This window comes from Palaemon carinicauda, chromosome 36 (assembly GCF_036898095.1).
Source record: "Palaemon carinicauda isolate YSFRI2023 chromosome 36, ASM3689809v2, whole genome shotgun sequence".
NCBI lineage: Eukaryota > Metazoa > Arthropoda > Malacostraca > Decapoda > Palaemonidae > Palaemon > Palaemon carinicauda.
The window spans coordinates 70,570,593-70,714,771 of record NC_090760.1 but is presented as its reverse complement, the minus strand read 5'-3'; the positions used below and the strand labels follow the sequence as shown (position 1 = coordinate 70,714,771).

Here is a 144,179-nt window from a genome sequence, read left to right as displayed (position 1 = left end):
TCACTAAGAACACCATCTCAGCATGGATTCGCAGGGTCATCCACCATTCCGTGAATCCAGACCCTCCTCCGTCACGTCGCCCTAGAGCACACGATGTCAGAGGCATCGCTACGTCCCTGGCATTCAAGAGAAACTACTCAGTGACGCAGGTTCTACAAGCTGGGGTCTGGAAGCGTCAAACGACCTTCACAGCCAACTACCTGCAGGACGTGACCCACCGGAGGCTCGATACGTTCTCTATCGGCCCTGTAGTGGCTGCACAACAGCTGGTCTAAACCTCAGGCTCCTTAAGGGACAAGTAGCAGAAGGATGAGGGCATTGTTACCCGGTTTTAGTCTGCGTGAATGAAAAAGTATGCCTGGCCCTTACTCTTTTCTTCATCCTCCCCTCTCTTGGGGAAAGCAGCATCCTGGGTTCTCTGCACAGCTGACCTCAAACCACTGCAGGTAAACCATGCTTCCTTGTGTTCCTAGTACTGTATTAAGATAATACTGTCGTGTCCCCCATACCCTGACGAGGTGGTATTGGGAACGTCCTATCCTAGAATTCCATCTAAAGGATTCCAGGTCAACTTCCTAGGACGAGTCACACTTCATTCCTTCACACACAAGCTTACGTAGGCCGCACGTTCCTTGCAGAGCAAGGGATTTGCTAGGTGCAGGGACTCCTTATCTCGAGTGCTATACACTCGGATTCTGAGTCCACAGGCAAAGCCAAAGCCAGTAAGGCTGGGACTTACCACCCTACTTAAGGGTTAAGTCACCCTATTTAAATACAGTAGCGTGGTTTGTATTTCGGTTACAGAACCAAGGACAAATTCGTAGATAATTTGTATTTTTCCTAACCATACAAACCTTAGCGATTTAATCATACTTGCCCGCCAGCCCTGTCCCCCGTGAAGTCCTACCTCTAAGCGAAGTGAATCAGTTCACCGGTGTGTGAGGGGAGAGGGGTAGCTAGCTACCCCTCTCCTACCCCCCGCTAACTAGCGAGGGGGTAGTTAACCCTCGTTAAAAATCTAATGTCTCGTCATTTCAGCTACGCCGAAAGTAATACCCTATTTAAATAGCTAAGGTTTGTATGGTTAGGAAAAATACAATTTTCAATATTTAACTTAGCCGGTGATTATATAAGCTGCAGCTCTGCTGCTCGACAGAAAACTTTACGTTAAAAATCCGCCAGCGATCGCTATGCAGGTAGGGGGTGTACTTCAACAGCGCCATCTGTCGTGCAGGTACTCAGTACTCAATGTAAACAAAGAACTCAATTTTCTCTCTGTCGTGCCACCGGCAAGACCTACTAATTCGCTGTTGCTAACTGGATTGGTTTTCACAACTTTTTGGTGAAGTACACGTTTCTAGTTTTGAGCTTTCGCTTTGCAGGCTTTATCTTCAATAAATCCTTGCATTCTTTTGTTGATATCGGATTATTTGTTGATGACTTTGGATAGTTTTTGAATTCCCCTTTGACCAATTCAAAATGGCTGACCTTTCTCAAGTCCCTAAATTCAGGAAGTGTAATGCTAGGGACTGTTCAAGGCGTCTTCCGAAGGCCTCTATCGATCCTCACACCGTTTGTTCCAATTGTCGGGATAAAACCTGTCAATTGGAAGATCGATGTGAGGAATGCGTTGGGCTTTCGGAATTCGATTTTATCGAATTCCAGAAATATACACGTAGGCTAGAGAGAGATAGAGTCAGGAGCAGTTCATCTCGCTCCGTTGAATTTTCCTCTCCTCATGCCCCACAACCTATTCCTTCCCCTGTAGTGGTTGCTCCTAATCCCCCTTCTGGCACTCAAGAACCTTCGATGGCAGATATGATGCGTGCCATCCAAGCTCTAGGTGAGAGAGTCGAGTCCTTGGCTAGTGACCGTAACCAGCTCATGGCGGACGTCAAGGAGCTGAAGTGTAAGAGTGCAGTGGGTGGTGATAAAGTGAGTGATAGTGTTGTGGATAGTGTTGCGCTTGAGGGTTCGTCTGTTCGTGCCTGTCGTCCTCCTAGTCCGGGACCTCTTGCAAGCTCCCAAGTCCAGGGGAGAAGCAATGTCGTACGACCAAAGGGTTTGAGAGGCTTTAATCAGCGAACAGACGTTCCCTCCGTGGTTTCGGGCGTATCTACCCAAGATCGCCCCACCCACACAGAGACGAGAGAGCCCATTTATTCCTCGTCTGTGGAAGAGGTTTCTCGTAAGAAACCATGGACCAAGGTCTCGCGGCCTCTTAAGCGCAAGTCGGTCCCTTCCGCGCAAGTCCAACGGCCCAGTTGTAGCCACTGGGTCAGTTCGGACTCGCTGCAGTCTTCCGACGACTGCTCACCTCCTAAGAGAGGCAAAGCAGTACCGCCTCAGGCAGTCACACCGTCTGTCGCCGCACCTGCTCCTGTAGACCCTAAGTGGTCTTTGCTGCAGACCATGCAGTATCAGTTAACGTCACTAATGCAGGACTTTCGTGCGGAGAAGGTTGATGCTGAACCAACCACGGTTGTGCGTCCTGTGGACGCTGAGGCGACCTTCTTCCGCACTCCAGCTGAGAGAGTCCCGCCACCCATGCGTTCCAGTGTACCCTGCCAGCCGCATGTTGACGTTCAGCGACGCACGGAACCTTCCGTTGACGTTCGCGAGGTACAACAACAGTCTAAGTTGTTTTGTTTTGACGCGGTGCGTCAACCTCCGCAACCCAGTGTGGTTGCCTCTGCTCGCCCACATCAGACTAGACAGTCTGGAGTAGACGCTATGCGTCCCCGCGCTGCTATGGTTGTTGCCAGTTCACAGACTGGGCAACAGTTCCATGACGTTGCGTCCGGTTCAGTCACGCGTGCACCCGTGCTACCGGACTCAGCTGCCCAGCCGATTCCTACTCCTTTGCCGCTTCCTCCTCAATTCTCGGATGATGGACTCTCTGATGATGACGATGCGGCACACGTTGATGAACCACATTCGGACCTTGACGAACCCAAGACCACGCAACCCTCTTTGGACTTTAGAAAAGTTCTTGCTCTGTTCAAAGAGATGTATCCGGACCAGTTTGTGTCTGTGGCTCCACGCTCTCCTCCGTCAGAGTTTGCTTTAGGTACGCAGTCATCCTCGCCTGCCTTTACGAAACTCGTCCTCGCCCGCTCGTCCAAGAGAGCTTTACGAGTTTTAGGAGATTGGATGCAGTCCAAAAAGAGCATAGGGAAGACAGCCTTTACGTTTACACCTGCGAAACTCTCTTCCAGATCGAGCGTCTGGTATGCCACGGGAGAAGTTCTCGGCTTGGGAGTTCCTGCCTCTGCCCAGGGCGACTTCTCAAGTCTGGTAGACTCTCCCCGTAGGCTAGCCATGAGACGCTCTAAGATATGCTGGTCGCCTTCGGACCTAGACCATCTGTTGAAAGGAGTGTTTAGAGCCTTCGAGGTCTTTAACTTTTTGGACTGGTGTCTGGGAGCTTTGAGCAGGAAGATCTCCCCTTCTGACAAGGAATCTTCCTTGCTCATAATGTCCTGCATGGACAAGGCCATACGTGACGGATCTAGTGAGCTTGCGGCTTCGTTCGTATCCGGGGTCCTCAAGAAACGTGAGAACCTTTGCTCTTTCCTGTCAGCTGGAGTGACACCGTGTCAAAGATCAGAACTTCTGTTTGCTCCTCTCTCAAAGTGCCTTTTTCCAGAGGACTTGATTAAGGAGATTGCTGCTTCTCTGATTCAGAAGGACACCCATGACCTGGTTGCGTCCTCTGCCCGCAAAGCCACCCCTTTGCCTACCTTGTCAAGACCCAGGATGGACACTCCAGCGTCCAGATTCATTCCGCCCTTTCGTGGCAGAGCCTCCAGCAGAGGAGGTGCTCGTGCCGAAGGGAGACGTGGGAAGAAGAAAGGTTCCAAGTCCTTTAAAGGCAGAGTCTGACTGCCACCTTCTTCAGACAGCAGTGGGAGCCAGACTCAAGAACTTCTGGCAGACCTGGGAGAAGAGAGGCGCAGATGCACAATCTGTGAAGTTGCTCAGAGAGGGGTACAAGATCCCGTTTGTACGAAAACCCCCTCTAGCAACGTCTCCCATCGATCTCTCTCCCAGGTACAGAGAGGAAGACAAGAGACGAGCATTGAAGCAGGAGGTGTCTCTCTTGCTAGAAAAGGGAGCGGTAGTCAAAGTCCTGGACCATCAATCCCCGGGCTTCTACAACCGTCTCTTCTTAGTGGTAAAGAAGACAGGAGGGTGGAGGCCGGTGCTAGACGTCAGTGCGCTGAATGTCTTTGTCACAAAGCAGATGTTCGCCATGGAGACCACAAAGTCCGTTCTAGCAGCGGTCAGAAAGGAAGACTGGATGGTCTCTTTAGACCTAAGGGACGCATACTTTCACGTCCCCATCCACCCAGACTCCCAACCTTTTCTGAGATTCGTTTACGAAAAGGTTGTCTACCAGTTTCAAGCCCTGTGCTTTGGCCTAAGCACAGCTCCTCTTGTATTTACGAGGCTGATGAGGAATATAGCCAAATTCCTTCATTTAGCGGACATCAGAGCCTCCCTCTATTTGGACGACTGGCTTCTAAGAGCTTCTTCCAGTCGTCGCTGTCTGAAGGATCTAAAGTGGACTCTAGATCTGACCAAGGAATTGGGTCTCCTGGTCAATATGGAAAAGTCTCAACTGGTCCCATCCCAAACTATTGTGTATTTAGGGATGGAGATTCACAGTCAAGCTTTTCGGGCTTTTCCGTCGGCCCCCAGAACAAGTCAAGCCCAGGTATGCATCCAGAACATGCTGAAGAAGGAACGATGTTCAGTCAGGCAGTGGATGAGTCTGATAGGGACACTATCATCCCTGGAACAGTTCGTATCGTTAGGAAGACTACACCTCCGTCCCCTTCAATATCACCTAGCTGTTTACTGGAAAAAGGACAAGACGCTAGAAGCGGTCTCGATCCCAATTTCCGAGAAGATGAAGTCTTCCCTGACTTGGTGGAAGGACAGTATCAGCCTCAGAGAGGGTCTGCCCCTGGCTGTTCAGACTCCCAACCACGTTCTCTTCTCGGACGCATCGGACACGGGCTGGGGCGCGACATTAGACGGTCGGGAATGCTCGGGAACTTGGAACTCGAGTCAAAGAACGTTGCATATCAACTGCAAGGAGCTACTGGCAGTTCATCTGGCCTTGAAAAGCTTCAAGTCCCTCCTTCAAGGCAAAGTGGTGGAGGTGAACTCGGACAACACCACGGCTTTGGCGTACATCTCCAAGCAAGGAGGGACCCACTCTATGACGTTGTACGAGATCGCAAGGGACCTCCTCACCTGGTCAAAAGATCTAAACCTTTCTCTAGTAACGAGGTTCATCCAAGGCAACTTGAATGTCATGGCAGATTGCCTCAGTCGGAAGGGACAAATCATTCCAACAGAATGGACCCTACACAAGGATGTGTGCAAGAGACTTTGGGCCACATGGGGCCAGCCTACCATAGATCTCTTCGCAACCTCGATGACCAAGAGGCTCCCAATATATTGCTCACCGATCCCGGACCCAGCAGCAGTTCATATAGATGCCTTTCTTCTGGATTGGTCACATCTAGACCTATATGCATTCCCCCCGTTCAAGATTGTCAACAAGGTACTGCAGAAGTTCGCCTCTCACGAAGGGACAAGGTTGACGTTAGTTGCTCCCCTCTGGTCCGCGAGAGAATGGTTCACCGAGGTACTTCAATGGCTAGTGGACGTTCCCAGAACTCTTCCTCTAAGGGTGGACCTTCTACGTCAGCCACACGTAAAGAAGGTACACCAAGGCCTCCACGCTCTTCGTCTGACTGCCTTCAGACTATCGAAAGACTCTCGAGAGCTAGAGGCTTTTCGAAGGAGGCAGCCAGGGCGATTGCTAGAGCAAGGAGGACTTCCACTCTTAGAGTCTACCAGTCGAAGTGGGAAGTCTTCCGAAACTGGTGCAAATCAGTATCAGTATCCTCGACCAGTACCTCTGTAACTCAAATAGCTGACTTCCTTTTATACCTGAGGAAAGAAAGATCTCTTTCAGCTCCCACTATCAAGGGTTACAGAAGCATGTTGGCATCAGTCTTCCGTCACAGAGGCTTAGATCTTTCCAACAACAAAGATCTACAGGACCTCCTTAAGTCTTTTGAGACCACGAAGGAGCGTCGTTTGGCTACACCTGGTTGGAATTTAGACGTGGTACTAAGATTCCTTATGTCAGAAAGGTTCGAGCCACTACAATCAGCCTCCTTTAAAGATCTCACTTTAAAGACTCTTTTCCTGGTTTGCTTAGCCACAGCTAAAAGAATCAGTGAGATTCACGCCTTCAGCAGGAACATCGGATTTTCATCTGAAACGGCTACATGTTCTTTACAGCTTGGTTTTCTAGCCAAAAACGAGCTACCTTCTCGTCCTTGGCCGAAATCGTTCGATATTCCAAGCCTATCAAATATGGTTGGAAATGAACTAGAAAGAGTCTTATGCCCTGTTAGAGCTCTTAAGTTCTATTTAAGACGAACTAAACCTTTACGAGGACAGTCAGAAGCTTTATGGTGTTCTGTTAAGAAACCATCTTTGCCTATGTCAAAGAATGCCTTATCCTATTTTATCAGACTGTTGATACGAGAAGCTCATTCCCATCTGAGTGAGGAAGACCAAGCTTTGCTGAAGGTAAGGACACATGAAGTTAGAGCTGTCGCAACTTCAGTGGCCTTTAAACAAAATAGATCTCTGCAAAGTATAATGGACGCAACCTATTGGAGAAGCAAGTCAGTGTTCGCGTCTTTTTATCTTAAAGATGTCCAGTCTCTTTACGAGAACTGCTACACCCTGGGACCATTCGTAGCAGCGAGTGCAGTAGTGGGTGAGGGCTCAACCACTACATTCCCCTAATTCCATAACCTTTTTAATCTTTCTCTTGAAATGTTTTTATTGTTGTTTTTGGGTTGTCCGGAAGGCTAAGAAGCCTTTCGCATCCTGGTTGATTTGACGGGTGGTCAAATTCTTTTCTTGAGAAGCGCCTAGATTAGAGGTTTTGATGAGGTCCTGTAGTATGGGTTGCAACCCTTGATACTTCAGCTCCTAGGGGTCGCTCAGCATCCTAAGAGGATCGCGAGGCTCCGTAAGGAAGACGTACTTAAAAAGGCAGAGTAATTGTTCAAGTCGACTTCCTTACCAGGTACTTATTTATTTTATGTTTGTTATTTTTGAATAACTGCTAAAATGAAATAAAAAATCCTTAGCTCATAATAATGTAAACATTTATTGCTGGTCTCTACCCACCCCCCTGGGTGTGAATCAGCTTATATAATCACCGGCTAAGTTAAATATTGAAAAATGTTATTTTTATAATAAAATAAATTTTTGAATATACTTACCCGGTGATTATATATTAAAGGACCCTCCCTTCCTCCCCAATAGAGACGCAGTGGACCGAGGAGAAAATTGAGTTCTTTGTTTACATTGAGTACTGAGTACCTGCACGACAGATGGCGCTGTTGAAGTACACCCCCTACCTGCATAGCGATCGCTGGCGGATTTTTAACGTAGAGTTTTCTGTCGAGCAGCAGAGCTGCAGCTTATATAATCACCGGGTAAGTATATTCAAAAATTTATTTTATTATAAAAATAACATATCTACGAATTTGTCATATTCTAGCACTTTTGAAATAAAGGATACTTTCAAAATAGGTTTAAATGAACTTAATTTCCAAAATTCAAGAGCACCTTTGAGAACCGGTGTAACTACTGTATGGCCTCTTTCTCAGATTTAGGAAACTTACACTCATCGATACTAGTATTTACTATACTTGTAATTATATCCGTAAGCCTAGAAAAGTTTTCTCTTCCAATTACTTCAGATATTGGCATTGGATCAATCGCACAGTTTGTTTACTTTGCCTTCTTAATAATCTTGGTGACTTCATCCAATGTTATATTATTAAATCTTGCAAGTGAATAGTTTTGAAGTTTAAAAGAAATCAATTGATTATTGAAATTCAACATTGTACAATATACAGTAACTTAACTCTTTTGTAAATTGAATAGTTTATTCATTCATGTTAGTTATTTTGAAGAAAAGAATAATAGAGGATAAAATAATTAACTAATTGATATTAATGAATTAATTTTCTTCCATATTGAGAAGTTTTGAGTTTTCTAATATCCTAAATGTTATTTCTTTAATTACTTGAAATACATACATACATATACCAAGGCACTTACCCCAATTTTGGGGGTTAGCCGACATCAAACAAATGAAACAAAAAAAGGGGACATCTCCTCTTTATGTTCCTCCCAGCCTTACAAGGGACTCAACCGAGTTCAGCTGGTACTGCTAGGGTGGCACAGCCCACCCTCCCACATTATCCACCACAGATGAAGCTTCATAATGCTGAATCCTCTACTGCTGCTACCTCCGCAGTCATCCAAGGCACCGGAGGAAGCAGCAGGGCCTACCGAAACTGCGTCACAATCGCTCGCCATTCATGCCTACGTCTAGCACGCTCTCTTCCCTCTCTCACATCTATCCTATCACCCAGAGCTTCCTTCACTCCATCCATCCACCCAAACCTTGGCCTTCCTCTTGTACTTCTCCCATCAACTCTTGCATTCATCACCTTCTTTAGCAGACAGCCATTTTCCATTCTCAACATGGCCAAACCACCTCAACACATTCATATCCACTCTAGCTTCTAACTCATTTCTTACACCCGTTCTCACCCTCACTACTTCGTTCCTAACCCTATCTACTCGAGATACACCAGCCATACTCCTTAGACACTTCATCTCAAACACATTCAATTTCTGTCTCTCCGTCACTTTCATTCCCCACAACTCCGATCCATACATCACAGTTGGTACAATCACTTTCTCATACAGAACTCTCTTTACATTCATGCCCAACCCTCTATTTTTTACTACTCCCTTAACCTTAACTGCCCCCAACACTTTGCATCCTTCATTCACTCCATGCTTCCACTCCACCATTTGCTGCAACAACAGACCCCAAATACTTAAACTGATCCACCTCCTCAAGTAACTCTCCATTCAACATGACATTCAACCTCGCACCACCTTCCCATCTCGTACATCTCGTAACCTTACTCTTACCCACATTAACTCTCAACTTCCTTCTCTCGCACACCCTTCCAAATTCTGTCACTAATTGGCCAAGCTTCTCTTCCGCGTCTGCAACCAGTACAGTATCATCCTCAAACAACAACTGATTTACCTCCCATTCATGGTCATTCTCGTCTACCAATTTCAATCCTCGTCCAAGCGCTCGAGCATTCACCTCTCTCACCACTCCATCAACATACAAGTTAAACAACCACGGTGACATCACACATCCCTGTCTCAGTCCCACTCTCACCGGAAACCAATCACTCGCTTCATTTCCTATCCTAACACATGCTTTACTACTTTTGTAGAAACTTTTCACTGCTTGCAACAACCTTCCACCAACTCCATATAATCTCATCACATTCCTCATTGCTTCCCTATCAACTCCATCATACGCTTTCTCCAGATCCATAAACGCAACTTCCACATCCTTACCTTTTGCTAAATATTTCTCGCATACCTGCCTAACTGTAAAAATCTGATTCATACAACCCCTACCTCTTCTAAAACCACCCTGTATTTCTAAGATTGCATTCTCTGTTTTATCCTAAGCCTATTAATCAGTACTCTACCATACACTTCCCTCTTAACGAGAGAATGCCTTGATGAAGTCATTGGGCTTCAGCACGGCATATCATTCCCGTGCTGAAGGCTTGTGACGGGCAAGAGGGCTCTCGAACTGGGGAATTTCTTTTCCTCAGTTTGACTCTAAATTTCTCTCATTCTTTTTCTATTACCTCTTATTGCTTATTCCTCCTTCATAATTATCAGCTGTCTCCAACCTTGCTGTCAAAACTCTTTTACCCATTTCACTGTCCAGGTTTTTTAGAGGGGACATTGTATCCATGATCGGTTTTTATTTCAAAATCAATTGTGGGAGCTGTGGTGGTCTTGCCAACTGCCCGAAAATGTTTGGACACCTAGGAGTGTCAGTATTCCCATACTGGCACGCGGAACTATCTCTTAGGAAATTTTGCCTTCGGATTCCAGGGGTTGGCTATTTTATAGAGATAGGACTCTCGGCATTCTGTCCGGTTTGCCTGCCACTATGATTAGAGTGGGGATGATTGTATTCTTGAAATGCTCTCAGTCCCATCAAGCGGGTTTGGCATACACTTGAGCCACTCTAATCATAGTGGTACCATCCCTTTGTGGTAGGGTAGGGAGTGGACATTTGGTAAGCAGCTTTCACAGGTGTCATTGGTGGAGAAATTAATTCCAGGAAAGGCTAACGGTGTCTTCTTTGGAATTTCAGACAGTCTTAATCTTTTCTCTCCCTTAAACTATATTTTTTTCCATTGTTTTTTTTTTTCATTGTTATTATGACCCCTTCCCTCCCCCTGAAAAAATAATTAATGAGTAAACTTAATATTCCCCGTACCCCTGGATCAAATGGCGAACCCCAGACACCGTTGACGACTTCTGCTTGTTTAAATAGGGAAAGCTCTGTTGACAACCTCGGCAATAAAAAGGATTCCTCCAACAATACTTCTTTGACCAGTGTTGTTAAAGACAATTTATCGGCACTGGTGGAAAATGATGCTTGTAATAACCGTAATACTTTACCCTCTGGTTCTGGCTCGTTACCAGATCCAACAAAAAATCTGAAAATTCTCCACTTAAAAAACATACCAATTGGTTGTAGCTATGACATAATTCATGAAGCCTTCTGTAGATTTGGAGCAATCAAAGAAATTTTAATGGAGCTTAATGGTAGTAAAGGCTTTTGGGAAGCTTGGGTATCATTTTCAAGTTTTGAGATTGCTTTAGAAGCAAATAAAAATTTAGAGAGCATAAAAATTGACAATTGTTTGATTTCTGGGGCTTTATGTGATAAAGCACCAAGACACCTAGAGATATATAAACCAGAAGAATGGATGGAAAAAGAAATAGAGCATAGACTTCCAGAAGTAAGAACCCCCAAGCCCCCAACATGGATAATTGCATCTGGAAAGATAGATAATTATAACTATTATAAGATTAGTAAATTTATACAAAAAAAAGTTGGTTTAATTAAAAGTAAGGATATTAGTAGATACGGTAAGCAATCTGTTTTGATTAATGCAAAATCAGATACTCAAGCTCACATGCTTTGTGGCATGAAGATTGCAGAAATTGATCCTATTAAGGATATTAAACCACATATGAGCTTCAGCTATGGTAAAGGAGTAGTTTTTGATAAAGATCTATATGAATTCTCAGAACCAGAAATTCTGGACATGTGCCCTGCTAATGTTTGGAAAGTAAGTAAGATCCCTCAAACAAGCATGGTAGTTTTAACATTTGAAACCCCTGTTATACCAGATCATATAATTATTGAGAATGAAAGAGTACGTGTTCGAGAATATAAACCTAGGCCTTTACAATGCTTTAATTGTTTCAAGTACGGTCACCCTTCCCGGTACTGCAATAATACGAAGATCTGTATTAACTGTTCTTTGTTAGAACATGGCCAATGCAACAGAGATACAACCTGTGCAAACTGTAAAGATAATCATAAACCAAATGATAAAAGATGTAGAGAATACAAGAATGAAGAAGCTGCAATCTTGAAAGCAAATGCTGAACATATAAGTGTAGGTTATGCAAAGCATTTACTCAATCGGCAACTTAATTTTGCTCGCGCGGTTAAGATGCCAACAAAAGATTATAATCCACTACCCCTTACTACCACAGGGGGACCAGTGGCAGCACCTGGCCCGTCAGGTGCATCTCCCTTAGTGGTAGTAGCCCAGCCATCTGGGTCAAGTGCTCAGGCTATAAAAGCCAGAGCACAAACCTCCAAAGAGGTCAATATGGTGTCCAACACACCAAAAGTATTGTCACCGATAGGAGCATCTCCCCTAGAGGTAGTAGCCCAGCCTTCTGGGTTAAGTGCTCGAACTGTTGAAGTTCTAGCACAATCCTCCAAGGAAGCCAATGTGGCTTCCACCACCTTAAATGTATTGTCTCAGGCAGAATCTCTACCTGATTTGATGGAGATTGGAAAACAAGATCTTCCAAAGAGGAAAAGGTCCCCATCATCCTCACCTTCATCTAAGTCAGGTAAGTGCCCTACTGCTCATGATACTAAGGTTGACTCTTATAAAGATCCTAGAAAGAAAGAAAAGAAGAGTGGTGGCCTAGTAAAGCCTTCTATCTCCAGGCCTTACATGGCTTCATCTGAAAAGTCCCAAAAGACAAATGAGACAAAGAAAAATAATAACAAAAGATAATGTCTATCATCCAGTGGAATTGCAGAGGTCTAAGTACTAGCATTGAGCAAATAAAAACTTTAACCAGGGACTCAGACACGAAGGTAATTTGCCTACAGGAAACCAAGATCAGTGACAAACCATTTAATCCCGGACTCAATTATCATTTTTGTAGATCCCCTCCTTTGCAAGCTGCAAGAGCTCAAGGTGGTACAGGTTTTATTATTCACAAATCTGTAAAATTTGAAACAATCCCACTCAATACACCACTACAGGCATGTGCAGTTAGAACTCATATCGGGAAAAAAATTACTTTATGCTCGCTATATATTGAACCATCCTTAGAACTTTTCCTCTTAGATCATGCTGGTAATCCAAGAAGGCTTAGACTTTCTGACCTCCAAGACTTGATCAATCAGCTTCCTGCCCCTTTTATTTTAATGGGTGATTTTAATGCAAAGCATACTTTATGGGGTGGAAATGTGTGCGATAGATGGGGTAATCTTGTTGAAGAATTAATCGACAACAATGATGTAATACTAATGAATGATGGTTCTCCAACTAGGTATGATGTAGTCCACAACTCTACATCAGCCATTGATTTGTCCATCTGTTCCTCATCCATTCGATTGGACTACCTTTGGTCAGTAAATGAACACCTACATGGCAGTGACCATTGGCCAATAATGTTAAATTATGTCCATAATCTTCCTTCTCAGTGTCCACCAAAATGGAAGATAGATGAGGCAGACTGGGCAGCTTATGAAAACTGTTCACACACTGATAAAGAATATGATGAATTTACATCTCCAGTGCATGCCTATCAACATCTTGAAAATATTATTGATGATAATGCTAGCAAGTTTATACCTAAAACATGCGGTTTACCTCATCGCTCTGTAGTTCCTTGGTGGAGTAACGAATGTGCCAACGCAAGAAAAGTGACCCGAACTTGCTTCAGAAGATACTTGAGGACAAACTATTTCGCAGATAGAATAGCATATCTCAGAGCCTGTGCCAAACAAAAAAGAATTTTTAAAAAAGCAAAGAGAGCATCTTGGAAGAAATATATATCTAATATTAATACCAAAACTCCTTCAAAGGAAATATGGGACAAGATTAGAAAACTTCAAGGTAAATTCGTCCCTAAGCTTCTACCAATATTAAGGGAAAATAATAGATATATATCTGACCCCAAAGATGTAGCAGAGGTTCTTGCTAAGCACTTTGCTTATGTATCAAGTGCTGACAACTATTCCCCAGCATTTCAACAAATTAGAGCATCAACATCTGTTGTTCCTCCTGCTTCTTCAAATACTGAAGCTTTTAACCTGCCTTTTAGTATGGAGGAGATGCAAAATGCTATCTCTAGCTCTTCTTTAACTGCCCCAGGTGAGGATGGCATCCGGTATGAAATGATATCACATCTTCCAGTGGATACCAAGGAATTTTTATTAGAAACCTTTAATGGTCTATGGGCTTCCCATACATCTCCTGATTCCTGGCATACTTCAATTGTAATTCCAGGCCACAAGTCTGGTAAAGACCCAGAACTGCCATCTAGTTATAGGCCCATATCCTTGACCAGTTGCATATGCAAACTATTTGAGAGAATGATCAACAACAGACTTGTGTGGTATCTAGAATCAAAAAATCTTTTATCTAACAGACAGTTTGGTTTTAGGAAGAACCGAAGTACTCTAGACCCTTTGCTGATGTTATCAAGGGAAATTTCAAATGCTTTTTCTAACCAAAACCAGGTGGTGGGTGTCTTTTTTGACCTCGAAAAGGCATATGACACCACATGGAGGGGTGGTATTTTAAAGCAATTGGCCTCGTGGGGTATAGGAGGACATATGTTCTCTTTTATTGAAGAATTTTTATCAAACCGCTCCATTAAAGTGAGAGTAGGGTCAGAACTATCTTCATCCTACATGCAAGAAGAAGGTGTCCCCCAAGGCAGCGTATTGAGTGTGACCTTGTTTGCTGTTGCAATTAATAGTCTCATTAGTCACATACCTCCTGGCATACAAGGATCACTATTTGTCGATGACTTTGCAATTTATTGTAGTGGATCATCTGCACTACAAGCATGCCAAAATCTTCAAATTGCAATAAATGCTGCTTCCGCATGGGCAAATTCTCGCGGATTCATGTTTTCTCCTCAGAAGACCAAAGCCATTCGCTTTACTCGTACTCGTAAAAGGGAAGAGATCCCCACCCTTTTCTTAAATGATTGTATTTTGCCATATGAGGATAGTGTCAAGTTTCTTGGAGTCATTTTCGACAAGAAAATGACATTTGGTCCCCATATAAATGACCTATCTATCAGGGTTAAGAAGTCACTGAACATTCTGAAAGTGATATCGCATTTTGATTGGGGTGCTGATAGAACAACTTTGCTTAGAATTTATACATCTTTGTGTCTGAGCAAGTTAGACTATGCATGCCAAATATATGGGTCAGCTACAAAGACTTTACTTGGAAAACTTGATATTGTTCACAATGCTGGGCTTCGCATCTGCACAGGTGCTTACAGAACATCTCCCATTGACAGTCTCTATGTTGATTCTGGCATACCTCCCCTTTCCATTCGCAGAGAGGAGTTGAGTTTGAGGTTTTTAGCTAGGTCCCTTGCTGTGAGAAACAATCCTAACTGTAAATATGTTAGGGCGCCTTTAGATCGGGCTCCTAACAGATCTAGAGTGCCTAAGCCTTTGGAAGTACAGCTGAAAAATGATGCTAGAGAAGTAGGCTTGTTAACAGCACAGATAGCAGAGGTAGGATATCCCAAGTCTCCTCCTTGGTGTAATCCACCTGTTAAAGTATGTTTTACGGCAGGAGGGAAAAATACCTTACCTAGTAGGGTTATGAAAAGTGAGTTTTTAAATCATGCTGCTCAACATCATGGGAAACATGTTTTTACAGATGGCTCCAAATCGGCTGCAGGAGTTGGAAGTGCAGCTGTGGTGGGGGATATTGTTATTAGAAGGAAACTCCCATACTCTTGTTCAATTTTTACTGCTGAGCTGTACGCAATAATTCTCGCAGTCCAACATATTTTTAAAAATGGCAACCAAAATAGTTTTTATACAATTTTTACGGATTCCAATAGTGTTTTACTCTCATTAAAACAAATTATGCCAGGCCATCATCTAGTACAAGAGGTGCAGGACTGGTTAGTACTTCTGCAATCTAGGAAGAGTATCAGTGTTCACTTCTGTTGGGTCCCTGCCCATGTTGGGGTGGATGGGAATGAACAAGTAGATAAGGCAGCAAAGGAAGCTTCAGGGCTAAGTAATCCATCCCCCTTGAGTATTCCTTACAAAGATCTTAAAAGTGAGATTCATCTTTACTGTAAAAATAAGTGGCAAGCTCGATGGTCTGAACTGACCACCAATACAAAATTGAAACAAATCCACCCATTGGTGGATAAATGGTCATCTTGTAATTCTACAAGTAGAAGGGATACCATTATTTTAACTAGGCTGCGTATTGGCCATACACATGCAACGCACAATTATTTAATGAAGAGTGGGGAAGGGAGACAGGCCCCTCTTTGTAATACCTGTCAAGTGACAATGGATGTTAAACATATTTTAGTCGATTGTCCTGTTTTTAATCTCCAGAGGAGGACACATTTACTCCAGGACAAACCGTTAAAAGATATACTGGGGGAAAACTGTAATACCCTGAACCTGAGAAAATTTATACAAAGTATTGGGTTATATTACGAGCTATAATTGATTTTATTAATTTATTTATTTATTTTACCCTTTTAATCCCTATTTATTTCACATCTAGATTTTATTGTATGAAAGTGTTACGTTTTGTATTAAAGGTTAAAATGATACTAAATGGTGTGAGTGTACAGATATGATTGAATGATTTTCGTTGTATAGCGCTGAATGGCCTTTGATGCCCCAGTGCTTGGCTTAATGCCTAAATCCCATATTCAATTCAATTCTACCATACACTTTTCCAACAACACTCAACAAACTAATACCCCTTGAATTACAACACTCATGCACATCTCACCAACCATTCAAGTACAATCACACCCCCTTCCTTCAACATCTCAGCTCTCACACCATCCATACCAGATGCTTTTCCTACTCTCGTTTCATCTAGTGCTCTCCTCACTTCTCTCTTGTAATCTCTCTCTCATTCTCATCTCCCATCACTAGCACCTCAACACCTGCAACAGCAATTATGTCTGCCTCCCTATTATCCTAAACATTCAGTAAACTTTGAAAATATTCCGCCCACCTTCTCCTTGTCTCCTCTCCTTTTAACAACCTTCCATTTCCATCTTTCACTGTCTCTTCAATTCTTGAACCAACCTTCCTTACTCTCTTCACTTCTTTCCAAAACTTCTTCCTATTCTCTTCATATGAATGACCCAGTCCCTGTTCCATTTAATTTCTAGACAGTTTTGTGCTTACCAATTGATACACCATTATTACCAATTGATACACCATTATTAGCTAACTCAGGAATCAAATCTGTTTTTGTTTATGTAAAATCTAGATAATTCATTTAGACCCCTTATTAAAATTTTTTGTAAACTGAATCTATTTAATGCATTTGTATTTGATTCCATTGCTTTTCATGAAAGAATAGCTATGGAAATCAAAACTGTTATTTTGCTATAATCTCATTTAATAGCATTATTTATGATATTTTCTTACATGTTAAAGTTCACCCACCAAAATGTCTTATTTGTTCTAATTTGTAAGAAGAGTACTTCATGAACTATTTTTTTTCAGGATACAGTTGGTCGCTTGCTTGAGATTAACAGATGACTGACAGTAGATTAAGGATGATGTCCATTAATCACAAGAAAACTTCTGTTCTACAGTGCAAGGGGAATTTAAGATCTGTGACTTCATGAAGAACATACTGTACATGTCATGGTTGTATGTGTGGGCATTATTGATCATTTTCAAAATTCTCATGTAGATCTGTTTACAGTGGGGCTCTCAAGTACTCTAATGTTGTCTAATTAATCTATTTAAGTTAGCTGTGAGAATTCAACTAATATTTTTCTATAAACTATAAAATCTGTTGCTGTCTGTGCAATAGATTTTCCTTTTACATTATACTGATTAGGTCTAAACTGTCGTAAACGCTACTATCTTCTTTCTTCTTTGTCTACATCTTTCCCCACTTCTATGTGGGGGTCGATGTTTTTGGTCAGCATTCTCCATCTACCTCTGTCCCACACCTCATCACCGGTTAATCCCTTTGATCGAAGGTCATCCTTGATACAGAACAATGACTTAAATCAACCTTGTGAGATAAAATACACTTAATTGTACAGATTATTCAAGAGAACAAATAGCTGGTTCTCAGGAACTCACAAGAAAAACCTAAAGCTACTACTGTACACTAAACCCTAAACAGGAGAAAATTCTAAGAGAGAAAACATTTAATAATAACCAAGTGGATCCAAATATGGCTAGCCAAAATAGTCAATAACCTAATAATAAAAAGGTAGAAGGAAGTAGGAGATGAAAACAATGAAAACCTTAATATTCCTACCTACAATACAAATCTAAACAATGTGGAACTCTGATTACAAAAATTAACACACAACATACATCAATGAAACTCTAATATATACAAACAATTATAAACAAACAAAATGGGTAAAATAAACAATTTCACCTCAAGTGAAGTACCAGAAGATAAGTTGAACTCAGAGCCGTGCTTAATCCATTAAACTGCTAACGGAAGGGTAAAGCTGCACGCCAGGCATTGAAGGGCAATCCACTTCCCTATACAAGAGGAATGATAATTTGTCTTACCTGGCGTCAGCCGCCCTACGTATCACCTCATGAGCCAGTTTGCTCTCATTCCCATATGTAACAGCTGGACTAGAAGGACACGGCAAGCAAATGCAAAACTCCAGTGTTGGGAAGCAGCGACGACACAACTCCTGTGCAAATCCTCCGACGGGAACAAGTAGCAGAAAACTACCGTCACAGATGACAGAGCACCTGCTAAACACTTCAACGGAAGTTCGAAGGTAATAGCCAAAGTCGTCCTCCAAGACGCAACAAATGCTGAGACGGGAAATAGTGTCGGTGAGAGCTTATCAAGGCCCGAACTGCCTTCACCGGTCGACCATGTCCACTCATCACCTTCCCAGCGTTCATCAACACACAGCAAAAAGAATAACAATCGTTAAAACGATAGTCCACTAATACACAAAGGAGGAGGAGGAGGCGCAAAAACACTATTAAACAATCGGAGAGCCACTTAACTTACATTAACACCATAGTAAACAAACAACAAAAATACTTTAACTTAAAAGAAAAACAAGGCTGATTTAAATAAAACAAAGAAATAATTTTACGTTAACCTAATAGGATAGAAAAGACTATCTATTGCAAACAGCTCTTCAAGGAGAAGGGCACTCCAAAATCAAAATGTTTTTTTCTAGTCTTGTGTAGTGCCATAGCCTCTGTACCAGTTACAGTTCTCTTGCTTGAGGTTACACTTTTCTTCTCTTTTCTTCTCTTTTCTTATTTCCTTTCTTTTCTTGGCTATTTTCTCTGTTCGAGCCCATGTCGTCTGGGTTCATTGGTATTTAATAATACCCTTTCAAGAGGTCCAGTGTGGAGGAAACCTTCACTTTTGGCCTGTAGGAGGTGTCTGCTGCAAGGTTGGTGAAGGGTTAGTGATCCGGTTCGGTCTGCATGTCCAGACGCCTGTAATCCCAACAAGGGCTCAGGGAACCATCCTTCAGGATGATGTGTAGGGTGACGACCATGGGGTTGAGGCCTTTTGAAAAAGACCCATAGCATCCAGTTCTTCTAACTAGGGTTGTAGCTTAGCTAGTAATAATGATAATAATAATAATGATGTGCACTTTGATGACAAAAAACCTGCGATGATTGTTATGCTCTTTTGAGTTCTCAATTTAGGTGCTCCTGTTTTTGTGAATAACTAAGTTTCAGCAGCAGTAATTTAGTTCCACTTTTTCTGTTCTGATTAATGTGACATATGCATGAGAGGCTGAATAGTCTGGGAAATTGCATATGATGTACATTATTTGGTTAGAGCATAATTCTTACCTTATGTTAATTGGTTGGTTTGCTAAGTTATCAAGTTTATGTTGTTAGTAACTGATTATATACGAAGGTTCTGTCCTTTAAGTTAATCTCTCGGAGAAATTTTTTCTGGATACTTTAACAAAAGTCTTATGAAGAGTCTTCATGGATCTTGCTGAAGGCTGATATTTTATCATTGGTTAATTGTTGATGGTTTGAAGAGTTGGAAATGCTAGCATTTTCAAGAATTTACAGTTTTCTATAAAATTCAAAGGACATCTAGGATTGAAAATGTATTCCTAATGAGGTTCTGAAACATGATAATTTAGACTTAAAATTTATTTCTCTTTTCATGGTAGATTTATTGTGTTTTTATATGAAAAATATGGATCTCTTTCGGAGATGTAATGATCATTTCACAACTTTTTCCTTAGACGTTAAGGTTTTTAAGGCCTCTTGTTTGTCTCCTTTCAAGGAATAGTTCAAATAATTTTGCTCCATTGGTTACTGGAGGAAAGTATTGAATTTGAATATTTCCAGATCATAGTCCTAAGGAAATATATGCTTGGTTTATTGTAAATGGCAATGGTCTTCTCACATAAATATTTTCCTTCATACTTAGGTTTACAAAGTTTTGCAAGGCTTTTCTAAGTTTCAGGATTGTGCCTGCCTTAAGGAAATTTTCAGCCCTATATAACTGACAATTTTCAACAGGCCAGTTTGGTTTCAAGAGATTTTAAGTATTTCCTTGACTTGTGTTTAGTGAGGAGGTGATAGGGCTTGGGTTTAAAGTATCTCCTAAGAGAAAATTCTTATATCCTGTGTGTTTGTTCTTAGGAATGTTGAGTTACAGTACTTTAGCAATTCCTTGCTCTATAGGCTTGTTTGTGAGCAATCCTTGTTTACAGATTTTTTTTTTCATATAATTCTGTTTTAAAGATATATTTTTTGGTCACTTGTAGTTAAAAAGAGCTTTTTGTAATTCAGGTGTTTTTGTCACTTTCTGTTTGAAAATTTTACTAATGTTCTGTGGGTAAAGCTTGACTATTGGGGATGCCTTGATTTACCAAGCTTTGGGGATTATATTCCATGGTTCTGATTTGCATAATACTTCTTTGGTAGCACCCCTTGGTCTGTGGAGTTATTTTATGAACTCCTTAGTCATGGATTGTGTAGAAATTCAGGCTCTACATATTATTTTTAGTTTGAGGTAGTAATTATTCAATACAGTAATTCTGAAATCTTTTATCTATGGATTTATTTTAGAAGTTTCTTGATTCAATAATCTATCTGGGTCACCTATTTGATTTACCAGTTTTGACTATTCCCTGTTTTGCAGAACTTTTTGTAGCACATTGGTTTATTAAGGAGACCATTTTGTCTATGGAGATATTTGAGCATAATCTATTTTGTGTATTCAGTTATTCTTACTTACTTTGATGGCTGCTTTTCTGGTCCCATACAGCAGGGGAACCCCACTCTCTGCAGGACCTCCACTGTCGTTTTACTTTATTCGTTCAGAGTACTTAACGTTTCATATCTCTTATTCCTGACCCTTGTTGGTCTTGGGAGTTATTCTGGACTCTTTTGTCTTTAATGTTATGTTGAAGGCTCTCATTGAATAATGAAGTAAGCTATAAGTAATTTGGAGCATTTTATTGCCTATGGAATTACCTAGAGCAATCCTTTGTGTATGTAGTTGCCTGCTACACACCTTCGTTTAAGGAGCTAGTTTGTGCACTCATTGGATTGATTATTTCAAATCACTCTTTGTTTTCTGGTTTCAATTCAAGTAATTCCTCGTTTATTTTTTTTCAATTGGTCTTGTTTTCAAGATTTCTAGTTTTCTTGCCTATCTTTAGGCTCCAGGGTTAATTAAGATCTAATTGACAAAATCTTTGCAATTGGTAGATTTAAGATTTATACAAATTTTTATTAATTTAGCTTTTATTTTTTGGGATATGTTTAAAAGAGAACTTCTGTACCCAATGAATTCAAGGTATGTTGCTCACATATAGCACCTTAAGATTTTCTTCCTATGCTATCTGTCAAATGATCATAAGACTGGTGAGAGACTTTGCTTCATCCCTTTTTATTTCTTAAATAAGAAAATATTAAAATATTCAAAGGATGAAAACATAATAGAACATTTCTTTTGACATATATTAAAGATAAAGAATAGTATGGTATCTTGAATATTTTATTCTTTAACGTGTGAATAATTCTTAGATGTTTGTCAAATTTTGTCCCAATATCAATCCTCCCTTTAACCTTCAGTATTACTTTGCAAAAGTTAGTATCTCTCTCTCTCTCTCTCTCTCTCTCTCTCTCTCTCTCTCTCTCTCTCTCTCTCTCTCTCTCAGTTTTGTATCTGTGTGCCGGTGAGTGATTACACTTTTGCGACCCTATAAATATCCTGATTTAACGCGGTTAACAAAAGGCTATCGAGTGCAATATAGCTACAAGTTTTCGTGAATAGTCAGTGATTAGTTTGAGGTCAGAGAAGTGGGATAAAACGTCGGCATAGAATAGTTATCTTGTGAATTACTAAAAATCTAATCAAGATGGCTATGTACAACACAGGCAAGGCTTGGAGAGACATCGCTGGACTCAGCAAAAATAAATTCCATGAGTTGCCGAAACAGGAGCTCGACCGTCTGATAACAGAGGTCACTAGTAACGTCAACCAATGTGACGGAAAAATATTCGCAGACATATTGAAACAATATGATCCAATAAATTGGAGCAAACCTGCGGAAAACATCAGCAAAATAATAGAAGAAATTCCAAAGAGGATCCAAGTGATAAAGAGATTTATAAAGAAAGTCTACATCAATCAACACATTCCATCAAAGAACAATAAGAAGTCCAATATGGTGAATATGCTGATTGATGCAATGGGAAAAAGAATGCCAAAATGGTGTAATACATGTAAGATATGGTATTCCATTAATAATCCTCAACAATTGATTAGAAAATGTGATGCCTGTCATGTCCCAACACACCCCACATGTGCTGAAATACAGCAAAAAATAAAAAATAAAGACACAAAGGTATTCTGCTCAACATGCTTAGTCTGGATAGAAAATATAATTAAGTCGAGACTAAATCTGCAAATAGTTGAAGATAAAGAAGAGGAAGAAGAAGAAACAGAAGAAGAAGAAGAAGAAAAAGAAGAAGAAGAGAACAATGAACAGGATATGTGTAAGGATGCAGAAGAAATCATTGATATAACCTATGATGCCATCCAACAACATACTTATGAAGAAATAAATTACCAGATAGAAACAAATAATAGACCCAAGAGACTCTACCCGGACCTACATACTTTTAGGGAAGAGCAAGAACAAGAAAAAATAGAAAAGAAGGATATAGTCTGCAATATGCTGAAAAGAGGGAATTTCAGATTTGGCGAAAGATGCTACTACAAGCATCCAAAGATATGCCATAATTATGAAATATATGGTAAATGTGCGTATTTAGACGGATATGGAGACGAATGCAGAGATCTCCATCCAAAAATATGCAAAAACCTAAAAGAAGGAAAAGGATGCATTTACAACAAAAAATGTCGATATATGCATCCTGCAACCATGAATGAAAGTAAGAAAACTCAGCAAACTGAAAAGAAAAATGAAAGCAAAAAAGAAACAAAAAAAAGAAACAAAAAAGCAGGCCGTGTATATACCGCTCTTTGAACCAAGAGCCCCAAGATATGAGGCCTTACAACCCAAACCTGCACATTTAGAGCCCAACTACAAAGAATGCATCTATAATGCCAGGGGTTGGTGCAGATATGGGGATAATTGCAGGTTTACACACAAAAATAAGTATGAAGGCGAAAGAACAAATATTATGGAAAAGTTGGATTTTTTAATGGCAGAATTCCGAGAAATGAAGAAAAGAACATCATATCAGAACAGGAAGGAAGCATGGGAGAATCCATATTATTAACAATATTAAATAATGGGAATGAAACACAAACCATAATAGTGATGAATGCACAGGGTTTAGTCACGAGTAACTCTAAAAGGAAAATAGAGTTCCTAGAAGAACTAACCCAAATTGAAAAAATAGATATATTAAATATAAGTGAAACATGGTATTCCCAAGAGACTGGCAGTGATGACCAGATAAAGGGTTTCCAAACTTATAGATCAGACAGAAAAAATAGGAATCAAGGGGGAACCGCAATATATGGAAGAGACATAAATCAAGGAAAAGTCTGTGAAAAATACAGCAACACAGAATGTGAATTGATTGCGGTAGAATTTGAATTTGAAAAACTAGTGAATATTGTAGTTTACAGACCCCCAAATACTAAGGAGTTTGACATAATAATAGAAAAAATAGATGATATATGTAGAAACCATAAAAACTGGAATATACTCCTATCCGGAGATTTTAACTTTCCTTTCGTGGATTGGAAAGAACGGATAGAAGAAAGTGGTTGTATGTATACATATAAAAAAGAGAGTAATAGTAGCGCAGAAGATAAGAGGCAATTTGAAAAGCTTCAAGATATGCTATTAGAACATAATATGCAACAAATAAACCACATTCCAACAAGAAAGGAAAATGTCCTAGATCTAGTATTTGTGAATGAGGTGAATTATGTTAAAGAAATAATAGTGTATAACACGGGAATTTCAGACCACAATGTCATAGAATTGATAGTTCATTCCAAAGCAAGTGATCACAGAATTAATAAAAGCACAAAACTTTGGGAAGGATATGGAAAATATAACTTTTACAGTAAGAATATAAAATGGTCAGAAATAAATGAAGAACTGAATAAAGAATGGAATAATGTATTTATAAGTGATAATATACAGGTAAATACGGATATACTGTACAAAATACTGGAGAAAATTGTTGAAAAATATGTACCGAAAAAAAACAATAAACAAAAGACGTGCATACCAAGAGACAGAAGGATCTTATTTCAGAAAATTAAAAAGTGGAAGAAAAATCTTGCAAAAGAAAAAAATGTGTGGAAAATGAGGGAAATAAAATGTAAGATAGAAAATGCAGAACAAAAGATTATACAGTCGAAAGAAAATGAAAAAAGGGACTTAGAAGAAAGGACACTTCAAAATATAAAAAGAAACCCCAAAGTACTTTACTCCTATGCAAAAAAGATGAATAAAAGGAGAATAGAAATAGGCCCTCTAAGAATTGAAGGACGGCTAACGAATGAAAAAAAGGAAATATGCAACATATTAGCAGAAAAATATAAGAGTGAGTTCACGCCAAGAATTGCGAATGAGAATAATGAAACAGAAATGAGAGAAGAAAATGTCGAATATCTAACGGATATAGATATTAATGAAGCAGATATTGTCACGGCTATAAACGAAATTAAAAATGGATCGGCAGCCGGACCAGATGGAGTTCCAGCGATTTTGTTAAAAAAAAACTGCAAACACTATCGCGAAGCCGCTTGCAATACTGCTAAGACAGAGTGTAGATATGAGCGAGATATATGTTAAACATAAATTAGCTTATATAACCCCTATCTTCAAAAGTGGATCAAGACTAGAGGCAAGCAATTATAGACCTGTTAGTCTAACATCACATATTATGAAAGTGTATGAGAGGGTAATAAAAAAGAAAATAATGAACCATTTGGTCAAAAATAATTTGTTTAATATGGGTCAACACGGTTTCGTACCTGGAAAAAGTACACAGACCCAACTGATAGCACACTATGAAAACATATACAATAATATGATGAATGAAAAAGACACAGATGTGATCTATCTAGATTTTGCAAAAGCCTTTGACAAGGTAGACCATAACATATTGGAGAAAAAAATGAGAAAGCATAATATTGTGGGAAAGATAGGAAAATGGGTAAAAGAATTCCTGCAAAACAGAAAACAGATAGTGGTTGCAAATGACGAGAAATCAGATGAAGCCCAGGTAATATCTGGTGTGCCCCAAGGTACGGTAATAGCTGCACTGCTATTTGTTATTATGATCTCAGACATAGACTGTGATGTTGAAAACTCCGTAGTGAGAAGTTTCGCCGATGACACAAGAATAAGTAGAGAAATTACTTGTGATGAAGATAGGAACTCACTACAAAGAGATCTAAACAAAATATATGAATGGGCGGAGATAAATAGGATGGTATTTAACTCCGATAAATTCGAATCAATAAATTATGGAAACAGAGAAGAAATGGTGTATGCATACAAGGGACCTAATAATGAGACAATCACAAACAAGGAAGCAATTAAAGACCTTGGTGTAATTTTAAATAGGAATATGTTATGCAACGACCAAATAGCAACACTGTTGGCTAAATGTAAAGCAAAAATGGGAATGTTATTCAGACACTTTAAAACAAGAAAAGCTGAACACATGATTATGCTTTACAAAACTTATGTGCGTAGTACACTCGAGTACTGCAATGTGATATGGTACCCACACTACCAAAAGGATATTGCGCAAATAGAGAGTGTACAAAGGTCCTATACTGCTAGAATAGAAGAAGTTAAGGACCTTGACTACTGGGAAAGACTGCAATTTTTAAAACTATACAGTCTAGAAAGGAGAAGAGAACGCTACATGATAATACAAGCATGGAAGCAAATAGAAGGAATTGCTGAAAACATCATGGAGCTCAAAGTATCAGAAAGAGCAAGCCGAGGTAGATTAATAGTGCCAAAAAGCATTCCAGGTAAACTGAGAAAGGCGCACAGGACATTAATCCACTACGCACCAGCATCGATAATGCAGCGACTATTTAATGTGCTGCCAGCTCATCTAAGAAACATATCAGGAGTGAGCGTAGATGTGTTTAAAAATCAGCTCGATAAATACCTAAGATGCATCCCAGACCATCCAAGACTGGAAGATGCAAAATACACCGGAAGATGCATTAGCAACTCTCTGGTGGATATACGAGGTGCCTCACACTGAGGGACCTGGGGGAACCCAAACAAAAAAAAAAAACAAAAAAAACAAAAATAAGTAAGGCTCTCTCTCTCTCTCTCTGAGTTGTATTTGTGTTCCGGTGAAGTGAACACTTGTGCGTCCCTAAAAATATCCTGATTTAACGCGGATAACAAAAAGGCTATCGAGTGAAATATAGCTACAAGTTTTCGTGAATAGTTGGTGATTAGTTTGAGGGCAGAAAAGTGAGATAAATCGTCGGCATAGGATAGTTATCTTGTGAATTAATAAAAATCTGATCAAGATGGCATTGTATAACACAGGCAACTCGTGGAGAGATATCGCTGGAGTCAGCAAAGGCAAATTTCATGAGTTGGCGAAACAGGAGCTCGACCGATTGACGACAGATGTCACTAACAACTCCAACCAGTGTGACGGAAAAATATTCGCAGACATATTGAAACAATATGATCCAATAGACTGGAACAAATCTGCGGAAAACATCAGTAAAATAATTGAAGAAATTCCAAAGAAAATCCAAGTGTTAAAGAGACTTATAAAGAAAGTCTACATCAATCAACACATTCCATCAAAGAACAATAACAAGTCCAATATGGTGAATATGCTGATTGATGCATTGGGAAAAAGAATGCCAAAATGGTGTAATACATGTAAGATATGGTATTCCATTAATAATCCTCAACAACTGATTAGAAAATGTAATGCCTGTAATGTTCCAACACACCCCACATGTGCTGAAATACAGCAAAAAATAAAAAATAGAGACACAAAGGTATTCTGCTCAACATGCTTAGTCTGGATAGAAAATATAATTAAGTCGAGACTAAAGCTGCAATTAGTTGAAGAAGAAGAAGAAGAAGAAGAGAAAAATGAACAGGATATGTGTAAGGATGCAGAGGAAATCATTGATATAACTTATGATGCCATCCAACAACATACTTATGAAGAAATAAATTATCAGATGGAAACAAATAATAGACCCAAGAGACTCTACCTGGACCTACATACTTTTAGGGAAAAGCAAGAACAAGAAAAAAAAAGAAAAGAAAGATATAGTCTGTAATAGGCTGAAAAGAGGGAATTGCAAATTTGGCGAAAGATGCTACTACAAGCATCCAAAGATATGCCATAATTATGAAATATATGGTAAATGTGCGTATTTAGACGGATATGGAGACGAATGCAGAGATCTCCATCCAAAAATATGCAAAACCCTAAAAGAAGGAAAAGGATGCAGTTTCAACAAAAAAATGTCGATATATGCTTCCTGCAACTATGAATGAGAGTAAGAAAACTCAGCAAACTGAAAAGAAAAACAAAAATGAAACAAAAAAAGAAACAAAAAAGCAGACCGCGTATATACCGCATTATGCACCAAAAAAGGCCTTTCAACCTAAAGCTCCACAAATAGAGCCCAACTACAAAGAATGCATATATAATGCCAGGGGTTGGTGCAGATATGGGGATAATTGCAGGTTTACACACAAAAATAAGTATGAAAGCGAAAGAACAAATATTATGGAAAAGTTGGATTTTTTAATGGCAGAATTCTGAGAAATGAAGAAAAGAACATCATATCAGAACAGGAAGGAAGCATGGGAGAATCCATATTATTACCAATATTAAATAATGGAAATGAAACACAAACCATAATAGTGATGAATGCACAGGGTTTAGTCACGAGTAACTCTAAAAGGAAAATAGAGTTCCTAGAAGAACTAACCCAAATTGAAAAAATAGATATATTAAATATAAGTGAAACATGGTATTCCTAAGAGACTGGCAGTGATGACCAGATAAAGGGTTTCCAAACTTATAGATCAGACAGAAAAAATAGGAATCAAGGGGGAACCGCAATATATGGAAGAGACATAAATCAAGGAAAAGTCTGTGAAAAATACAGCAACACAGAATGTGAATTGATTGCGGTAGAATTTGAATTTGAAAAACTAGTGAATATTGTAGTTTACAGACCCCCAAATACTAAGGAGTTTGACATAATAATAGAAAAAATAGATGATATATGTAGAAACCATAAAGACTGGAATATACTCCTATCCGGAGATTTTAACTTTCCTTTCGTGGATTGGAAAGAACAGATAGAAGAAAGTGGTTGTATGTATACATATAAAAAAGAGAGTAATAGTAGCGCAGAAGATAAGAGGCAATTTGAAAAGCTTCAAGATATGCTATTAGAACATAATATGCAACAAATAAACCACATTCCAACAAGAAAGGAAAATGTCCTAGATCTAGTATTTGTGAATGAGGTGAATTATGTTAAAGAAATAATAGTGTATAACACGGGAATTTCAGACCACAATGTCATAGAATTGATAGTTCATTCCAAAGCAAGTGATCACAGAATTAATAAAAGCACAAAACTTTGGGAAGGATATGGAAAATATAACTTTTACAGTAAGAATATAAAATGGTCAGAAATAAATGAAGAACTGAATAAAGAATGGAAAAATGTATTTATAAGTGATAATATACAGGTAAATACGGACATACTGTACAAAATACTGGAGAAAATTGTTGAAAAATATGTACCGAAAAAAAACAATAAACAAAAGACGTGCATACCAAGAGACAGAAGGATCTTATTTCAGAAAATTAGAAAGTGGAAGAAAAATCTTGCAAAAGAAAAAAATGTGTGGAAAATGAGAGAAATAAAATGTAAGATAGAAAATGCAGAACAAAAGATTATACAGTGGAAAGAAAATGAAAAAAGGGACTTAGAAGAAAGGACACTTCAAAATATAAAAAGAAACCCCAAAGTACTTTACTCCTATGCAAAAAAGATGAATAAAAGGAGAATAGAAATAGGCCCTCTAAGAATTGAAGGATGGCTAACGAATGAAAAAAAGGAAATATGCAACATATTAGCAGAAAAATATAAGAGTGAGTTCACGCCAAGAATTGCGAATGAGAATAATGAAACAGAAATGAGAGAAGAAAATGTCGAATATCTAACGGATATAGATATTAATGAAGCAGATATTGTCACGGCTATAAACGAAATTAAAATGGATCGGCAGCCGGACCAGATGGAGTTCCAGCGATTTTGTTAAAAAAAACTGCAAACACTATCGCGAAGCCGCTTGCAATACTGCTAAGACAGAGTATAGATATGAGCGAGATATATGTTAAACATAAATTAGCTTATATAACCCCTATCTTCAAAAGTGGATCAAGACTAGAGGCAAGCAATTATAGACCTGTTAGTCTAACATCACATATTATGAAAGTGTATGAGAGGGTAATAAAAAAGAAAATAATGAACCATTTGGTCAAAAATAATTTGTTTAATATGGGTCAACACGGTTTCGTACCTGGAAAAAGTACACAGACCCAACTGATAGCACACTATGAAAACATATACAATAATATGATAAATGAAAAAGACACAGATGTGATCTATCTAGATTTTGCAAAAGCCTTTGACAAGGTAGACCATAACATATTGGAGAAAAAAATGAGAAAGCATAATATTGTGGGAAAGATAGGAAAATGGGTAAAAGAATTCCTGCAAAACAGAAAACAGATAGTGGTTGCAAATGACGAGAAATCAGATGAAGCCCAGGTAATATCTGGTGTGCCCCAAGGTACGGTATTAGCTGCACTGCTATTTGTTATTATGATCTCAGACATAGACTGTGATGTTGAAAACTCCGTAGTGAGAAGTTTCGCCGATGACACAAGAATAAGTAGAGAAATTACTTGTGATGAAGATAGGAACTCACTACAAAGAGATCTAAACAAAATATATGAATGGGCGGAGATAAATAGGATGGTATTTAACTCCGATAAATTCGAATCAATAAATTATGGAAACAGAGAAGGAATGGTGTATGCATACAAGGGACCTAATAATGAGACAATCACAAACAAGGAAGCAATTAAAGACCTTGGTGTAATTTTAAATAGGAATATGTTATGCAACGACCAAATAGCAACACTGTTGGCTAAATGTAAAGCAAAAATGGGAATGTTATTCAGACACTTTAAAACAAGAAAAGCTGAACACATGATAATGCTTTACAAAACTTATGTGCGTAGTACACTCGAGTACTGCAATGTGATATGGTACCCACACTACCAAAAGGATATTGCGCAAATAGAGAGTGTACAAAGGTCCTATACTGCTAGAATAGAAGAAGTTAAAGACCTTGACTACTGGGAAAGACTGCAATTTTTTAAACTATACAGTCTAGAAAGGAGAAGAGAACGCTACATGATAATACAAGCATGGAAGCAAATAGAAGGAATTGCTGAAAACATCATGGAGCTTAAAATATCAGAAAGAGCAAGCCGAGGTAGATTAATAGTGCCAAAAAGCATTCCAGGTAAACTGAGAAAGGCGCACAGGACATTAATCCACTACGCACCAGCATCGATAATGCAGCGACTATTTAATGTGCTGCCAGCTCATCTAAGAAACATATCAGGAGTGAGCGTAGATGTGTTTAAGAATCAGCTCGATAAATACCTAAGATGCATCCCAGACCATCCAAGACTGGAAGATGCAAAATACACCGGAAGATGCATTAGCAACTCTCTGGTGGATATACGAGGTGCCTCACACTGAGGGACCTGGGGGAACCCAAACAAAAAATAAGGCAATAAGGATAAGGTAAGGCTCTCTCTCTCTCTCTCTCTCTCTCTCTCTCTCTCTCTCTCTCTCTCTCTCTCTCTCTCTCTCTCTCTCAGTGCTACATGAATATACCTTGAAGAATAACATGCTAATTTTTAAAAGTAAAGGGTAATTTAGTACACATTTTCCAATAAGGTTTAATCATGAAGTTCTCTTTTATTTAAAACTGATGCTCACCTCTAATTCCAGATCTCCCACTCCCCATCCTTTATCCTTCCTTATCCCAAAATTTGGAAATGTTATCTAAAAAAAACCCAAAGAGACAAGCCTCATATGGCAGATGAGTCTCCCACTGCCCCCTCCTCTTTTAAGCATCAGCATTTGCCATTTTATTCCTCACCACAAAATGGGCTAAAGGGTCCATGGGATAGATCCTGATCTTAACTAGAGCAATCACTTGTTCTTTTATTTAGACTGTTATTTTATTCCCCATGTACAGAGCGTGTTCATTCTTTTACTGGTGTGTTGAGAGCTGTAGTTCAATGTGTTAGCTTGAATATATTGTACTTGTCAAGGATCAATAGTCTGTACTGGTAAACATGTTGGACTTTAGTCTGCATATTGATCCAGTTGTCCTGTCATTGTAGGTTTTATCCTGATATCTAAAGTCATGAGAGATTATGTTAGTGTTAAGCCATTATTAACTTTCTCAAAAGCCTTAAATTCTTTTTGTTTATGATTTATTAGATTTTAAAATTTGTATTATAAATGATCTTATTTAACTCAAAAATTTCAGAATGTTTAAGAAACTTACATTGTAGGAGGTTATAATGTCAAATGTACAGGTTTTGGTATTATTTTCATTTTTAGGAAAGTTGTATGCACTTGTGTCAATGATAAAAACATCATTTTTTTTTTATGAACTGTGTAATATAAGTAGTGGAAATTCTAATGTAAAAGGATTGTGATTCAATGTGCTCCAGATATGTTTATGCTCATTTTGAAAATATGCAATCAGTAGTAATTGATTTCCTAATTTTTCGTAAGAAATTTTTTAAGGATAAATAAATGTTAAAAATTAATTGTAAGCGTACTTAACGTAAGTGTCTCAAGGAATTTGGTAAGAAGGTCATTTTGAAGCCTTGCATTTCAGAGCTTTCTATTATGGCGAGATACTTTGGCTCTTTGAAAAGGTGCACAGCTCGGTTCATAAATTCCATTTTGTTTCTTGTCTTGTGTCGTTTGTGCCCTTGACATAAAGGAGGGATAAACCACACTTTAATCATTTTTAGATGAATTGTGTAATAAGTTCTTGAATAACTTGTCGATTTTGCAGAAGCTGTCCAGATGATTGTGTGTGTGTGTTTGTGCTGCTAAAGGGTGGGAAAACTGATTTTGTATGGAGAGTAGGTTTATAAAGTGTAGACAAAGAATCTCATCAGGTTTGTGCATTTTAAGTACAAAATTTCCTGAATTAATGGCATAGATTTCTTTATTTCCATATATTGGTCAAGGTACGAAAATTTCATTTCCATAAAATTGCTTTTATAATGTATCCTTGTAACTTGGGGTTTCAAAATGCATTGATTTCTGGGTAGCTTTTGATTTAATGCAATACTGATGTGCAGAAATATTCCTGTTTCTAAACAGCATCCTTTCATGAGGAAAATTCATAACATTGTAAGAGACATATTAGGTGTTTTACACTTGCAAAATTTACAATAACTGGAATATCGTACTCAAAAGTTCATTAACTCCCTAAATATGGATAATTCCTAAACCTCTTTACTCCTTATATTCATGGTTAGGTGATTGTAAAATTAATAGATTATACACTGGATCGTGGGCCGGTTCATACTTGACATTTTTTGAGTAGCCATGTTAGCGTTTGTTCGTTTGTTATATTGCCTGCCCTTCTAGGCAGTTTTGCTTTTAATTCATTCAATAACTGATGTCAATTTACCCTATTTGAAACTATCATGAGCTTTGATTAGATCTTTATTCATTGAAATACTTCACACTCATTATTTGTAATGTTACAAATTGTCATATTGTAAAAGGGTACAATTTAAATTGTTACAGTACAATTTTAAAGGTTTTGTCAATTGATGCATTTTAAGGTTTAACCTTACCACAAGGAAAGTACTCACTACTGACCTTGTATGTAACTATTCCTGTGCCCACACCCTTCGAGGATATCGTTGGTTCAAGTTGTTTGCCTTGAAGAGGTCATCAGAGCTCACTCTGGCTAGATTAAATTGAGTATTGAATTGAGAATTATAAGATTAGATTGAAAATGATTGATGAAGTTGCAGAAGTAATGAAAATATAATTTGGGAAATTGGATAGTGCATAACGTAGCTACCTTAGTGTTGCTTTAATTTTTGTTCCATGGCGCTGTGAAATAAGCTCTCTCTCTCTCTCTCTCTCTCTCTCTCTCTCTCTCTCTCTCTCTCTCTCTCTCTCTCTCTCTCTCTCTCTCTCTCTCACACCAGAACAGGGCAGTGCCATCAGGATTTTCTGTAGGTGTCACGCCTGAGGGTCTTGGAAGCATTCCTACAGGCCCTAGCTTCATAGTCTTCATCTTTACCTCCTCTTTTCTGGCCTTCATTCTTCCATCTTGCTGTCAAAGCTCTTAGGACTTCTACTTCAAAGTGTACCTTTATGGTTTTCCACCTTCTGCACTAGGGTGCTCTGAATGGCCTCACTGGACCAAGCACTGGACTATATTCCTAAATTCAACCCAATATCCCTCTTTAAAATCATTAATCACAGGATACCTCTTCGAATACATTTTTAAAATGTTTTCTTAGTAACTACTGTAGACCAATTGTTTTTTGAAGCCACTTGAACTTTCTAAGATGGTTATTCAACGCACATCTGCATGACAAAAGCCCAGTTAATTTTGATCCTTGATATCAGTGTCTGGTTTAGTTGTGATTAGAATTTGCAAATATTGAATGTTGGGTTTGGTGCTGCGAAAGTTTTGAAAATTACATTGCAAGGAAAGAGGGATTGTTATGATAGTATTGAGTGACTGGTGTGAGATTCTCATGGAGAAGTTAGGTCGTTCTTTTGCCTATTTCTATTTGACAGATCACGTCCCAAGGTGGACAAGGGTAGTCAGCTACTTTGTCAAAGTTTCCTTAAGGAATTCAGACTGAAAGGATTTTAAGCACAGCTTTTTAACGTAGATGAGTATGAATTAGGATAGCAGGTCTACCCTGTAGAATTAGGATGGGTTTTACATTGTAATTTAGGTAGCGTAGCTAATGAAGGAATTTTATTTGACTATATGAAAAGGTGAAAAATATCCTCTATCCATTTAGCAAGTACAGCTTCCAATCAGTCAGCCCAATGTCAAGCTTCAAACTCAATTTTCTTAAAAAAAGGTATTTTCCAAGAGTGTAAAATCCTCAGCTTTTAGTAAGCTGAGCATGATAAAATTTTGCTATCTTAACATTTTTAAATATCACTTTATTATCTTTTAAGTAAAATATGAAGTTTTATTTTTAAAGTAAAATATGAAGTGTTAGTATATGGCCAAATATTATAGATTTTCTGAGATAACTACATTTAACTTAGAAGTTTAGTTTTTATATAAAGAATTCTTTATTCAAAATCCTTTCTCGATTTTATGGTTTTGAGGTATTAATTATGTGATTTGCTAAACAATCTAAGAAGCAATGGTCAGCTTTCATAAAGTCACTGAAAAATAAATGATAGAAGATTATTTGTATTTATGTTCAGAGAGTTTTGAGTTTGATGCTTTGCTCTTTATATATTTTTCTAGCAATAATTAACTTGTATGGAAGTTATAATTTCTGGTCCTGTGTTTATTACAAAAATGAATATAGTTTTTTTTATTCCGAATTAAAACATGTAATGAAATCATATTTAGTAAATATCGCTATTTTGGTGAACTGCTGGGTATAATAGAGAATCAAGTATTTAATAATCTAAAGATATATTTGCTTTCCTTGATACTTTTTTTCAACTAACCGACATTGAAAGGTATTTAGGCGCTCAGAGACGTTCGTGTGCTTAACAGCACTAAAATTATATCTTTTATTTAATATCTATTCTTATTGTGGGAGTTTTCAATAGAGAGTATTGTACTACACTAATGTGGTCTCGGTCTGTCTTGTGTCCGAGCTCATTCAGACACACTTCAATTCAATTTTGAGTTGGGTTAATATAAAGTTGTTTATGGACAAAAATCCATAAAGTATCTAATTATTTTAATTACTAAATATAGCCTGATCATTACTATTTTAACCGTAACTTGTGATATGTTAAAATACACAGGACCTGCGTAAAATATAAAGAAACACCTATGATTATTGGCTGAAAATATCTTGGCCAATGAATATATGCTTATGATGGTATAGTAAGAGGTTGTAAGAAGATATTAGTATAGTAAGAGATTATAAGGGAAGGATTGAATGATGAATGATAATAAGATGATGATAGTATATTAAGGGATAATATCATGAGGATAGTATACTGCAGTAAGGAATTATAAGCTGAAGATAGTGTTTATTGGAGTTGATTTAATTTAATTGATAGACGTACGAGATACTCAAATTTCTAGGAGTAGGCCCACTGCATCTTTGGAGTATTGGTTATAGGCCTAAGTTTTTTATTACATGAAATTTTAATCGAAACTTAATCTACCTCAAACTGTAGGTAGCTATCCAATTAGAATCATGTTTTATACACTATCTATCTATCTGCATGTAACGAGAAAACCATTTTCGAAAGGTTATTAATTTTCCTTAAAATTATAGTTGTTAGCTTTAATAATTGTTTCGGGTTAAACTCACTTTCAAGCGTTACCTTTTCTAGGATTTGTATTCAAGAACTTTATTACACAGCTAAAGTGATTCAGGTGTCCACGTGTAAGATGAATGCGTACTTCGGTCCGATCTGACTGTCTGCTGGGAGGAGTAGCAAGGATGGTCAGGGCAGTAGTCTTGCACGGCTCTTCTTATTTACCTGACTCAATCATGTGCATTAAATGGGACGAGACAGGGAGGCAACTTGGCATTTGTGAATCTTGTCTGCTTTTGAATGAGCTTCAAGGTGTCTGTAGTAATGGATCGTTCTGAAATTGCGCCAAAGGCCTGAAAATTACTATTTCTTTTAAAATTTTAATTTATTTTCTATTCTAGAAATAATGATTTTTGTATAAGTGTAGCCTATGATTTCATGTTTCGTTAAAGAATTAACGTAACTATGATTGCTGGAATCGGTATTGAAGTAATGTAAATGACATGAATGATTTACCCTTCAACTTCAGGAGAGCTCTAAACTATTCTCAGTGTCTTTGAATTGCAATTCAGATACAGTATCATTGTTTGTAAAATTATTAATAAAAAAAAAAAGGAAAAGGAAAGCATTCAAGGGCCTAGTAACATTGCATCCTCAGAAGAAAAATTTGCCTCAAGTTTCGGGTTACTAGGTGGGACAGGGGATGGCCTTGGTGGGCTTTCCTTTTCCTCCTTTTTTTATTAATAATTTTATCTCTCTTTTAGAGAAAGCACTACTTATACAATCATGAATTATATTAGCTCAAATGCTGAACTTTAGTAGCCCCTTTAAGTTCAAAAATGAACACGGATAGACCGATATTTAAAGAAAATGGAACAATTTGTCATTTTGTGTATCATATTGGATGAAGAGGGACTCGCCTAAAAGCCCCTCTTTGTCGAATCGCGTTTAATTCATGACAAATGTTAGTTTTCTTTGAATGTAGGGCGTCTAAAGCTTTCAGAAAATGAGGTTTCATAAATTTGATGCATACGTCATTGACTAGTGTGTTTATATTTTCATTATCATATAACTAAACATTACACTAAAACCTGTCTCACATTTGGCATTCAATCTTCTGCAATAAAGTCTATAACAAATATCTCCAATTTTTCTTTATCCATATTATGTTAATTGGAAGCATTATGTACATATAAAGGTATACCTTTATACCTAGAACTTTAATTTAATACTTTTATTATTGAATAAGAGGCTTTTGAGAAATATCAACTAAGAAATAACAAGACCATCATTTCTCATGACTTTAGTCAGGAAGAATATCTACTTGACAGACAGCTGGATTAAGTGGACTTTGGTCCAAGTGAAATACCGAGATATAGTTGTCATCTTGACTTTGTACTTTATATTCGTAAAACACTAGTACTGCTCCTCTCATCACCCTAGTAGGGGATGAACAACTCTGTATGTGGGAAACAATAACAGGCTAAGTGGACAAGTGGCTAGTTAGGAGAGAGGACTATTCCATGAGCCTTTTATCCAATTTATTGGGAATAGGGCATTTACTGCTACTAGAAGGGGTAGGGGGCCACGTAAGGAGAACACTCTGCCATATGAGGTTTAATAAAGGGAGAATACTCAAGTATTATATTTTTTTCATTCTAATTGTTTTATATACCAGGGAAATAAATAATTTGATACTTTCCATATGCCTTTTATTTTGGAATTCCAAATATTTTACAATGTGTTTAGTAAAAAAAATAACAGTTTAGGGCAATTTAATCTTTACAAGGTATAGTAATTATTTGAGATGCTTGTTTAACTCATAACTGTACATTGGTTAGAATATTTCGTCGTAAATAATAGGCACTACCCAATGAGGTATACTGCATAAGAATAATTAGTTGAAATAGCTAATCTTGAATTCTAATTTATGACAAAAAGATCATATCCCACTGCTAATAGCATAACTACAAATACTGATTAAGTTCAGGTAGGTTAGAGGGCCCAACATTTTGACTTCAGTAATATGAGCATTACCAAATACTTAAGTCATACCCTAGGTTCACTCATGATAAGTAAAAGATATTTGAATAGATAATTAAAATCAACTTCATTCATAAAAGACATGAGACATCTTAGCAAGGGGGCTAATTCTTAATATCACCTATAATTGATAGTAAAACTATCTTTTGCTAGTTTTCTTAATTGAAATAGATAGAAGACCAGTCTTTTTTTGCTAGTTTTCTATATCGAAATACATAGGTAGGAAAAAAAAGGGAGACCCACTTGACTTGTACAGGCATGCAAAAGCTGTCCATCATTGTCATTAGCATCAATTATATTAATGTGAGTTTTTGCAAAACAAATTAGACATGTTTGAAAAATAGTTTATGGAACAGTTTGTTTAGAGTCAATCTCTTGTATAAGACTAGTCCTGCATTTCTATCTGGTTTTAGAAATTAACACAATCTTAGGTTTTTAACATTTCTTATGGGAGATAGTAATAATTAACCCCCTATTACTAAACCCCGGATTGCTAGCTTAAGAATTCTGTTATGAACAAAGAAGTTTATTCTTATTAGATATTCAAATATCTTTTACTCAATAATCATGAATACATACTTTCTGACTATAATGAACCTAGATTATGACTAAAGTAGTTAGACCGCCCATATTATTGACGTGTTGGGCTATCTACTTTTACTTACAAAATATATGTAGTTATACAATTAGCAGTGACATGTTACATCTTTGCCATAAATTATAACTCAAGACTCTAGCTCTTTTATACTCGAGTATTTTCGTCTACACTAATAATTCTTCTGCAATAGACCCCATCGGGTAGAGCCTATTATTTACAAAAGAACTATTCAAAAATAATCATTCTAACCAATGTACAGTTATGAGTTATGCAAGCATCTCAAATGTCAATCAAGTTTCAATGATTAGTATTTGTATAAGATAAAACTGTAAATAACAAAACCCAGTATTTTATTGCATACAAAATGGAACTGGTTTTAAGCATTTGATATCTCCTTATTTACCATTTTCAATTCACATCCTATTTAAGCGAAGTTATTTTTTTAGATTTGCTAGGCATTTCTACATATAAAAACCCCTTTTGATAACTTTAAAAGATACAATCAACATTTCTATTCCAATTGAAATTTTCAACCACAATGTTACCGTTGAAATATGTGAGTATTATTTTTTGGGCTCGAGCCATGTCGTCCTGATGAAAGTTCCTCAAAGGAGTGCTTTCTACTTGGGATATCTCTGCTGCTTATCCTAAAAAGAAAGCTGCCTTTGAGGACCTTCCATAAGGACGACATGGCTATCTCGCACAAAAATAGATAAAAAAAAAAAAAATGTTTGAGCTTCCCTAAAGGTACTTATTCCTCCCATTATTATTATCATCATCATTATAACTAGCTAACCTAGAACCCTAGTTGGAAAAGAATAATGCTATAAACCCAAGGGCTCCAATAGGGAAAAATAGTCCAATGAGGGAAGAAAATGAACTAAATACACTACTGTACAAGAGAAGTAATGAACAATATGAAATATGTTAATAACAGTAACATTAAAACAGAGCTTCTTATATAATCTATAAAAAGACACATCAGCCTGTTCAACATGAAAACATTCGCTGCAAGTTTGAACTTTTGAAATCCCTAAATTGTCTTAACATAATTAATCATGACCTGACTATTTGTCTGTCCTCCTAAGCAGTTCCTTGGATGCAATTCCTATATACCTTTAATTTTAGCTTATGTATCGAGCACCAGATGTCTCGGCTTTCTCTTTACAAAATATTAATATTGATCCTTTCATTACATAGAACTACTTTCAAGCTTTTCGGTTATAATCTTGACATTTGACATTAAAACCACTCTTAAAGCATCTACTTTAAGAAATATTCTGTAAAATGTTTATTTAAATCAACTTCAATGATGGTTTCTTTCTCTTAAGACTACCTTAATGCAAATTACATTACCATTCCTTTCACAAAATCATTACATCAATTAAATTTGTAAAATACTCAAAACTACAAGTTACTAACTATATGAGCTATATTCTAGACTTGAGCAAGAGGCTGTTAATAACCTCTTTTGTATAAAGAATATACATACATACATATACCAAGGCACTTCCCCCAATTTTGGGGGGTAGCCGACACCAACAATGAAACAAAACAAAAAGGGGACCTCTACTCTCTACGTTCCTTCAGCCTAACCAGGGACTCAACCGAGTTCAGCTGGTACTGCTAGGGTGGCACAGCCCACCCTCCCACATTATCCACCACAGATGAAGCTTCATAATGCTGAATCCCCTACTGCTGCTACCTCCGCGGTCATCTAAGGCACCGGAGGAAGCAGCAGGGCCTACTGGAACTGCGTCACAATCGCTCGCCATTCATTCCTATTTCTAGCACGCTCTCTTGCCTCTCTCACATCTATCCTCCTATCACCCAGAGCTTTCTTCACACCATCCATCCACCCAAACCTTGGCTTAAAACCAGTTGAGAAGAGATTTTAACCTTTTAATACCAATTTAGCCATGTAAGACTGAAGTAAAATAAACAATTATTCTACTGCAAACAAGTTTTTGGAAGTGTTACCTGTGACCACAATAATTAAAATATTGATACTGAGAAAATTATCAATATAAGAAAATTGCTAAAACATACAGTATTTAATATGAAAATTTAAGATTGATCTTGCAAACACCTTGAGGGAAGATGTCAAAATAATTTAAACTTATTTTAAAACAGGTAAAGTATATTTTTTTTATTGTGGATATAACCTTAACTCCAAGAAATGAAATAAATATATATATATGAGAGAGAGAGAGAGAGAGAGAGAGAGAGAGAGAGAGAGAGAGAGAGAGAGAGAGAGAGAGAGAGAGAGAGAGAGAGAGAGTGTGTGCGTATTAGTCTTCTAATGCTTATTAATATATTTTAATTATAAAATAAATTTTTGAATATACTTACCCGGTGAATATATAATAGCTGCAACTCTGCGGCTCGACAGACAACATATTCAAAAAACTCGCGAGCGATCGCTATGCAGGTTGCGGGTGTGCCCGCCAGCGCCAACTGTCGGCCAGATACCACTCTTGAATGTAAACAAAACCTTCAATTCTTCTCGTCCCGCTGCGTCTCTATTGGGGAGGAAGGGAGGGTCATTTAATTTATATATTCACCGGGTAAGTATATTCAAAAATTTATTTTATAATTAAAATATCATTTTTAAATATTAAACTTAGCCGGTGAATATATAATAGCTGATTCACACCCAAGGAGGTGGGTAGAGACCAGAGTTAATATGTTTACAGCGTATAAGCTAAGAGTTTTTTCATTTTGACAGTTATCAATATAACAAAACCAAAATAAATAGGTACCTGGTAAGGAAGTTGACTTAGACGATTACTCTGCCTTGTAAGTCTGTCTTCCTCACGGAGCCCAGCGATCCTCTTAGGATGCTGACAGACTCCCAGGAGCTGAAGTATCAAGGGCTGCAACCCATACAACAGGACCTCATCAAACCCCTAATCTGGGCGCTCTCAAGAAATGACTTTGACCACCCGCCAAATCAACCAGGATGCGAAAGGCTTCTTAGCCTTCCGTACAACCCAAAAACAATATTAAAAACATTTCAAGAGACAGATTAAAAGGATATGGAATTAGGGAAGTGTAGTGGTTGAGCCCTCACCCACTACTGCACTCGCTGCTACGAATGGACCCAGTGTGTAGCAGTCCTCGTAAAGAGTCTGGACATCTTTCAAGTAAAATGACGCGAACACTGACTTGCTTCTCCAAAAGGTCGCGTCCATGATACTTTGCAGAGATCTATTTTGCTTAAAGGCCACGGAAGTTGCTATAGCTCTAATCTCGTGCGTCTTAACCTTAAGCAAAGATCGGTCTTCCTCACTCAAGTGTGAATGAGCTTCTCGTATTAACAATCTGATAAAATATGACAAAGCATTCTTTGACATAGGTAAGGATGGTTTCTTAACCGAACACCATAACGCTTCAGATTTACCTCTTAAAGGCTTAGTACGAGCTAAATAGAACTTAAGAGCTCTAACGGGGCATAATACTCTCTCTAACTCGTTGCCTACGATCTTTGATAAGCTAGGAATATCAAAAGATTTAGGCCAAGGACGAGAAGGCAGTTCATTCTTGGCTAGGAAACCAAGTTGAAGAGAACAAGAGGCTTTTTCTGTCGAAAAACCGATGTTCTTGCTGAAGGCATGAAGCTCACTGACTCTTTTAGCTGAGGCCAAGCACACCAGGAAAAGTGTCTTAAGAGTGAGATCCTTCAGGGAGGCTGAATGTAAAGGCTCGAACCTGTCTGACATGAGGAATCTTAGGACCACGTCTAAATTCCATCCAGGTGTAGCCAAACGACGTTCCTTAGAGGTCTCAAAAGACTTAAGGAGATCTTGTAGATCTTTATTGTTGGAAAGATCTAAGCCTCTATGCCGGAAGACCGAAGCCAACATGCTCCTGTAGCCCTTGATCGTTGGAGCTGAAAGGGAGCGAACTCTTCTCAGGTATAAGAGAAAGTCCGCGATTTGGGCTACAGAGGTACTGGACGAGGATACAGATACTGACTTGCACCAGTCTCGGAAGATTTCCCACTTCGATTGGTAAACTCTAATGGTAGAAGCTCTCCTCGCTCTTGCAATCGCACTGGCTGCCTCCTTCGAAAAGCCTCTAGCTCTCGAGAGTCTTTCGATAGTCTGAAGGCAGTCAGACGAAGAGCGTGGAGGCTTTGGTGTACCTTCTTTACGTGTGGCTGACGTAATAGGTCTACTCTTAGAGGAAGACTTCTTGGAAAGTCTACCAGCCATCGAAGTACCTCGGTGAACCATTCTCTCGCGGGCCAGAGGGGAGCAACTAACGTCAACCTTGTCCCTTCGTGAGAGGCGAACTTCTGCAGTACCTTGTTGACAATCTTGAATGGTGGGAATGCGTATAGGTCTAGGTGAGACCAATCTAGGAGAAAGGCATCTATATGTATTGCTGCTGGGTCTGGGACTGGAGAACAATAGATTGGAAGCCTCTTGGTCATCGAGGTTGCAAAGAGGTCTATGGTGGGTTGACCCCAAGTCGCCCAAAGCCTCTTGCACACATCCTTGTGGAGGGTCCATTCGGTTGGAATTACCTGACCTTTCCGACTGAGACAATCTGCTAGAACGTTCAAGTCGCCCTGGATAAACCTCGTCACTAGGGAGATGCCTCGATCTCTTGACCAGATGAGCAGGTCCCTTGCGATCTCGTACAGTGTCAGGGAGTGGGTACCTCCTTGTTTGGAAATGTACGCCAAGGCTGTGGTGTTGTCCGAGTTGACCTCCACCACTTTGTCTAGAAGGAGACTCTCGAAGTTTATCAAGGCCAGGTGAACTGTCAAAAGCTCCTTGCCGTTGATATGCATGCTCCTCTGACTTGAGGTCCACAGACCTGAGCATTCCCGACCGTCCAGTGTCGCACCCCAACCCAAATCCGATGCGTCTGAGAAGAGAACGTGGTTTGGTTTCTGAACTGCTAGGGGAAGTCCCTCTCGTAGACTGATATTGTCTTTCCACCAATTCAGGCAAGTCTTTACTGTTTCGGAAATCGGGATCGAGACCGCCTCTAGCGTCTTGTCCTTTTTCCAGTGAAAAGCTAGATGGAATTGTAGAGGTCGGAGGTGTAGCCTTCCTAGCGAGACAAACTGCTCCAGGGATGATAGAGTTCCTATCAGACTCATCCAATTCCTGACTGAGCAACGTTCTCTCTTCAACATCTTTTGGATTACGAGCAGGGCTTGATCTATTCTGGGGGCCGACGGAAAAGCCCGAAAAACTGGACTGCGAATCTCCATCCCTAAATACAGAATAGTTTGGGATGGGATCAGCTGGGACTTTTCCAAGTTGACCAGAAGTCCCAATTCCTTGGTCAGATCTAAAGTCCAATTGAGATCCTTCAGACAGCGATGACTGGACGAGGCTCTGAGAAGCCAGTCGTCCAAATAAAGGGAGGCTCGGATACCCGATAAATGAAGGAATTTTGCCACATTCCTCATAAGCCTCGTAAACACGAGAGGAGCAGGACTTAGGCCAAAGCACAGGGCCCGAAACTGGTACACCACATTGTCGAACACAAATCTCAGAAAAGGTTGGGAATCTGAGTGAATGGGGATGTGGAAGTAAGCGTCTCTTAGGTCGAGAGAGACCATCCAGTCTCCCTTTCTGACCGCTGCTAAAACTGACTTCGTGGTCTCCATGGTGAACTTTGTCTTTGTGACAAAGACATTCAGAGCACTGACGTCTAGCACCGGTCTCCAACCTCCTGTCTTCTTCGGTACTAGGAAGAGACGGTTGTAAAACCCCGGTGATTGAAGGTCCGAGACTTTGACCACCGCTCCCTTCTCTAGCAAAAGAGACACTTCTAGTTTCAGGGCTTGTCTCTTTGCTTCCTCTCGGTACCTGGGAGAGATCGATGGGGGACGTCGCTAGAGGAGGTTTGCGTACAAATGGGATTTTGTACCCCTCTCTGAGCAACCTCACAGACTGTTGATCTGCGCCTCTCTTCTCCCAGGCTTGCCAGAAGTTCTTGAGTCTGGCACCTACTGCTGTCTGAAGCTGCGGGCAGTCAGACTCTGCCTCGCGAGGACTTGGCTCCTTTCCTCTTTCCTCTCTTCCCTTCGGCACGAGTACTTCCCCTGCTGGGGGCTCTGCCACGAAAGGGCGGAATAAACCTGGACGCTGGAGTGTCTATCCTAGGTCTAGCAGACAAGGCAGACGAAGGGGTCCCTTTGCGAGCCGAGGACGCAACCAAGTCATGGGTGTCCTTCTGCACAAGGGACAACGATATTTCCTTAACTAAAAGTTCAGGAAACAAGAACTTAGATAAAGGGGCAAAGAGTAGCTCAGATCGTTGACAGGGCGTCACTCCTGCTGACAGAAAAGAGCACAGAGACTCTCGTTTCTTTAGGACTCCTGACGTAAACGAGGCGGAGAGCTCGTTGGATCCAATGCGGATGGCCTTATCCATGCAGGACATAATGAGTAAGGAAACCTGGGTTGTGCAGTCAAAACAACTCTAGGTTGCGGAGGTTGACGCACCGCGTCAAAACAAGTCAACTCTGATGGTTGGCGAACGTCCTGAACGTCACCAGGCGCATCAGTGAGTTGCTTAACGACCACATGCGGTTGAAAGTCCACACGAGACCGCATCGGGTGTGGTACAACCCCAACTGGTTGACGTGAGCTGGCAACACCAACGTCAACAGGACGCACAACAGAACGCTTGGGTGGCTGACGGCCAGGATCTCCATGAGATAAACGGCTAGGTTCAACGGAAACCTTCTCTGCGTTGTAATCTTCCATAAGGGACGCAAGCTTAGACTTCATGTCCTGCAGTATAACCCATTTAGGGTCTACGGTAACGGGTGCGGTAACAGCCGGGGTTAGCGTCTGAGACGGCACAACTTTGCCTTGCTTAGGCGGCGAGCAGTCATCCGATGACAGCAACGGGTCCGAACTGTCCCAATGACTACATCCGGGACGTTGGACCTGTCCTGAAGGGACCGACTTGCGTTTCAAAGGCCTAGAAACCTTGCTCCATGGTTTCTTGCGTGAAACGCCTTCGGAAGACGAGGTAAAAATGGGCTCTCTGGTCTTATGGTAGGGGCGATCTTGACGAGATACGCCTGATACCATAGAGGGAACGTCTGTTCGCTGATCAAGGCCTCTCGAACCCATAAGTCGTACGACATTGCTTCTCCCCTGGGCTTGGGAGCTTGCAAGAGGTCCCGGACTAGGTGAACGACAGGCACGAACAGACGAACCCTCGGTCGCAACACTGTTCACAACACTTTGCGCACTAATCACTTTCCCACTTTCCGCCGTGGCACTGTGGCACTTAAGTTCCTTCACGTCAGCCATGAGTTGATTATGGTCACTTGCTAACGCTTCAACTCTCTCCCCCAAGGCATGAATAGCACGTAACATGTCTTGCATAGACGGTTCCTGAGTGCTAGAAGGGGGGTTAGGAACAACCACTACAGGGGAAGGATTAGGTTCAGGGGCATGTGGAGAGGAAAAATCTACGGACCTAGATGAACTTCTCCTTACCCTATCTCTCTCTAGTCTGCGTGTATACTTATCATATTCGATAAAATCGAATTCCGAAAGGCCCACGCATTCCTCACACCGATCTCCCAATTGACAGGTTTTACCCCGACAATTGGAACAAACAGTATGAGGGTCGAGAGAAGCCTTTGAAAGACGCCTATTACAGTCCCTAGCATTACACTTTCGAAATCTAGGAACTTGAGAAGGGTCAGCCATTTTGAATTAGTCAAAGAAAATTCCAAAAACAATCCAAGTCATCAACAAATAATCCGATTCAATAAAGAGTTCAAGAGTTTATGTTGAGGAAAAACACCTGTACTGCGAAAGCTCAAACCAAAATAAAGTACTTCACCAAATATGATGGGAAAACTCCAGGTTCTACAGCGAGTATAAGTACGTCTTGTCGTCAACGTCGACAGAGAAGAATTGAAGGTTTTGTTTACATTCAAGAGTGGTATCTGGCCGACAGTTGGCGCTGGTGGGCACACCCGCAACCTGCATAGCGATCGCTCGCGAGTTTTTTGAGTATGTTGTCTGTCGAGCCGCAGAGTTGCAGCTATTATATATTCACCGGCTAAGTTTAATATTTAAAAACTATTTAAGACCTTAAATACAGATTCCTTTCACAGCTATTCAAAATTATTCTATTCATGACTTTCCTCCTTGCCTCCAGTTATGTAATATAAATGGATTAGTTTCTCGCACATTATGAAAAAGTATCTTTACAAAGCATACTTGGTTCTCCCTTTAATTAAATATATGGAGAAAAAAAATTCTAGTACTGGGGCTTTTATATGAAATTTTACTTCGCTATTATATTTATAATACCAAGGTTTATACACGTTTTGATTGCTAGAATCTGATAAGCTATTATCCCCTTCACAAGGTAAAAAAATTTTGAACAAGATGTGGCTAACTAGAGAGCAAGATTTGGTTTATCCAATATCTACGATCTTAAGCAACCCAACTACATATGAAGCCCTTTCCAGTCCATTGCAAGACAAAGGCCTCAGAAATGTCTTTATTCATGTCGGGGTTTGGCCAGTTTTCATCGCCACTGAGGATTGGTGATAATGGGAGACTTAGTCTGATTGCTCACAGAAAACCAACCTAGTGTGGATGGCCCTGACTATTAGTACAGCTTGGCTGACAAAGGTGATACATAAACCTTTTAATCATGTTAAGGTATCCCCACTCAGAGAGCGACTATCTTAAGCACGTGTTTATACCTTTTAAGAGAGTACAGGCTTAATACTGATTAGACGTTATGTAAAAGAAAAGTCAATGACAGTTACTAATAATGGAAGACAGTCTTGAAAACAAAGACATGAAACAATATTCATAGTTAATATAATTAGTTGAAGGTTATACATCCAGATGCAATTAATGTACTGTACTTTAATGTACAGATTGCAGAATGAATTTTAATTAACTGACAAAAAGATGATAGACATACTTTCCTTTCAGCGACACATTTAGATAACTTGTTTACAGTATTTAAAAATTCTAAAAATTATACATCCAGAAGTAGGAAATTGACATTTGATTTCACGAAAATTAAAAACAAGAGCAGCAAATTTCTAAGGAAGGATTCCTTCTTCATCATTTATATTTCTTGGTCTTAATTGGTTTTTAATATTCAATCTTCTCCTTTTTCAAAAACATTTCCAATAATACAACATGAAACTATCCCATCTAAAATCAAACATAGTATAAAAATTCCAGCTAATTATTTAATTAGGTAATAGGAATAAATTAACATTCAGTATATTCATATTTTCAGGCAACTAAAAGAATGATTGTTTTTAATATCAATAATAATTACGAATTTGAAATATGAATGCTAAATAGAAAGTGAAAACTCATAAAGGTAGATTTGGACCTATTTTCAACTTAAATTTTGGGCATTTAGAATTAACGGGGGAAAAAAAATAGCAACGTGCATTTTTAATGAAAGATGCTTAGAATTGAAAGCAAATTAAAATTAGCTTTATATGCACTGACTTTGTACAGACAGAGCTAATAAAATACTTTCTACTATCCTGAGTAAATATAAATAGCTTTAATAACAACATTCACAGCTTTCGGTAATAAAGACTTTGATAAACTTGAAATAATCAGTTAATATTGTTGATGTAAAAATTTATTATTATTATTATTGCTACTATTATTATCAAAAGCTAAGCTACAACCCTAGTTGGAAAAGACGATGCTATAAGCCTAAGGGCTAACAGGGAAAAAAAGTCCAGTGAGGAAAGGAAATAAGTAAATTGCAAGAGAAGTATAACAATCAAAATAAAACATTTTAAGACAATTAACAACATTAAACTAGATCAATCATATATAAACTACAGAAACTTCATAAAACAAGAGGAAGAGAAACAAGATAGAAAAAGAGCGAGCCCGAGTGTACCCTAATATTACAAGATAGAAAGAGCGAGCCCGAGTGTACCCTTACATTACTTGTTAACTGTAACTTAACTTTTTTCCTTAGCTTGAGTGATTGCTATTGAGCCTACGCGATATAAAAGGAGTGACCATTGTAATATACAACCCCCTAAAATCTCAACAACTGGTCAATTGAGCATTTCAAGATATCAGTAGTACTATAATGATATTTCTCTTAAGGGTATTTCAATGCTCAAGAAACGTATGAGGACAGATTGGGCGCTTCAGTTGAAATTAGGAACAAATAACCTAAATAATCTTCCTCGGAAACTTTCCGGATTTTTTTTTTTTTTTTTTTTTCCTGTAGTCAATCCAAGATCGTTCGCTGCTGGTCTTCATTTTGATGTCGTTAGGAATGTCTCACTATGGGTGCATAATTATAATCTAATTTCCAGTTTTGAGCACGATACCTTGAATAATTTTCTTCTTCTTTTCATGATTCTAGTCTGAAAAATAGATAAAGGATATTAATGCTACAGATATAAGTCTTATGCATGTATTTTAATATGCGCTACAATATAGAGACTATATTTTAGTAAAATATTCTAGCTGAAACTATAATACAAATATTATAATGTAATAAATATAAATTAATGGAAATAATGAGAAACTAGACATGTACATAATATTTATAATATGTTATTTTCATTAGTAAAATAAATTTTTGAATATACTTACCCGATAATCATGTAGCTGTCAACTCTGTTGCCGACAGAAATCTACGGTCGGGATACGCCAGCGATCGCTATACAGGTGGGGGTGAACACCACAGCGCCATCTGTGGTCAGGTACTCCAGTACTTCTTGTCAACACCACCTCAATTTTTTCCTCGGTCCACTGGTTCTCTATGGGGAGGAAGGGTGGGTCAATTAAATCATGATTATCGGGTAAGTATATTCAAAAATTTATTTTACTAATGAAAATAACATTTTTCAATATTAATCTTACCCGATAATCATGTAGCTGATTCACACCCAGGGTGGTGGGTGGAGACCAGCATACATGTTAACAAAGAAGCTAAGTATCCCGTATTTTATTTTATTAGTTATTCAAAAATAACATAAAATAAATAAGTACCTGGTAAGGAAGACGACTTGAACCATTACTCTGCCTTTATTAAGTACGTCTTTCTTACTGAGCGTAGCGGTCCTCTTAGGATGCTGAACGACTCTTAGGTGCTGAAGTATAAAGGGCTGCAACCCATACTAAAGGACCTCCTCACAACCTTTAACCTCGGCGCTTCTCAAGAAAGAATTGACCACCCGCCAAATCAACAAGGATGTGGAAGGCTTCTTAGCCGACCGTACAACCCATAAAAAGTATTCAAGAGAAAGGTTAAAAAGGTTATGGGATTATGGGAATGTAGTGGCTGAGCCCCCGCCTACTACTGCATTCGTTGCTACGAATGGTCCCAGGGTGTAGCAGTTCTCGTAAAGAGACTGGACATCTTTGAGATAGAATGATGCGAACACTGACTTGCTTCTCCAATAGGTTGCATCCATAACACTCTGCAGAGAACGGTTCTGTTTGAGGGCCACTGAAGTAGCCACAGCTCTCACTTCATGTGTCCTTACCTTCAGCAAAGCAAGGTCTTCTTCCTTCAGATGAGAATGTGCTTCCCTAATCAGGAGCCTGAATAGGTAAGAAACTGAGTTCTTAGACCTTGGAAGAGAAGGCTTCTTGATAGCACACCATAAGGCTTCTGATTGTCCTCGTAAAGGTTATGACCTTTTTAGATAGTACCTAAGAGCTCTAACTGGGCAAAGTACTCTCTCCAGTTTGTCCCCCACCAAGTTGGACAGGCTTGGGATCTCGAACGACTTAGGCCAAGGACGTGAAGGAAGCTCGTTTTAGCAAAAAACCGAGCTGCAAGGAACATGTAGCCGTTTCAGATGTGAAAAACTATGTTCCTGCTGAAGGCGTGGATCTCACTTACTCTTTTAGCTGTTGTCAAGCACACGAGGAAAAGAGTTTTTAATGTGAGGTCCTTAAAAGAGGCTGATTGGAGAGGTTCAAATCTTGATGACATAAGGAACCTTAGGACCACGTCTAGATTCCAGCCTGGAGTGGACAACCGACGTTCCTTTGAGGTCTTAAAAGACCTAAGGAGGTCCTGTAGATCTTTGTTGGTGGAAAGATCCAAGCCTCTGTGGCGGAAAACCGCTGCCAACATACTTCTGTAACCCTTAATCGTAGGAGCTGAAAGGGATCTTACGTTCCTTAGATGTAACAGGAAGTCAGCAATCTGGGTTACAGTGGTACTGGATGAGGAAACTGCATTGGCCTTGTACCAGCTTCGGAAGACTTCCCCTTTAGACTGATAGACTCTGAGAGTGGATGTCCTCCTTGCTCTGGCAATCGCTCTGGCTGCCTCCTTCAAAAAGCCCCTAGCTCTTGAGAGTCTTTCGAAAGTCTGAAGGCAGTCAGACGAAGAGCGTGGAGGTTTGGATGTACCTTCTTTACGTGAGGTAGGCGTAGAAGGTCCACTCCTAGAGGAAGAGTCCTGGGAATGTCGACCAGCCATTGCAGTACCTCTATGAACCATTCTCTCGCGGGCCAGAGCGGAGCCAACCAACGTCAGCCGTGTCCCTTTGCGAGAGGCGAACTTCTGAAGTACCCTGTTGACAATCTTGAACGGCGGGAATGCATACAGGTCGAGATGGGACCAATCCAGCAGAAAAGCATCCACGTGAACTGCTGCTGGGTCTGGAATCGGAGAACAATACAACGGGAGCCTCTAGGTTATCGAGGTAGCGAACAGATCTATGGTTGGCTGACCCCACAGGGCCCAAAGTCTGCTGCAAACATTCTTGTGAAGGGTCCACTCTGTGGGGATGACCTGACCCTTCCGGCTAAGGCGATCTGCCATGACATTCATATCGCCCTGAATGAACCTCGTTACCAGCGTGAGCTTTCGATCTTTAACCAGATGAGGAGGTCCCTTGCGATCTAGAACAACTTCCACGAATGAGTCCCTCCCTGCTTGGAGATGTAAGCCAAGGCTGTGGTGTTGTCAGAGTCCACCTCCACCACCTTGTTAAGCTGGAGGGACTTGAAGTTTATCAAGGCCAGATGAACCGCCAACAGCTCCTTGCAATAGATGTGAAGTGTCCTTAGCTCCTGATTCCATGTTCCCGAGCATTCCTGTCCGTCCAAAGTCGCACCCCAGCCCGTGTCTGATGCGTCAGAGAAGAGACGGCGGTCGGGTTTCTGAACAGCCAAAGGTAGACTTCCTTGAGAAGAAAGCTGTTCTTTCACCACGTGAGAGTAGACCTCCTCTCTTCGGAAACAGGAACTGAGATCGTCTCTAGCGTCATGTCCTTTATCCAGTGAGCCGCTAGATGATACTGAAGGGGGGGAGGTGGGGTCTCCCTAACTCGATGAACAGGGCAGCGATGAAAGTGTCCCTGTTAGACTCATCCACTACCTGACTGAGCATCGGTTCCTTCTCAGCATGCTCTGGATGCAATCTAGGGCTTAGTATATCTTTGGGGCCGACGGAAAAGCCCGAAAAGCTCGACTCTGAAGATCCATACCCAGGTAGACAATGGTCTGGGATGGGACGAGCTGGGACTCCTCAAAATTGACCAGGAGGCCCAGTTCCTTGGTCAGATCCATAGTCCATCTGAGAATCTCCAGACAGTGACGACTTGTGGGAGCTCTTAAAAGCTAGTCGTCTGACGGAGCCGGACACAAGATCATGGTACTGCTGCACAGTCTGTGAACTGTCAACCAAGGGGAAGCGAGGAAATACAGTGACAACCCGAAGCTGTCTAGACTGTCTGGGTCGTACAGACAACTCCTTATCGGGTTGCTGAGGTTGCCGCACTGCGTCACAACAAGTCACTTCTGCTGGTTGTTCAACGTCTTCCCAGTGACACACTGACTCCGTAAACAAAAAATCCTCTAACAAGGACTAAGCTTGGACTGCATGTCTTGCAACACAGCTCAAGGTCTATGGGAGCAGGTGTGGTAACAGACGGGGTTAGCGACTGAAGTGGAACCATTACCCTCCCTGGAAGCATGCTATGCTTAAATAAAAGTCCATAGGAGGCTAAGCAGCTAAAGGCTCCTCTCCAAATGACAGAGTCCTCAAGGGAAAATCAGAAGGAGGGAGAATAGCACTTTCTCATCTACAGGAACCATATCCGAGAAAAGCTAAGTTCTCTCAGTGAGGGTTTCACTGGTGCAAAAGCAGCAGACTAGAAGGCAACGTTATGAAACTGCTTGACAATCTATTGAGTTGGCAACAACCAAAGATGTGTGACTGAGAAGCATGCGGTAAGGTATGCAGAGCATGCTGTATGCAGAGCATGCTGTATGTAGAGCATGCTGTAAGGTAAGCAGAGCATGTTGCATGGCGTGCGGCTTATGCTGCATGGGATGAGGCTCATGCTGCATGGGATGAGGCTCATGCTGCATGGTATGAGACTCATGCTGCATGGGATGAGGCTCAAGCTGCAAGGGATGAGGCTTATGCCGCATGCGTTGAGGAGGATGCCGCATAGTATGAGGCTCCTGCCTCATGGGTTGAGGCGGTTATTTATTCTTAAAAGGAAATCTGAACCTGACCCTAATCTAGCTGTCCGAGGATTTACCTGGTGAGACATCAGTCTCTTTACCAGCGAGTTTTACCAGATTTCCCCGGGCCACCACGTGACACAATTGGTAGTAATTCATTCAAATTACCCCTAATGAGTCAATATGGATAAATATCAACACAACATCGTGTTCAAATAGAAATAAATTTCTACCTCATACTTGGGATCGAACGCTAGCCCCTTCTAATGAAAGGCCAGGTCGAAACCAACCATGCCACGAGAGCCCATTGCCGCATAGCATGAGGCTCCTGCCTCATGGTTTGAGGAGGACGCTGCGCAGAGAGAGGCTCATGCTGTGAAGAATGCGGTTGCTGCATGCGTTGAGGCGGCTGCCTCATAGCATGAGGTTCCTCAAGAGTTGAGGCTCTTGCCTCAAGAGTTGAGGTTGCCTCAAGAGTGGAGGTGGCTGCCGCAAGAGTTGAGGTTGCTGCCTCAAGGATGGTGGAGGTTGCCGCAACGCAAGAGGTTGCTGCATAGCGCTGGTAACTGGCAACTCCCAATGCGGCAGCTCACGCGTGGAGGTAGGTTGAGGAACCTCAACATCATACGTCTGGCAGGGTGGACTGCGCAGAGGTGGAGTTGAGGTTGCTGCCTCGAGGATGGTGGAGGTTGTCGCACCGCAAGAGGTTGCTGCCTCGAGGATGGAGGAGGTAGTCGCAACGCATGAGGCTCCTACCTCAAGGGTAGAGGATTGATTGATTGATTCAAAGTTTTCAGGCATCCTGACATCTGAGGTCATTGACGCCGGTAACATTTAATTTATGTATACAAAAATAAAAGACAAAATAAAATAAAAAATAAAAGAGTATTCAATTAAAATCATAAAAGTTGAATGTAATAAAAGTTAAATATTTTTCAGAAGACCTGCTTCTGAAATAAATCTAAAAATGCCACTTGCATGGTAGGACACATCATTTCCAAGAATCTTGGCAAGGATGAACCTGCCACCCTCACCTCGAGCCTCAAACAAATATCTATTCCGCAAGTTGTTATAATTGGGGCATTCGGTCAACAAATGCCTTACTGTTAGAGGTACTACACAGTCGTCACAATATGGTTGGTGTTGGCCCTTCAGCAAAAACTCGTGTGTAAACCGAGTGTGACCAATACGGAGACGACAAAGAGACGTCTCCCATTTTCGGGGCATCATATTATACCTCCAAGGAGATATGTCATTTGTTATCTCTAGCATTTTATTGCCATCTTGACTATCCCATTGCTGTTGCCATTTATTGCAAACCAATTTCTTGATGTCAGGTAAGAAATCATCACAGGGAATGGGATACCTTCTTGGCAGCAACTCTGATGCAGCCTCCTTAGCCAGTGAATCTGCCTTCTCATTCCCAGACACACCTACATGTGCTGGAACCCAACAAAATTGAACTGTTATACCTCTCCGTCCAATTATGAAAAGCCATTCTAAAATCTTTAAAACTAAAGGGTTATTAGAATTAAAAACTTCCATAGCTTGAAGGACACTCCTTGCATCACTAAAAATTGTAAAATTACCCTCCTTCTCCAACGCTATTTTCTCAATAGCGGTTAATATGCCATACAGTTCGGCAGTAAATATGGAAGCGGTCAGAGGAAGTGCACCTCTACAATTAAAACCATTACTATGTACTCCAAATCCAACGCCAGCATCAGATTTGGAGCCATCAGTATAGATAAAAGTTGATCCTCTATGTTCTCTAACATGTTCATTAAAAAGAGACCTGGCTTCTAGGTCTGACATATTCTTCTTATCTCCAATAAAATATTTACAAAAAGATATCTCTGGTAACTTCCATGGAGGCGTTGGTGATACCTTGAATGGAAGTACCTTATTTCTAATTAAATCCAGACTATTTAATAATCGTTTCACCCGAAAGCCATAAGGTTGAGGAGATTTTGGGTGCAACTCAAAGTATGATGCGTGTCTTACAAGGCTTGCAGTCTGAAAGGCGAGAGAGTTAGGGAGTCTTTGCAATCTAAACCAATACCGAAGAATGGAAGACATTCGGTATAGGTCTAGAGGTAACTCTCCAGCATCAACAAGGAGACTTGGGATAGGCGAGGTTTTAAAAGCTCCAGTAGACAATCTAATACCTGCATGATGTATCGAGTCTAATATTTTTAACCGGCTTGGGGTGGCTGAAGAATATACCTCACAACCATAACTAATTTTGGAAAAAATCAAGGCCTTGTATAATTTTAAAATAGTATTGCGGTCTGCCCCCCACGATGTATGGGACAATACTTTTAAGATATTCAGAGCTTCAACACATTTAGCTTTTAATGCTTTTAAGTGAGAAACCCATGTCAGCCTACAATCAAATATCAAACCTAAAAATTTAGCTTCTCTTGCACATGGTATCCGTTGACCTTTAATGTATATATCCGGGTCTGGATGTACTCCCCGGATACGACAAAAATGGACAACGGTAGTTTTACCTGTCGAGAACTTAAATCCATTCATGTCAGCCCACTGGATAATTTTATCAATAGAGTGTTGGATTTTTCTCTCAACCATTGCCATTCTAGTGCCAGCAAATGATATTGAGAGATCATCCACAAATAATGTTGAGAGAACATCCTGGGGAATGGCTTTGGATATCCCATTAATTGCTAGTGCAAAAAGGGTTACACTCAGCACACTACCCTGAGGAACTCCTTCTTCCTGGCACTTACTCTCAGATAGTGTTTCCCCAACTCTCACTTGAAAAACTCTACGTGAAAGAAATGCCTGAATAAATAGTGGCAGCTCTCCTCTCAATCCCAATTCATGAATGGTTTTAAGTATACCATATCTCCATGTGGTATCATATGCCTTTTCAAGGTCAAAAAATACTGTAACATGGTGCTGTTTGGAAGCAAAGGCTTCACAAATAGAAGACTCTAGTCGTATCAACACATCAGTCGTTGAGTGCATTTTTCGGAATCCACATTGAATCGGTGATAAAATACCTTTCTTTTCAAGGTACCATATCAGCCTTGCATTGACCATCTTCTCCATGATTTTACATAAACAAGATGTCAATGCAATAGGACGATAGTTTGCTGCTAAAAACTTGTCTTTACCGGGTTTTAAAAAGGCTAAAATAATGGCTAGTTCCCAAACACTTGGGTAACTATGATCATGCCATATTCGATTAATAATACTTAAAATAAATAGCTTTGTATTAAAATGTACATGTTTAATCATTGCATATGGAATTCCATCGGGTCCAGGGGCTGTATCGTTGCAATGAGCAAGTGCGGAATCAAATTCTCTTTCAGTGAAAGGAGAATTATACGACTCTTCCCTTCTTGTTGCAAAATTTAAAATTTTCTTTTCTTCAGCGCTCCTATACTGGTGACCAGGGGCTCCTTCACACTTGCTGGATACATTTGAAAAATGATTAGCCAGGGCATTGCTAACTTCCTTTGCTTCAGTTACATACTGGCCATTCACCTTCAACACTGGTGGTGGGTTGGGGGTGAATTTGCCAGCTATCTTTTTTACTTTCCTCCACACAGAAGATGGTGGTGTTCTACTGTTAATGGAGGAAACAAAAGACATCCATGACTGGCGCCTTGCTTCTTTCATGGCACGACGGAACTGTGCTCTACATTTCTTGTACATAATTAAATTCTCATCAGTTCTGCGTCTACGCAATCGTGTTAAAGATCTTCTTGTGGCTCTGTGCAGGGCAGTTAGTTCTGAAGACCACCACGGGACTGGTCGTCGTTTGAATAACCCTGTTGTTTTTGGAATTGAATTGACTCCTGCTGTATGGAGAGTTCCATTCAGTAAGTCTATGGCATCATCGATATTTTCAACTTGTCCTGCATCCCCCTCAATTTCGCTTAGCTCACGAAATTTACCCCAGTCCGCCTTGTCAAGATTCCATCGTGGCGATCCCTGTAAAGGTGGACCATTGTTGGTGTTTATAATGATTGGTGCGTGATCACTAGTATGCCAATCATCTAATGTTCTCCAATCGAAGTCTATTAAGCAATTAGAGCTTACGATTGCTAGGTCAATACATGACAAGGTACCTGTCTGGACATGAAAGTGTGTGGGCTCTCCTGTATTAAGGAGTCCCACATCTTCATTTTCCACAATTGATGATATGATATTTCCCCTCGTGTTTGCTAAAACATCACCCCACAAAGGATGTCTACCATTCAAATCTCCAAGTAAAAGAAAAGGTTGAGGGAGTTGTTGAATCACCTCCACTAAGTTGTCATACAAAATGTTATCATTTGGAGGCAAGTACAGAGAACAAATTGTATATTTTCGCCCTATGTCGATCTGTACAACCACTGCCTGCAGAGGTGTACGAATAGACAGAGAAACTTGGGGAACATCTCGACGAACGTATATGAGACTTCCGCCATGGCTCCCCACTTGGTGATCATATGGTGTCCTATAACTAATGTATTCGCGAGGACATGGGGTATTATGATCAAGTTTGCTCTCCTGTAGACAAATAATTATGGGGGAATGCTCATGAATAAGGAGCTTAAGTTCTTCATATTTGGCCCTTAAACCCTGACAATTCCATTGCAAAATGGAGGAAAAAACTATGGTTTATAATTTGGTAGACCCCTTGGATGGAGTCTTCCCATTAGCAGTTTTTGATCTAACACTATTTTTAGGTGGTTTTATTAAAGAAGGTCTTGATAGATTGGGTTTAGAATTTATGATTTTCTTTTTGTCTTTTTGATCTGATTGTTGAGGAGGTTGGTGGACCTCCACTTGAATTTCCGATTTATTTAAATTGACTTCCAGATCAGAAATATCAACAGACAAATCATCATATTTATTTGACGTCGTAATTTTGATATTTCTTATGGAAGGGGGTGAGAGAGATGGAGGTCTCTCTCTTTTCCGATTAGTAGGTTTTGAGCTACCAGGTTTTTGCACCTTCCCCAATACAGGTGCACCTGGTAACTTAGTGTCAGGTGGCATCTCCATCAAATCAGGCAAGGACATGGCCTGGGAGAGGTTAGTACTAATGTTAGTAATGGGGGACGAAGGCTGTACAGAAATGGGCAATGACCCATTTTTAATACGCTGTGGCAAAGCCTCAGAAGGCAATACGATTACTTTGTCATGCAGTACTTTATCATCATCAGAGGTTGTATTTCTATTCTTAGAATTACTGGCAGTGCTAGGTGGGGTTGCTGTCTCCTGTGGTAAATTTACCTTTGATTTTAAGGCCTTTGCATAGCTGGTTGATTTATTCAACATTCTTTTTGCATGTCCCACACTTATGTGTTCTAAACTTGATTTGTTTAGGGCAGCTTCCTCCAACTTATACAGTTCGCATATCCTATCAGTTGATTTATGATTCAAATTGCAATTTGAACACCTGGCCTCAAGTGTACATTCTCCATGATAAGTTTTGGAGCAAATACCACACATTTTTCCATTTTTGCAAACTTTGGATGGGTGTCCAAATTTAAAACAATTAAAACATTGCAGGGGCTTTTGTTTGAAAGGTCGAACTTTAATCCTTTCATTTTCAATAAAAATATGGAAAGGTACATCAGCATCCTGGAAAGTAAGTATAATCATTTAAGTTCCAGGAACCTTATGCACTTTCCATACATTTAATGGACACATAGAAAGTATCTCCTCCTCTGTAAATTCGTATAGGTCCTTATTAAAGACCACTCCCCTTCCATAACTAAAATTTAGATGAGGTTTCATTTCCAATGTAATTTCATCACTGCCTGTCTGTAAGTTAGACAGTATTGCAGACTGAGTCGAAGATTTGGCATGGATGAGATAACTGTTCTTCCCAAAACGAGATATATCTCCAGGTGCTATGGTTCCTACTTTTTTTTGGATAAACTTACATATCTTAAAATAATTCCCTATTATCCCTTTAGGTTCAGCTAAGAGCCACATAGGTGGTTTGGGTTTTCTCTGTGAAGGCATGGGTACATTTCTATCTTTTTCAAACCAATCAGCAGGTTTGTACACATCCAATTCCTTTGGGACCTTATCACAAAGAGCTCCCATGATGTTCAATTCGTTAATTTTGATACTACTAATATTACTTATGGCATTAAACGCTTCATCATGACTTTCAAAAGATATCCAAGAGTCCCATTTTTCATCTCCAAGTCGCATCCGTATTTCCTTTATCAATCCATAGCACTCAAATGCTCTATATATATCATCATAATTTGTCTCTAATGGGATTTGGGAAACATGAAGGAATTGTAGTTTCCCTGTGTTACCCAAATTGCTAGATTTTTTAACATCAGTAGAGTGGTCCTTTTTAGTTCGAAGGTCGTCAACAGAGTTTTCCTTAATTTCAGTAGCAGAAGTCGTCAACAGTGCCGGGGGGGAGTCAGCAAATCCAGGGGATGGGGAGTCAGTATTTGAAGGGTCCATATTTAAGGGAGGGATTTTCAGGTTTTTTGTTGTTTTGTTGGGGTACCTGCTTGAGAATTATAAGAAAGTATCATACGTTGGAAAGGAAATTTGCATTCGCCACTATCGGCACAATGAGAGTATATTTCCCCGATGGTCCACTCCATACCCTACCCGAAGGATAGCATCAAAACAGATATAGAGGCACAGGTGTAAGCTAAACCCGCCTGTTAGGACTGAGACCAAAGTAATATGGAATCATCCTCCCCATATCTGTAATGATGGGCTTCCGGCCAAAAGCCAAGAGTCCCACCTCAAGGATTGGATCCCCCTGGATTCCGATGACCCAACCCTTGAGAGTAGTTCCGCCAAAAAGGTCCAAACCATCTTTGGGATGGCTGAGATCATCCAATACTCTCATATATAGCTTTGAATGCGAATACCTCCCAACCGTGATCCCTTCTCCCATTCATCTAAGCAGGCAGTAATAACGAATGTGGAAATATCCACGCCATTTAAATAAAATAGAAAAAAAAATAGATAAAAAAAATAAATGAACAAATAAAATAAATAAATATATATATATGCATACATCTTCATATATATATATAACTAAGAAAAATAATAATCATAGAGATAGGACAGCAAGATGAAAGAAAGGAAATTTGATAAAATTAGGAGAAGGTCGAAGTAATATTAAGCAGAAGAAAAAGATGAAAGAGAGAAATTTAGATTCGAACTGGGGGAGCAATTTCCCGAAGTTCGAGAGCCCTCTTGCCCGTCACCAAGATTCAGCACGGGAATGAAATGCCGTGCTGAAGCTCAATGACTTCATCAAGGCATTCTCTCATTAAGAGGGTCAAGGGTAGAGGAGGTTGCTGCAAAGCATAAGGCTCCTGCCTCAAGTGTTGAGGAGGTTGCCGCGTGGCAAGAGGCTCCTGCCTCAAGGAAAGTGGAGGTTGCTGCACAGAGCTGGTATCTGGCAACTCCCAATGCGGCAGCTCACGCATGGAGGTAGCTTGAGGAACCTCAACATCATACGTCTGGCAGGCTGGACTGCGTAGAGGTGGAGGAGCGCTCGCAGGAGGAGGTGTGTTAACCTTCTCTGCCTGAAACTCCTGCATCAACACCGCAAGCTGAGACTGCATTGTCAGCAGCATAGACCACTAGAGTTTAAGAAAGACAACAACAAACGGAGCTACTGTCCGTTGAAACTGAGGGTCTAAAACAGCTGGTGCGGCAACAGACGGAGTTACTGTCTGTTGCGATACCACCTTGCCTCTCTGGGAGGTGTGCAGTTGTCGTACTGCAGCAAGTCCGAACTGACCCAGTGCTAATGGCACCACCTAGGAGTTGGACTTGCGCGGAAGGGACCGACTTGCACTTAAAAGCTGCAAGATTTGGTCCATGGTTTCTGCGAGAAACCTCTTCCGCAGACGAGGAATAAATGGGCTCTCTCGTCTTTGTGTGGGTGGGGTGATCACGTCGGCTACGTGAGTTGGTTACACCCGAAACCACGGAGGGAAACGTCTGTTCGTCGATCAAGGCCTGCTGAACCCATAAGTCCTTCGACATTACTTCTCCCCTGGGCTTGGGAGCTTGTAAGAGGTCCCAGACTAGGCGAACAACTGGCACGAACAGACGAACCCTCGAACGCAACACTGTAACACTTTGCGCTTATCACTTTGATTTTCTGTTTGCACTTATTTCACTGAACTCGAAACTTTAAGTGGTTTGTACCTGAAACACGCAATTCTATCCTTCATTAAAAGTTAGTAATTGCGAAAACAGTATTACAATGTAACAGAAAAACATAATGAAAGATAAATAATTCAGTGGCTGGAAAAGAGACTAAACACTAGATCAAATAAACTACGTTTAAAATCTCTCACCGCATAAAGCCTGAGAACAAGAATAAAACTCTAGAAACGTTTACCTTCTTCCCCTAAAGAGACTAGGGAGAAGAGCAAAAACGATAACAACGTTACCCGCTTGAACGAAACGTTTATCCTCCTCTCTCTCCCTCCGTCTCTATCTCTCTCTCTCTCTCTCTTGACTTAGCACCTGAGAGAAGAGCCCAATTATATATATCGTTAAAACATATTGTTAAGGGAAAAAAACTGAAAGGTTTCCCAAATAAAAAGTTCCTTTATTAGAATTAAAACCATTTAAGCTAAGAAAGAATGAACAAAACGCTAGAATCGGTTTACTCTTACTGCAACGTGACACCGTGATAGACTCTCTCTCTATCGTAACGATAGAGCGCAAGTTGAACGTTCTGAACGTCAACAACTGCAGAGACAAAACAAAACGTTAGTTCAACTTTGAAAACAGTACAAGACTATCAAAGAAATTCTTTCAAAAACATTAAAATAGCATAATATGTTAACAGGTAAAAACGAAATGACGGGCTCAATGTTAATTAACTTCGGTTCAAGAAAAGACCGCCTACTATTAGGAAAGGTCGAATATAAACAAATATAAAAATTAATTTTAATAAGTTTATAATAAAAGGAAGTTAATCAAAGAGGCCTATAAAAGGCGGAGAGATATAAAATAAATCTATAACTTTGTTAAGCAAAATTAAGAGAGTCTATACTCTCTTCGACACCAACACTTCCGTCTAAGGGAAGGGTCGGCCATTTAAAAGTGAAAGAGAGTTCATACTCTCTTCGTACCAAAATTAAATCAAATTAATTCCAAAAACTTGCTAAGCTAATGATATAGCTTCCTGAATAGCGAAGGCTAAACTCTAGAGCAAATACATCACCAAATCGTGAGCAATAACTCCAGAATCAACAGCGTATCCATGTAGGTCTAGCCGGAGGCACGACAGAGGAAAAATTGAGGTGGTGTTGACAAGAAGTACTGGAGTACCTGACCACAGATGGCGCTGTGGTGTTCACCCCCACCTGTATAGCGATCGCTGGCGTATCCCGACCGTAGATTTCTGTCGGCAACAGAGTTGACAGCTACATGATTATCGGGTAAGATTAATATTGAAAAAGAAAATGTTACAAGCAAAAGTATATCTTGTAAGGTGGAAAAGTACTACCTCCTCAAATCCTAACAAGGAAATATACTTTACTACATAATTGAATGAATGGCCTCGGGTAATCCATTTACTAACAGGAGCTCCCCTAATTATTCAGCTTTCTTCAAGACATACTCAATAAACCTATATTACCTGAATAAAATATTCTACCTTACACCACAGAGGATACCTGGTCAATCGGTCACACACACTAAAGACTCGTAAAATAATAAAAGAAAAATGTATGTACAGTATATTCTGAGCAAATATGGGATTTACTGACTAGGTAATAATTTCAGGAGTGAATATTTCTTAGTATACAAGAGCACAGTGCTGTGCAAATGAATAATTGTGTTGTTTTCAGTCTACTAAAACTGAAAAAATTACAAGCAAGTTCCTAAATTTATCACGCAAATGTATCATTCTCATAATTAAAATGACATACTAAATTTCAATTATATACAGTATTGTATGGATCCCTATAACTCCAGCTATTGTATCATTAATTTATCTAAATGGATTTTCTGGTTAACCTTCAGTCATTGAACCAGCTGATTCTCAACCATCTTCACCATGTTACTTTTTTAAACTATGGAAAACCTCACCACATTCTCTGACTCACTAACCTAGTCTCGACTAGTTCATTCCCAAGCCTATTCAACGTTATTTTTTACTTACTGGGTATACTTCATCACTGGACTAACATACCCATCACTATCAAACTGACAACCAGGTTTTACCCGAGTCACATCTTTAACATTAATAAACACAGAACAACAATGTCTTTTGCTAATGTTTGAACAATGAAAAATCAATCCAACCATATCCATTAATTATATAATCTTGCCTTTATCCACCATTAGCTTCCCTCTCATACTTTAGTCCCTTGACCGATCTATCATTGTCTAACTGAGTTACTAATCGTATTTTACATAAAATAACAAATTACTTTTTTTTACTATTTTAGTGTTAATATCATCAGATCTTTAGCAAGAGTCAATATAACTCTCACAATTGCAAGCTTTGTATTATTCTACACTTCAGGTTATATATTGCATTTAATAATCTAATAACAAACAATGGTTTAGATTAAGCCATCTATCTTAGAAGCATAAGAATTACAGTAATAAAAATATCCTCATGGGAATGACTTAATCTTTTACCATATTCCTCTTGATGAATTGGAAGTATATAGGGAGTTCTTTTGGGAAGACTTTTGTTCTAGAGTCACCATTCTAGATCCTCTCTTCTTGGTCGACTGGAATTACCTGTTGAGAGGTGTTGGTGGCTGCCAACTAGTGTGCCTTTTTGCACCATTGGAGGAACTGCGGAGAGTCATGCATGAGTACTAGCTTCTCCAGGGACGAGTTGTCCGAGCAACTTCTGCCCCTCTTGCGTGTATAAGATGATTAACAAGGAAGTTGGAGCTACTTTTTTCAGTCGGCTGATGCAATCAACTGAGGGAAAAACTTCCGTTCTACTGTATCTATCATCAAACCCATATCTCTCCATTTTGTGCTTGGGCTCAAGACTGGACTCTTCCCAATTTATCGTGATCCCCAGATTGTGACAAAAGGAAAAAAGTCTCTCTCTCTCTCTCTCTGCTGGAGAAGCTGAACTCTGGAGGAGACAATTATCAACCAGCCATCAAGGTATCTCAGAAGACAAATGCTATTGGCATGTGCACAGCTGAAACTAGTGAAAAGACTCTAATGAATACCTGTGGGGTAGTCGACAATCCAAAATACATGACTTTGAACAGAGAAATTTCCCCCGAGAATGAAATGGAGGTACTTTTTGGTGGACCAGTATCTGAAAGTAAACATCAGATAAAGGGACAGCATGAAGTCATCCCTCCTTGGTATCGAAAGTTCAAGGGGGTGTCAGTGGTAACTGTGTCTAGTCCCCAGATGTCTTCTCAACTATGAATAGGTGACTGTAAAAGCTTAAGAGATCTGTTCCATGCAATCTATAGCATTCCTTCGTCCAATATTATCTTTACAATTACAGTAAATGGACGGTGAGGTTTTTAGTTGAATTTGGATAAGACATTGGCTTCAATATCCGAGGGAGGCGAGGAGGAAAGCCAATGAACGGGATAAGGTATCCGTCTTGCAATCCCCTTGTTGTCCACTTGTCAATACCATACTACTGCCACATTGGCCACTGGCTCACCAGGCATCAACCCACTCTTAGTAGTATGAGCAAGGAACTGCTGGCCCTAGCTCCTCTCCTACTCTTGTCTCTCTGGTTGGACCATACCAGCGTCAAAAGGTATGAAGGTTATGACCAGTGGCCGCACTCCTGTGGGAAGTCTGATTAGAAGCCAATCTAGACCGACCTTGGGAATCTTGACTTGACTAGTCTTCCTTCACCTTTCCACCGGGTCATCGACTCTTCTGGCCAGGAACTGGCCCTGAATCTGTTTTATTGCGGTGTTACGAAGCGTTTGTGCTTTTCTGTGCCTCAACCTCTTCCTGAGCTTATAAACCCCCAAATATCACAGATTATAAAAGTATTTTGTATTTTTCAAGTACACATACATGAGTCTTTAATAGGAGTAAGCTTTCAGCTTGGCTAGAAGTTTGGCTGTTAAAATCTATCAACGAGATGTCGGTAGCTACTGGCATGGACGCCCTCAAAGAACACAGAAGGCCAGAGTGTTCTTATGTCCATTTCCTTAGCATCGTTGGCAATTTATGTTTGAGGCTCGCTATCAGGCCGAGCGGGGATAACTGCCTCTTCTGGGTAACCAGCTATCATCGTCTTCTATAGCTTACCCTTGACGGAGGTCAAAATTGCCATCCTTCTTTTCACCACCCCAGAGAGGGGTGACAGAAGGGAAAAAAGAAAGAATGCCTGTGGATTCCTCGATTTCGAGGATGACCCAGAAGAACAGTTTTGTTTCGGCTTCTTTTTTTTCTTAATGCTGTACAACAACCATTGCACTGACTGCCAATTCTGACACTCATTGCAGGGGAAAGCATGTAAACCATCATGACCTATGCCAAAGGCACAAAAAGAATGGGGATCCATATGGCTCCTGCTCACGAAGGTTCCACACCTGTGACCAGCAACCCCAGGGAATGATCGCATATCACCATTACAAATATCACAAATTCAGAGGTAATTTGTATTTTTCCTAACGATACAAACCTTAGCTATTTATAGGGTTATTACTTCCGGTGAAGCTGGAAGGACAAGCCATTAGAATTTAGCGAGGGTTAACTAACCATCTCGCTAGTTAGTGGGAGGTAGGGAGGTAGCTTGCTACCCTTCCCACTCACACACCTGTGATTGAGATTGAATTGAATTGAATTGAATATGGGATTTAGGCATTAAGCCAAGCACTGGGGCATCAAAGGCCATTCAGCGCTATATAACGCAAATCATTCAATCATATCTGTACACACACACCATTTAGTATCATTTTAACCTTTAATACAAATCGTAACACTTTCATACAATAAAATCTAGATGTGAAATAAATAGAGATTAAAAGGGTAAAATAAATAAATAAATTAATAAAATCAATTATAGCTCGTAATATAACCCAATACTTTGTATAAATTTTCTCAAGTTCAGGGTATTACAGTTTTCCCCCAGTATATCTCTTAACGGTTTGTCCTGGAGTAAATGTGTCCTCCTCTGGAGATTAAAAACAGGACAATCGACTAAAATATGTTTAACATCCATTGTCACTTGACAGGTATTACAAAGAGGGGCCTGTCTCCCTTCCCCACTCTTCATTAAATAATTGTGCGTTGCATGTGTATGGCCAATACGCAGCCTAGTTAAAATAATGGTATCCCTTCTACTTGTAGAATTACAAGATGACCATTTATCCACCAATGGGTGGATTTGTTTCAATTTTGTATTGGTGGTCAGTTCAGACCATCGAGCTTGCCACTTATTTTTACAGTAAAGATGAATCTCACTTTTAAGATCTTTGTAAGGAATACTCAAGGGGGATGGATTACTTAGCCCTGAAGCTTCCTTTGCTGCCTTATCTACTTGTTCATTCCCATCCACCCCAACATGGGCAGGGACCCAACAGAAGTGAACACTGATACTCTTCCTAGATTGCAGAAGTACTAACCAGTCCTGCACCTCTTGTACTAGATGATGGCCTGGCATAATTTGTTTTAATGAGAGTAAAACACTATTGGAATCCGTAAAAATTGTATAAAAACTATTTTGGTTGCCATTTTTAAAAATATGTTGGACTGCGAGAATTATTGCGTACAGCTCAGCAGTAAAAATTGAACAAGAGGATGGGAGTTTCCTTCTAATAACAATATCCCCCACCACAGCTGCACTTCCAACTCCTGCAGCCGATTTGGAGCCATCTGTAAAAACATGTTTCCCATGATGTTGAGCAGCATGATTTAAAAACTCACTTTTCATTACCCTACTAGGTAAGGTATTTTTCCCTCCTGCCGTAAAACATACTTTAACAGGTGGATTACACCAAGGAGGAGACTTGGGATATCCTACCTCTGCTATCTGTGCTGTTAACAAGCCTACTTCTCTAGCATCATTTTTCAGCTGTACTTCCAAAGGTTTAGGCACTCTAGATCTGTTAGGAGCCCGATCTAAAGGCGCCCTAACATATTTACAGTTAGGATTGTTTCTCACAGCAAGGGACCTAGCTAAAAACCTCAAACTCAACTCCTCTCTGCGAATGGAAAGGGGAGGTATGCCAGAATCAACATAGAGACTGTCAATGGGAGATGTTCTGTAAGCACCTGTGCAGATGCGAAGCCCAGCATTGTGAACAATATCAAGTTTTCCAAGTAAAGTCTTTGTAGCTGACCCATATATTTGGCATGCATAGTCTAACTTGCTCAGACACAAAGATGTATAAATTCTAAGCAAAGTTGTTCTATCAGCACCCCAATCAAAATGCGATATCACTTTCAGAATGTTCAGTGACTTCTTAACCCTGATAGATAGGTCATTTATATGGGGACCAAATGTCATTTTCTTGTCGAAAATGACTCCAAGAAACTTGACACTATCCTCATATGGCAAAATACAATCATTTAAGAAAAGGGTGGGGATCTCTTCCCTTTTACGAGTACGAATAAAGCGAATGGCTTTGGTCTTCTGAGGAGAAAACATGAATCCGCGAGAATTTGCCCATGCGGAAGCAGCATTTATTGCAATTTGAAGATTTTGGCATGGTTGTAGTGCAGATGATCCACTACAATAAATTGCAAAGTCACCGACAAATAGTGATCCTTGTATGCCAGGAGGTATGTGACTAATGAGACTATTAATTGCAACAGCAAACAAGGTCACACTCAATACGCTGCCTTGGGGGACACCTTCTTCTTGCATGTAGGATGAAGATAGTTCTGACCCTACTCTCACTTTAATGGAGCGGTTTGATAAAAATTCTTCAATAAAAGAGAACATATGTCCTCCTATACCCCACGAGGCCAATTGCTTTAAAATACCACCCCTCCAGGTGGTGTCATATGCCTTTTCGAGGTAAAAAAAGACACCCACCACCTGGTTTTGGTTAGAAAAAGCATTTGAAATTTCCCTTGATAACATCAGCAAAGGGTCTAGAGTACTTCGGTTCTTCCTAAAACCAAACTGTCTGTTAGATAAAAGATTTTTTGATTCTAGATACCACACAAGTCTGTTGTTGATCATTCTCTCAAATAGTTTGCATATGCAACTGGTCAAGGATATGGGCCTATAACTAGATGGCAGTTCTGGGTCTTTACCAGACTTGTGGCCTGGAATTACAATTGAAGTATGCCAGGAATCAGGAGATGTATGGGAAGCCCATAGACCATTAAAGGTTTCTAATAAAAATTCCTTGGTATCCACTGGAAGATGTGATATCATTTCATACCGGATGCCATCCTCACCTGGGGCAGTTAAAGAAGAGCTGGAGATAGCATTTTGCATCTCCTCCATACTAAAAGGCAGGTTAAAAGCTTCAGTATTTGAAGAAGCAGGAGGAACAACAGATGTTGATGCTCTAATTTGTTGAAATGCTGGGGAATAGTTGTCAGCACTTGATACATGAGCAAAGTGCTTAGCAAGAACCTCTGCTACATCTTTGGGGTCAGATATATATCTATTATTTTCCCTTAATATTGGTAGAGGCTTAGGGACGAATTTACCTTGAAGTTTTCTAATCTTGTCCCATATTTCCTTTGAAGGAGTTTTGGTATTAATATTAGATATATATTTCTTCCAAGATGCTCTCTTTGCTTTTTTAAAAATTCTTTTTTGTTTGGCACAGGCTCTGAGATATGCTATTCTATCTGCTAAATAGTTTGTCCTCAAGTATCTTCTGAAGCAAGTTCGGGTCACTTTTCTTGCGTTGGCACATTCTTTACTCCACCAAGGAACTACAGAGCGATGAGGTAAACCGCATGTTTTAGGTATAAACTTGCTAGCATTATCATCAATAGTATTTTCAAGATGTTGATAGGCATGCACTGGAGATGTAAATTCATCATATTCTTTATCAGTGTGTGAACAGTTTTCATAAGCTGCCCAGTCTGCCTCATCTATCTTCCATTTTGGTGGACACTGAGAAGGAAGATTATGGACATAATTTAACATTATTGGCCAATGGTCACTGCCATGTAGGTGTTCATTTACTGACCAAAGGTAGTCCAATCGAATGGATGAGGAACAGATTGACAAATCAATGGCTGATGTAGAGTTGTGGAATACATCATACCTAGTTGGAGAACCATCATTCATTAGTATTACATCATTGTTGTCGATTAATTCTTCAACAAGATTACCCCATCTATCGCACACATTTCCACCCCATAAAGTATGCTTTGCATTAAAATCACCCATTAAAATAAAAGGGGCAGGAAGCTGATTGATCAAGTCTTGGAGGTCAGAAAGTCTAAGCCTTCTTGGATTACCAGCATGATCTAAGAGGAAAAGTTCTAAGGATGGTTCAATATATAGCGAGCATAAAGTAATTTTTTTCCCGATATGAGTTCTAACTGCACATGCCTGTAGTGGTGTGTTGAGTGGGATTGTTTCAAATTTTAGATTTGTGAATAATAAAACCTGTACCATCTTGAGCTCTTGCAGCTTGCAAAGGAGGGGATCTACAAAAATGATAATTGAGTCCAGGATTAAATGGTTTGTCACTGATCTTGGTTTCCTGTAGGCAAATTACCTTCGTGTCTGAGTCCCTGGTTAAAGTTTTTATTTGCTCAATGGTAGTACTTAGACATCTGCAATTCCACTGGATGATAGACATTATCTTTTGTTATTATTTTTCTTTGTCTCATTTGTCTTTTGGGACTTTTCAGATGAAGCCATGTAAGGCCTGGAGATGGAAGGCTTTACTAGGCCACCACTCTTCTTTTCTTTCTTTCTAGGATCTTTATAAGAATCAACCTTAGGATCATGAGCAGTAGGGCACTTACCTGACTTAGATGAAGGTGAGGATGATGGGGACCTTTTCCTCTTTGGAAGATCTTGTTTTCCAATCTCCATCAAATCAGGTAGAGATTCTGCCTGAGACAATACATTCAAGGTGGTGGAAGCCACATTGGCTTCCTTGGAGGATTGTGCTAGAACTTCAACAGTTCGAGCACTTAACCCAGAAGGCTGGGCTACTACCTCTAGGGGAGATGCTCCTATCGGTGACAATACTTTTGGTGTGTTGGACACCATATTGACCTCTTTGGAGGTTTGTGCTCTGGCTTTTATAGCCTGAGCACTTGACCCAGATGGCTGGGCTACCACCACTAAGGGAGATGCACCTGACGGGCCAGGTGCTGCCACTGGTCCCCCTGTGGTAGTAAGGGGTAGTGGATTATGATCTTTTGTTGGCATCTTAACCGCGCGAGCAAAATTAAGTTGCCGATTGAGTAAATGCTTTGCATAACCTACACTTATATGTTCAGCATTTGCTTTCAAGATTGCAGCTTCTTCATTCTTGTATTCTCTACATCTTTTATCATTTGGTTTATGATTATCTTTACAGTTTGCACAGGTTGTATCTCTGATGCATTGGCCATGTTCTAACAAAGAACAGTTAATACAGATTTTCGTATTATTGCAGTACCGGGAAGGGTGACCGTACTTGAAACAATTAAAGCATTGTAAAGGCCTAGGTTTGTATTCTCGAACACGTACTCTTTCATTCTCAATAATTATATGATCTGGTATAACAGGGGTTTCAAATGTTAAAACTACCATGCTTGTTTGAGGGATCTTACTTACTTTCCAAACATTAGCAGGGCACATGTCCAGAATTTCTGGTTCTGAGAATTCATATAGATCTTTATCAAAAACTACTCCTTTACCATAGCTGAAGCTCATATGTGGTTTAATATCCTCAATAGGATCAATTTCTGCAATCTTCATGCCACAAAGCATGTGAGCTTGAGTATCTGATTTTGCATTAATCAAAACAGATTGCTTACCGTATCTACTAATATCCTTACTTTTAATTAAACCAACTTTTTTTTGTATAAATTTACTAATCTTATAATAGTTATAATTATCTATCTTTCCAGATGCAATTATCCATGTTGGGAGCTTGGGGTTTCTTACTTCTGGAAGTCTATGCTCTATTTCTTTTTCCATCCATTCTTCTGGTTTATATACCTCTAGGTGTCTTGGTGCTTTATCACATAAAGCCCCAGAAATCAAACAATTGTCAATTTTTATGCTCTCTAAATTTTTATTTGCTTCTAAAGCAATCTCAAAACTTGAAAATGATACCCAAGCTTCCCAAAAGCCTTTACTACCATTAAGCTCCATTAAAATTTCTTTGATTGCTCCAAATCTACAGAAGGCTTCATGAATTATGTCATAGCTACAACCAATTGGTATGTTTTTTAAGTGGAGAATTTTCAGATTTTTTGTTGGATCTGGTAATGAGCCAGAACCAGAGAGTAAAGTATTACGGTTATTACAAGCATCATTTTCCACCAGTGCCGATAAATTGTCTTTAACAACACTGGTCAAAGAAGTATTGTTGGAGGAATCCTTTTTATTGCCGAGGTTGTCAACAGAGCTTTCCCTATTTAAACAAGCAGAAGTCGTCAACGGTGTCTGGGGTTCGCCATTTGATCCAGGGGTACGGGGAATATTAAGTTTACTCATTAATTACTTTTTCAGGGGGAGGGAAGGGGTCATAACAATGAAAAAAAAAACAATGGAAAAAAATGTTATTTTCATTAGTAAAATAAATTTTTGAATATACTTACCCGATAATCATGTAGCTGTCAACTCCGTTGCCCGACAGAATTCTACGGAAGGGATACGCCAGCGATCGCTATACAAGAGGGGGGTGTACTCACAAGCGCCACCTGTGGCCAGGTACTGCAGTACTTCTTGTTGACACCACCTCAATTTTTCCTCGGTCCACTGGTTCTATGGGGAGGAAGGGTGGGTCAATTAAATCATGATTATCGGGTAAGTATATTCAAAAATTTATTTTACTAATGAAAATAACATTTTTCAATATTAATCTTACCCGATAATCATGTAGCTGATTCACACCCAGGGAGGTGGGTGAAAACCAGTGTACATGTATATCAAGAAGCTAAGTATCCCGTATTTCATATTATCAGTTATTCAAAATAACAATGAAATTATAAGTACCTGGTAAGGAAGTCGACTTGAGCCATTACTCTGCCTTAAATAAGTTCGTCTTCCTTACTGAGCGCAGCGTTCCTCTTAGGAGGCTGAACAACTCTAAGGTGCTGAAGTATCAAGGGCTGCAACCCATACTAAAGGACCTCATCACAACCTTTAACCTCGGCGCTTCTCAAGAAAGAATTGACCACCCGCCAAATCAACAAGGATGTGGAAGGCTTCTTAGCCGACCGTACAACCCATAAAAAGTATTCAAGAGAAAGGTTAAAAGGTTATGGGATTATGGGAATGTAGTGGCTGAGCCCTCGCCTACTACTGCATTCGTTGCTACGAATGGTCCCAGGGTGTAGCAGTACTCGTAAAGAGACTGGACATCTTTGAGATAGAATGATGAGAACACTGACTTGCTTCTCCAATAGGTTGCATCCATAACACTCTGCAGAGAACGGTTCTGTTTGAAGGCCACTGAAGTAGCCACAGCTCCCACTTCATGTGTCCTTACCTTCAGCAAAACAAGGTCTTCTTCCTTCAGATGAGAATGTGCTTCCCTAATCAGAAGCCTGAATAGTAAGAAACTGAGTTCTTAGACCTTGGAAAAGAAGGTTTCTTGATAGCACACCATAAGGCTTCTGATTGTCCTCGTAAAGGTTAAGACCTTTTTAGATAGTACCTAAGAGCTCTAACTGGGCAAAGTACTCTCTCCAGTTCATTCCCCACCAAGTTGGACAGGCTTGGGATCTCGAACGACTTAGGCCAAGGACGTGAAGGAAGCTCGTTTAGCAAAAACCGAGCTGCAAGGAACATGTAGCCGTTTCAGATGTGAAAACAATGATCCTGCTGAAGGCGTGGATCTCACTTACTCTTTTAGCTGTTGTCAAGCACACGAGGAAAAGAGTTTTTAATGTGAGGTCCTAAAAAGAGGCTGATTGGAGAGGTTCAAATCTTGATGACATAAGGAACCTTAGGACCACGTCTAGATTCCAGCCTGGAGTGGACAACCGACGTTCCTTTGAGGTCTCAAAAGACCTAGGGAGGTCCTGTAGATCTTTGTTGGTGGAAAGATCCAAGCCTCTGTGGCGGAAAACCGCTGCCAACATACTTCTGTAACCCTTGAGAGTAGGAGCTGAAAGGGATCTTACTTTCCTTAGATGTAACAGGAAGTCAGCAATCTGGGTTACAGTGGTACTGGTTGAGGAAACTGCATTGGTCTTGTACCAGCTACGGAAGACTTCCCCTTGAGACTGATAGATTCTGAGAGTGGATGTTCTCCTTGCTCTGGCAATCGCTCTGGCTGCCTCCTTCGAAAAGCCCCTAGCTCTTGAGAGTCTTTCGAAAGTCTGAAGGCAGTCAGACGAAGAGCGTGGAGATTTGGGTGTACCTTCTTTACGTGAGGTTGACGTAGAAGGTTCACTCCTAGAGGAAGAGTCCTGGGAATGTCGACCAGCCATTGCAGTACCTCTATGAACCATTCTCTCGCGGGCCAGAGCGGAGCCAACCAACGTCAGCCGTGTCCTTTTGCGAGAGGAGAACTTCTGAAGTACCCTGTTGACAATCTTGAACGGCGGGAAAGCATACAGGTCGAGATGGGACCAATCCAGCAGAAAAGCATCCACGTGAACTGCTGCTGGGTCTGGAATCGGAGAACAATACAACAGGAGTCTCTAGGTTATCGAGGTAGCGAACAGATCTATGGTTGGCTGACCCCACAGGGCCCAAAGTCTGCTGCAAACATTCTTGTGAAGGGTCCACTCTGTGGGGATGACCTGACCCTTCCGGCTGAGGTGATCTGCCATGACATTCATACCGCCCTGAATGAACCTCGTTACCAGCGTGAGCTTTCGATCTTTTGACCAGATGAGGAGGTCCCTTGCGATCTAGAACAACTTCCACGAAAGAGTCCCTCCCTGCTTGAAGATGTAAGCCAGGGCTGTGGTGTTGTCAGAGTCCACCTCCACCACCTTGTTAAGCTGGAGGGACTTGAAGTTTATCAAGGCCAGAAGAACTGCCAACAACTCCTTGCAATTGATGTGAAGTGTCCTTTGCTCCTGATTCCATGTTCCCGAGCATTCCTGTCCGTCCAAAGTCGCACCCCAGCCCGTGTCTGATGCGTCCGAGAGGAGACGGCGGTCGGGTTTCTGAACGGCCAAAGGTAGACTTCCTTGAGAAGAAAGCTGTTCTTACACCACGCGAGAGAAGACCTCCTCTCTTCGGAAACAGGAACTGAGACCGTCTCTAGCGTCATGTCCTTTATCCAGTGAGCAGCTAGATGATACTGAAGGGGGGGGAGGTGGAGTCTCCCTAACACGATGAACAGGGCCAGCGATGAAAGTGTCCCTGTTAGACTCATCCACTACCTGACTGAGCATCGGTTCCTTCTCAGCATGCTCTGGATGCATTCTAGGGCTTGGAAGATCCTTGGGGCCGACGGAAAAGCCCGAAAAGCTCGACTCTGAAGATCCATACCCAGGGAGACAATGGTCTGGGATGGGACGAGCTGAGACTCCTCAAAATTGACCAGGAGGCCCAGTTCCTTGGTCAGATCCATAGTCCATCTGAGAATCTCCAGACAGCGACGACTTGTGGGAGCTCTTAAAAGCCAGTCGTCTGACGGAGCCGGACACAAGATCATGGTACTGCTGCACAGTCTGTGAACTGTCAACCATGGGGAAGCGAGGAAGTACAGTGACAACCCGAAGCTGTCTAGACTGTCTGGGTCGTACAGACAACTCCTTATCGGGTTGCTGAGGTTGCCGCACTGCGTCACAACAAGTCACTTCTGCTGGTTGTTGAACGTCTTCCCAGTGACACACTGACTCCGTAAACAAAAAATCCTCTAACAAGGACTAAGCTTGGACTGCATGTCTTGCAACACAGCTCAAGGTCTATGGGAGCAGGTGTGGTAACAGACGGGGTTAGCGACTAAAGAGGAACCATTACCTTCCCTGGAAGCATGTTATGCTTAAATAAAAGTCCATAGGAGGCTACGTAGCTAAAGGCTCCTCTCCAAATGACAGAGTCCTCAAGGGAATATCAGAAGGAGGGAGAAAAGCACTTTCTCATCTACAGGGACCATATCCGAGAAAAGCTAAGTTCTCTCAGTGAGGGTTTCACTGGTGCAAAAGCAGCAGACTAGAAGGCAACGTTATGAAACTGCTTGACAGTCTAGTGAGTTGGCAACAACCAAAGATGTGTGACTGAGAAGCATGCGGTAAGGTATGCAGAGCATGCTGTATGCAGAGCATGCTGTATGCAGAGCATGCTGTAAGGTAAGCAGAGCATGTTGCATGGCGTGTAACATTTCTCAGAAATTCCATGACCAGTGCTAGATTGAGTAATATCGCATTACTGTCCATTGAAAGTGCACGTGCCGAGGGAATTGATTTAGACTGTTTTGTTGATGAATTTGATAGCCGGCATGATAATCGTAGAATTAAGCTGCACTAAATATACGTACTATAATCTACTTCACCTCAGGAAAGGGAAACTCGCCCTGTTGGCAACACTGCATTACTTCATGCATGCTTGCATGGGGTTTTAATATCAACATAATATTAACATTACATTCATAACTCATGATTCATTTTTGTTTTGAAGATATTTTTGCCATATTTTGCGAATTTGTTAAAAATATATTGCAAGGAATACATATATATTTTTTAATTTAAGTAATACGAATAACTTCCATTATCATAATGTTTGTGTAGGCATACATGTATATGATTACAAATGCAAGTTATGAAAGTAATGAGGTGTTATTATTGTCATTTGTTATTTCAAAGTTGAATGGGAAGAGGCTCAAGTTGAGGAGAAAGTGGCAGATGCATGCGTTGAGGTGGCTGACTCATAGCATAAGATTCCTGCCTCAAGAGTTGCGCTTGCCTCAAGGGTTGAGGTGGCTGCGCAGAGAGAGGCTCTTGACTCACGAGTTGAGGTTCTTGAGGTGTGAGCTGCGAGAGTTGAGGTAGCGGCTGCGCAGAACGCAGTTCCTGTCTCACGAGTTGAGGTTCCTGAGGAGCTAGCCTCAAGAGTTGAGGCTCTCGCCTTGAGGAAAGTTGAGGTAGCAGCTGCGAGAGCTGCGGCTGCCTCAAGGATGGTAGAGGTTGTCGTACCTCAAGAGGTTGTTGCCTCGAAGATGGTCTAACTGCAAGAAAATCTTGCCTCAAGGCATAAGACTCCTGCTCCCATTGTTGAGGTTGCCTTAAGGAAGGTTGAGGTTGCTGCACAACGCTGGTAACTGGCAACTCCGAACGCGGTAAGGTAGCTTGAGGAACCTCAACTTCGTACGCCTGGCAGACTGGACTGCGGTGAGGCGGAGCGCTCGCAGGAGGAGGTGTAACCTTCTCAGCCTGAAACTCACGCATTAAGACCGCAAGCTGCGACTGCATGGACTGCAGCAAAGTCATCTTGGGATCAACAGACGATAAGGTCTGTTGAGGCAAAGCCTTAACAGAAGATGAGGTCTGTTGAGGCATCGCCTTACCTCTCTAAGGAGGTGCAGTCACCTGATGACTGCGGAGAGTCAGAGCTAACCCAATGACTGCATCTGGGTTGTTGAACTCTAGAGGTCTGGACTTTACGTTAAGAGGTCTTGAGACCTGAGTCCAGCGTTTTCTCCCCGAAATTTCTTCTGCAGACGAGCAAAATAAGGGCTCAATCGTCTGCGGGTGGGAGTGACGGTCTCTGTAAGACACGCCCGCAACCACCGAGGATACTTCTGTGCGCCGATCAAGGCCTGCCGAACCCTTTTGCCCTTCGACATTGCTTCTCCCCTGGGCTTGGGAGCTTGCAAGAGGTCCCGGACTGGGAGGACGACTGGCACGCACAGAAGTACCCTCACGCACAACACTGCACACTTTGCGCTAATCACTTATCACTTTTGATTTTCTGTTTGCACTTATTTCACTGAACTCGAAACTTTAAGTGGATTGTACCTGAAACACGCAATTCTATCCTTCCTTAAAAGTTAGTAATTGCGAAAACAGAATTACAATGTAACAGAAAAATCTAATGAAAGATAAATAATTCAGTGGCTGGAAAGAGACTAAACACTAGATCAAATAAACTACGTTTAAAATCTCTCACCGCATAAAGCTTGAGAACAAGAATAAAACTCTAGAAACGTTTACCTTCTTCCCCTAAAGAGACTAGGGAGAAGAGCAAAAACGATAACAACGTTACTCGCTTGAACGAAACGTTTATCCTCCTCTCTCTCCCTCCGTCTCTATCTCTCTCTCTCTCTCTCTCTTGACTTAGAACCTGAGAGAAGAGCCCAATCATATAGATCGTTAAAACATATTATTGTTAAAGGAAAAAAACTGAAAGATTTCCCAAATAAAAAGTTCCTTTATTAGAATTAAAACCATTAAGCTAAGAAAGAATGAACAAAACGCTAAAAACGGTTTACTCTTACTGCAACGTGACACCGTGAAAATTCTCTCTCTATCGTAACGATAGAGCGCAAGTTGAACGTTCTGAACGTCAACAACTGCAGAGACAAAACAAAACGTTAGTTCCACTTTGAAAAGTACGAGACTATCAAAGAAATTCTTTCAAAAACATTAAAATAGCATAATATGTTAACAGGTAAAACCGAAATGACGGGCTCAATGTTAATTAACTTCGGTACAAGAAAAGACCGCCTACTATTAGGAAAGGTCGAATATAAACAAATATAAAAATTAATAATAATAAGATTATAAAAAAGGAAGTTAATCGAAGAGGCCTATAAAAGGCGGAGAGATATAAAATAAATCTATAACTTTTGTTAAGCAAAATTAAGAAAGAGAGTCTATACTCTCTTAGACACCAACACTTCCGTCTAAGGGAAGGGTCGGCCATTTAAAGGTGAAAGAGAGTTCATACTCTCTTCGTCACCATAATTAATCAAATTAATTCCAAAAGCTAGCTAAGCTAATAATAAAACTTCCTGAATAGCGAAAGCTGAAATCTTAGAGCAATACTTCACCAAAAACCGTGAACAAGACTCCAAAATTATAAGCGTATCCATGAACGTCTTGCCGGAAGCACGACAGAGGAAAAATTGAGGTGGTGTCAACAAGAAGTACTGCAGTACCTGGCCACAGGTGGCGCTTGTGAGTACACCCCCCTCTTGTATAGCGATCGCTGGCGTATCCCTTCCGTAGAATTCTGTCGGGCAACGGAGTTGACAGCTACATGATTATCGGGTAAGATTAATATTGAAAAATATAGTTTAAGGGAGAGAAAAAATTAAGACTGTCTGAAATTCCAAAGAAGACACCGTTAGCCTTTCCTGGAATTAATTTCTCCACCAATGACACCTGTGAAAGCTGCTTACCAAATGTCCACTCCCTACCCTACCACAAAGGGATGGTACCACTATGATTAGAGTGGCTCAAGTGTATGCCAAACCCGCTTGATGGGACTGAGAGCATTTCAAGAATACAATCATCCCCACTCTAATCACAGTGGCAGGCAAACCGGACAGAATGCCGAGAGTCCTATCTCTATAAAATCGCCAACCCCTGGAATCCGAAGGCCAAATTTCCTAAGAGATAGTTCCGCGTGCCAGTATGGGAATACTGACACTCCTAGGTGTCCAAACATTTTCGGGCAGTTGGCAAGACCACCACAGCTCCCACAATTGATTTTGAAATAAAAACCGATCATGGATACAATGTCCCCTCTAAAAAACCTGGACAGTGAAATGGGTAAAAGTTTTGACAGCAAGGTTGGAGACAGCTGATAATTTTGAAGGAGGAATAAGCAATAAGAGGTAATAGAAAAAGAATGAGAGAAATTTAGAGTCAAACTGAGGAAAAGAAATTCCCCAGTTCGAGAGCCCTCTTGCCCGTCACAAGCCTTCAGCACGGGAATGATATGCCGTGCTGAAGCCCAATGACTTCATCAAGGCATTCTCTCGTTAAGAGGGGTGATTGAGATTGAGCTCACTTTGCTTGGAGATAGGACTTCAAGGGGGACAGGGTTGGTGGGCAAGTATGTATAAATAGCTAAGGTTTGTATCTTTATGAAAAATACAAATTACCTCCGAATTTGTCATTTGTTCCGTAACTGGAATACAAACCAACACTATTTATAGGGGTGACTTACCCATTAGGAGTGTGGACGTCCCTGCCAATCTGGCTTTTTAGCCTTACCCGGGGTACTCCCTATTGTGCAGAGTTTTGTGCTACAATAAGGAGACCTTAACATCTTGCTAAACTTGCTAAGCAAGGTAAATGGCCTACCCAAGTTGTGTGTGCTGACATACAAGCAACGTGACTGCTCAGGTAAACATTATTCAGAGTCTTGTAGGAAATAACTGAAAAGACCGAAACATTCCCAATACCACCTCGCCAGGGTATGGGGACGCAACAGTATTGGAACAACACTAGGTTACACTAGGGAGCGATGGTTTACCTGAAGAGGTTTGAGGCCAGCTTGTGCAGAGGTTCCAGGATGCCGAGTTCCCAAAGAGAGGGGAGGATGAAGAAAGGAAAAAAGCCAGACATTCCTTTTCATTCACTCAGACTAAAACTCAGGTAACCAATGCCCTCAACCTTCTGCTACCTGTCCAATAAGGAGCTTGAGGTAATAAAACAGCTGTTGTGCAGCTACCACAGGACCGATAGAAGACGTATCGAGGTTCTTCTGGGTCACGTCTTGCAATAAGAGAGCGGTAAACGTTGTTTGGCGTTTCAACACCCGCTTGCAATACTTACGTCATAGAGTAGTTCTTTTTGAAGGCCAGGGACGTAACAACGCCCAAAATTACAAGCTCTAGGATGATGTGTTGTAGGAGGGTTGGGATTCAGGGCAAAGTCAATGACTGCAAATACATGCAGATTGTGTTCTTTGTGACCCTCCTCTTGGTTCTGCCAATGCTTATGAAGTGAGGGCACTTTGGACCAAGCTGCTATTGTTCTCTTGAGGAAGCACCTTACTGGGCATAGTAACAGATGATCTGGATCATCAGTTACAGAGTGCACACTCATTATCCGGAAAGGTTCGAACCTAGGATCCGAAACCCTCCGAATCTGAGTCTTTGCAACATACTCAGGGACAAAGCTGAAGCTTACCTCTCCCCATCCCCTTGAATGGGCGACATCATAAGAGACCATGAAGTTTGCCGACTCGTTTGGCTGATGGCAAGGCAAGTAGGAACACCATCTTCCAAGTCAGGTGGCGATCTATTGCCTGGCGTAATGGTTTGTACGGAGGTCTCTTTAGAAATCGAAGAACTTGAACCACGTTCCATGGGGAGGTCTCACTTCCGACTGAGGACGGGTAAGTTCATAACTTCGTATGAGGGAAAGTTCCAGTGATGAGAAATGTCCATACCTTTCAGTTTAAAGATGAGACTCGAGGCTGAGCCAGGAGGTTTCTTTTGCTTCGAAGCAACCTTCGAAGGGGGAGAATCCTGCTTAGACTTCTTCTGTCTAGGACCATACCTTTCCCACTGGGAGGAAGGCCACTCCTGACACTCACTACACTTATTACCTATATCGCAGTGCTGTCCTCTGCAGATGGGGCAAAAGCTATGGGGATCCATTTCCACAGCAGACAAACTTCCCCCAGGTGCAGTCTTCAGTTCCCGCACAAGTCAGCATGGCCGTAGGAGAAACACAGCACATACACACATACAATGAAAGAAAAAGCAAAAAAAGTTAATGGCAGTCCAAAATTGGAGAAGATGAAGATCGGTGTCAACCCCACTTATTCCAAGCCAAAAGCAAAAGTGAGCTCAATCACAGATGTATGAATGGGAGGGGTAGCAAGCTACCCCCCTTAACCCCTGCTAACTAGTGGGATGGATAGTTAACCCTTGCTAAATTCTAATGGCTCCTCCTTTCAGCTTCACCAAATGTAATACCCCTATAAATAGTGTTGGTTTGTATTCCTGTAACGGAACAATTGTATTGTTTTTAACTATACAAAGTTTGAGCTCTTTACTATGGATATATTTCTTTGGTGAAGCTGAAACAAGCCATATAACTTTTAGCAAGCTATAATCACCCGTCGCTAATTAGCAGAAGGTTGATCAGTCACCCCTCTCACACACACACACACACACACTAGTTATATGATGTAACTTTTGATTGCAGGCAAGACTTCCAGGAGATAGATGCCGGGGGGGGGGGGGGGGGGGGGGTCAAGTATGAGTAAAGAGCTAAAGATGTGTATAGTTAGGAAAAATAAAGATTACTTTTAAATGTCAGTTGCAAATCCTTTTGTTCATTACTATGGAAACTCACCCATAGGTGGGTGGATGTCCTAACTAAACTGGTTGGTAATTTTGACCCGGGGTGTAACTCTGTGCTTTGCACATGTGTAATAGAGGCACCCTGACACCTCGCTAACTCTTGTGTATATGCGAGACCTGACAGCCTTGGCAATCAGTATGAGAGTAAGAACTATGCACTGTGACTTGATCAGGTAAGGATTCTTAATGTGGAACACCACGTTTACTTAACCTAGACATTGCCTGACTCCCCCTCTCTGAGAAAATCAGGAGGTAACAAATAGAGTAATCCCTCACCACTTCGCGGTGTTAGTGCATCGCGGATTTTCAAAAATATTCATCAAAAATTAGAAAAAATGGTGCGAAAGTTACGCAGGCACTAACAGAAGGTAGGGAGAGAACAGTAGAACATCAGGTATCAACACGGAGATGGCGCGCAACACAAAAGCCACCTCTCTGATTCGCTGGCCATCTCGGCTCCAGAATCTCGTGAGCTGATTGCCCGAGCCGCTGAGACGCTTTACCCAGCATCTCTCCCAGCCGTGCGCCCCGCGAAGGTAGACCGCATTCATTGTTCACTCTCGCTTCGCTTGTGTTGGTTAGTCTTGCCACATGGAACTTTTAGCTGTTTTCTTGTGATTTTTTAATTTAAAATAGTGCCTGTGACACCCTTGAAAATGGCTCCTAAACATCCTCTACCCTCTACATCCTCTAGTGAACCCAAGAAGAAGAGAAAAATGATGACGGTGAATGAGAAAGGGAAATTATTGGACATGCTTAAGGCAGGCAGTAGCTTCGAGACGATATCAGGAATACCAACCTGCCAGACCCTCGAGTGATATGATCACGTGGAAAGGTTAAAAACACTATAAAAAACATAACACATGGTAAATAAGAGAGGAAGGCATGCTGGATGATAATAACAAAAATAAAATTAGCTATAAATCAATCTTAAAACAAACGAGGGCGCGAACAAGAGACAGAAAGGAACAAGCCTGGCGGCGCTAGGAGTAGGCAGGGCTACCAACAGAACACAGGGTCAGTGAAGTGCTAACAAAATGAAAACTAAATTGTAATAACGGACTCCTGAAAGCCCCTCGAACTAATGCAATCATACGAATGACGTTAAAATAGTAAGCGAGTCCGTGGCGTGCGAACGTAAATAAGCTAAGATATGATATGAGGAAAAGAATGCCGATGGCGATCAGGCATGCCAACCTCCAATATACGCACATGAATATGAAATAACTTATCATAAAACAGGACAATATAAAATTGATACGGTGTGTGAACCGTGGAGATCCATAAAGTTCACAACGAGAAACAATCCGTATGGAGGACTAATTGAAAATCGTTAGAACGAACGAGAGAGAGAGAGAGAGGAAGGAGCCTGTACCGAGGGAGACCCAGCAAGGTCGTGAATAAAAACTGAATAATATAAACCAAAACGGACAAGGCTCCCTCCAAAATCTCAAAACTCATAGCTCTGGTACTTAACTTAGATGTAGTGACAGTGGAGTCGGACATCTTGAGGTAAATCCAGAGAAAAACAGCGAAATTTACACACAACACAAAGTATTGCTATCAAACTGCGTGCTAAAAAAGGAGTGACGTCACTGGCGTGGGTTGGTTAGTAGTAGTACGAGGTTGAACGGCGCCTCGCTGTTCGGGGATTTTGACAGGAGACATCTAAATGGTGCGAGGCCTCTGGTTGTGATTTATCGCGCCCCAGTATTATATCGACACCTTATACAGGTGAGCGAGCTGGGTTCAACCTGGCATTCCCATGCAATTTTTTCTCTGGTAATATATAGCAGTTATACACCTTAGAAATGGTGCTAAAGGAGCATTTCACTGGCCGACACGGGTCGAAGCCCAGAAAAACGTGGTTTTGTTACCAGCAAGGGCTGGTTCAAGAAATTCAAGAGGAGGTTTGACATTCGCAGCATTCCTTTGTATGGGGAGGCCACCTCGGCAGACCAAGAGGCAGCTCTTCGTTACTACGAGGATGAGTTCCCAAAATTAATTAAAGGTGGCGGCTATCTCCTGGAGCAGGTGTTCAATATGGATGAGACTGTCCTCTTCTAAAAGAGGATGCCGTCACGGATGTTCCTTTACAAGGACAAAGTACGGAAGACAGGGTTCAAGGCCCACAAAGATCGCATCACTCTCCTTATGTGAGGGAATGCCTAATTTACAAGTCATTGAATCCTCGGGCTTTGAAAAACAAAAACAAAGCCTTCCTGCCAGTCTATTGGATGAGTAATAAAAGGCATGGATAACCAAAGCCTTCACACTCTACTGGTTCGTGAACTGCTTTATCCCGCAAGTGAAGCTGTACCTCGCGGAGAATGGGCTGCCCTCTAAGGTCCTCCTCGTGATGGACTGTGCAGGAGGACATGCAACGGATCTCCATTATGACGGGGTCCTAGTGGAGTTCCTGCCCCCCCAACACGACTTCCCTCATACAACCAATGGATCAGGGGGTTATTCGAGCCTTCAAGGCCCTCTACACGAGGTCCACGATGGAGGGCCTCATCTTCTCCATCGACGAGGACTTCGGCCTCAAGAGATATTGGCGGGAATATAACATTGCAATATGCCTGGCCAATATCCAGAAAGCTCTAAATGTGATGAGAGAACAAACAGTGACTGCAAGTTGGAGAAAATTGTGGTCAGACGTTCATGACTATGAGGGATTTACGCCAGATGAAGTTCACCACTCCGCCATAGATAAGGCTGTGAGGCTGGCACGGTTAGTAGCCAACGAAGGTTTCTCTGACATGACGACAGAAGACGTCAACTCACTGATCGAGTACCACTCGGAGCCCGTAACCGACGAGGACCTTGTCGAAATGACAAGATCAGCGAGTGAGGAAGAAGAGGCAGCCGACGTCGGCGACAACAACGAAGCTGAAGAACATGGACTCAACTTGGACAACCTGCAAGAGCTCTGCAACATGGCACGGGCTCTGCAACAAAGGGCGCAGGAAATCGACGATAATATGGTCAGAGCCATCGAATTTAGTAACCATATTGACGGTGTAATGGCGTTGTACAAGAGCATCTTTGCTCAGATGAAAAAACATCAAGAACTTCCCATCACGATGTTCCTAGTGCGCCGAAAATCTTCTGCAGAAGCATCAGATACTCCTCCTGTTGCCTCTCCGGCTTCCTACCGAGCCACTACACCGCCGCCTGCAGTTTCTCCAGCTCTATCGGAAGCTGTCGTTGACGATCCACCGCCTCTATCAACTGACAATGAGGCGTCACCTGAGGAGCAGTAAAGCTTTCATTAACCTGTGCAGTAAATCATCATCATCATCTTAACCTCCATCATACTGGACAGGTGCTTCACCGTCATTTGTCATTTATCAGGATCATTGTCATTTATCAAGATCCTCGTCCTTGTTAGAGGTGAGTTACGTATCGTTATAAAAATAAAAGTTCTAAAAACATATCAACAGTATATGCATGTGCACTATTTATACCTACATATGTATGTACATGTACACTTACACTATTTATATTATTTATACAGTATTTATAAATGTAAATGTACATACAGTATACGTAATGTATTAAATACTGTATTTATATTACAGTATTGAATTAGTACAGTACTTTCTTTTATGCACAGTATACTATCTATATTATCAATATTTATTTAGATGATTCTTTAATGTTCTAATGATAACATATCCATTTATAGGGTTAATATACATGTACACAAAAAAATTTACATATTCCAAAAATAGGGAGGGAACCTACTTAGTGATTTTTCACCTATCGCGGTCAGTTCTGGTCCCCATTAACCGCGATATAAGAGGGATTACTGTATATTTTCTATTTCAGGCTACACAAGTTCCACAGGTGTTGTGCCCCAAAATAAGGGGAAGATGAAGGAAGAAGAGGGCAGTCACTCCACCATTCACCCCACACTAATCCTGGGTAACATCTGCTGTCTACCAACTGCTATTTGTCCTGCAAGGAAGCCGAGTTATCTCAAACCACATGTGCAGCCTCCACACAACCTATGGAGATAGCATTCAGGTTCCTGGGAGTTATGCCTTGCAGGTAGTGGGCTGTGAATGTCGGATGCTTGAAAACATCCACTTGAATTACCTGCTCCACAGAGTAGTTCTTTTTAAACACATATGCCTCTAACATCATGAGCGCTGGGTCTACTATCTTGTGGAGGAGAGTCCGGATTCAAGGCCCAATCAATGACCTATCGAATGCCAGAAGGGATCATATTCTTGGCGACCCTCCGCTTGACCCTGTCGATGTTAATGAAAAACTTGTTTACCTGTGGGCAAGCTGCTGCAGATTGTTTAAGATAACGCCTCAGCGCTCTTATAATACATAGTAATAACTGATCTGGGTCAAAAGATAAAATACACACACTCAATCTGGAAAGACCCGAACCTCGGGTCCGCTATATTTGGAGTCTGAGTCTTGGCAACAGACTTAGGGACGAAGTAAAGTATTAACAAACTGACCTACATCCTTGGCTGGGATATGTAATAGAAGAGACCATGGTCTTTGCTGGCTCCCATAGTGGAAGCCAAAGCAAGAAAAAAAAATTAGTCTTAGGAGTCAAGTAATGTTCTGAGGACTGTCTAGTGATATGCTCCAAGTTGGTGGTCTAACTTCAGACTGGAGACCAGTAAGATCTACACTATGACGAAAGAGCTCCGTCTAGGAAATGTTGACTGCATTCAAATGAAAGACGAGGCTCAAAGCCGAGTGGTATTCTATCACTGTTGAAACTGAACAAGTCTTTCCTCCCCAAGGTACTACAACAAGCTTAGCAGATAAACCACTTCGCCTGATAGGAGGCAAATGACGACCCACGAAGGCATCCAACCATCCTTTTTCATTACTGCTTGCAAAAAGCCTCTCTGAGATAGATGTTGAACACCATCCAAGTGAGAAGTCATAGGGATATGACCGACTCTGATGAATCTCTGAGTGATGCTGTATGAGTGGTTCCGGAAAGGGGAGAACAGTTCTCTTGATATCTCTGCAGGCAGGAATAGAGGGGCTGGGTGCTATTGTGCTTGCTGCCAATGCAGAGCTAGTGATGCTGTATGAGAGGTTCGGGAGAGGAGAGAACAGTTCTCTTGATATCTCTGCAGGCAGGAATAGAGGGGCTGGGAGCTATCAGGGTAATCAACCCACCTATTGATGCCCTGCTACAGAATGAGTCTGCACCAGACAGAAGGGAGAGGAATGCATAGGCATCCCCAGGATATCGGAAACCCTCTAATGGTGATGCTTCGCTACCGTGTTCCCACAAACAGTAATCCAGAAACTTCTAGGCTAGGCATGAGATGTCCTACACCGACATCTTGTACGCAATTCCTGCCAGGGTCAAGACTTATGACTAACCAAGGGAAAGAAAGGTCCCTAAAAGCCCACTATCTAAATCTTCCTGCTGCGATTGACTGCTAGGAAGTTGTCCTTGCCTGCACTGAATTGAGTTGCAGAGGGCAATAAAATTGTCTTGCATGCAACTCCATCTTCTAACGAGTGATAGAAATCAGTCTTGCAAAAACTATCTTTGTCTGGGTGTTCTATGCCATGCAAAGAATACTCATCTGGGTATTCTACTACTATCATGCTTTGATGTGACAAGAAGGAAGTTATTGCAAGCGATTAAGAGTCAGCAAAACTGCCCAAAACCAAGAAAAATGGAGTTTTTATGATAAAACAAAGTTTTATGAATACTTACCTGGCAGTTATATATACATAGCTAATAATCTCTACATTCGGCAGAATTTTTCAAAACGCGGCAACCGCCTTGTGGTGGTTGGGTGGTTACACCCGTTAAAGGGTGGTACGAGGAATCATTCCCGTTTTCTGTTCTTCAGTTCATCTATGCCCGACCTGTCTCCTGAGGGGAGGTGGGTGGGCCTTCGAATGTATATATAACTGCCAGGTAAGTATTCATAAAACTTTGTTTTATCATAAACTCCCTTTTTATGAATAGAACTTACCTGGCAGTTATATATACATAGCTGATTAACACACTTGGAGGAGGGTGATAGACAGTAAACATCGTTGGGGAAACAACCAAAAAAGTTGTAGGATAAAAAACACCTTGATTCCTCACCTGCTAAGGTAGCTGATTTCAAAGGTTCCTGCCTCTTGAGTCGCTTTCCCTTAGGAGTGTCAGCCAGGATGTGACCTGTAGTGCTGAAAACACTCAATCGAGTCTGTCAACGGGGTGAGACCAACAATCTGACTAGACTTCAGGACTACCTATTGCCCAATACTGTATAAAAAACTGCAACCTTACCAAAACCAACCACCTAACCTTTGCAAAGTAGATACAAATTATCTAATTAGACTGAGGTGACTGCACACAAGTCGACGTCCTCAGACAACCATTAAAAACACCAACCCACGCACAAGTATACAAGACTAAGGTTGAGGGGAGGTAGTAACTCCTTTGCCTAATACAGAAGCCGTAGCTACGTATGGGCCAAAGGTATAGCATTTCTCATAATCCACTCTCACCTCTCTGAGGTAATGAGAGGCGAACACAGAGTTGCTCCTCCAGAATGTCGCATCCATAATTTGTCTGACCGACATGTTCTTGCGGTAAGCAAGCGAGGTCGCAATGGCTCTCACTTCGTGAGCCTGCGCTTTTAAAAGTCCGAAGTGTTCCTCCTCACACAAGAGATGCGCTTCTCTTATAACTTCCCTCAGGAAAAAAGACAAAGCGTTCTTGGGAAGGGGCTTCTGAGGATCTTTCACAGAACACCACAAGGAGCTAGAAGAGCCTCTCACATTTTTTGTGCGAGACAAGTAGGCCTTGAGGGCTCGTACTGGACAGAGGAGCCTCTCTTGCTCTTGACCCACTAGGTTAGTCAAGTTAGGAACCTCAAAGGTCCTTGGCCAGGGCTTTGAAGGGTTCTCGTTCTTGGCGAGGAAGTCTATTCTTAAGGCACAAACTGCCCCATTCAGATTGAAGTCTACCTGCTTTTCAATTGCATGGACTTCACTGACTATTTTAGCTGTTGCTAAGGCCAAAAGGAAGAGGGTTTTCTTCGTAACCTCCCTAAGAGGAGCTTGTGAGATGGGCTCAAATCTCTTGGTGCACAGAAATTTAAGAACCACATCAAGGTTCCAAGAAGGGGGCTTTAACTGGACCTGTTTGGTTGTCTCAAAAGACTTCAAGAGGTCATGTAAGTCCTTATCGTGAGACAAGTCCAAGCCTCTATGCCGACAGACTGAAGCGAGCATACTTTTGTACCCCTTGATTGTGGATACAGCCAGCTTAGCGTCCTGCCTGAGGTACAACAAGAAATCAGCATCTGGCTCACAGAGGTAGAGGATGAGGAAATCTTGTGCTTCCTACACCAAGCCCTAAAAGTCTCCCACTTGGACTGGTGGACCCTCCTCGCTCTGGCGATAGCTTTTGCAGCTTGCGCTGAAAATTCTCTCGATCTGACGAGCTTCTCGATAGTCTGAAGGCAGTCAGATTGAGAGCGAGGGGGTTTTGATGATACCTCTCGAAGTGGGGTTGTCTGAGCAGCTTTGGACTTGCAGGAAGGCTTCTTGGAAAGTCCATCAACAAGTCCACCACCTCCGTGAACCATTCCCTCATCGGCCAGAAAGGAGCTAATAGGATCATTCGTCCCGAATCAAGGAGAGCGAATTTCCTGACTATCAGATTGATGATCTTGAACGGGGGAAAGGCATATGTGTCCATCCCCGTCCAATCCATCAAAAAGGCGTCCACCGCTATTGCCTCCTTGTCCGGAACCAGGGAGCAATAGTTGGGGATCCTCTTGGTTAAGTTGGAGGCGAAAAGATCGATGAGGGGTCTCCCCCACAGCCTCCAGAGACTCTGACAGACCTGTTGGTTGAGGGTCCATTCTGTGGGAAGGACCTGCCCTTTCCTGCTGAGCATGTCCGCCCTCACATTTCTCTGTCCCTGTACAAACCTCGTCAGCAGATCTATCTTGTTCTCCTTCGCCCAAAGAAGGAGCTCCCTTGCTGTTTCGAATAGACACAGGGAGTGAGTCCCCCCTGCTTTCTGATGTAAGCAAGAGCTGTGGTGTTGTCTGAGTTGACCTCCACAATCTTCCCAGACACCGAGTCTTTGAAGGCCTTTAGCCCCAGGAAAATGGCCATCAGCTCCTTGTTGTTGATGTGCCATTCTAGCTGAATTCCTTCCCAATAGCCTGAGACCTCCTTGCTTCCAAGTGTTGCCCCCCAACCTGACTCTGATGCATCTGAAAACAACACTAGGTCTGGGTTCTTCTTGTGTAAGGAGATCCCTTCCCCTAACAAGGCTGGATCCAGCCACCACTTCAGAAGATTCTTGACTTCTGCTGGAATGGGGAAGGAAAAGGAGTCTTCCTGCGTCTTTCTGTTCCACGTTTTCGAAAGAAAGTGCTGTAGAGGCCTTAGATGGAGTCTCCCCAGAGAGACAAACTGTTCGAGGGAGGATAGAGTTCCCAGCAAACTCATCCACTCCTTCGCTGAGCACCTCTTCTTGTCCAGGAAACTTCTGACTTTTTCGAGACACTTGGTCTGTCTTTCCTGTGAGGGAGAAACCCGAAAAAGAACTGAATTCAGAATTATCCCCAAATAGAGAATAGTCTGATTCGGCTTGATCTGAGACTTCTCCCTGTTGATGACCAGGCCTAGATCTTGAGCCATCATAAAAGTCTTTCGTAAATCCTCCAGACATTTCTCCCTCGATCGTGAACGAATCAGCCAATCGTCCAGATAGAAGGATATCCTTATTCCCTCTTGATGCAGCCAGCCTGACACATTCGCCATTATCCTGGTGAAGACTTGAGGAGCCGTGCTGAGACCGAAGCAAAGAGCTCTGAATTGGAAGCACTTACCCTGCATTACAAATCTCAGGTACTTCCTTGAAGTCGGATGGATGGGGAGATGGAAATACGCGTCCTGCAAGTCGAGGGACACCATCCAGTCCCCTGGACGTACTGATGCCAGCACAGACTGAGTCGTCTCCATGGAGAACTTTGTCTTCTCCACAAAGACGTTGAGAGAACCGACATCCAGGACGTGTCTCCATCCGCCCGAGTTCTTGGGGACTAGAAACAGGCGATTGTAAAAGCCTGGGGAGGATAGATCCCGAACCGGTTCTATCGCTCCCTTGTCTAGCATTTGGTCGACTAGGTCTATTAGGGCCTTCTGTTTCCCCGGATCTGTGTACCGGGCTACTAAGGCCAGCGGAGCATCTGCGAGAGGAGGTTTCTTCAGAAAGGGGATCTTGTATCCTTCCTTGATGACTGAGAGGGACCAGGTGTCCGCCCCTCTCCTCTTCCAAGACTGCCAAAAACCTGACAGTCTTGCGCCCACTGTCTGGAGGAGACGAACTTCATTTTCTGGAGCGAGGTCTGAATGAACCCCTGGTAGATCTTGGTCCTGACTCTTGCCTTCTTCCTCTAAAATCTGGTCTTGAAGTAGTCCTGCCCCGAAAGGGGTGCTGGAATTTCTTTTCCTCTCGTTTCGAAGAAGGAGTGGTTGCCAAGGGCTTACGAGCTGAACGAGATAATAGGTCTTGGGTGGCTTTTTGGGCCAGCGAAAGCGTAATGTCTCTAACCAGGGACTCGGGAAAAAGATGTTGAGACAGGGGGGTATAAAGAAGCTCAGACTTCTGCGCAATGGTAACAGACCTTGAAGTAAAAGAGCAAAGTAGGGCTCTCTTCTTTAGGATCCCAGCTGAGAACAGTGCAGCCAACTCATTCGCCCCATCTCTGAGGGCCTTGTCCGTACAGGACATAATACTGGTAAGGTCCCGAGTTCCTTCCATCTGGTCAGTTTTCCTTGCCAGAGTCCCTAGTGACCAGTCTAGAAAACTAAAAACCTCCAAAGGCTCTAAAAATACCTTTGACGAGATGATCCAGCTCCGACATTGACCACATGACCTTGACTGAGTTGAGAGCATGCCTTCTAGCCGAGTCCACTAAGCCAGAGAAGTTACCCTTGGAGGAGGAAGGCACTCCCAGACCCAAAGGTTCCCCAGTTTCATACCACATACCAGCTTTTGAAGCAAGACGAGCTGGTGGAAACGAGAAGGAAGTCTTAACTGCTTGTCTCCGCTCCTTCATCCAGTCATCAATCTTCGCAAGAGCCTTCTTTGCGGAAATCGACAGTTTCATCTTGATGAAGGCCGACTGTTTCTTGGCCTTCTTTCTGTTAAATTGGGATTGAGGAGATTGAGGGGCAGCAGGTTGGAATTCCTCTCCAAAAAGTTCAAGAAGGGAGCGAGAGAGAACTTCGTAATCTCCAGCAGCGTCGGCAGGTTTATCATCGTCATCAGAGACCTCCTCGAGGTCCTGATCCACATCTGCAACATCCTTCGAACGAGAAGGCGGCTCCTTAGAATCCGCCAATGGCAAATCAAAGGAATCGTCCTGCAAAAGATGGCTTGCATCCTGGCGCCCAGCGTTAGAAGAGTCCTTGGAATGAGAGGCAGTATCGTCCTGAAGAAGCAGGCTGGTATCGTCCTGGCGTCGTGAGCGAGAGGCGGTATCGTCCTGACGTCGTGAACAAGAGGTGGTATCGTCCCGGCGTCGTGAACGAGAGGCGGTATCGTCCAGGCGTCGTGAACGAGAGGCGGTATCGTCCCGGCGTCGTGAACGAGAGGCGGTATCATCCCGGCGTCGTGAACGAGAGGCGGTATCGTCCTGGTGTCGTGAACGGGAGGAGGTATCGTCCTGGCATCGAGAACGAGAGGCAGTATCGTCCTGGCATCGAGAACGAGAGGCAGTATCGTCCTGTCATCGAGAACGAGAGATAGTATCGTCCTGGTATCGAGAACGAGAGATAGTATCGTCCTGGCATCGAGAACGAGAGGCAGTATCATCCTGGCATCGAGAACGAGAGATAGTATCGTCCTGGTATCGAGAACGAGAAACCGTATCGTCCTGGTATCGAGAAGAAGTATCGCCTTGCGAAAGCGCACAGAACTCCGTTCTCTCTTAGAAGTAGACTTCTTAATAGGCAACAAGTCGTCTTTACATCTATCAGACTGGGCGTGAGGGCGGCTAAATGCTTGCACTAACGTAAAAAGTTGTTCCTGCATGACAGACATAAAGGATTTAGCAACATCAGCTGGGTCTTGCAGTCCCGAAGGGGAGGGTTGATGAATAACACTCGTAGAAGGGGGAGGATCTTCGGCTGTAAAATCCTGACTTGCAGGCTTAGGCTTCGTCCTTCTCACAGTCACGGAGTCGAAATCGTCCTCCGACGGACAAGGTTCATAGCTGCTAGAACCGAGAGAGAAAGAACGAGACAGTTCGTCGCGGTTCCATCTCCTCTTTGTAGGTCTTGACGCTTCAAACTTCCATTTACGTCTGGGAGAATTCAGAGAAGAAATTAACACATCCGACACGTCTTTTCCGTGACGGTCAAGAACAGCCTGGGAATCGGCAACAGGACTGTCTGAGGCGACAGCTGACCGAGGGTACGTACCTCTCACCCCCTTTCGGTTGTCGACGTACCTTCTCCCTTGGTCCTGGGAGCTTGGTAGAGGTAGAGGTCTAGGCCTAGGGTAATGACAGGTTCGGTCAGTCGCCACCACCACTGCACTAACACAAGCCCTTTCACTATTCTTACCTTTAAAGGCCTCAAGTTGTTCTTTAATGGCCTTCAACTCGGCAGCCAAACTAGCGTACCGAGGGTCATCCGCAGATACGGATCCTGTAGGAGGGGCAGGAGTTACTAACTCAAGGGAAGGATCAACTTCCAAAGAGGAATCAATTATAGGTTCAAAAGATAAATCTACACTAAGTTTGTCTTCCTTTCCACTAACAGACTTAGATTTAGACCTAGAAGCTCTCCTAACTCTATCGAGCTCTAGTTTACGCACATAGCGCTTCATAATCAACCAATCCTTCTCATCCAAAACTCTACATTCCCCGCATCTATTATTAAGGGCACATTCAAAACCCCTACAATTCAAACACACGGTGTGAGGGTCTACCGCCATTTTTGGTAGTCTCACCTTACATTCTTCATTAGCACAGACACGGAAATGACTTTTTTCACTCATAATGATAACAGCAAAAAAGCAAAGAAATAACAAAATCACGATTGCCAAAACCCCAAATCAGTGTACTTCACCAAATAGCAGACTGGAACAGCAAAAAACAGGGGAAGCGAAGAAAAACTCTTAATGACGGACCAACGTGTTAGCGATCTGCCCGGCAGAGATGAACTGAAGAACAGAAAACGGGAATGATTCCTCGTACCACCCTTTAACGGGTGTAACCACCCAACCACCACAAGGCGGTTGCCGCGTTTTGAAAAATTCTGCCGAAAATAGAGATTATTAGCTATGTATATAAAACTGCCAGGTAAGTTCTATTCATAAAAATGGTGAGGCACTGCAGATAGGTGTTGGAACATAGCTCAGAGGCCATGAGTCGTGACAGATGAGCCAACCCCCTTTCTTTCGATGCATCCCCAAAGAGCACTGAATGTGGCAAAGAACAGAGAAGGTTTATATTACTCCTCTGAGAGGGTTGGTAATCTCTACCTCCCAGCTCAGGACTCTCTTTTGCTCTGATCCTATCGGACCCCTAAGTCTAAAGAATCCCTGCTATTACCAAAAGGTTTTTAGCTGGCACTAGAGGAGACTAAAACTACGACTTACACCGGAGTCAAGAAAACCTCAGAAGTTTAGGTGTCCCAGCAAGTGCACCCGACTGTGCATCCATTATTACATATTGAGCCATGAATTTTACCCGATTAGTGCATTCAATGTGTGCTCTACCCCACCCTAAAATCCTGACTTCCTGACCAGGCCTTTCATGACCTGGGCATTGTGATGCAAACTTAAAGTATTATTGGGTGGTTTAAGCCTACTTAAAAGATGTCATGCCTATTCTGCTTTTATTTTTTGAGGAATTACCAGTAGAATAAACCAACCTGGGACAACAATTGGCACTAGAAGCTCTGGCGGGTCACCTTACTCAGTCTCTTCGGGAAGTTGATTGTAGTCAACTCCTGGGGAGGCAGGTATGCGTTCCGTGTCCTTCGCTGTAGAGCCTCCAAAAGCCGTTCCTTAGAGAGGGAACCAGAGATCCCCAAGGACGACAAGACTCCCCAATGGCCAAGGGCGGCATCGCTTTGCTATGGGTAGCAGTGGAGTCCTTTGAACCTAAGGGAAGTATGGGGGTTGAACAGCCACCACTCTTACTCAATTGTCCTCCCGAGGAGACCGATCGAACAGAATTAACAGGGAGGGAACAAGACGCCGGAATAAGAGGTCAGGACTTTTTCATCTTTGAAGAAGACCATGAAAGAGAAGAATCCCTTAGACATCTTTGGTCTCCTACCGAACCGCACCCACTGGGAGGACTGCCACTCACAACACTCGTCACAAGGGGATTCCTGCAAATATAAACGGCCTCTGCACGCCAGACATAGGCCGTGAGGATCCATCTCCTGGGCTGACATGAAGGTGCCGCAAGGGCGCCCTTCCATGGTGGGACAAATCCACATTGTAAGGAAACCTCACAATACACAAGCAAAACTGATAAGAGAAAGAAAATACAGAAGTACTGCAAGTTTATTCAAAACGAATGAGCCAAAATAAAAAGTGATGACATTTCACCAGTGTGTGTATGTGTGAATGGGGTGACTAGTCTAGCCCAACGATACCCCTTCTAACCAGTGGCAGTAAGTTATACTTCACTATAAAGTTTTATGGCTTGTCATCAGCTTTCATCAAAATATACATCCACAGTAAAAGCAAAAAGATTTGTATTAAGCCTTGGAACAAGGGATTTTAGCAAGTATAACCTCACTCACATTGCCTATACTGGTATTGTATGTCGTTCTCTTTACTTACCAATGTGTTTCCACTACCAGGAATAGACCTTACCCAAGTCCAGGAGCTTAAAGACTGAGGTCTTTCTGTAGCTATGTGGATTATTAATTGGAGCTTACTTTTTACTGTTAGGTGAAGTTATAATGTAGTTGCTTCCAGAATCAAGTTGTAAAACTGTTTGTGCCTCTTGAGCTGTGGAATGAATAAATTTGTTTAACTATAAGTCAAATATGAAAAAAAAAATTTGGTGTTAAGATTGACGTTAAAGCTACTTTTACCTGGTGTATGAACATAAATAGAGAATAGTACTGTAGTTAAAACGACTTATTCTACTCCTCAACAGAGAACATATCTCCATATCTGATCATAGCCTTTCGATACAGCTGTATCAGGATCTAGAGAGTTCCGAGTGATTAACAAAGGAGCATATACCCATCACTGGCAAAAACCTTTATCGGCGCTCCATTCTAAATTATCCACTCCAGCTTGATAAAACACTTTTTCTTGGACACAAGAGTATTAATATTCCTTAATTAATTCACTAGTGGAATCATTAAGAAGTTTTTGGTGTCCTGCTCTGTGCCATTATATATCTACACACCAGACAAAGGTCTTCCTCTGTTATTTTTATAATTCCAAAAATGACAAATTCGTAGATAATTTGTATTTTTCCCAACTATACAAACCTTAGCTATTCAATATGGGTTATTACTTCGGCGTAGCTGAAATGACAAGCCATTAGAGTTTTAACGAGGGTTTACTACTCCACCCCTAGTTAGCGGGGGGGTAGGGAGGGTGTAGCTTGCTTCCCCCCCCCCCCCCCCCCCCCCACACACACAGGTGAATACTTCACTTTGCTTAGAGGTAGGACTTCACGGGGGACAGGGCTGGCCGGCAAGTTTGATTAAATAGCTGAGGTTTGTATAGTTAGGAAAAATACAAATTATCTACGAATTTGTCATTTGTTTCATAACTGAAATACAAACCCTGCTATTTAATATGGGTGACTCACCCCTTAGGAAGGGTGGTAAGTCCCTGCCATACTGGCTTTGGCTTTGCCCGGGGACTCCATATTTGAGTGTGTAAGTACTCAGGCAATAAGAAGTCCCTGCACCTCGCTAGCATTGCTGTGCAACTGCTGCGGCCTACATAAGCTGTGTGTGAAGGTGACTCGTCCTAGGAAGTTAACCTGAAGTTCTTCAGATGGAATTCTAGGCTAGGACTCTCCCAATACCACCTCGTCAGGGTATGGGGACATGACAGTATTAACCTTAATACTAGGAACACAAGGAAGCATGGTTTACCTGCAGTGGTTTGAGGTCAGCTGTGCAGAGAACCCAGGATGCTGCTTTCTCCAAGGGAGGAGAGGATGAAGAAAAGAATAAGGGCCAGACAAACCTTTTCATTCATGCAGACTAAAACCGGGTAACAATGCCCTCAACCTTCTGCTACCTGTCCATTAAGGAGCCAGAGGTTAGACCAGCTGTTGTGCAGCCACCACAGGGCCGATAGAGAACGTATCGAGTCTCCTGTGCGTCACGTCTTGCAGGTAGTGGGCTGTGATGGTCGTCTGACGCTTCCACACCCCAGCTTGCAGGACCTGCGTCACTGAATAGTTCTTCTTGAAGGCCAGGGACGTAGCTATGCCCTTGACATCGTGTGCTCTAGGGCGACGTGACGGAGGAGGGTCTGGATTCAAGGCTAGGTGTATTACCTTGCGAATCCAGGCTGAGATGGTATTCCTGGTGACCCTCCTCTTCGTTTTCCCAGTGCTCACAAACAAGGCTTGCACTTGGGGACGAACTGCAGCTGTTCTTTTAAGATACAACCTCAGACTCCTTACTGGGCACAGTAGAAGATGGTCTGGGTCATCTGTTACAGAACGAAGACTCGAAACCTGGAAAGAGTCGAACCGAGGGTCCGGCACTCCAGGATTCTGAGTCTTGGCAACAAACCCAGGGACGAACCTGAACGTTACCTCCCCCCATCCCCTTGAATGGGCGATGTCGTATGAGAGACCATGAAGTTCGCTGACTCGTTTGGCCGAAGCCAAAGCTAGCAGGAACACCGTCTTCCAAGTAAGGTGGCGATCTGAAGCCTGGCGTAATGGTTCGTAGGGAGGTCTCTTCAGAGACCTGAGAACTCGAACCACGTTTCATGGAGGTGGTCTCACTTCCGACTGAGGGCAGGTAAGTTCATAACTCCGTATGAGTAGAGAAAGTTCCAGCGAGGAAGAAATGTCCACTCCTTTGAGCCTGAAGGCTAGACTTAAGGCTGAGCGATAGCCTTTCACAGCAGAGACTGAAAGGCGCATTTCTTCCCGCAAATACACGAAGAACTCCGCTATTGCTGGAATAGTGGCATCGAGTGGAGAGATACCCCTTCCACGACACCAACCACAGAAGACTTGCCACTTAGCCTGGTAGACCCCTGCGGATGACCTGCACAGGTGTCCAGACATCCTATTCGCAACTTGCTGCGAAAATCCTCTCTCAGCGAGGAGGTGCTGGATAGTCTCCAGGCGTCAAGTCGAAGTGAAGCTATGGCTTTGTGGAAGATGTTGGCGTGTGGTTGTTTGAGTAGCTCATGACGTGGAGGGAGTTCTCTCGGGGGCTCCGTAAGGAGTTGCAGAAGGTCCAGAAACCACTCTGCATGATGCCATAGCGGAGCTATCAGGGTCAATAGATTGACCGATATTCCGGTCTTGTTGAGCACCCTCCTCATCAGACAGAACGGGGGAAAGGCGTAAACGTCGATGTTGTCCCACTGTTGTTGGAAGGCATCTTGCTAGAGAGCCTTGGGGTTCGGGACTGGGGAGCAGTACAGCGGGAGCTTGAAGTTCAGCGCTGTAGCGAACAGATCCACAGTCCGGGAACCCCACAAAGTCAGGACTTTGTTGGCTACTTGAGGATCCAAAGACCATTCGGTACTCACTATCTGCGTCGCTCTGCTCAGACTGTCGGCGAGCACATTCCTCTTGCCTGGAATGAAGCGAGCCGAAAGTGTGACCGAGTGGACTTCGGACCATCTCAGTATCTCTACTGCAAGATTGGATAGCTGTTCTGAGAAGGTACCTCCCTGCTTGTTGATATAAGCCACTACTGTGGTGTTGTCGCTCATCACCACATAGAGGCCCGCCAGGACCTGATGGAACTTCTGAAGTGCCAGGAATACGGCCTTCATTTCTAGCAGGTTTATGTGGAGGTACCTTTCTGATTCTGACCACAGGCCTGAGGTCCTGTGGTTCAGAACGTGGGCCCCCCACCCTATCTTTGATGCGTCCAAAAACAACATCAAATCCGGGGGAAGGACGAGAAGATCTACTCCCTTTCGTAGATTCTCGTCTGCTAACCACCACTGAAGGTCCGTCTGTTCCGCGGGACCCATGGGGATCAGAGAGTCCGGGGAATCGTGTCCTTGATTCCACCGAGACTTGAGTCACCACTGGAGAGATCTCATTCTGAGGCGACCATTGGGAACCAGACGGGCCAAGGAAGAGAGGTGGCCGAGGAGACGTAACCACGTTTGGGCTGGAAGTTTTTCTCGTTTAAGGAAAGGCCTTGCGACCCTCCTCAGCCTTGCTATCCTGTCGTCTGATGGGAAGGCTTTGTGGAGATTGGTATCTATGACCATGCCTAGGTATACCAGTTTCTGAGAGGGCTGCAGAGAGGATTTCTCGAGATTTACCATGATCCCCAGATCTTGGCAAAGTTCGAGAAGCCTGTCTCGGTGGCGAAGAAGGGTTGCCTCCGAGTCTGCTAGGATCAGCCAGTCGTCCAGGTAACGGAGGAGACGGATACCGATCCTGTGAGCTCAAGATGATATCAGGGTGAACACTCTGGTGAACACTTGAGGAGCTGTGGAGAGACCGAAGCACAGCACCTTGAACTGGTAGATCTTGTTGTCTAGGCAAAATCTTAAGTACTTCCTGGAAGACGGATGGACTGGGATCTAGAAGTAAGCGTCCTTCAGGTCCAGTGTACACATGAAGTCTTGCGGTCTCCATGCTAAACGGAGTCTGTTTGACAAACCCGTTCAGGGTTGAGAGGTCGATGACTGGTCTCCAGCCTCCAGACGCCTTCTTTACAAGAGTCGACAGTAGAAGCCTGGGGACCCGTCTGCCACCTCTTGGAGAGCGTCCTTCTTCAACATGGTCTGGACTTCTGCCCGAAGGGCTTGCCCCCTTACCGATCCCATGGTAAGGGAGCTCAATGACATTGGCCTCGCTGTCAGGGGAGGTAGAGATGATGTGAACGGGACGCGATATCCCTGAGCGATCACGGAAATCGTCCAGGTATCTGCCCCGAGTTGCTGCCACCTTGTCGCGCAACTTTGTAGGCATCCCCCCACTGGTGGAAATGCAGGGGGATTGCCAATCCTAGTGTTTATGGCCTCGCCCACTCCCTCTAGGATTTTTACCTCCCCTGGAGGACTTCCTGCCCTTCCTGTCCTTGACGGGAAAGAGCTCAGACACCTTTGGCTTCGCTGCTGTCGTCTTCTTCGTATTCTTAGCTGGACGGGGCTATTGAGTTGCTGGAGGTTTGTAGGGCCTCGATGTCAGGGCCCTATTAAGGAGGGAGTCCTGGTTGGACTTCTTCCACCTCTCAGCAGCTAGTTCCACGTCCTTAGACTTAAACAAACTCTTACTGAGTACGGAAGTGTGTCTGAGCCTGCTAACGTCGGAACTGGGGACCTTCTGGTGAAATCTCTCGACAACTGCGTCTCAACGTTTCAGGATCGTATTGGCCCACAAGCTCGAGACTTGGTGGGCCAGAAACTCGATGGTCTGCGTGCCAGAGAGTAAGAATGTCTCCAGTGCCTTCCTGGTGCTTTCTTTGGACAGGTCCTCAGACCCCAGCCAGATGTCGAGCAACGAGGTTGCCTGCATGGCACACTTCGCCGCCACCTCCTGGCTTAGGATCTCAGTAGCAGAATACGAAACCTGCCGGTTGGAGTCTCTCTCTAGAGGGACTCCCCCAGTGAGTTCTTTCACAGAATGGTGAATGGGAAGACTCAAACAAGTCTCCTCTAAGATCTCGAAATACCTCCTCTGGTGGACTCAAGGAGGAGGGAGGAGCTTGTTACCGGCGCTGGATCTGTTGGAGGTGGCAAGCTCAGAGAGCTGGCCTTCGACCTTGTCTCTGGCACTCTTCATCCCTTGTGACCAGGGCAAGGCTGCACTAGCCCTAGAGGGCTTCTGGGTGCCATAGACTTGGTCCAAGACCGTGTCCTTACCCTCACGAGGAGGAATCTCAGGGTCTGGAAACCCGTTGAGATTTCACATGAGGGTCAGAACTTGCCAGAACACATGTTCTGACTCTTGATGCTCTCCTCCCGAAGGGCTAGCAGCAAAATCTCCCGTCCCCAGTGGCTCTTCCTGGGGGGACTCGTGGACATTCTCCGAAGGTCTAGCTGGTTCCTGTCTGATCCTTGCAGAAGACTTAGGCAAAGTCTTTGAGTCCTTCGGCTCCCTCCTGGGAGGGATACAGGACTCTAGCAACGATGGATGCAGGCTCTTCTCCAACCCCGTGCGAGGAGACTTCTCAAGGAGAGGCGGAGTTTCATCCATTGGTGCGATGGGGGAACGGACCGGCTCGTCCGACACCCTTGAGGATGGGAAATACTCATCCGCAGGGGAGGGAGAGAAAGTCTGGGGGGGAGAGGGAGCCTTGCGCAAAGATTTCTGAGGAGACAGCTTAGCCCTCGGAGAAGTCACCACGGAGGGGACTCCTCTCTTCCTCTTCAGGGGAGACGAGGTAGCCACTGCTTTGTGACCCAGTTCGGAGAACACAGGCTTAAAAGCCTGCATGAGAGCTCTGATTATGGTACCAAACCAGGGCTGTTGGCTGACAGTCGCGCTGTCAGACACTCCCTCTGTAGGGAAGGGGAGTCGACAAACGAGGGTTCGCCTGAAACGAGGGGGGGAACGAGACGATGATCTGTCCGCCTGAAGCCCCATGAAGTCATGTGCGGGATCGCGCTGGCGATCGCGGCGCAAATCCCGCTGGTGGTCGCGCGATGAGCCCTGCCCTGGATCGCGCGTGGAAGGATCGTGCGTGCGCGTATAGGTGATGGCGAGGGTGTGCGGCGCGCAGGAGCTGGAACGTGGGGCGGGGTTGAAGGCTGGATGGGAGCTGGAGCGTGAGCAACCCGTGCGGGCGAGACTATTGGGCGCGCGTGCGCAGGAGAAATGTTCCTAGCACGTGGGGGTGGAGCGCGTGTGTCAGGAGGCACGGGGCGAGGGCACGATTGCGCAACCTCATGAGAGCGCAAAGGTGAACTTGCGCGCTGGCGCGCAGGAGAACATTGCGCAGGTGGTGCACGAACTGCCCCGAGAAAAACGAGGGCGCGCATCAGGATGCGGGCATACAGGCGTGTGCTGCTGTGATGGGCGTGCAACAGGATTTGGGCGCACTGGTGTGCGCTGCTGCGATGGGAGTGCAGGGCGCACAGGTGTGCGCTGCTGAGTTGGGCGCGCAACAGGATTCGGGCGCACAGGGGTGTGCAGTTTGGAGGAAGAGGGGAGGGGTACCTGTGAGCGCCCGTGCGCTAACTTAGGTACCTCCTGTACTGCGCGCTGGAATGTAGGAGAGCACTGGCGCGCTGTGTCAGGAACTGCAGCTGCGCGCTTAATTCCAGAAGTATGCACTGGAGAGCGCTGACAAATAGGAGAGCGCTTGAGCGCTGTGGCAGGAACTGCAGGAGGGCGCTGGCACGCAGGTGAGCGCGTGCGCAGGAGAGCGCTGGCACGCTATAGCAGGAACTGCAGGAGGGCGCGCAGGAGATCGTGGGCGAGCAGGGGGACCCTGGCGCGTAAAAACAGGAGCAGGAGCGCGCACGCGCGCGAGAGTGCAGTGGCACTAAGTCAGGAACAGCAGCAAGACGGCGCGCAGGGGGTGCCTGGCGCTTAAGGGACTGAGGCACAGTTTTGCGCTCAAGTCCCTTGTGCCCCGAAGGGACCAGTGCATGTGCAATGACAGGATCACCAGCCTTGAAGGGTGATGACAGGACAGCAGGTCTGGAGGGTGACAGGTCAGGGAGTCCCGAAGGACGACCTTCCACCGAAGGAGATCGCGAACGATCTTCGGAGAGGTCTAAGGTGGTAGCTGGCAGGATCGGTGAACGATGAGCCTCCTCCGCAGAGGACTGCGGGGACGACGAGCGGAAAAGGTGCCTCCTAACTCCCTTGTGAGGAGAAAGAAGTCCTCTACGGCGAAGGGGAGGACGAGCCTTCCGCCTTATACGCCCTCTGGGGCCGTAGGATCAGCAAGCTTACCTTCATAAGGCCTCTGCAGAGGAGTCTCTGTAAGTGAACTCCCCCAGGGGGGAGAGTCACCAGCAGGAGAGACCGTGGGACTAAGTTCCACCCTCGAAAGATGTTCAGAGGGGGAATCAGAGCCTTCAGCTACCTCAGCAACAACAGGAGCAGTTTGATCCGACACACCGGAGGCGTCCGTTATAACAACGTCGACGATAGACAGAGGATCTACGTCTGCTATCGCCGGCGATTGTTTAACAGCTGCTCCCAGCTTGATCATATCAAACAGGGCTTCCTTGGAGGGAAAACCCTGAAGCCCCAAGGAAGACCAAAGCTGTGACAAATCACGATTATGCACAGTGAAATCAATATCCTCCGAGGGAGGAGGGGCAGCTGCCTAGCTATGGGAGGCAACTACCTCGCCCGCACCCTGGGATCGGTCAACAGAACAACGGTCTACGCTCCCCCTCGACGGCCTCTCGGGAGAGACCGATCGAGTGGGAGCTTCGGAGGAGGTTTGGGCTACGGAAGAAGAGGCTTTCGGATTTTCTCTCTTCAAAGAAGCCTTTGGAGGAGAAATATCCCTTTTGGACTTCTTCTTCCGGCGGCGGGCAAACCTCTCCCACTGGGAGGTAGACCACTCCCTACACTCACCGTATACATTACCACTATCACACCGTTGGCCTCTACAATGAGGACATAAGGTGTGAGGATCTGTGTCGACCGCCGACATAAAGGTCCCACAAGGGCGGTCAGGTAAACCAGAACACGTACGCACATTAATAGAAGCCAACTTCACACACACTGTAGAAAAGAAAAAGCAAAACAGATTAATGGCAGTCAAAGCGAGGGTGAGAGCAGACACGTCTGTTCATCACACGAGCCAAAAGCAAAGTGAAGTATTCACTGGTGTGTGTGTGTGGGGGGGGGGGGGGGGGTTTAGCAAGCTACCCCTCCCTACCGCCCGCTAACTAGCAGTGGGGTAGTAAACCCTCGTTAAAATTCTAATGGCTCGTCATTTCAGCTACACCGAAGTAATAACCCATATTAAATAGCGTGGTTTGTATTTCAGTTGAGGAACAACTTTGATTTATTTACTTGAATGCCAATGATGGGCCACAAAAGAGCTGCTTAGTCTTGGCAATAACGCCTGTAGCTTCAAAACAATGAGACCTACATTTAACCAATGCTTGTTTTATCTAGCCAAGATTATGAGTGATACAGTCATGCCTAAAGGCAAAGATTCAATAAGCAGTTTTTGCCTCACCTATATATGAACCCTTTCCACGAGTATTTTAATGGTTTAAAGGTGTCTGGTTTCAGTTCCAGTTTCATCAGAATAGGTGCTCACCAGAATGTCAGCCGGGCAAGCCCAACCCCAAACTGTGGTGCTCAAGCACAGCAGTGGCCTCCCCAGTAAACAGCTTAAACTCACGGTCTGGGGCTGGGATCTATCTGCTGCCATGGGAATGCTAGGCAACCACGTTATAACTGTATTATTAATATTATTTATTTCTTGCTAAGCTACAACTTTAGTTGAAAAAGCTGAATACTATAAGCCTGAGGGCTCCAATAGGGAAAATAACCCAATGAGGAAAGGAAATACGAAAACAAGAAAAGGAATTAACAATGTCAAACATTTTAAGAAGAGTAACAACATTAAAATAAATATTTCATATACAAACTATAGGAACTAAAAAAAAAACAAGATGAAGAGAAGCAAGATAAAATAGTGTGCCCGAGTGTACCCTCAAGCAAAACTCTATCCCAAGACAGTGAAAGACCATGGTACAGAGGCTATGGCACTATCCAATAGCAGGGAACAATGGCTTGATTTTGGCGAGTCCTCCTCCTAGAAGAGCTGCTTACCCCAGCTAAAGTCTCTCCTCCACCCCTACCAAGAGGAAAGTAGCCATTAGTTAACCCCTTGAGCAAAGAAGTCTGGCAATCTCAATGTTGTCGGGTGTATGGGGACAGGAGAATATGCAAAGAATAGGCCAGACTATTCGGTGTATGAGTAGGCAAACGGAAAATGAGCCGTAACCAAAGAGAAGATCCAATGTAGTACTGTCTGGCCAGTCAAATTTGTAGTGAAATATGCACAAAATTGAGGGAAGTGCCATGGTAGATAGAGTAGTAAAGTGAAAATAAGAATCATTCAAATCTATTATTATCAATATTATTGTCATTACTTGCCACTATATGGCCAAAAGCCCACTGATTAACTGAAGTCTAAATATGCATGACTTTCACCCTGTAAGGCATAACGCAGCTAAAGGCATGAATCCATATTGTTGAAAAACTTCTATGAACCAGAATTTTTTAGAAAACTCAATGTTACATCTCACTCTTTTAGGGAACTTACTTTACTTTACAATACTTTAATGGCAGTTTTCTTGGTCCTATCACACAGAAGAACCCTATGTACCTGCAAGATCAGTTTAACATACAAACTCTTAGGTATCTTGCATATCACACAGCATATTGCATGTTTATTGTCAAATCCCATAAGACAATGTTGTAGAAAAGAGGGAAACATGTGGGAGTTGATTCATAAAAATTTCTCGGCTTAATTTTAGAGGTACTTGTTAGATATTGATTATGACTGAGAAAATAAAATTAAGCTTTTACAAGCAATCGCGAATACCGTTGAGCAGAAAGACACTATCACCTTCCCAAACATCAATATGACAAATTCGTAGGTAATTTGTATTTTTCCTAACTATCCAAACCTTAGCTATTTAATATGGGTTATTACTTTCGGCGTAGCAGAAATGACAAGCCATTAGAATTGTAACGAGGGTTTACTACCCTACTGCTAGTTAGCGGGGGGTAGGGAGGGTAGCCTGCTAAACCCCCCCCCCCCCCCCCCTCACACACCTGTGCTGAGCTCACTTTGCTTGAGGTAGGACTTCACGGGGGATAGGGCTGGCGGGCAAGTTTGATTAAATAGCTAAGGTTTGTAGAGTTAGGAAAAATACAAATTATCTACAAATTTGTCATTTGTTCCGTAACTGGAATACAAACCATGCTATTTAATAGGGGTGACTCACCCATTAGGAAGGGTGGACGTCCCTGCCAGTCTGGCTTTTTGGCTTTGCCCGGGGGCTCGTTATGAGTGTGTAAGCACCCAAGAAATAAGGAGTCCCTGCACCTCGCGAGAACCTTGCTACGCAAGGACTGCGGCCTACGCAAGCTGTGTGTGAAGGTATGAAGAAGTGTGACTAGTCCTAGGAAGTTGTCCTGAAGTTCTTTAGATAGGAGCTTGTAGCCTAGGACTTTCCCGATACCACCTCGTCAGAGTATGGCGAAGTAACAGTATTAGTCTTAATACTAGGTACACAAGGAAGCATGGTTTACCCGCAGTGGTTTGAGGTCAGCTATGCAGAGAACCCCGGATGCTACTTTCCCCACGAGAGGGTAGGATAAAGAAAAGAATCAGAGCCAGTCAAATCTTTTCATTCACGCAGACTAAAACCGGGTAACAGTGCCCTCAACCTTCTGCTACTTGTCCAATAAGGAGCTTGAGGTATCCAACCAGCTGTTGTGCAGCCACCACTGGACCGATAGAGATCGTATCGAGTTCCTGTGGGTTATGTCTTGCAGGAGAAAGGTTGTGAAAGTCACCTGGAGCATTCACATCCTTTCTTGTAAAACCTGCGTCACAGAGTAACCTGCTAAGAAGAACCAGGGGCATAGTTATGCCCCTGACACTGCGAGTCGTCATGCCAAGATGATGTTTCGGCGATCCTCCTCTAGTCTCTCAGTGTTGACAAGAGGAGGGACCCAGGCAGGCTGTTGCCGTTTTCTTTAGGCAAGGTCTCATACCTCACCCTGAGGAACAGTAACGGATGATCTGGATCAACCGTTACCTAGTTGAGACTTGTGTAGGATACATCACCTCTGGAGACTGTGTCTGGTGACATACTCAGGGACGAAACTGACCCTTGCCTTTCGCCCTTCTCACTAATGGGCGATGTTGAAAGAGAGACCATGAAGTTCCTTAACTCGTGTGGTTGCTGTCCGAGTGTGTAGGAACATTGTGTTCTTAAATCTGGAGTAAATTTGTTGCCTGGTGAAGTGGAACACAAGGAGGTCCCTTAGGGATCGGAGATTGAACCATGTTCTGAGAGGAAGGTCTCAATTCCGACTGGGGAAAGGTAAGTAGTAAGTCCGTATAAGTTAGGAAAAGTCTATCGATGAAAGGGTGTCCCTTTCTTTCAGTATGAAGGTGAAGGATCAAGGTTGAGTGATCATCTTTACCTATCGAAACTGAATAGGGAATCTTTTCCTCTTGCATATACCTGAGGACTCCGCTATTGCTGGAATCGAGGTATCAAGAGAAGAGACACTTTCCCATGACTCCCACCCCACAAGACATGATACTGCCTGGTAGACTGATGCTGAGGAACTCCTCTGGTATCTAGACATCCTCTTCGCAAAGAGGTATTGGGTAGTCTTCAGACGTACACTCATAGCAAAGCTATAGCTTGTGGTAGGTGTCGAAGTGGGTTGTCTGATATGCGGAGAGGGTTCTCTTGGAGGCTCTATCAGGAGCTGCAAAAGGTTTGGAGACCTTTCCGCATAATGCCATAGCGGAGCTAGGAGCGTCCTTGATAGGTTGACCGATGTTCTAGCCTTGTTGAGTGCCATTCTCTAGATAAAACAGGGACGAGATGTAAACGTCACTGTTGTACCCACCGTTGTTGCCAGAGAGCCTTGGGGTCTAGGGCTGGTGAGCAGCGGTAGCCTGAGGTTCAAGGGCATTATGAACAGACCCCCTAGTTGGAGGACATTGTAAAGTCGGGACTTTGTCGGCTACATGGTGATCCAAAGTCCATTCGGTATACCTATCTGAGATGCTGTGCACAGATTGTCGGCGAGCCTGTTCTTCCAGTCTGGAATGAAACGGGCTGAAAGTGGTACCGAACGGGCTTTGGCTTTGGCCATCTAATAGTATAAACACTAAGATGGGCCAAAGCCCGTTCGGTACCACTTTCAGTGTCGGGAATTTTCGAACTGGCCATTCGAAAGTCCCGCCATTTGACCTCAGAACGTTTCGTCAAATGAGGGAAGGCTGGGGGATCTCGCGGGCGAAAGACTTGAGGTTTAATACACGACTGTATTGGAACTTAAATCTTAACCACCTGGTGGGGAAGGAGCGAGTGTTGTGGAAATTGTCTGTTTATGATATATCGAGGCAACATGACAAAAATGTCTTATGTATGTGCTTAGTGTCAATGACTTTCCAAGTCATTGGATATGGACAAATTCTGGCCCTCAGCTGAAGCCTTCCCCTGTATTTAAAGAAAAGCCTTAACTGTTTTACGATCCTGTAGTAAATGAAAAGGCATTGTCAAACCCCTTGCAAATAATTAAACTAAGATTTCCCTCCACTTTGCGAAGGAAACTTTAGTTAACGCGGGAAAACGAACTTTTCTTCGAAGCTGCCGAGCCTCGCTCGACCTCTTTGCTTCATCATCCCCCCTAAAGATAAGTCATTTATTCATTTGTTCTCTTCTCTCTACCTCGTGTACCAGATTGGTTGTAGTATAAGTTTGTGTGCAAGACATGTAGTTTTTATATCGCAGTTTAATGTAGAGATCCTTGTGATTGGGGATCTGAATCTTGAGTTAAATAAGAATAGGGATATTTGGTGTGTGATTCGTTGTGTATTGAATTCGAATTGGCACTATTTTCAGTTTGTTAATGAGTCCGGTGTGGACTTTGTGCTTGAAGAGCACATGTTACATTACCAAGAATCAGCCTTATTTTTCATTAAGTCTTGTGAATGCTTAAAGATGTTGTTTATCTTGTATCAGAGTTTATTTTTATAATAAAATTGTAAATTTTATCGCCGTATTTTAGTTAACTCCTGGAAGGTTTTGGGAATCTCGCCTCTTCAAGGCCTTGCGATCCGCCCAGTACATCAGGCAGATTTAATAAACTGGTAAAAATCACAACATTCAGCCTTAGATGGGAAGATTCTACAAGCCAGATCCTGTTTGCTTGTCGATGTGAGTCTCTCTGTGGTGTGCGGTGTGTCGTCCATCACATCACTGAGTGGTCTGTTAGGAACCGATGAGGCTGTTGAAGGACCCGAAAGTTGGCCTTCATCTCTTAAGAGATCCAAGTGAAGGTACCTTCGGGCTCTGTCCAGAGGGCTGAGGTCGTGTGGTGCAGCACTATGGTCCCTCCTTTCTTCTTTCCCGATTCCAGTCTCCTGGAAAGGAAGTCGTTCTCGTTTCAAGAAGGTTTTGGTGGAGATTGGTGTTTAGAATCATTCCTAGATACACAAGTCTCCTGGGAGGGAAGTAGGGAAGATTCCGTAGGTTTACCCTGATCACTGGGATCTTGGTAAAAAAGACTTCAGAAATTCCAGTGTTAATGCAAGGTTGCCACTGAGTCTGCTAAGGTCAGTCAATCGTCCCGAGAGAGCAGAGACGGAAGCCGATCCTGTGAGACCAGGATGGGTGTAATGGAAAGACCGAAGCACAGTGCCTTGAACTGGTGTTTCTTGTTTGTCTAGACTGAATTTCCCAACCTTCCTAGATGGATGGTTTGGACCTGGGAGTAAGTGTCCTTAAGGTCCAGTGTGCAAAAGAAGACATGAGGTCTTAACCCTCGATCGAACTCCAACATGGAGTGGGCATCAACCCAAAGGGACATCTCCTTGGTGATCCTTTTGTATGGAAGATTGTCGACGCTGGAGTCTTGACTCGTGTCGTAAAGGAACAGGAGCGATATCCAGTGTAAGGATTCTTCTCTGAGAGAATTCTTTAGAAGGAAGGCCACGCTTAGCCTTCCCACGCAGCCTGATGGGATTGATGCTATTCCTTAGAATAGAATTAATCTGGCGAATGTTAATCACTGATTAACCGTTGGGCTGTGCAGTTGGAGAGTGCTCGCAAGTAGTTCCCTGTTGGCAAGCTGTTGATGAGGGTTGTCGAACGTTTACCGATCACTTTAGAGTGATGGCAAACGGCCAGTAGCGAGAAGTATGTTGTATAACTTCTGACCTAGGAACTACAGGAAGCGGTTGACTAGTAAGTTCGAGTCACGAACTGCTGGCAAATAACAGATGACCATGAATCAGTGGTCTGTGCACCGATGGTGAATTCGAGAACAGCCAGCTGATTATGATCCCCCGTTTGGTCAGAGATGAGCAAGCTGAAGATGGGCTGGTTAGAGATCAGCGAGCCGAGTTCAATGATCGAAGAAGGATGAGCTGCCCATCGGTGATCTAGTGATCAGCAAGCTGATGACTGGTTATTGACTAGCAATTGATTGGAAATGCTAGCAATTGGAGATCGTTACTCATTGGAGGGACTAGAGGTCACAGATCCGCATTGAGCTAGCAATTGGCGATCTGGTGATCGGCAACCTAGCGATCAGTAAACTGTGAAGTAGCCATCAGTAAACAGTGATCTAGAGATCAGTCTGTTGATGCTTTCCTGTTTGCTGCCGCTGGTCTGTCAAGGAAAAAAGAAACTTTAAAAGAGGCAGGGACCAAGGATTCCCCGATTCGATTCCCTTGTAGGATGGAATCTTCGGGATCTTGAATCCTCTGCGGAGCCTTATTCCTCTTTTCCCGGTGGCAATGTTTATGTGCTTGTGGGGAGGAATGGGGCAATGGTGACCTGTCCAAAAAGTTTTACTCCTTTTAACTGACAATTGCGCGTGTAGGTAAATCTGGAGCGATGGCACACAGGACGGTGTTGGTGCTTAATATCTGCCTGGAGAGCAGGCAAGCGCTGGTTCTTAGACAAGAGCTGGTGCATTGGATTTGCGAGCCTTGACTCTTTGGCAAGAGCTGGCGTATGAATCCGGGGACTGTAACTGCGCAGGAAAGTGAGGAAGATTGCTGGCGTGCTGTAAGGCACTGTGTAGTTTGTGCATTCTCCCTAGAATGTACCGAAGCGCGTGATTGGTTGCGCAAGAGTGAGAGCATTGGCACGTGCATGAGAGTACTACGTGAAGATTATTGGTGCGTGTGTGCGGAAGACCATTGGTACTCGCACGTTGAAGACCGTCAGAGCGCACGGAAGGCTGTGTGCTTGCACTCAAGGTTATCGGAACGCGCACACGCGAAGGCCGTCGGAGCACGCCCGTGCGTGATGACGCCCCTTAGGGCCGTTGGATCAGCAAGCTGACCTATTAGTAGCGATCCTCCAAAGAGGAGTCTCTATAAGTGGTCTCTCTAGCGAACGAGAGAGGTGACACTTCGTAGAACACCTGAAGACACTCGTGGTGATGCCCCTTAGGGCCGGTGGATCAGCAAGCTGACCTTAGCAGTAGCGATCCTCCAAAGAGGAGTCTCTATAAGTGGCCTCTCTCGTGAACTAGAGAGGTGAACACTTCGTAGAAGACTTGCCAAGACTGTGCTCCACCCCTGAAGGAAAAACTCGGCAAGAGGGGAGAAAAGTCTGGCCGAAGGGCAACCACCTTAGTCGAAGGCGATGAATTTATAAGGTATGGGAAGTTTGCCCTCTGAAGGGAGAAAACCTCACACCTGGGGAGGAAACCTCCCTCGGAAGGGAAGTTGTCCAACCCCTGGAAGCGAACCTCCTTTAGCGTTCTAAGATGATCTGAAGTGCTGGCATGTTGTCACGGGAGTACTTCTAAGAGAAGGGATAACGCCCATGACGACGTCCTCTGAGGGACGGCAGCGACAGCAGATTCCCCAGGCATGAACAGGACAGCTCTGCTTCGTTGGCACTCTTTAGTCGAAGAAAAACTGCATAGTTAACTGGGAAAATAAAATTAAATAATTATTTTAACAGAAATTCCCTAAGGAGGAACTCCGAAGAGGAACCCCGAGGGAATACATAAAATAAGAATTAAGTATGCACCCTCCTTCCTCAGATGACATCCACGGGAGAAGGGGGGGAGCGGAGTAACTGTAATAAAAACAGAATTATAATTATCTAAATCACCTAAGAATATTCACTAATAGTGAGAACCACTGAACCCCCGAAGGGAAGTGTTCCCCACGGAGAAAGCTAAAAAGTTAAAATACAATTAGATTTCACTAAAACAAACGGAATAGCAACCTATCCCGCAACGGGAAAGGAGCTTCCGTAATAGTACGTAGTTGTAGTAAAGGTGAACGACCTCGAGTAGAGAGAGACCGTAATCAATCTTGAAAGGCCACATTTCCTTCGCTCAGAATCCAAGTTTCCCGTAGGAAAAGAGGAAAAGCGAAGATAATAGATAAATGAAGAGGGTCCAGGTGATGACGATTCCACTGCGGCGGCCGAGTTAACGGATATATGCCGACGGGAAGACCGATGGACCAGAGGGGGAGAGATCGTTCCCCACGAAGTGGAACTGTGCTGGCCTTGTCCTACGCAAGTGTCGTTGTCGTATATCACACACACAACACAAACACTGAAAAGAAAACTTACTACATTTCTATACACATATATATATATAAACATTAAGAATGTTTATACTGTATATATATTTACAAGTATAAGAAAAAGTAAGTAAAAAGACAAAAATTAATGGCAGTCCAAAATAGGTGAGGAGAGAGAGAGAGGAAACAAGCGTTCTCGCTCCGAGCTAAGAGTAAAGTGAGCTCAAGCACAGGTGTGTGTGTGTGTGGGGGGGGGGTAGCAAGCTACCCTCCCCTACCCCCGCCAACTAGCGGTGTGGGTAGTAAACCCTCGTTAAATTTTAATGGCTCGTCATTTCAGCTACGCCGAAAATAATACCCCTATTAAATAGCGTGGTTTGTATTCTAGTTACGGAACAAACTGTACATTGAATTCCAGTGTAGATGTTTTTCTTCTTGTGATGGTAATCATTCCTGAACTGAAGCAGATGGGAAAATATGTGAAAAAGTCTTCTTTAGATGGCATTCATAGTGGAACTAAAGCCAGATAAGTAAAAAAAGCTTCATGTAAAACAAAATATGGGAACTTATGGGTAAATTTTTGAATGCTCTTAAATGGTTAAAAAAAAGTCAGGTAATGATCAAGTCATACAAAAAACAGAAAGCTGCCATAAGCGAATACCTGTACAAGCAACGCACAGTAACCCAATCTCTCAGAAGTAAACATTGGATTTGGAATAAGAAAATTGAGTTCATATTTTAAACATTGGATTTGGAATAAGAAAATTGAGTTCATATTTTAGTCATTCTATACGTAACTTATTATGATCCAGCCTCAATTAGTTATACTGTACAGAGAAAAATGAGACAATAGCCAGTGCTCATCCACTCCTTAAAGCAAATTCCAGTTTTGATAGAAACGAAAGTATCATATTAACCGATAAGAGGAAAAAAGGTTGGTCTTCTTACAGTTTCGGCCAAATTCGAACCTCTATAACTTTTTTACCTATCTTATATATTTGAGATATGTGCAAAAAAGGTATTATAGAACTAAACAGGATAAACTTTACTAATAAATTAATTTCCCCTAAAAATTAAGTCAGAATCCAACCTTTGAGGCATTATTTCGCTGTCATTTTTTAATTTCGGATGAGTAATAATATCTTTACACTGAACGGAGAGCATTTCCATCATAATCAATTGCCGACAAATGAAATTACACTAAATTTCAAAATAGATTGATGTACTTACCTTACGTTCCCTCTTGGAGATGTGTCTACGTGATGGTGGTTAACCTTTTTATCCCCAGGCTCTTTGGAAATTTCCAACCCTTAACCCCCAAGGGGTTATTTTTTCCCCAGCACATTTTGCAGTACATCTTTTTTTAAATTGCTCTAACAGCCTTAATTTTTGTCATAGAGAGGTCAGGTTGGTCTCATTCTCTTGGAAAATGCCTGAATCTTCTCAAAAAATTATCAAAAATATGAAAAAAAAAAAAATTTATAGCATTTTTTTTTGCAAGGACGTACCGGAACGTCCAGGGGGTAAAGGGATGAGTTTTGTGAAACGTACCAGTACGTCCTTTGGGGGTAAAAGGGTTAAGTTGAAACTGAAGGAGAAGGTGGGAAAAATGGCTATTGTGGAACAACATTCAGGAACTTATGACGAAGTACTTGTAAGCTGTTAATTGGTTTAAAATACAAGCAGAAAGATGCATCATTGTGAATGCACAGAAACCAAGCATGCGCTATATGCCCCCTTCAGTCTTCCAGGCGTAAACAATGGATGGTAAATATATACTTTAATTTCTAGCAAAAATGGAATTTTTCCATGTATGTTTGACAGGGGCTAGGGCCTAATAACTTACGTATCAGTCTATTAAAATTTGAAGTAATGTATATCTCTCCCTCTAAGTCCATTGTTTACCTCTGAGAGACTGAAGGGGACTTCCTACGCATGCATTATTTCCCATGGTTTGGTTAGCTTTCTGTGCATTTATAATAATGTATTTGTCAGGTGGTTTTTTTAAACCAATTAACATCTTACACGTACTTCTTTCTAAGTTTCCAGATGTTGTTCTACAACAGCCATTTATTGCTCGCCTTCCCTACAGTTTCAACACAACCACCATCACATAAAGATGTCTCCATGAGGAAACTTAGGGAAGCACATCAATCTATTTCGAAAGTGTAATTTCAATTATGTCGGCAATTGATTATGATGGAAATGCTCTCCGTTCAGTGTAAAGCTATTGTTACTCATGCGAAATTAAATAACCACAAAATATTGCCTCAAAGGTCCAATTCTGACTTAATTTTTCAGGAAGACCAGCACATTTCTACTGCAAAGCTTCTGTAAAGATTGAAAAAAAAAAAAAAAGAAAAAAAAAAGAAAAAAAAAAATTGTTAATCATAAGGTAAGGAATTTTTTAATTTACTTTTGTGGGAGCCTTTGTATATCAGCAGCCCGTTCTTCTTGTATTGATTATAAATGGACATCAACTAACCTAACCTACAAGATGTGTCCTTATCTACTTACCTAACGGGCGGGGGAGGTAACGTCCCCCTGCTATACCTTACACTGCCGTATTCTAAGGTAGACACAGTAATACATACAGGTGGCCGCCATCATACATACACCCATACTTTTGCATATTGTAAGGATTTAATTGTGATTTACTTTATCATAAAAGAATTTATTTATGATTTACTTTTAGTTTGTGACCTGGGAAAGGAGGGCTGGGGGGCTTGCCCACAGCTTGGGGTTGTGACCTGGGAAGGGGGCTGGGCGGCTTGCTCCGAGCTAGGGGTTGGGACCTGGAAAGGGGGGTCCAGGTAGCAGATATGACTTGGGAAGGTTTGTGACCTGGGGAGTCTGGGGGGCTTACCCCCCCACAAGGAGTTGTGACGTGGGGAGTCTGGGGGGCTTGCCCCCCCCCCAAGGAGTTGTGACGTGGGGAGTCTGGGGGGCTTGCCCTCCCGCAAGGAGTTGTGACGTGGGGAGTCTGGGGGGCTTGCCCCCCCGCAAGGAGTTGTGACGTGGGGAGTCTGGGGGGCTTGCCCCCCAGCAAGAGTTGTGACGTGGGGAGTCTGGGGGGCTTGCCCCCCCCGCAAGGAGTTGTGACGTGGGGAGTCTGGGGGGCTTGCCCCCCCGCAAGGAGTTGTGACCTGGGAAGGGGGCCAAGAGAGCTTGCCCCCGCCAAGGGGGTCGGAGGGGGGGGGCTTGGCCCTCGGAAAGGGGTGTGACCTGGGAAGGGGAGTCTGGGGGCTTGCTCCCCGCCAAGGGGTTGTGACCTGGGAACTACTAGGTTAAGTTAGGTGAGTTTGCTAGGCTCTGTATCCTTTTTCAAATCTCAAGTGATAGATAATCACGTTTTGGCCAGTTTTGAGCCACATACAAGAACCACATATTTTTCCAACTGATTATCTTGTGCTTATTTTGCATTCCTGACCATTATTATAGCTGCAAATCACTCGTTTCTGACATTTCCCCCCCCCCCCCCAAAAAAAAAAAACACCGGTTTCCCACTGGGTCCCCTATGACTGTCTTTATATGAGGGTCCAAAAAAATATGAACGGGTGGTTTGCCCCAATAATCAAGGTCACAAATACATAAAACACAATGGACTTAGTGAAAAACATACTACACTCGTCCATTTCTCATAGCGAATTCTGGTTTCGCTAGTAATTAATCATATATTAAAAACACACTGAAGACGCCTATAAATCACAGGCCTCTTAATTGTTACAGAGTCCTGTAGCCTAATAAAACTAATATTCATTAGACTTGCACTTGGGCAGTACACAAGATTTGGACCTACGAAACATCCCTTGGGCCTGTGAGTGTGGCTATGACTGTGATTGACTGCCGACTTAATATGGAGGCGGCCTACCAACATTGCAAACTATATCTCTATTAATTTCTTATTAAAAAATAATCTAATAACACTTCAATATACCTGATCTGGTAGCCAATTTAATGGTACTAACCTTTGAGAAAATGTAGGAGGTTTAATTAGAGAAAAGGTAAGAAAAAAGGAGATACTTGTGCTTTTGGGTGTCGTGTCAACAGAATTTTCCTCTCATTGGAAGTACACTGTGCGGAACAATACATTTGGTAGGAATACTGGAACGTTGAAACCATTTTTATTTTATCTAATTAAATTATTATCTAATCAGGTCTTTACTTTGAATACCTTAATATGAAGATATAACAAAAGACATTTTATCAAATGCATACATAAATCTGCTTGTTTCACTATACGAGGGAGGATATAACATGAACTACTTTTTCTGTTTTTTTCTCCAGACTTTTTCGATTTTTTTATGCAAGCAAACCAATACCAAATACATGGACACAGCCATAAAGAATACACATATTCACACACACACACACACACACACACACATATATATATATATATATATATATATATATATATATATATATATATATATATATATATATATATATGATAACTATTTTTAACCATTATAGATCTAACTAATGTTAAAATTATTGATATTATTACGAGTTCCTTCATTGCACCTCGTAGTTATATGTTATGATTTTAGGGTTACTTATTAATTTTACTAGAAAACGTAAAGTTTTTCATACAAAAAAAAAACGATGAACCTTGGCAATTGATTAATTTAGCTGCTTGATTTTAATGCAAATAAGAGAAAAATTAAAAGCATCTAAAACTGTTTCAACTAAAAATGATAATAGGACTGACTATGTTTTGAACGAACGAAGCCAACACAAAAAAATTTAGTCGAAAATTTCAGTAATTTTAATTTTCTGTAAACAGCAGAACATAATTCGGGGTATCCCTGGAAAAAGCAAGTTCTTAGCGAGAAAATATCTGTTCTCTAATTGGTCGTTGATGACATCATCAACTCAAGCTCTGATTGGCTGTAGTCTACTCTGTGTTTACAACCAAAGACAATAAAGGGAAGACCGGAGAGCCCACCTATTAAAAAAAAAGAAAAAAAAACATTCCTGATCAATGCCACCTATTGCCAACGAGCCCAACTAATTTGTTAAAAACGACGTGATTCCGTATTCCATAGGGTACAAAAGTAGACATTGGAGGAATGTATTTTTCCTCCAAGCTGTAGAACAACAATTGGTCTATCATTATTCATCTTGCAATTTCCTTGCTTTTTTTTTATTAAATCGCATTGGCCGTTCGATTGCCTACATTATATTCTTGGTTATAGGCTACTTATGTGGCTTGTTGCTTGTTCATATACTTTCTCTCAAGCCGAGGACACTCGTCCTTTAATGAATCAATATAAAATTCTATAAGTATATATGTGTAATATCTATTATTGCTATTAAACAACCAACTGCATACCTCGTCTTTAGAATATGACTAATCTTAAGACTTTACATAGCTTTGCAAAATGAAAGCTCAAGGTATATAAATCTACAACCTTACAGTAACGTTAACTCGATAAATACGAGTAAATGCATTAGCTAATTATATATTATTCTTAAGGGGCAATGACATATGGCGACGACACTGCTCTGATTATTTTGAAATTTAAAGTGAACAACCAACAGACAAGTGCACAATTTACAAACGCCAATCTGTTGCCATCGTGCCGTACTAAAGCGGCAATAGCTCACAAAATTCGTATGAGATACCCAGTCTTCCATTTACTATCTTTCGGATTTTATGAATGAAATAGGTAAAGGAGTTTCCATGGAAACGTGGTTTGTTTATGTTTTGCAAATTAAAATCTATTATATGAGTTATCAAGTGCCCATTATAAATTGATTTGAATAGTGTTTACTCTTACTTCAAGACAAATAATTTATTTCTAAAGAATGAGTTATCTTATTATATATAAATCATAATTAAAAAAAAAAGGAATATGTCTGGGTTGTTCACAGAATTATGTGGCTATACTGTGTACTAGATTTGCATACGGCCTTAATAGAATACCCGGCAACTATTGAAATGAAGAAACCCCGTAACTTTATTCTGTAAAAAGTAACAAAGACTTTCTTATTAGTAATTGATTAACTAATTAAACACGAGATTAAAAAATAGGATAAATTGCTGAAATTTATTCTGGAAAAATAATTAGTATCATTTGAAAATGAAACATACGACAACTATTGTAAACACTTACTAAAGCCAATCATAGGTTGAGTTGATGATGTCATTAGCAACCAATGAAAAAACAGATATTTTCCCGCAAGAAGTTGTTCTTCACAGGGATCCTACGATTTATGTTCTGCTGTTTACAGAACATTCAAATGGAAGAGAATTTTCCTCGGAATTTTTTAAATTTTAATTTCCTTTTGTTGTTTGTTGTTTTGTTTGTTACATTAAAAACTTCGAAAGCTTTTTCATCTTTTTTATTATGAACTTTCTATTAAGGTCTTGTTTAGAATATTTTCTCCATCATGAAGGAGTGCTATTTTATTATTTCTACAGCTTACGTTACAGTACAAACACAGATAGACAGACATACAGACAGACACCAGACCACACACCCGCAACTTAACTTTTAACTTAGGATGCCTGAAAACTTTAAATCATTCATTCATTAACACACACACACACACACACACACACACACACACACACACACACATATATATATATATATATATATATATATATATATATATATATATATATATATATATATATATATATGTGTGTGTGTGTGTGTGTATACAATGTGTTATTTTTCTTTCATTGAAAGGTATTACTAGTAAAATTATAACAATTCTTGCTTTAAACATTGCAATGCTCCGGTAATTAATTCCCTTTGAAAGAAAAGAAATCATGCTCTTGAGTTATTTGTTTAATACATCTCTCTCCCTCTCTCTCTCTCTCTCTCTCTCTCTCTCTCTCTCTCTCTCTCTCTCTCTCTCTCTCTCTCTCTCTCAGATATACACAAAAACATAAATCTCCATCTCGGTCATTGGTTAAGCTCTAGTAAGAAAAATTATTATTATTATTATTATTATTATTATTACTGGCTACGTTACAACCCTAGTTGGAAAAGCAGGATGATATAAGCCCAAGGGTCCAACAGGGAAAATAGCCCTGTGAGGAAAGGAAATAAGTAAATATGCTACAAGAGAAGTATAATAACAATAACATTAAAACAAATCTTTCATATATAATCTATAAAACATTCAAAATAACAATAGGAAGAGAAATCAGATAGAATAGTGTGTCCGAATAGGGAACGGGAAAATTTTGATGCTGAGAATTTTATTGAAGCTAGTGTAGCGCAAATGTCTTGTGTGAACACACAATGTGAACATATGGTAGACATAGAATGTGTTGGGTGCTATACCAAGAAATACAACGACAATTTTGGAAAAATGTACGATACCATGTGTCCCATAAAGAACAAACAAATAGTGGTACGCGAAAATGTTAGATGGTATAATAGTGAGCTATTAAAGGCAAAAAGACACAGACGTAAGATGGAAGGTAGATGGAAAAGAGCCAAATCCTTACAAGCCAGAAATCTATATAATAAGGCCAGAAATGACTATAACGTCCTGTTAGAAAAAACAAAAAGAAAATTCTACAACGGCGAATGTAAAAAAACTAATAACATGAAGGACTTTCACGAAAACCTTGATGATTTGATGGGATTAAAGAAAAAATATGTCTTGCCTGACAATGTTTGTGCAGAGAGTTTTGCTATATTCTTTAGTGAAAAAATTGATAAAATCTATAGAGGCTTCCCCCAAAATCACTTGGAAGGAGAGTCACCTATGCCAGTGAAGGAGGGAAAGAAGTTAATAAAATTTAAGGAAATAAATATGTGCGACTTGTTAAAGGTTATGAGAGAGATGAAGAATACATATTGTGGAAACGACCCTTTCCCAAACAGTTCAATAAGTGAAGCTCCAAACAAACAAGTCGTATATAATATTTACCTGAACATAATTAACCTAAGTATATCGCAATCCTGTTTTCCTAGCTGTGAAAAAACTGCGTTGATCAAACCAATTTACAAAGGGAAAGGTGATGTAAACGAGCTAAATTCATATAGCCCCATTTCAAATTTATCCTACATGTCAAAGCTTATTGAAAAAGTCATAAGTGAGCAATTATGGGCGCATATTGACGAGTTAGAGGTATTCCCGGAAAATCAATCGGCCTACAGAGCTAATCATTCTACAGAAACTACTTTGTGCTCAATAATGAATGATATGATAGGTCTTCTTGATGGGGGAAAGTGTGGAATTTTAATTATGTTAGATCTTAGTGCTGCTTTTGACACTGTTGTGCACGAGTACTTACTTGACGACTTAAGGTCTATTGGAGTGACTCAGGAAGCACTGAAATTTTTGCGAAGTTACTTAGTGAACAGGAAGACTATTGTAGAAGTTTCTGGAAACCGATCCAATGAGAGAATTCTTATGAAGGGTGTACCACAGGGTAGTGTCCTGGGCCCTATCTTGTTTAACATATATACTATCGAGCTATCACACATCTTGAAAAAACAAAAAGTGGGTTTTAAACTATATGCAGATGATACTCAGTTTTACCTCTCAATTTCAACAACACAAGATACAGGGAAGAAAATTGATGAGATAATGACTGAAATAAAAACATGGATGCAGAGGAAAAAGCTCAAATTAAATGATGATAAAACAGAATGTATGTTCTTTGGCACAAGGGTGGCTTTGAAGAATTACCAGTTAATTCAAAGTATAAAAATTGGTGATGCTGATGTTGGGATTGTGCCTGTTGTGAAAAATTTGGGTGTACTGATAGACTGTAATTTGTCAATGAAGGACCAAATTGTGAACACAGTGAAAGTGTGTAACTATCACCTGAGAAACATAGCATTTATTAGAAAATATTTAACAGAGGGTAGTACAAAAATTTTAGTGATGAGTCATGTAATATCAAGGCTTGATTATTGCAATTCTCTGTACTACAAATTGCCCAATACACTACTAAGGAAGCTTCAAAATGTGCAAAACCGGGCGGCTAGACTGATAAAAGGCATTAAATTTCGGGAGAGAATAACTCCTGCACTGATCGATCTACATTGGTTACCTGTTAAGGCTAGGATTGAATTTAAAATTTGCCTGTTGACTCACAAAGCACTTACAAGTGATAAGCCTAAATATCTTCGTGATTGCTTGGTCCCCTACCCTGAAGCTACCAGCGCCACTGTAAGAGTTAGACATGCAGATGACCCACATAGACTATTCGAAATTAGTGTGAATCATGCAATAGGAGGAAGAACGTTCAGTTATGCTGCACCGAGACTCTTTAACGACCTTCCACTCGATGTCAAGAATAGCACAAATGTGGCTGCCTTCAAGAAAAACCTGAAGACTTATCTTTTTAGAAAGTGTTATAATAGTGACCTGAAAACTATTAAGCCTGAATACAAATGCTAGCAAAATAACTGATAACGATACAGAGCAAAATATTAACTGGAAAGGAATTATTTTTTCATACACCAAGGCCCGCCTGAACAGACCTTTAGTGTTTGATGGAGGGCGAGAAATAAACCTCTAAAAGTAAAAGTGAAAAGTAACCCAAGACAGTGGAAGATAATGGTACGGAGGTAATACTAGTAGGCCTATTACAATACTGTATATTCACTTCTCTGACATAAAACTGTAGGCCTAAGTGGTTTATCAATTGGTCAGGTTTTTTGCAAGTTATTTTTAGTCCTTTGAAAAGAATGTTTCGTATAGTATATTTGATTGTACATTACTAGAATGCCAAAAAGGCTAATATGAGAGGATAACCTAGACTAACCTACGTTAGGTAGACCGAAATCATGGCCTAATCTTTTTCTATCTTATGCAAACATGAACCAAGTGAATAGTAATGTCTAGAATGCAAAGAAATATGAACTATTTGCTATTTAAGTGTATATTATAAATGCAAACAATTGTGTCAAGCAAAATACTGCACAATACAGTACTGTACTCAAGAACAGTATTGGAAGGTTTCTTGAATCCCAGATGGGCTAGTAAAAGAATATTGCAATGCGTTATTATCACTAAAGCAATATATGAGCAGTGGTAATGTACCAGTTAATAAAAAGTATGTATGCGTAATGAATACTGAGTATAAGAGGTACTGTAGAGATGTTTTTCCAATGCAAAACATAAGAGCAATCTTATAGAGACTCTTCAACGACCTTCCACTCGATGTCAAGAATACCAAAAATGTGGCAGCCTTCAAGAAAAACCTGAAGACTTGTTATAATAGTGACCTGAAAACTATCAAGCCTGAATACAAATGCTAACGAAATAACTGATAATGATACAGAGCAAAATATTAACTGGAATAAAATAATTTTTTCACACACCAAGGCCCGCCTGAACAGACTTTTAGTGTCTGAGGGAGGGCGAGAAATAAACCCGTAAAAGTAAGAGGGATGACCTCTGTTTACATTTTAGAGTACACGTTTTCTGTTCCTATTTTCAATGGGATCCGCACTAAGCCAACTATTTGCACTATTCCCACTCGATGAGTGTAAAAAATGAGATGTCAATGCCTTGATTACTATGCCAGATGGAAATTCTAAAATCAAACATTTGTTCTCTAGTCTTGGGTAGTGTCATAGCCTCTGTACCATGGTCTTCCACTGTCTTGGGTTAGAGTTCTCTTGCTTGAGGGTACACTAAGACACTATTCTATCTTATTTATCTTCCTCTTGTTATGTTAACGTTTTTATAATTTATACAGGAGATATTTATCTTAATGTTGTTACTGTTCTGAAAATATTTTATTTTTCCTTGTTTCCTTTCCTCACTGGGCTATTTTCCTTGTTGGAGCTCCTAGGGTTATAGCATCCTGCTTTTCCAACTAGGTTTGGAGCTTAGCAAATAATAATAATAATAATAACACTATCTGTATAATGTATGCATGTGGTGGTAGATATAAATTTTCTATATTTTGTCATATGGCGTATCTTTCAGTTCATGGTTCATTACAATAGATATTACAGTTTTCTATAAACATTACGCGAAGCAAGTGCATGAAATAAAACACTTTGTGGTGGCGACAGGTAGTGTTATAAAATCTATCGTCTAGTGCTGCGATGAACAGTGGACTGTTATGGGACTTAACAGTAAAATTAGGTAGCCTATTTGCACCTTCGAGTGTAATACCTTTCAATGAAAATCACTATGGTGATTTGTGGACTGTTCTATATAGGTGTAGAATCTAACCAATAACACCAGTGCCGTGTGCACATTTGTACACAGCGTTGAAACATATCCAACATTCAAGTGAAATCAATCAGGTAATTTCACAACAGTGAGTGGCATTTACGGATGATCTAACATATATGTATTTCTTTCCTTACAGGTTAAGAATATATATACCCAGAGATGTAGATATGTTACAAAGATTCTTTTTATGATACATTTTGCTTTTGTATTTTTATATTTGTCTATAAAAAATAAAATATGTATAAATGTATCTGCATCTTACTCGCCCTTCATGAATACGAATAAACGATCCAGAGCCTTTTATTTTTTCCTAAAATAATATGCTTGAGAGTAAAACCTATGAAAGAACAACCTGGTAATCTTTACAAGTTCCACATTGTTCTTACAGAATACAAACTTTGACGCCTTATAGTCGATATCAACAATTTCCCTGCAGGGGGCAGGAAGCCCTAAGTTAGTTCCAAACTTAGTGGACATGACAAATAATGGTAATGTCATATATACAAGGTCTGGGAGACCATATAAGGAACTCAGTCAAAGTAACGGCACATATACAAACCCACAGATATAGTACTTTCAAGTAATTATCTGGTAAGCTTCCATCAGGACGATATGGCTGAGCCAAAAAATCGGATTTTGAGCAAAGCAAAAAATCTATTTTTGGGTGATATGGCCATGTCGTCCTGATGGACCCTCCCTTCTTTCAAAAAGGGGTATACAACTATGTAACAAAAGACCCCACCCAAAACTACTCTATCCATGCTTAAATGCAACAAGGAATAATACGCCGTAGTAGTACTGGGAGGGGATCCACCGGGTAACCTTGATAACGGCTCCCTTTCAATTTCGACACTCTTCCCCCTCGAAGCGTAAAATCTATTTGGGGTGAAGATTGCCATGTATCGTATCAAGAAATACGTCCCCTGATATTATGCAATATCCTTAAAAGTTATATCAAGGATACTCGCGCCAGGAGTTAGAATTCTGGGAACCTGTGGTTAATTCTCTGGGAGTATCACTGTAGCCAAATATCCCTTAGAAAGCTACTTAAAGGAACCTTCCACCAGGACGACATGGCTGAGCCCAAAAATGTGCTACGTATTCTACGAAGCTGGAGAAAATCTGAGAAGCCTACAAAATTACAAAAATTACTGATAAGAACATAATACTGCACTGTAGAATAAACAAGAAGAGTCCCTCAGAGAAGGAACTGATAGAAAAGCATAACAGCATCAGGGACGAAAGATCAATATCAGGTCGAGTACATATGCCGAGCAAGATGCTTGGCCCACTTTCAGTTTTTACTAAAATTTCATATAGCAGTCTACTTCAAACAGAAGTTTAAGTAATTTACGAAGCTTTCATATAGTAGCTTACTTCAAACCAAAGTTCAAGTAAACAGTTGAGGTATGCATTTGGAACTAAAAGAGGATGCCTTTAGCTGCCAGCCTAATCTGCCTATTTGTCATTGCTGCTCAAATAGCATTGCGATAAAAATCTTCATGAACATAAATCTCCTTAAATATTATACATATTCCTAAGGCGTATTAATTTACAGTACTGTAAATGATTTTAGATTAGTAGTTGGAAAAGTGTATGGTAGAGTACTGATTAATGGGATTAAGGATAAAACAGAGAATGCAATCTTAGAAGTACAGGGTAGTTTTGGAAGAGGTAGGGGTTGTATGAATCAGATTTTTAGTTAGGCAGATATGCAAGAAATATTTAGCAAAAGGTAAGGAGGTGTATGTTGCGTTTATGGATCTGGAGAAAGCGTATGATAGAGTTGATAGGGAAGCAATGTGGAATGTGATGAGGTTATATGGAGTTGGTGGAAGGTTGTTGCAAGCAGTGAAAAGTTTCTACAAAGGTAGTAAAGCATGTGTTAGGATAGGAAATGAAGTGAGCGATTGGTTTCCGGTGAGAGTGGGACTGAGACAGGGATGTGTGATGTCGCCGTGGTTGTTCAACTTGTATGTTGATGGAGTGGTGAGAGGTGAATGTTCGAGTGCTTGGACGAGGATTGAAACTGGTAGACGAGAATGACCATGAATGGGAGGTAAATCAGTTGTTGTTTGCAGATGATACTGTACTGGTTGCAGACGCGGAAGAGAAGCTTGGCCGATTAGTGACAGAATTTGGAAGGGTGTGTGAGAGAAGGAAGGTGAGAGTTAATGTGGGTAAGAGTAAGGTTATGAGATGTACGAGAAGGGAAGGTGGTGCGAGGTTGAATGTCATGTTGAATGGAGAGTTACTTGAGGAGGTGGATCAGTTTAAGTACTTGGGGTCTGTTGTTGCAGCAAATGGTGGAGTGGAAGCAGATGTACATCAGAGAGTGAATGAAGGATGCAAAGTGTTGGGGTTAGTTAAGGGAGTAGTAAAAAATAGAGGGTTGGGCATGAACGTAAAGAGAGTTCTATATGAGAAAGTGATTGTACCAACTGTGATGTATGGATCGGAGTTGTGGGGAATGAAAGTGACGGAGAGACAGAATTTGAATGTGTTTGAGATGAAGTGTCTAAGGAGTTTGGCTGGTGTATCTCGAGTGGATAGGGTTAGGGACGAAGTAGTGAGGGTGAGAACGGGTGTAAGAAATGAGTTAGCAGCTAGAGTTGATATGAATGTGTTGAGGTGGTTTGGCCATGTTGAGAGAATGGAAAATGGCTGTCTGCTAAAGAAGGTGATGAATGCAAGAGTTGATGGGAGAAGTACAAGAGGAAGGCTAAGGTTTGGGTGGATGGATGGAGTGAAGAAAGCTCTGGGTGATAGGAGGATAGATGTGAGAGAGGCAAGAGAGCGTGCTAGAAATAGGAATGAATGGCGAGCGATTGTGACGCAGTTCCGGTAGGCCCTGCTGCTTCCTCCGGTGCCTTCGATGACTGCGGAGGTAGCAGCAGTAGGGGATTCGGCATTATGAAGCTTCATCTGTGGTGGATAACGGGGGAGGGTGGGCTGTGGCACCCTAGCAGTACCAGCCGAACTCGGTTGAGTCCTTTGTCAGGATGGGAGGAACGTAGAGAGGAGAGGTCCCCTTTTTTGTTTAATTTGTTTGATGTCGGCTACCCCCCAAAATTGGGGGAAGTGCCTTGGTATATGTATGTATGTATTCACAACATGTATGGAAATGACCATATAATGTACCCTTGACAAATATAAAGAACTTTTTCTTGGAGAAATAATAAATATACCTTTAAAAAAATTCTTTTTATTAACCATCGTCAAGCATTGAACACAGGTAATTCAGTAAGATTATTTTTACAAGCACAAATTATTACAACAAAACTATCCGTGCTTATTACATTTTCCGACCTTTGACATTTGAATTTAGCAGAAAACAATTTGACTACTCAAAAAATTTCGATTTCACAAAGACATCGTTGAGAACAGAAACATTTTGGTTTTAGGTTATCTGAAAATGTAAAGGTCCTTTTGTTTGGGATATCAGAAACAGAGAAAATATTTACAAGGGAGACAAACACAATATGGGGTTCAACAAACTAGCGAGAGAAGGGGTGTCCACCTTTTGCAAGACTTTCTTTTCAGTTTTGCTGCATTATTTTCGTACCCTTAACTTTGATTCGGCCACCTTACATGAACGTCTGCACGGTACTTTTATAAATTTCCCATATCTTATAGCATTATGATTCTAAGAGCTGCTAATGTTAAATAAAAACATAATTCACCAGAGTCAATCACTACAATATATAAAATAATGAAATATGAAAGGGGCTGAGTCAAGGTTACACAGATAACTTCAAAACATGTCTTACAAAGATGGGTCTGGTTACTGCATTTCATCTTATTTTAGCATTTTACAAACAGCTTCAGGTATGGTCCATTCAACTATAAAAATGAGAGATGGTGCTTTGTCAGCTTCCTTTATAATCACAATTCTTTGCCATTTTTCTAGGTTTTTACGAATATTGAACTCGTCTTGCACATATCTCATTTACACAGGATAAAATAAAAAAAAATCTTACATAAATTGACAATTCCAGGGATGGAAAAGTATTGGCAGAATCAATAAAGTGCGCAGATTTCAATGTACACCTGAAGCCGAGCGACACACGAGTTATAAAGGACGTCCTGAAACTATTGCTGGAAAACAATCGTACTTTACATGGCAGTTGTTTATTTATCTAACCTATAAAATGAAGTTGAAGACTACACAGAATATGGTAGTGATGTTCCTGGTCCGTAATCAACTAAGCTAAAACAGTTTAAACAATCTTATTCAAGATAAAAACTTTTTCATAGCTGCATCCCACACTAATGCATACTGAAGTAATGAAAAGCTATATGCATTCTAATATATGCTTACATTTCCTCTTTTCTTTTTACATTTATACGACTGTACAGCTATGGTTTAATATATACTGTATGTTTAACCAGTTCATCGTATTGAAAATGTTACGTAAAATTTGTATGACATCGCTATCATATAAAAAAATATCGTGCCAAAATACTCAAAATTCAAAATGCTTACTTGCTGAAAACAGATAGAGATCTGGGTATAATTATGTTAGACGTTAGTAGAACAAGAACTGACCTGATCACATCCTGTCAAGATTTGAACGCATCACCAATCTGCATTTTTTTTCTTCTTACCAAGTGTAAAACTGTATATGTGTATCTTATGCTAGATTGTATGTGTTGTCTAAAGCATCTCATAAAAAAAGATATTATAAAATGTTTTTTCTATAAACATACTATACATTAAAGCCTATATCAACAGGTCATACAATAGTCTGACTATAACTATCGTTAGTCTAAATGGAAAAATGTCAATGCCAAACCCTGTAATATACAGGTTTTGAGTCAGACATCTTTTCCTCCTCACTGTGTTACAAAATAAGTCTTTCATATATAAAGATCTGAATCTTCCAAAGCTATCTAGAACTCTAATAAACTTTTTTATAACTGGCCAGAAAGAGGCCGTACATTTGCGACTAGTGCATAGACATTTTACTTGAAATAACCGGTATAAAATCTAGAAAGAGGGCATAAATTTGCGACTAGTGCATAGACATTTTACTTGAAATAACCAGTATAAAATCTAGGAAGAGGCCGTACATTTGCGACTAGTGCATAGACATTTTACACGAAATAACCAGTACAAAATCTATAAAGAGGCCATACTGTACATTTGCGACTAGTGCGTAGAGATTTTACTCAAAATAACCGGTATAAAATCTAGAAAAAGGCCGAACAGTTGCAACAAGGCTTAGACATTTTACTCAAAATAACCGGTATAAAATCTTGAAGGCATCATTATTATACTTATGAAGTAAGCTTGTACTATGATGGTAAGGCAATCTAAATTTCCTGAATTGTGAAAAAGACAAGACAAAGGCACTTACAGAAATTTGAGCTCTCAGATGGCTTTGGCTAAAGAATGGTTTGAGCTAGTGGCTGGAAATCTTCTCAGTAACATAGAAATAACTTCCACTTTATCATAAACATTATCTTTTATACAATCTTAATTTGTAAAGAATCCTGATCATAGACATTTATGAAGGACGTTGAGACTTTATGGAGTAGATTACAGTAGTTGTAAGTAAAACAATATTACAGTAGATGGATTAATATGCTTGCCAGTAGATGAACAGAGTCCCCATGTTCTCTAAATCTGCTCTGTAAAGCGAACACAGACTTATCGGCTTGTTATCGTTAAGGCAAGGACCACCTCTTCCAGGGGCTTATGGATTTCGCTTCAGCACAGATCCAGAGAAGGAGGAATGGGGATGGGAGTCCTTCCAGTCGCGGTAGAGGTAGAAGGATCCGATGGCGTATGCCAGCATGTTGAAAACACCGAAGACCTGTAATCACGGGGTACGAGTTAGAACACGATTGATGGGTACTGAAAACCTAAAGATGTTGAATCTATATTGATAGAAGATTAAAGTTAATTTACTACTGCATTTTGACAACACCAGGTCTGTACAATAAAATACGTTGTCCACAGAAATTCCTGGTACACCTCATTCTGGGAAAGCGCACCCTGTCACGTTTTTACTGTGCGGCGAGCTCCTGTGTGTAGCCTCTCCCACCATCTCTCCCTTCACGAAATGTTTATTTAGTCGTCGCAGAGTAGGGGTGTGACAGGGTGCCCTTCCTCAGAGCTGGTTATGTCAGGAATTCATGTCCAATTGTACATAAAACACAAAATTAAAACATACATAGCTATTAAGGTTTAAGCACCTTTCCAACTGTTTCTTAATCATACACAACAAACACAGGGTTACTTTACTGTATGATCTGAAATTTTTTTACAGGAGTGTACTGTACTATTCAACAAAAACTGTACATCAACAATGCATATACATTGCTGTATTAGAATGTGAATCCACTGCATTCTATTTAAAATAAAATTTATAAAAACAAATCGAAACTGAATTATAAACTTTAATGTGTACTATAATCTCATAAAGCAAACTCCAAAAAGAAGAAAAATAGTAAAAATACATCATGTACGCTAATCTTCCTATCATGGTAGTCTTCAAAAAAATCTTATTTATATCTAAAGTGCGTATACAAAGTATAATAGTAACAAACTGTGAACTACTTTAGCGTATGACATTTAAATTCATTACAAAATATATATCATTATAGAAAAATAAATGTTAGTAAATGTATAAAAAGACTTCAATGGGTAATACTCCATTGAACAGACCCAAATTTAAAGATTTATTTACTTATCTGGTTCATTCTTACTGTTTTTTAGGTTATATAGAATGACGTTTAATTAAAGATTGTACAGAAACTCATCTTAGCAGTAGGGTAATTGAATGTTCAAGTATAAGCCATACTGCGGAGTCTATCTTATTTTTTGGGCTCAAACCATGTCGTCCTGATGGAAGTTCCTCAAAGGCAGCTTCTACTTGGGATATTTCTGAGAGTGATATACCAGAGAATTTAACCTAAGAAGTATCACAAGGTTCTTTACCCTGGAGTGAATATCCCGAGAGATATCGTGTATAAAACAGGGACATGTTTAAAACAAGCCAAGGCTATCCTTCCCCAAATAGAGTTAACATTGTCTCGAAGGATTGGATTTGTGGGCGAGAGAGTCCTTATTTTATGGTCAGATTCCCGAGTTATCTTGAAATTTGAGGGACTATTTCTAATTTTCTGTGTTTGTCGTTTGTATACTGTACACTCTAAGTAAACTATCAATTTAAACTCAGAATATTTGTACAGAATAATGGTACAGACTTTTTTTTTTCTTTTTTCTACAGCCCTTTATTTCATGATTTATCAGAGGAGCAAATTCTCTCTTAAATACCCTGTCATGGTGACGAGCCTTGTGGAATTTATAACCTCGGATTTTCTCGGTTATCGAAGAACTGGCCTAAACTATGCTGGTAATCTTATGACCATTTGATAGTGTCATGTCTCATAATCCCATGTCATATGGTGATGCACCCCTTTAGACTTATGCCATTATCTCTGGATTATCTCATATCTCAAATTTCATCACCATCATCATCATCATCTCTTCCTACGCCTATTGACGTAAAGGGCCTTGGTTAGATTTCACCAGTCACCTCTATCTTGAGCTTTTAATTCAATACTTCTCCATTCATCATCTTGTACTTCACGCTTCATAGTCCTCAGCCATGTAGGCCCTAATCTTTCACCTCTTCTAGTACCTTGTGGAGCCCAGTTAAACTTTTGGTGAACTAATCTCTCTCGGGGAGCGAAAAGAGCATGTCCAAACCATCTCCATCTACTCCTCACCATGATGTCTTCCACAAATTGCACTCAAGTAAACTCTCTTATACTTTCATTTCTAATCCTGTCCTCCCATTTGTTCTCAAGTCTACTAACTCTGTTGGAGAATGTTTCATAGACAATGCAAATTTCAAAGACAAATTCATCTAGGGATAATAACAAGCTTTGATTGCATAGCAGTACAAGGTATTTCTCTCATGTTCAAGGATTGGTGTAATGTACTCAAGTTATTTGATACAATTTGCAATGTACTTGATTTTCATACAATAATAAGTCTTAGTAGGTGTAAAATTTGCATTGGAGATGATATGAGGGAGAAAGGAGTATGGGAGGATATGACACAGGACAGAGAAGTAAAATGAAAAAGACATTAAAATGCCTGGTTCCTGGTTCCTAAGTGCTCACTACGCAAAATAAGTTTGCGGGCACTCTATCGCCTTATAGATAGGTCCAAAGCTTCTAAGCTTATTCTTATCATTGCAATTAAGCTTATTTTACCTGTACCATAAATAAATTAATAATGAAATTCTCAATCTTTACTTTTGTCCCATTCTACCTTGAAAACAGATAGGATAACACCTTGTTATCATCAGTTTTGGCAACCTATTGTGGTCAGTTTGGATTTTTTAATTTCTTCTTTCGTACGCATTGCTCTACTTATGTATGCAACCTGATCCCTGCTAGGATTTTGCAATATACCTATACTTATGTCTAGTCTTATCAACTGTCCTAGTTTTGGGCATGAAAATAAATGTTCAATAGTATATTCTTCATTTTTTCACAGGTCACACAAATTATCTGCATATTTTCCCCTGAAATTTGCATTTAAATTGAGCATATTTAATCTTGTCTTCATTACAAGGGCTGTCTCATCCAGATCTATCTCTCTGATATAAGGCTGTGGGCCATTTCCTTCTATTTCCGTAACCCAGAATAGGGATAAAACTGGAAAGGAGAAGTGTACTTAACACACACTGTTTAAAGAGTTTCAGTGAATAGCCAAGTAGATTCTTCAATATCCTCTAACAACGTAGAGTACTTTAAAGTGAAATGTGACTACGGTAATTTCATTAAAATGTATCCAGAATTTCACGATGGCTGATTGGAATCTGACGAAATGGTTGACATAAAAAGGGCTCCCAAGGCATTGGGTGTCTTTCAATGGGGGTACTGCCTATACTGAGTCTTGTTTGGAAGACTGTAGGCAATAAAAAAGGCTCTATGCCAGGGGTTCTCAACCAGGGGTAATTTCCCCCTTCAGGTTTTAAGGGAAGGAGACTAGGACCACAGATTGGGAAATCCTTGCTATTAGAATGCTGATTTTTTTATTGCCCTTTAAGCTTACCAGGGCCAACTAGGGTTGTAGCTTACCAAGTAATAATAATAATAATAATAATAATAATAATAATAATAATAATAATAATAATATGCATATCTAGAATTAAATTTATGAGGCAGACAATCTTGTAATGGAGGTTTGGTGAAAGGGTTGCATGGGGGCAGATAAGGTTGAGAACCACTGCCTTATAAAGTATCCCAATTGCATCTACGAATACTTTTTTGTCTTAAATAAATTCAGTTTGCCTTCAATTGCGATCAAATCCTTAAAAGCGGGTTTACACGGTCGAATGATTCATTGAATCCGCTTGTCGAACCTGCTGTTCTAACGGTTCGAAGAGGTGGAGTCAGCCACAAAGGCATAAGACTTGTGGACAATGAAGCCCCGCCCACAAAAGTCAGGCGAGTACAGACTTTCTTCGAACCGTTCGATGAACGTGTTTGACAACCAAATACCTCGTTCACACGTTCAAACATCACTTCAAACACTTGTATGTCGAACCTCGTTCGATGAAGCGTTCGACCGTGTAAACCCGCCTTAAGCCCGGTTTACACGGCCAAACGGTACGTCGAACACGGTTCGACAGACACGTGTTTGAAGTGATGTTCGAACGTGTGAACGGGATATTTGGTTGTGAAGACGATCATCAAACGGTTCGAAGAAAGTCTGTTCTAGCCTGACTTTTGTGGGCGGGGCTTCATTATCCACAAGCCTTATGCATTTATGGCCAACTCCACCTCTTCGAACCGCTTGACAAGCAGGTTCAATAACCGGGTTCGACGAACCGTTCGACCGTGTAAACCCCGCTTTAGGGCAAGTCGTATGAGGCTATAAATGCTACTAGAAGGTCCTGCTAATGCAACATCAAGTAACATCAAAGTCCCACAAGGCCTTACTGTTCCCTTTTTTTTTTCCAGATAAATGTAGCATTAGGAGTAGAATCAATTCCAACAATTATCCCTTTCCTGTGGATTTTATCCCCATGATAAATATTCATTTGCGATTCCAAGAATCTAAGAGGATAGTCTCAAATGAATCCTTTCCTTCCCCACCGTTATCCCTACATTAAGGAGGCGTTTGCTTAAGGCACCCTCTCCAATGTCTACTATCAAAGGCATCCTCTTCCACCAAATCTCTTCTCCAGAAGGACACTCCAAAATCAAACCATTGATCTCTAGTCTTGGGTAGTGCCATAGCCTCTGTACCATGGTCTTCCACTGTCTAGGGTTAAGAGTCCTCTTGCTTGAGGGTACACTTGGGCACACTAATATATCATACTTCTCTTCCTATTGATTTTTTAAAGTGTTTATAGTTTATATACGAGATATTTATTTTATTGTTGTTACACTTCTTAAAATATTTCATTTTTCCTTGTTTCCTTTCCTCACTGGGCTATTTTCCCTGTTGGAGCCCCTGGACTTATAGGATACTGCTTTTCCAACAAGATTTGTAGCTTGGCAAGTAATAATAATAATAATTATGGGTCATCTCAAATGAATCAGTCTCAAGGCAACAATGAGAAACAGGTTTCAATTCAGTGCTTTAAAATGAAGCAACTCAAATCTTGTGCAGATTTAGTTTCCTTTCTTTCTTTCTTTTTTTCTATGACTTTGCAGTCAGGTCTCTTAAAAGTAGACCTTCAATTTCTATTAAAATCAAAAGCAATGTTCTTCGTTTTCGTTATTCTACACGCTCATCTGACAATATACAATACCTCTAAAATTGTTCAACAGTATTGAGTATGCAAGACGTCCATCAAAATGTTACTCGTCCCATTTTGTTTGAATGTTTTTGCCAGAGTACATCTTCATATAACATTACTGTACTATTTAAGTATCAATTAGGCTTTAATTGCATGTACAGTGCGAAAAGAAAACAAATTTCTCTACTGAGTAATGACTTTTTTTATTTACTATCCAGTCAACAGTTGTTTGGTTCTCAAGGCTTTTCTGACATTTTTCTAGTTCTTTGAAATGCTCCAGACAACAGGTTCTGATCAGTTTTAAACTTAAATTACAGTTGAATATATTGAAATAATTGTCGATAATTGAAAGGTCATCTTAAAGTTTCTAGGTTAATCTGTAGATGGTAATTTGTTCTGAGCTTATCAAACTTCTGTTAAGTGGAAAAAAGTTTATACTTTTGACGGCTGTTGTTCAGGTCCTATACAGCAAGGGAACCCGAGTCTCTACAAGATCCTCCACTGTCGTTTTATCTTGTTCGTTCAGAGTATTCAACATTTCATATCAAATATTGCTCATTTACTGTTAAATCGTCTGTCAAATGACTCAACAGATTAAGAAGTAGTCTTCAATTTCCTCTTGAAAGCCTTAGGCCGGGAGCACACTAGCGACTCTCAGGCGCCACAAAGCCACAGCATCGTGTGGCGGGGATGTGGTGTCCCATAGGTTTCCATTGTTTTTAAAGCCACGCCACGCCTGTGGCGGGGATGAGTGACAGAGAGCCACAGTCGCTAGTTTGCGCGGCAAAACTTGAAAACAATGGAAACCTATGGGAGACCACATCCCCGCCACACGATGCTGTGGCTTTGTGGCGCCACAGAGTCACTAGTGTGCTCCCGGCCTTAATGTCTTCAATCATTCGGATACTAGGACAAGCATTGGTGTGGATTCGCCAGAGGGCTCTATTTGAACTAGCTAGTTATTGTTAGACTAATCTGTTCTATGAAGACCCTTTCGATTAGAGACTATATTAAATGGCGAATGGGGATGCTAACCCCACTGAACCTTTTGTTTTTTCAGGACCCACTTGGAGACAAACTTAATATAGAAAGCAAAATGCTTCTGGTAAAGTTGTATTCATGCTTTCTCAACTTAGGTTTGGTAGCTGCTTAAGTCTACCGTCGACTTAAACTGGATAATGATTTTTGCAGAATGCTAATATTATTTTGAGCAAAGAACTTAACCAGATATTCCCTCTTCTACGCGTTGGTCTTTCAACGCCTTGCTTATTGGTGTTGGCTTAACTAGCCTAGACAACACAAAAGTGAATGACTGTGATACAAAGGTGATACAGTATCTGTAATTCTTTGTTTTCCCCACGTCAGTCATTGTTTTTCTTTGGATTGCTATTTCAACATGGATATTTCATAATAAAAGGTCTTTATAACATTGCTCTCTTTTCTCTCACGATCTTCAAAATTCGTCAACACTAGAATTTTAACGATTACAGAGACAATCATTCGGTGAAATCATGAAAAAAAAAATATTATTTATTAACAAAAAGTTTGTTAGTATACATAAAAACAATACAGTAGTGCAGTTGTATAAATGTATTTTAGATAAATTGTATTATACTAAAGACAAAATCATCTTGAGTCTTGAAAACATTGCAGATACGTACTTGTCGGTATGAAAAGTAACACTTTAAAATAGTAGTAAAAAATAGAAACGATATTACAATTACTGTCTTCAGTCATATACAAAATCTAGGTAGTTGGAATTAAGATTGAAGAAAAAATTCTATTATAACGTCTTAGCAATATTTACCATCCATTTCCTGTCAAATTACCATAAAATGTTTCCATTACTTTAATTTTACTAAGTGTCTTTTCAAGCTTCTGGTCTTTTAATGATAAGTTATTCTTATTAACAACCAAACTATTATTTAGAATATTAAGCCAGATATCTAATGGTTAGGAAAGAGCAAAAGGTTTGATGAATGCCTGTCCATTCGTCATTCTAGAAGTAATTATTTTTGGATAAAAAACTAACCGACACATAAGGTAACTTGCAAAAAACTACTTGATTCAATTAGAGCTAAGACTAAACTCAGTTGTCTTGTTAATAACTATCTGGTCTTTCATTGGAGTTCTAAAGACAACGGCCTTGTTTTACAGGATAAGAAACAGAATATTTGTACTGTACAGTACTTGAATTGGTCTTTCATAAGTATTCTAAAGAAAAGACTGTACGTCAGGTAGTGAATTCTAGGTTAGATTTGGTTTCAGGACAAAAACAGAATAGCTGTAGAGTACTGGAAATAAAGTGAGTCTTTCACAAGGATTCTAAAGAAAACAGCATCTTAATTGGAATGTACGTCAGGTAGTGAAGTAAGGTTAGATTTAGTTTACACGACAAAAAACAAAATGAAAGTACATCACTGAAAATGAATTGGGTCTTTCACAAGGATTCTAAAGAGCCTCTAAATGGAATGTACGTCAGGTAGTGAATTCTAGGTTAGATCTGGTTTCAGGACAAAAACAGAATAGCTGTAGAGTACTGGAAATAAATTGGGCCTTTCACAAAGATTCTAAAGAAAACAGCCGCTTAATTGGAATGTACGTCAGGTAGTGAAGTTTACACGACAAAAAACAAAATGACTGTACGGTACTGGAAATAAATTGGGTCTTTAACAAGTGTTCTAAAGACAACAGCCTCTAATGGGATTGTACGTCAGATAGTGAATTCTAGGTTAGATTTGGTTTCAGGACAAAAAACAGAGTACCTGTACAATACTGGAAATGAATTAATCAGGAAGGCCGTTGAAAAAGATGTTACTAGCTAGAAACTGTTAGAACACTACAGAAGGGGGGTTAAACATTGGGGGTTAAGTCCTCTGGAGGTTTTGGGGAGGTGGCCGTCTTACCCCTGCTGTGATGTTTCTTTCTGGTTCCAGATGGATACTGCAAAACTGCACAATGACGGCAATGAGATATAGCAGGGTGGTAATACTGGTATTGAGCAGCTCCTGAAAAAGAGAGGTGGTAGTCCTTCGTAGCCATGAGAGACTAAGCAAGGAGGGGTTATGTCGCTAGGGGCCAACTCTGGCATGGGGGGCCGGGTGGGGAGTCTTCAAGTACTGGACGACCCAGAACTTGGGTTACCTATCAAAATCAGAATCCAAGAGACCTACAGATAAGCCCTCTCGAGCTAGCTAGGGCCCGGGATTAGCAGCCAATTGGTTGTCATAAGTGGCAGGTCTGTCAGTCAGTTGCCTATTCCCAATGATTTCGTAGAAGAAGAGGAAGGAACAAGAGGACCAAGGAAGCATGAGGCACACTGCGAACGCCGATACTTACCCCTGATAAAATGTAGAAGGGCTTTAGCTTATGCGGAGGCCTCGGCTTTGTAACTGTGAAGATTAACTGGACAATGCTAGCTATTATGTAAAGCACCGCAAAGATAGCTGTTAGAATGAGTTCCTGCAAGCAAGAGGGAGGAATAATTAGCACACGATACTGCGGCACGGAATCAACCGCACGGTTGTTTTCTGGCCTTAAAGAGGGAGAAGAAGAAGAAAAAGACAGGGGTGAGGATTTACTTGGTAAACACAACACATGGAAATCTCATGGCACAATCAAGATATGTTTTTAAGAACATGATACATATTAATAAATCACCATTCACATGCAAAGAAGCACATAGCATAACAATCATGTGCAAACTGGTCAGAGTTGTACCAGACTGATCTACGCAAGCTTATATCCATATCATCAAATATTGGAATCGATTTCCCGGACAGAAACCGCAGGAAGATGATGTCACCCATACTATCTGATATGAATACAGAAGGCGCTGCTCGTTCGGTGCAACTAGGACCAATTGTATGATGTTTAATCTTGAAGATTCTTTATCAAAAGTTAATCTCCTCACCCCATGGGATTTCCTGTTGAATATATTGTCTTGATTTTAAGAGAGAAATTTACTAAAATCTAAAATTACCCAATTTTATTTTCTCAATAATCCCATAAAAGATATCTCCTCTCTCAGAAAAATATGCAACCCACATATTACTTCATGCCAAGAAATACTAATGTTGACATTCTTTAGGATTGTTGAACGTATTGTATGGAAAATAACATGGAATCATTGTATAATAAATTGAATATTTACTTCTTTTCTGTATCGAATGGACCATTAAGAGCTTGGCTAGCTAGGCTACTCAAAAACTGTTCAGTCATCTTCAGAAAATAGGGTTAATGCTCCTTGTCTTATGAATGACAACAGATATCTCTGGGGAAAATATCACAAAATCAACATTCTAACATGGTACATATCTTCTGAAGAGGGTAATATTAACACATCCCATCACCTACTAATTTAGTTATGTTCCAGCTAAAAGAAACTAGATAAATATGAAATGTTTATATTCACTTAACCGTTTCAGTGCCATTGGTTACTTGGTTAAAGTTTGAAAAAGGGAGACATCTTTTAAAAATCACACAAACCATAGCAAGTTGGAAAGGCCTGAAGAAGAGCTTTCCAATAAATATCAACAAGCTAGAGTTTGTGTGGTCTTGAAAGACTTTTTTACATAAGAGGGTTTGGTGAATTCACCACTGGCAGTAAAAGGATTAAGAATTGTAAGAGATAGAAAATAGAATGGCTATGTACATTAGGGTCAGTCTTAAGGGAATTTTTACATGGATTTGAAAAGTTATTAATTAATTTTGCACTAATAGATCTCCCATTTTCTCTCTACATGGACAAGTTTTCTTTTCATAGAAATTAGTTGTGAAGATAATTCTTAAACAGAGTTTGATATTGAAGCTGGGTGCAACCCAGGAGAAAGAATGCCTTAACCAGATTTAGTGATGATAAAACAAGAGATAAGTTTGGTGAAGGGTTTTTCAATAATATGAATTATTATATGCTGGTGGCAATATCCATTGTGCCTCTTAGATGTAATAGGAAAGAGAATAATAAGGTATTAACTTCAGATAAAGTTGATAGAAAATCGATAATCTATACGTAATCATATTAACTATGGCTATCCTGAAATAAGAAATTTAGGATTAAAAGATTCTTTTATATTTTCTAAATAAAGGAATTGTAATTCCAAAGAGATTTTACAGTTCTTGACTAGAAATTCATAGGATTCTCCACTAAAGTAAAATAACCAATCTTATCTTCCTTCTCATTTGATGAACTTTTATCATCATTATTATTATCAATATCCACTAAGGAGAAACTCATTAGTCAATGTGTTTTTCTAAAATATACAAATGTAACACAAGTGATGTAAATGTTAGGCACAATATGTATATATATGCAGTAAACACTCAAATCATGCGCTTAATTGAATGTACAATGTTATACATGAAATGCTATGGAAATATTAGTATACTTAAGTAATTAAATAATTAAATATGGAAAGCAAAGACTGGTATGTCATCTCTGGCAAGCCTTCTTTGCTTGCAGTTAGGATGAACATTCTGCACTCAACGCGGCCTGTGTTTTCATCTGATGGCAAAGGCAAGGCTCAATGCTGACCTTCATCAATTAAAAACACAGCATTATGCATCCAATACAGCAGAACATGCAAACTGTGAGTTTATCATGGTTAAGCAACATCCAAACCTACTGACTCTGGTGACCCACTTGGAAATTAACTTTGCTGTGCCTCTTGTCTACTGCATTTTGGGGAAAAATAAAATTCACCAACTTTACAGGAAACCGCGTTTGAAGCAATCTCATCAATGTCTGCTTTTCTCACCCTCATAAAAAACTGATCTGCTATTTTCCAACACAAAAGGCTTGCAACACAAAAGGTATGAATGTCCTGAAGTATTTTCAGCAATTCTTTCTTACTTTACAAATTCAGAGGTGCACATTTCATGTCACAGTTGAAATTTGGTCATGAAGACTACAAAACTGCTGCTTAACAAAACAACATGATTACTAGCAAGATTTGTTTGCATAACAGCAATGAAACACTTGGGCTTACCATGACATGCATACCTTAAGTGTCAAGTAAATAAACATTAAAGCTGACAAATGTGAAACTCGTAAATTTTGGAATTTATAGCAGTGATCACAGTACCAAAGCCATTTATGTTGTCTAAAATCTAAACCTGACCTGGGAAAGCAATGAAGTTTGTCACATTAACTTTTATATTTCCAATAACATGAAGCTTGACATGAGGATGAAAACTAAATGAACAAAAACAAACACGAGACTATTTAAGATATTCTAGGAATGAAAGTCAATGTTCCAAACTTCTTGCTCCATCAAACTTACATTAAATAAATCCAATTATGAAAACTGCAATTCTGTCTTGCCAACTACTCCTTTGTGTATATGCCATCTAGGGTATGATGCTTTGCTCTAAAGGAATTGGGTTTAGGGTGAAAAGCCATGAAAGCATTTGATTTCTGTTGTAATATACATGATTTCTTCAAGGGAAAGTACTGGGGTCAGGTCAAAATGTGGGAAAATGTTGACGATTTGAAATCTGGGCAAATTGTTTAGTATCTTCATTGGGTGACTGAAACCTGTCCACTTGCGAACCAAAATGCCAGCATAAAAAAAAAACCGTTGTCTATTCCCACCGCCAGAACTTGTTTAGTGACAAATATTTTGGTACCAGTACCATTTGAATGAATGCATCTACCAGAAGTTAGATTAGTTTTGCTTATTTAACATCACCACCTGACTGTACACTACACCCACAGATTGATTGTACACTACACCTAAAGGCATAGCGTGCAATCACACAGGTGGGAGGTGTGTACAGGCAGCTGTAGACAGACCACACAGTTGTGCATTGTCTATCGACAGTTATAAACTACGCACACAGCTGGGAGGTGTGTAAAGGTAGCTACAGATTATGCCTTTAAGCCAAGGGGTGCATATAGGCAGTTTAATACAGAAAACTGACACCCAGGCAGTTCATTTAGCAATTTAAAAGCAATTTGAAACGACGTTCTGGCGGTAGGACTAGTCTCGCATAGCTCTCCCCAGACCTCTGGTTGGGAGATCAGTGTTGGCCTTAAACCAATTTAATGAGCAAGAATTGTGATGGCACCGCTGGTATCACTCATCCATATTTCCGAAGCCAACACACTCCAAAGCTAAGCCATATATGTCAATTGGATTTCAAAGCTGTGGGGGAAGGGGGGGGGAACATATACCATTTGAAAATAATACTGGCAAGAACTAAAATATTATCAGGCCTATAAAATTTACATTTTAATCAATTTGATATAAGTTGAAAATTACTTTAGATGATAAAGGTATTTCTAAGTGAAAAGTTATTTTGCAAAGAAATATATTCAGAATCTATCAGGCATTAGAGAGGTCCTTATGTTCAGATCATAACAAAAATCAAAGATGTAACCTCACAAATTGAATTCTGAAATGAGGTTATGAGGTTATTTTCCACTTTTAATAATAATTGACTTTATAGTCATGACACCGATAACCCCTCAAGAGGTTACATGGCTACTCCTATATAAAAAATCCCAGGATAATCAGGTCCCTCTGAGAGAGGTTTAAGAGATTTCTCGTCCCATTTTATTTCACTCACGGTCAGTAGCCAGTCGATGGGGAGGTTGATGGCGCCTTTGAGGTTCAGGAGATAAATGAAACACCACAGGGAGGTTGAGACGAACGCAGTCACCACCACGAACAGGAACCAGTGCGTGCCTCTCGTCCAAGCGGGGGCAGCGCATGCCATGCACAGGATGCCGATGATCTGTAAGGAAAAGCGAAGATTATTGGTGAAAGAATAGGAAGCTGGTGATCTGTGAGGAAAAACTGAGATTATTGGTGAAAGAACAGGAAGCCGATTATCTGTAAAGAAAAGCAGAGATTATTGGTGAAAGAACAGGAAGCTGGTTATCTGTGAGGAAAAATTGAGATTACAGGTGAAAGAAAAATATTTGAACAGTATAATGAAACTGGAGATAACTATAGAAATGTCTGTATTTACACAGGCATACAACATATAACAGAAGAAATACTTTTATTACCTATGTAAATACTTGCACATCTATGCAAGGGTGGAAGTCAAAGACTTGGAAAGAGTGTTCTGGCCTACATCAGGTCTCTTATACCCTTCATCACCTTATCAGACATAGGGGCTTGTGTTGGAAACAATCTTGCTCAGTCTAAAACCAACCCGTTAATGTTGTTCAACAGGTGACAGTTGGTTACTACACGGGGAAATATCCAGTGCTGGCATAAGGCCACCATAAACTGTCCTGCAGTATAACCACTGTAAATATTTATAGTGAACATCACTGTAATATAACAGGATGTTCATCCAAACATGGTGAACATAGTGACACCTGTACTAAGTCTTTTTTTAATGAGGCACATATTCACTGACTCGCAGGGTTCCCTATTAGCTCGGGAAAGTTTCTTATTAGCTGGTTGGTTAAAATTATTTTGTCTAACCAATTAGCGATTAAGAAACTTTTCCGAGCTAAAAGGACACCCCTGCGAGTCAGTGCAAATGCGCCTCATTAAAAAAAATTGACTATAGAACACTTCACATAGATAACAATATAGCAGACCAAATGTTTAAAGGTAACTAATGACTAGCAAAGGTAAATGCCCTAGTTCCCCCTACACCCACGCTAGGACCAGGGAGCAACAGGCATGGGCAGCTGATGTCCCAGCAGGTGAATTTATGCCCCACTCTTAATTCCCATTCTTCGCTCACAAGGACAGTAAGGTTGTGGATAATAATGAAAAGTATTTAGCCATTATCGTGAGGCGAACTGTGGGATCTTGAAGTCTTAACTAGGCTACCTTAGCCCAAAAGGTGCATTTTATATGATGGACAAAGCAATACGATCTTGTAGATATATCCATGATTTCAAATTTAATCGAATTCAACATAGGTTGTGTATGATATATATACACACATATATATATATATATATATATATATATATATATATATATTAATGCTAGCCAAGCTACAACCCTAGTTGGAAAAGCAAAATGCTATAAGACCAAGGGCTCCAATAGGGGAAAATAGCCCAGTGAGGAAATGAAATAAGGAAATAAATAATTGATGAGAAAAAATTAACAATAAATCATTCTAAAAACAGTAACGTCAAAACAGATATGTCATATATAAACTATATATATACATGCACACATATATACACACACAATATATATATATATATATATATATATATATATATATATATATATATATATATATATATATATAATCCTCATCAATCAACCAAATCTCAGAATGAGAAAGATTGGAATAGTAAATGAGAGAAAATTAAGAAAGCAACGTGAGTATGCAGTAGAGGAACACGAACAAATAAAGATAAAGATACCACAAGGAGTGAAGGTGCTTCAAGTGGACCCAAAATATCAACTAATGTCCGTGAGTTTTAGATGCGTCAGAAGATAAAAAAAGACATGAACACAAACATAAAAAAATTTAATTTATTGGACGGCATATTTCGGGCATTATTATTCCCACACTTGAGTCAGACGTCAGATATTGTTTAAAAAAGAAAAATAAAGTGTTTACTTAATTCCGTACCTTGAAACGAGAATCAATATATCCAGAGAGACTACGCACCACTGAGTGTGGTATTTTTCACACACGACAAAACTTTACTTTTTTTTGCGTCCCTTTGAAAAGGTTATTGGCCATCTGGGTCAGGAAAGTCTGTGGCCAAGAGCTCACAGGTGTTAGAATCCGTCCTCTAAAGGGTGTCGGAGTCTCCAGAAGGGTTTCATTGCATTTGGGGAAGCGGTAAATATTTGGTTTCTTGGCGCCAAGGTGAGTTCTTTCTACCTCCTAGAATTAGATATTTTTTACTCTTTCTTTTCAATGGGTTGATAGAGCTTCTCGCTTCACAATAGTGGATATTAGACATTCTTATTCAAGGATCACAGAGGATGGGAGAGTACTACAGAGTTTAATGTGAATTGGACAATGAATGGATGTTTGCTAGCCCGACATGACTGATATTGGAGTTGCAGCATGGCTGTTTGCTGGCCCAACATGGCTGATATTAGAGTTGCAACATTGCTTTTTGCAAGGCCAACATGGCTGATGTAACATTTGAAACATTGCTGTTTGCAAGGCAAACATAGCTGATTTTGGAATTGTAACATTGCTGTTTTGCAAGGCAAACATAGCTGATTTTAGAATGGTAACTTTGCTGTTTTGCAAGGCAAACATAGCAGATTTTGGAATGGTAACTTTGCTGTTTTGCAAGGCAAACATAGCTGATTTTGGAATGGTAACATTGCTGTTTTGCAAGGCTATCATGGCTGATCTTAAAGTTACAGCATGGCTGTTTGCTAGCCCAACATGGCTGATCTTAAAGTTGCAACATTGCTGTTTGCAAGGCCAACATGACTAATCTTAGAGTTGCAACATTGCTGTTTTGCAAGGCTAACATGGCTGATTTTGAAATTGTAACATTGTTGTTTTGCAAGGCTATCATGGCTGATCTTAAAGTTGCAACATGGCTGTTTTCTAGCCCAACATGGATGATTTTGGAGACACTGTATGGCTATTTGCAACCCTTCATGGAGTTGCAACATAACCATTTGTAATCCCAACATAGCTGATCTTCGAACTGCAACATGGCCGCATAAAAGGGTCATGCGATTCCAACAGGTTCGCTTCACGTAGTTTAAAGATTGTTTATTTTTGAAGACCAACATCCCTGTTCTTACAATTACAACATGACTGCTTATGTAGCCCTTACATTGCTGCCCCTTGACGTTGAACAC

General features: G+C 41.1%; 1 protein-coding gene and 1 long non-coding RNA gene across 2 annotated transcripts in view; both read right to left on the bottom strand.

Annotated features, from left to right (window-relative positions):
• Positions 1-48,253: 48,253 nt before the first annotated feature.
• Positions 48,254-115,534, bottom strand: LOC137628456 (uncharacterized). Its single transcript, XR_011041372.1, has 3 exons — positions 115,426-115,534; positions 94,896-95,033; positions 48,254-48,640 (listed from the first exon to the last, which is right to left on the bottom strand). It is a non-coding gene; the product is annotated as an uncharacterized lncRNA (long non-coding RNA).
• A 10,290-nt stretch (positions 115,535-125,824) lies between these two features.
• The window catches only part of LOC137628890 (CKLF-like MARVEL transmembrane domain-containing protein 4), a 72,217-nt gene continuing 53,862 nt past the window's right edge, over positions 125,825-144,179 (bottom strand). Inside the window, exons 2-4 of the mRNA XM_068360148.1 lie at positions 140,980-141,147; positions 136,750-136,872; positions 125,825-128,454 (exon numbers count right to left, since the gene is read on the bottom strand). Coding sequence (XP_068216249.1) covers positions 128,335-128,454; positions 136,750-136,872; positions 140,980-141,147 — 411 coding nt within the window. The 3' untranslated portion in view covers positions 125,825-128,334. The remainder of the gene's footprint in view (positions 128,455-136,749; positions 136,873-140,979; positions 141,148-144,179) is intronic.